General features: G+C 45.9%; 3 protein-coding genes across 4 annotated transcripts; 1 reads left to right on the forward strand and 2 right to left on the reverse strand.

Moving 5' to 3' along the window:
- The first annotated feature begins 6,351 nt into the window (after nucleotides 1-6,351).
- On the forward strand, nucleotides 6,352-15,279 carry LOC129384629 (uncharacterized). The gene is made up of 5 exons (XM_072288077.1): nucleotides 6,352-6,440; nucleotides 8,662-8,804; nucleotides 9,771-9,839; nucleotides 10,894-10,974; nucleotides 13,294-15,279. The coding sequence occupies exons 2-5, from the start codon at nucleotides 8,756-8,758 to the stop codon at nucleotides 13,404-13,406; spliced, it is 312 nt and encodes a 103-aa protein (XP_072144178.1). The 5' UTR covers nucleotides 6,352-6,440; nucleotides 8,662-8,755; the 3' UTR covers nucleotides 13,407-15,279.
- A 15,069-nt stretch (nucleotides 15,280-30,348) lies between these two features.
- LOC129384663 (uncharacterized) lies at nucleotides 30,349-112,476 on the reverse strand. Of its 2 annotated transcripts, XM_055070264.1 has the most exons (6): nucleotides 112,240-112,476; nucleotides 83,997-84,142; nucleotides 68,914-68,996; nucleotides 64,495-64,563; nucleotides 49,111-49,249; nucleotides 30,349-30,458 (listed from the first exon to the last, which is right to left on the reverse strand). In XM_055070264.1, the coding sequence occupies exons 1-6, from the start codon at nucleotides 112,333-112,335 to the stop codon at nucleotides 30,434-30,436; spliced, it is 558 nt and encodes a 185-aa protein (XP_054926239.1). In that variant the 5' UTR covers nucleotides 112,336-112,476; the 3' UTR covers nucleotides 30,349-30,433. The 2 variants fall into 2 exon arrangements, 1 of the variants encoding a protein (XP_054926239.1); XR_008612341.1 differs by lacking the exon at nucleotides 83,997-84,142.
- Nucleotides 112,477-127,730: 15,254 nt separating this feature from the next.
- LOC126530328 (uncharacterized) lies at nucleotides 127,731-128,966 on the reverse strand. Its single transcript, XM_050177648.2, has one exon. It carries the CDS (start codon nucleotides 128,946-128,948, stop codon nucleotides 127,731-127,733), a length of 1,218 nt encoding a protein of 405 aa, XP_050033605.1. The 5' UTR covers nucleotides 128,949-128,966.
- Nucleotides 128,967-144,179: the final 15,213 nt, after the last annotated feature.

Here is a 144,179-nt window from a genome sequence, read left to right on the forward strand (position 1 = left end):
GGCTCCTCCACGTCCACTTTCGGCTAACCCGCTTGCGGAAAAAGTTATTCATTATACGCATATTATTCTGTTCTGCAAACTCTACTAATAATTCTCCTCTGCTATTCCTAGAGCCTATGCCATATTCCCCCACTGACTTGTCTCCAGCCTGCTTCTTGCCTACCCTGGCATTGAAGTCGCCCATCAGTATGGTGTATTTTGTTTTGACTTTACCCATCGCCGATTCTACGTCTTCATAAAAGCTTTCGACTTCCTGGTCATCATGACTAGATGTAGGAGCGTAGACCTGTACAACCTTCATTTTGTACCTCTTATTAAGTTTCACAACAAGACATGCCACCCTCTCGTTAATGCTATAGAATTCCTGTATGTTACCAGCTATTTCCTTATTAATCAGGAATCCGACTCCTAGTTCTCGTCTCTCCGCTAAGCCCCGGTAACACAGTACATGCCCGCTTTTTAGCACTGTATATGCTTCTTTTGTCCTCCTAACCTCACTGAGCCCTATTATATCCCATTTACTACCCTCTAATTCCTCCAATAACACTGCTAGACTCGCCTCACTAGATAGCGTTCTAACGTTAAACGTTGCCAGGTTCAGATTCCAATGGCGGCCTGTCCGGAGCCAGGTATTCTTAGCACCCTCTGCAGCGTCACAGATCTGACCGCCGCCGTGGTCAGTTGCTTCGCGGCTGCTGGGGACTGAGGGCCGGGGTTCGATTGTTGTATTCATATAGGAGGTTGTGGCCAAGTACTGCACCAGGGTGGCCAATCCTGCTCTGGTGAGAGAGTGCGTTACCGGTTCTGGTCACCGGGATCAGGCCGCACTCCAGGCCTGTTTGTGCAATTTTCTTGGGCCTACTACCGACGCTTTATTGCGGAATTTTCGAGCATCGCATGGCCATGAACACGTCTCACCAGAGATGTCCCCTTAATGTGGGGTGAAGACGAGCAACGGGCGTTTCACGACCTACGGCAACGGCTGCAGACGCCTCCCGTGCTCGCATACTGTGACAGCAATTTACAATAGGTAGCGAGGCACTGGAAGTGGTAAGGCAATACATCTACTTAGGGCAAGTAGTGACGGCGGATCCAGATCACGAGAAGGAAATAATCAGAAGAATAAGAATGGGCTGGGGTGCCTTTGGCAGGTATTCTCAGATCATGAATAGCAGGTTGCCATTATCCCTCAAGAGAAAAGTGTATAATAGCTGTGTCTTACCAGTATTCACCTATGGGGCAGAAACCTGGAGGCTTACGAAAAGGGTTCTACTTAAATTGAGGACGACCCAACGAGCTGTGGAAAGAAGAATTATGGGTGTAACGTTAAGGAATAAGAAAAGAGCAGATTAGGTGAGGGAACAAGCTCGAGTTAATGACATCTTAGTTGAAAACAATAAAAAGAAATGGACATGAGCAGGGCATGTAATGAGAGGCAGCATAACCGTTGAGTATTAGGGGTTACAGAGTGGAATCCAAGAGAAGGGAAGCGTGGAAGGGGGTGGCAGAAAGTTAGGTGGGCGGGTGAGATTAAGAGGTTTGCAGGGACAACACGGCTGCAATTAGCAGATGACCGGGGTAGTTCGAGAAGTATGGGGATGCCTTTGCCCCGCAGTGGGCGTAGCCAAGCAGATGATGATGGTGATTGTATAAGGAAGTTGCACTGTGCTGTTTTTTCATGTAATTCCTGTTTCCCCCTTACTCAATGCCATGCAATGGGCCTGTGAGGTAATGTGAATATATATATATTTATATATAATATATGTGATGCGAAAATGCATGCCGCTTGCAGACCGCTGCCGTTGAGATAAAGAGTGCCCTGCTCGTCCTCGCTGCCAGTCTGAATGCAGTCGACCTTGTTCACCGAACGCACGCTTTAGAGCAGCACAATACCACCACGCAAACGGTCCGTCACGCGGCTTTATTCATATTTCACGGGCCTTCTTTGCAACCCGGAAAAAAGACAACTAAGGACGTACCGTAATGTAAACTCGATCGGTGGTTGCTGAAGATGCTCTGCAATTCTGCATATCACACTTGGGTCCTCAGTCAATAATGAAAAAGTTCGGTAATCAAACCTAGTTAGTTAGGCAAGAGGAAAACAAAAAATTCTCTGAGTTACATAGGATGTTGCGAATAGTATGCGTTGAGATCAATTCGCTTCTGACACGCCTTTCATTCACAAATTCTTGGTTTTAATTATGTGTGACACCCTGTATATGAATGTAAAATGTGAATAAACATACAGGGAGCCAAGCAGCCCGATGTCAAAACCTATGAATCCATCACACACTGAAGCGAAGTACAGCATAGGTGAAATTATTTGTAGCTCCAAATTGAAATAAAGCAAGAGCAAACAATTCAAAGTGAGAGGTGACGAACAGATAACTATTATCATATGGGATGTAAAAGCATCGCACAAGTAATGCGAAGATGTGCTTTCATACTGTTGTTATTGTTGTTCATGCATAACACCATGGGTGTGTTAGCTAGCGCGGCAATTTTAATAGTTTTTTATTTATCACTTGGTTATTTCAAATAGGAACTGCAAATAGTTCAGTTCTATGACAATATATAATAGCACTTCGAAATATTAAATCTTACCAGATTTATCTGCTTCTCTTTGCAGGTTGCAGGATGATTTCTAATAGCCCAGGACATATGATTACTTGCAGAAGTGGACATAATTTAAATTGATCCCTGCACTAATAAAAATATTAGGAAATGCTAAGTCAAGTGACTCGTCTCAATCAATTTGGGGTCATGATACTCGCGCAAACTTTGCAAAGCTGTTTTATTATTGGAAGCGCGGTTTCTTGCATTACATGCTTTTGCGGCTCAACACGGCAAAAGCCATTGCTTAGGTGCTTTACACGAGCCACCTCTCGTTCATCAGGGCCCGTCCAAACGTCGACACCGCAATGGCGCGGTGACGGGACAACGAAGAACCTCTGCTCAATGCCTCAACAACCTCCGGATTCTGTAGACGCGGTAGCAACCGTGAAGGGTCGCTGCAGGCTCGCAGCCAGTAAAAGCTCACAAACTGAAGAATGGGTTCGGCAAATATTATTGGTTGAGATACAGACCTGGTGTTATATAATCTGGTTCCCTAGGGAAGACGACTGTTTTAAATGTGGATGCTTTGATACAGTGGGAATGCTGACGTGTCCTGATGGGACCTGCGATATTTCAAATGCTCCTGCATCGAGTTGGCTTTCCTATCTGTAGGCAGAGTAAATGATGTAAAATAAACCTTCATTCCATCTCTCCTATGCCCGCACGTACTAATAATCAACGTGTCTAGAGGATCCCAGGCCTAACCGCTACGCCAAGCTTCAACGCTGGGCACAGCAGTCTGATTAGTGCGTCATCGAATCTGCGCTGTTATAACCGTCAATTGGAGCTCTTTCGCCTCGGGACTCCCGATGCTTCACGAACATTATCTGTGCTAAGCGGCACGTGATAGAAAACATTCTACGTTGTTTACTGGTACCGGCGGTTGAAGAATTGCTTCACTCTCAATGCGCCATCTAGTGCGCTTGTCTGAATGATGAACGCCGATTTTGTTTTTTGCTACGGGTCCAAGTTCCTTAAGCCAAAGATTTTTAGTGCGGACATCTTTTCGTTATTGCCTGTTCCTTAGGCCTTGCGACACCATATTTGCAAGATGATTTGCGTCGTTGATTTAGTCGCCTGCAGAACACCCTCGTGATCTCAAAATGCGAGCTAGTCAAATTCCTAAAACTGCAGATAGTAACGATTTGCGTGATGCGTTTCAAGTTTCATAAAGCAAGAATATTGACTCCTGCGGCTGCATCGTTAATCCTATTTTTCTCTAGAATTTAAATATAAGAAACTCTCCAGAACGTCATGGCATTTCCCTGCCGCGAGCGAACTTCAGCTCAGTTCATATCGTAATTGTTTAAGCATCCCAGTTGAAGAATATACCAGACCAGTTTGGTTTCTTTCGTGAATACACCAGAACGGTCTGGTGTTTTCTGATGTGCACAACAGTGTGGCTTGGTGTGTTTTTGTGTGCACACCACAGTATAGTCTAGTGTTACTAGGTGTGCACATCACTGCACAGTGGATGATGCCTGACGTACATGCTAGTACGTTGTGATGTAAACTTCGCTTTTACACACCTGCCTCTGTTTATAGTTTTTTCTGGTTTGTGTGCAATTAAGTTTGTCTAAATCCTAAATCGGCTGCGTTCAGTCGGCACAGCCATCGGACTTAAACTTATTTACTTCATTTATTTCGATATACTTTAGCCCCAAACAGCTATTGCAGGAACAGGGAGTATAGAATGCAAACTTACCAAAGAATAAAAACGCGAAAACAAAAATAAAACAACATGCAATGAAAGATTCAGTGGTTAGCGTAAACAATATTGAAAAATTCAGCATCGTGACAATTAAAGCACGACCATTACCAAGTATTCCGCAGTTCTATAGTGTAGACAAAGACACTATTTAAATATCTCGATCAGGTGACGAGGGGACACATTTAGTCAGGATAGTGTAGAGTGCATGCAAGTCCACCAGATTTGATGAAGCTGCTAGGCAAAAGAAATTGAAGAGAGGTATTCATAGCGTGGGAAAACTTCAATAAATGAATGCGGTGTTAGGAAGAGAGAGTGGCAAGCTGTTGATTTCAAAGACCCGAAACATTACAATAAAAACCATTGCATGAGAGCTATGCCTCGAACTTATCACAGAAAACATATGCTGAATTATGACATAGTATGCCTAAATACAGAAGATTCATTGACGATGAATTTACGCATTTGCTTGTAAACTTTCAGGATACATGACAACGCTGCTTTATGAAATGATGATACCTCGAGCGTGTGTGTGTGTGTGCGTGTGTGTGTGTTACGTATATATTTGCAGGGTGTGCCAATACACAATAAAATTTTATGGCTTATATTCCCTACAATTCAACCTTTACGGCAGGAACGGGAATTTCTATGGCCAATGTTTTCTCTGGCAAAAGCAGGAGTTCCATGGAAAATAACTAAATGATGGTAGACAAACAGCGCTATGCATATTACGCTTGCTTTATCCAAGTGTCCCACTTCCGCGAGGCTGGCTAACATGAAGTTTTGGAAAACAAGTAGCTTCAAATTATAGTAGTTTAATGAATAATGAATGTGTACCAATCCTGCACCTGGTAGGAAGACACATAACAAAGTGGTTTTGATGAATAGAAGTTTCTGTTCCTACCTTTCATAAAATCTCTTTCCAGTGGTGTGCTGAAAGGCAGTACTCATACCTAACATTCATGCTTCATCATGCATGCTTTTTCTTAAGTCATTTACGTTTACATCAAACATTATTTGAGAACCAAATAGCTTTTCTGAAAATTGAACGAAAGAAAGGACTTATATATACTAAACACAAACACTGTGCTTACAGATGGCTTTGCAAATGTGTAACATATGTTCGCTCAGTAAATCTGTCATTTTAGCAGTAGTGTGACATAGGAGGTTATTTTCTAGTGAGCCGATTGGTGCAAATGCCGCGTTCTGTAACGTTGTCCAGACAAATGCATATAAACATCCCACGTACAGAATAATTTTGTAGCAAACCTAAATTCCAAACTAACAATATTGTATGGAATCATATCCTTTCATCACAACAATAAATATTTTTTTTTACTTTATGACTTACTAAAGACATCCAATGGAAGAATCTAATTTTATATATTTGTATAATTACTTGTACGGAGTAAATATACAAGACGTAATGTATAATAGGCCTTGTTTCATGTCGAAACATTGCAACGCATACTGTTTAGTAGTATCTCAAAGTGTCTTTTAACTCGAAAAGCCAGCAGTGCACCCAAGAAAATATTGTACATGCACTCTAAAAACTAGGAAGGGTATCGCAGGAGTGAAGCTGCCGGTTCACTCTTCAAAGCGTCGTTTTACTCTCGCAAAATGTCGAGGAGAGTGAAATGCATTGTTCACTCTGTCACCAAGGAGAGAGTGAAATGTGCTTTTCACTCTCCCCTTCAGAGAGAGAGAGTGAAAAGACTCTTGCGACAATAGAAAAGAGAGACTCTTGCGGCAATAGAAAACAAAACGTAGCGTAATCTTCTGCTTCAACTGTAGGTGGCTGGCCCCGAACATGGCAATGTATCATTCATGCACGCTGAGCAAAGAACACATCGTTTTGCTTCTAAGAGAACAGGCCGCCGCAGTTCAAAGGAACGCGTAGCGAGCGCTCTACTTTTTCACTCGGAGTTGCTCCACCGCGCGCGTGCGCGCTCAAGATCGCGGAACGACACAGCACGGGAGAAAGCTGATCCCTCCGCCGAGCAGCACAGCAGCAGCAAAGGCCAGCCAAGGGAGATCGTATGTCAGCCATCTCGCGCCGCCACGAAAACACGACAGTCGTTCGTCATGCCTTGGATATAACAGCAAATCCTCCACGGTAAGTGAATTCTAACTTAGGTGCACATTGTCCGTATATGTCATTCTATCGCCAGGAAGTCGTCGCTGCGCTTAGCCGACGCGGTTGACAAAGGACTAGGCATACGCGCTGTGTCTCTCGATGTCAATCGAAAAAGCCAGTCGTCGCGATAACTGCATGTGATTTTATCACTTTGCCGTTGTCCGTAAGAGCTTTAAAAATCGCAAACGCTGCCAGAACTATGGTATGTTCAATAAGACGCCAGGCGAGAGGACGCTTAAAATGGTTAGTTCACCAGCCCGTGATTCCGAGCCTATGCGGAGCGTGATAAGCGTGCGTTTTGTGTGTTTGAATTTATTCAGTTTGGCAGTCTACTGTGTACGGAACGCTGTTGAACTAAGGAATCACATAATAGAAGGCGTCATTTTGCTGGCAGCATGCTTGCGATGGAATCTGCGACCACTGAAGTTACGTGCAGCACCAGTGCTAGTTAGAAACTTTGCCGCAGGCATTCAGCTGCATGCTGCAAGAGGTCAGTTGGGCGCGTTATCTTGAACTTACTGAAAACGCATGAGGAATCCATGTTTTATGCTGAAAAAAGTATAAACCCCATAGAAGCGATCTTGCGCGCGGCAGCTACAAGCGACGCGACGGAGATGGCTGTCGCGTTCGCTCGTCGCCTACAAGTCGTACTCCGTGCGAGCGACGATTTTGAGCGACGCCTCCCCGGTGTTGCCGGCATGAGGGCTGCAGTCACGCGTGACGCGTGCTTTAGTAATTTACGTTGATGTATTTTACTATAAAAAGTAGCATAACATATTTCCGGAGGTCTTGCAGTACGTTCTTATCCTTGCACGTATAAAAATTGAATCATTTGCTCGTTCCGCGCGACAATCGGTAGTATTTGAGCGATGTATGTACATCCAGTTCCGGCTTCGCGCTATTGGCTAGTCGCTCATAGCACTTCTGGGCGACGAGCGACGATTTCTAGATTTCGAGAACCGAGCCATCTGTTCAAGCGACGGCCCGTTTTGTCGCTCGTCGCCGTCGCGCACTAAATCGCTCTCACAGTGTTTATCCCTAAGACTGAACTGTTTTTGCTCATGTTGAAATGGTGTGATTATAGGTCTGGTTCTGTCTCCTGTTGCGGTTTTCGTGCACGGTGCGAAACTGAAAGGATGCTTATGTCTACGAACTCGGTGAATTGTCGAGCAGCTAGTTACGCATCGGCATCGAATATAACGGCTGCTGTGTGGAATTACAATTGCAGGGGCGCTTTGCATACGCTTATTGTTTTGGACATGCCTGTGCATTTGCTAATATGAGTTGGCGTGTCAGAGTTATGTCATATGAACAGCTAAATTAGCCTTCCTCTGGGGGTTACAAGCGTAATGTGTGCATTTTGCTATAGCATGGCAGATCAAGATATGTTTATCGCTTGAATATTTTTAGTAGAGAAAAAATATCAAAATAAAATGTTGCTTTAATTCCGTGTTACCAGTCTGTCGTATACAGAACAATAGGTTGGTGTAATAAACTAATAATTGCGGTTTAACTGCAACTTTTACATGCCTACAAGAATCTGAAATGCTAGATTTCAAACTGCAGCAGTAGTCGGGTCTGTCAAAAATGAACTCCACTGCGCACCTCATGCATGAAAATAAGTTCATGCCTTTTAGTAAGCTTAGATGCAGGCCGCAGTGAACTTGTTAGTATTGAAATGTGGGTAAGCTTGCCATAACAAGCCTTGTTGCCCTTTTTTATAGGCACATCCATATATCCATTGAGCTGAAGGACAATATTTTCATCCCTACTGAGCATCATGTTTGCAGCTATAATCCTCAAATTATGGCTTCAGCAGTGGCGCAACCAGGGATGGTGCGGGGGGGGGGGGGGGGGGGCCACACTGGGCACGTGCTTAGGATGTGTCACAAGTGGGGTTTGCGATACACCAGACTCATGACAGACCTATGACGTCTGAAAATGACCAATATTCTATTCATTAGCAGGAGTATTCTAACATTCATGAAAAACAAGGATGAACTGTGGTTTATTTGTTTTTTTGCTTAAATCTAAAAATTGAAGTTAGTTTAGCAGTTGACTGTTGCAGTCATTTGGATGTTTTGCATGCATTTCACTAGGAAGACTAAGAGCTAAGACTTTTTCATTGCCGTGGCCTTGACTGTCTTGATGTTTTTTGCACCATGCCCTTGTGTTGACTTTTGCATACGATATTTTTCAGGCACCCGCTTTATATAACGCAAGAAGGCAGCTGCAAGGACACGAGGATGTGAAAGAGCCAGTGCAGCGTGACTTCACGTAGTGCAGAGGAGCCAATGCCAAAAAATCAAAATACATTGGCATGTTATTTGGACAAGAAAACTAGTATGTGGGTATATTGGGTGTACCATTTGACCAAATGTCAACAAAATCAAGATACAGTATGTTACACGAAGATGAAAATTCTCACGTGCTCCAGGCAGTCATCTTAACATGGCATATTTATGTAATGTCTTTGATTGGAAAGTCAAATCAAGTATGCTCTCTGGAGACAAACACATAGCAGCAAGTGTCATTGAAAAGTTAAAAATGTGTTTTAAGAAAGCTGATTAGTTCTGAGAAGTGACTGCTTTTTGTCTTGCCTCTCAACAGATATATCCATGTGATAAAAAAGTAGTGGTACAATGAAATTGCATATTTGCTTAGCGACATGATACATACTTGCAATGAGCACGGTGCCTGTGTTTACTATAAAAAGCAACAGCCCATGCTTGGTTAGGTTAGGCCCACTACAACATGCAAGCATGGGTGATTGGCGCTTTTTTTTATTTCTGTGTCGTAAGGTTTATTGACGTGCGTATAGTTGCAGTGGCACGCAGTATGGCTAGTACAAAAAAAAAGGGGGGGGCAGATATATGTAGCTCACTGTACACGACACAGGGCAAAGGAAATCCGTGTTCAGCAACTATGTTAAATGCCATGTACGTAAATTTTACAACGCTACTCGTTCGAAGCGCGCACAGGTGCACATTGAAGAAAAGTTTCCAGGGTAGATAATATAGTTCGTAATTTACACTAATTTTGCTCTAACCACGAGACATAATAATTTGAATATACTGCACGGAAAAACCTAGAGCGAATTAAATTGTGTGTCAGCTTCGTGTGTATATATATAGTCTTTCCTATGCATTAGGTTTTTTGCGTAATGCATTAACAGTTGACAGCCTATCTTATGATGTGTACTCTGTTTACATTACAGTTGTTTATTAGTTTACTCGTTTGTTTTGCGACTGATGAAATGCCGGCATATATATATTTGCAACATTTGACATAACCCTGTATATTTTGCAGGGACAACCCAGGACGTGCATTTCTCAGCACCCAGTCAACTGCCAAAAGTGACTCAAACACAGGCCACCAGTAAGTGGACATCAGTTGCAATTTCACATTATGCAGTTGGCGGCTGCCTTGTACGGAGGCTTTTTTTTTTAATGAGATGGTGATGTCGTTCTAATGTACATTCTGACCACAAAGGTGCGATCATGTCTCACAGAGGCATATATGGTTGCTATTCTCTGCGAGGGACGTGCTCTCGTGTTCGTGAAGCATTTGTGTTAGGCAGTATTGTCGCCTAATGAGTCGGATATAAACACTAACTCGCCACTGCCGGCAAGTAGTTGCGAGAAACGCATTATGACGCTGTAAAGTTATTTCATTAATTTGAAGGAAAGTTTTGCAGCAGGAAAAAGGTTGCTATTCCAGGTAAACATGTCTTTTTCTCACAGGTTATTTAGCCAAACTGTGGATGCATGAAATTCGTGATTTATGAATAGATTTTAATTTATTCTTTAGTAATGCTTCTAAAAGAGACTAGAAATAGCATGTGACTACCTCTGCAATCAGCAGACCATACATTTACAGTCATAAGTGGCAGTTCCATGCAGTCTCGCACTTTATATAACCTTTCCTTTCAGCAACATTGGAACTGGTGGCTGCGTTTTCAGAAGGAGAAGTGCACTTGACACTGTATATGTATGTGTGAATTCGGTTTTCTTTGTATGTGTCGGCTCACTGACAAACAGTGCAAAAATCTGTTGTACCATGAGCCTGACGACGCCTTCTGCTGCTAGAAATGCGGCACTTCGTATTTTATAGTACTGCATGACATTTAAATCAAAGCTACCACATAAAATGATCAAGAAAACTAACCGCTGTTATAGCTGTTTTCCTCAAAGACCGCTTGTCCTTTATGGGCTGTGTTAATCTGAGCTCTCCACCGATGTTTCAGTAGTATTATCCCTTAGTGAGTGAGAGATTGGGGGCAATTAATCGCGTTAGTGTTTAAGTGGTGTCCTAATTATCTGCATTTGTTCCAACAAAGTTGTCTAGATTACTTTATTGTGTAGTGTAAAGCTTATGAAACCATCAGCAACTACTGAGTTGCTAACACGCATATGGATTTGTCACTATACAGGTGGAACTCGGCTGTACCACTGCAGTGCTGCGGAAATTGCCTTCACCAGCGGCTTTGCAACAGCTGTTTCGCAGCATGTCGGTATGTATTAATTTATAATTATGTTGGGATGGGCTAGTATTATGGACCACTGCTACTCTGCATTGTGACAGATCCATATGATAAGGGATGTAATGGGCACAGCGAAAACCTTTGAATTTTTTACTATGGTACATAAACAGGCTCTTCTTTTCGTCACTGGAGCAGGAGAGAAGGGCATGCAGGCACTCCTGAATGTACATATATTTCAAAACATGAGAGAGACATATACACACACACACACACACACACAATTAAACTAAAGGCAGGGACGTTCCATCTTTCATCTTGAATTGAATTTTGCAGCGCAAAAATACAACACAGACCACAGAGAAGCACACATGTTAACAGGTTTGATACACACGTTAGTTCAACAGATTTGATACTTCAAGTGTGCTATTTTACACAAGGGGGAAGGGAAAGGGGAGAAAATCTGAAAAAAAAGTGGAGTGGAAAAAAAGGAATCGTGCCAAAAAGCATGAGAAGCATCACGCAGCCAGGATCACCAGCAGGACATCTAAAAAGCACTCTAATAAAATTACATACAGGACAACCTTACGTATAGTTTGTTTCAATCAACTCAGATCACATGCAGCCATTACTGCAATCAAGTTGTTTCCTTATGTCATATGAGGGAATGATGTGGGCCCAAAAAACTGTTTAGAGCTGAAGGATTATGTTCCATTCTAGCCTCATTGCCTGCTTTTTTATCATATTGTTATCAGCTGCTTATGTTAGGGACAAAAAGTAAGAGTACGAACTGTTTCCCGATTCGCCATTCCACACAACATGTCTTTGTGACTATATGTACATGCAGATGATCCATAGTTGAAAAATATTCAGTACAGTAGAATCTCATTACAAGATGCACTTGGTTGTAAGAGACATCTGAAAATGGTTTGGTTGGTTTTCCAATGTTAACACTAACAATACTATATACATGAGACACCTTTGTTGCTAAGGATGACTTTTTAAGTATTCACTACTTCGAAGGGACACAACCCAGACACATTCACTTTGTGCACCTTGTGTGCTCCGAAGGGCGTAAAGATCACGCAATCCTTACACAAGTCAATCGCGCATGTCTCTTTTAGCATGAACCAGAAAAGGAGGGCTACGAGGACAGTGCAGGGCAGAAAGTGTCGGCAGTTGAAGCTGACGAGCGTCTAAGAGCACTTCAATGGTACTGCGAGCAACAAGGCTTGCAAAGTGAAGTGTTTATAAATTCCAGAAGTTGGGAAGGAAGCTAACACAATCTACAGTCACTAAAAAGCTGTGAATGTCTTCTTTAAAGGGCCCCTAAACCACCGAGGTTGAAATTTAGTTGCGGTGTTGCAGTTCTACACAATAAGGCAATGAACAGGTAGCCACGAGAATTTTTCGAAAGGGTGCAGTAATAGTGGAGCTACGTGTGTTTGATTATCGAAAAGTAGTCCCCACTCATTTTACTCTTTCATCTGGTACACGCCATATGGACAGTATCGTCTTTTCCTTGCCTAGTACACCTCCAAATGTTGCGGGACAGGCCAACACCAACGAGCTCTGTTGCTGCCGCGCTGGCCCGTCGTCGTGCGAGGGGTGGCACTAATACAACGGAACTGTATGGTGACTCATGTTGAAGAGCCTCATAGGGAGACCCTTCTGTTGGCATTTCTGTGCTTTGCCCCCATTGGCTGCCCACAATGGCATCGCGCGCAACGCGACGAGGAAGGAGTGTGTGTATTTGCTTGCAGGCCTTGCCGGCAGTTGTACACTTTCGTTCGACCAATCGACAGCACCGGAAACTGGTGACATCATCAGAGACAGCCTGGTGACGTCAGGACAAACTGGAGGGTGCAGGATAGGTCCAGAGAGGCGCACGGGGTCATTTTCTTCCTATTGTGGTGCTCCGGCAGTGCTACGTACTCTGGCATTTGGCTTCGTCGATCGTGACGGCATTCTGATTTCGATACGTGTGTTTACTTGAAATGTTCAAAAAATGTCGAGAAGTGGTTTAGGGGCCCTTTAAGCCACCCTGAGCATTTATTCCTTCAGATATACTATCAAAACATACTTTAGTGGTGATGCATAATAAAGTGATCTAGTCTGGCTCCTCAGTGTCTCAAAATTTTTGGTTTCGAGAGACATGTTTCCCGTGCCTCTTGAATATCTTCTGATGAGGCTTTACTGTAATATACACAAACAATTGTGTAACTCCTCCTGCAAGTATTATTCATTAAGCCCGGTCACTTATGTGCAAAGCTTATGGTTAAGTCTTGATGTCCGTACTTTTTAGAGCTATGTTTATTAATTCATGCTGTTCTTATTGATTCTTCGATGCAGGAGACAATGCCTACAAAATTATTGGCCCTGATCATGAGAGCCCTCAAGGGGCAAACAACAGCTCTGTTGCAGAAGTGAGCCCGATACCACTTGGAAGTTACCATGACAGATGACACGGCAGCAACAGATACAGACTGCCATGTCTACTGCAGCTGCAACAGTGTACGAGGCAAGCAGCAGCGCGTCAGCATCAGCAGCAGTGTCAGAAGGAACCACACCAGGCCTGGTAGAGCAACATGTGTGCTATCACTGACTTTTTTTGTAGTGGATACAACTCATTTGCTCAACATACAAAAGCTTTTCACCACGACTGTGAGCCAGTGTTATTGTGCAGCAACTGCAAGACTAAGTTAGGTGTTATAACACAGTACAAGCATCACTTTAATATATGCAAATGCAAACATATTACAGTTGTTGCCTCCCCAGCCAGCCCACATAGTGACAACAATGTGGAACACATGGTGGGACACACCTCTCTCCCATTACAAGATAGTAGAGACTGTCAGTGTTGTTGCTAGATTGACTGGTCTTTGTAGGCAACTAGAAGGACAACACAGGTGTCATAAGATTGTTGTTGATGTTGTTGAAGAGGTAAAAAAGTTTGATGCAGCTGAAGTGCCAACTGATATTGAGCAAATCAAAAGCAACCACCTGAGAAAGCAACACTATCGAAATTTGGGTATCTATGTGCCGCCAACTCTGGTAAGAATGGCATAGGACAGAAGTGCGATGAAAATCACACAGACACTGCTGTTGCATCACTGGCCACAGTGAGCAGCGACTTGTAGGGCAAGAGAGTCAACTGGAACTAACATTATGATATAGTGTCATGCTCCCGTGTGACCACTTTTCAAGTTATTTTGCAATATACAGCTCAACCTCCAGAAACGAGACTGCAACTTGTCTGTAAAAAAGCTTTCACAAAAAATTATTCATAACACTATTAACATAGCAGTATCTTTTTTGTGTCGGTTCGAGGTTCCCGGCTGTCCATTAATGCAAAAATTGAGGAAAAAAAGAACATGTGTCGTACTTACACCTTTTTAACAAGTACGAGGGGGACAGAACTTTTCTAGTCATGCATCTTCATCATACTATCAAGTTTTTAAATGCCTTTTATAGTTATTATCACCAGTTATATCTGAGTGCATTGTATGCATGTAGCAGGTGTAAAATCGGGTCAGTTGGATCAGATGCCTTATCTGCAAGAGAGCCCTATATTCAAGAAATTTGAATTAAAATAGTTACGTTAGAGACGCAGTCTTTCAGCGCTTTATTGCCTGTGGTTTAAGCATTGCTCAATACTTTTGTGGGTGGCAATTTCAACCGGCACAGCACTGCGCTTTGCCACAGTCACATTTGTCTTCAAAGCGGTGTTTACCATTTGTGTTGATCTGTTTGTGTATGCATAGAGCAAGTTTTTAATTTATATTTTTCTGCATTCTTGTGCTTGCACTAAGCTTGTATAAAGCAGTTACAAAATGTGCGTCACTATAACGAACTGTTCTGTTGAGCTTACACTTCCAAATAATCGTGTTCAGATGGCCGCACTTCTATGCGGGTGCACTGCTAGCTTTGTGTATGTTCTCATGTTTGTATAAAGCTTATATAGGCTAGTTAGAAAATGTATGTCACTAAGCATTGTGATATTCTTTAAAGAACTGCTTTGTTGGTTTTACACCTGTGAGTAATAGTACTCGGGTGGCACTAGTCATGTGTAGGTACACAGGGACCATTTGTATACATTATGCTCATGTAAAGCAGTTACAAAGTGTATGTCACTAATTACTGTGATATTTGTTGAATTGCTGTGATGGTTTTGCACGTGAATAATAGTGGTCAGGACACAGTACTTGCGGTGTATAGTTGAATTTATACACTGCCAAGACATGGGCTGTATACTTACCAAAAGAAATGTATGTCATTATATTGTTGTGATTATTACTGTTTGGATTTTATTAAACTGTAATAAAATTGTTTCTTGTATCTATTGAGGTATGGCAATTTGTCATGCAACCAAACTGAGGACCTGAACTTGTGCATACAAATAAACAGCTAATTTAAGAGTATACTGCTCATATTCTGCTAAACCAGTTTAACAAATCTTGTGCTACAATGCTGGAAAAATGACAGAGCTGACTCGGATGTACAGAAAAAGTTCTGCACTGGCTGAAGGACTGCCCCACACTGGAGTTCGTAATGTTGCGTTTATTGGAGTAGAACAGAAAGTGCACTTCTATTAAAAATGCGAAAGTCGGTGCAGAAACATAAGGCAGACGAGCGGATGTGGCACATTTTTTTCAGGACCCTCCATGCCTACTACTGCATTTCTAGTCTTCCTGTGCTCTGTGTATAAGCCCCTGTTCAGCCAAGGTTTTTACTCCATGACAGTTCTACTGGGTTCGTAGCAATCTTGAAGAAAAAAATTCAATGTTTTTCAAGGACTTTCGAGGCCCCGACACAGTAACTTCAAGAACCTCGTGCAATGTGTAGTAGTTTGGACAGGCAATAACTTGTTCAAGAACACCGTTAACTTTAATGCAAACAAAAGAAAACAAAACAAATCGCATTTCAGTGATTTCAAACATTTGAAAGACTGCTAATTTGCCTTTCACCGCCCACCACTAAACGCACACAAGGAAGCATTTCAAGAAAGCGCTCAAAGTTTTTCTGCAATAGCACAATTTACTTGGACCTGCAACATTTGCAGTTTTTGAATACTGTTTGGTTTGACAGTGTATGTGATGTCATCTGTTGCCTCGGCTTTTTTCACCATCAAATAAGCAATAGTCATTTCTAATTTCTTTTTATTGTGTCTGTCGCTCTCAATTTAATCTTCACGGCTTCTCTTCGAATGCCTCAACTGTTGAGCTTCCTGCTTCTGCTCCTCCAAGCACATTTGTCGCCGGTTCCATGTGCATAAAACTGGTATCTGCAGCGCCTTTGTAACTTCAACTTTAAGGATGTCGCTTTCCTTCTATTACCTCCAGAGACAATTTTCTGTGACATGCGAAAGAGTGTCACAGAAGGGGAAAAAAGCACTTGGCAATGTCTGCTAAGTCTAACCAAGTGTACAAGTTTAAGGACTTTCCAGTACTTCTAAAAATTCAAGGGTTTTCAATGCCTTGAAAATGGCATTTTAGAAATAAAGGATTTTCAAGGATCGCTACAAACCCTGGATTCTATTACCTAAATAATTTTACAAGCTTATTTTGGCATGGAGTTAGGAAATTCATGCTTTCTAGCTAACGCTGCACTATCTCTGTACAGTGAAGCCACGAGAGCGCAACTATTTTGGAGTAAAGAAAAATACTGAAAGCTTTTAATACCACTCTTCTTTTTTTCTTTGGAGCTTCGTATTGCCTAGTTAAGTTTACGAATGTGCCTGGTTTTGGCGGGCGTTTCTTCGACATTTTCTGGAAGAAGCAGATGTCTAGCCCCCGTATTCAGAAATGTATCTTAATACAAAGCTCATGCTTGACTTGATATAAACGACGCCTGGTGCGAACGTCCCCCAAGACGCTCACTGCCTTTCTTTTGGTGCGTTCACGACTTGCGTCGTTTAGATCAAGTCAAGCATGGGCTTCAAGTTATGATGCATTTCTGCATATGGGGTAAGCGTGCACAATTCCGGGCAACGCACTGTGCCATTGACACTGAGAGAAAACGGGGAAAACAGAGTTAACCACTTATGCTCCTAAACTTTCGCGTACCTGTGGTGTGCGTGTATCGTGGAAGAAGAAACAGCGCAAACACAAGGACGAAAAAAAGCATCAACCACACCAGCGCTTCGTGGTGTGGCATGTTTTTGCGTCGTCCTTGTGTTGCGCTGTTTCTTCTAAAATGCTCAACCAACTAGCCGGCAAGTCCATCCTGTGCATATATAAATTGAACACACGCATGAGTGTAGATGGTCTTCGAAGCTTTTAGAACGAGCACTGCCACAGGATACGAGCAGTGCACGCGTAACAAGTGGACACATTTGTCATTTAAACATGCGTGCCAATGCATTTGACGCGGCTATCGGCATAAGCAGTCTCCAAATGCTGGAATGCATGCGCTTCAAAACGCTAACGATCCGCTGCTAATGCAGGACAACAGCTCACAGCGGACTGAACCAAACTCTAAACTAATGCACTTGAAAAGAACGCCTACACGGCAGCGTGAGGCACGTCGAAATGCCTGGTACTGGCGTCGCAGTTGCTCACCAGTATACGCGCGAATTAAATTCATATACGTGGATGGTTGGCGCAATACTTTGTAACCGCGTATTTTGGAGAACATGGACTGGAGAAGCACTCGATCATGAGCTGAACGGCACATCTGTTATTTTCCTGCGGTGACGACAAGCCGTGAATAGTTCTCACGTTGTCGTCTACGTTGTCTTCCTTCGTTAGTCGTAGCAAGGAATGGAAATGATGCAAACGCACACGTATTTCGCAGTACACAACAGCACAGCACACTGCAGAGAAACCCCACCCACCACAGCCGATTCATCAAATACGTTTGGTATATATATAACCTCTAAAAGAACACGACTGGGCGTGGCGGCGCTGTGGTGTAATGGTTATGATGTGTGTTCTGAGTTATACAAATGCGAGTGTACGCGGGTTCGAATTCACATGATGTATAGAGCATTGTGATTCTTGATAAGTATGTGATCCCCTTGACAATTGTATTCTAATTAGATTGTGGGACTCCTGATTGTGAAATTTGCGAAGATATTTGCAGATTAAGTGTTAATTCGCTTTTTTTTCTCTCCTCAGTGGCGTTCGTGACGCATACGCATAGGCCGCTTCAGAGCAGTCACGCCTCACGGTAGGCAGCAAATAGCCAGGAAAAAATGACTTTAAAATCCTGCATAACTTAGCTCACGCCTATTCTGAAGGCCGCTTGGAATCGGGCCAGTGTCTCTGAGGAGCCGCCTAGGGAACAGTATATAAACAGCGGCCCTAATTTGATCTGATTTCCTGCCTGCATGCGTGACCAGGACTTGGCTAAGAGGGTATTGGGAAGAGTACTAGCACTCTGTTCTGAAGGAGTACAAGCACTCTGTTTGGGGGAGTAGAAGTACTCGGTCTGGCGGTGTACTATTAACCCTGCGGGGAGAGTATTAGCACTCTGCGGAAGAGTACTAGCACTCCCTGTGGGAAGAGTATTATCACTCTGCGGAAGAGTACTAGCAATCCCTTGCGGTGGAGTAACAAAACTCTGTCAGGAGAAGTTCACCTACTCTTTCTCAAAGAGGGTCGATCTACTCTCGAAAAGAGAGTGAAATATGGGACAAGCAGCTACTCCCTCAAAGAGAGTGCCCGGCACTCCCTTAGTTTTTAGAGTGTGGAAGAAAGTTCAGTACCATTAACCACGAATTGCACCATGCAAAAATGACGTTAAGGTCAGCTTGAAGCCCAGTTACATCCTCCTCGCAAGTTATTTCGGTGTAAAGTACACAGTCGTCAGCAAATAGGTGGATTTGAGATGACACACAGGAGGGTAAGTCGTTAATATGTAGGAGAAGTTGGAGGGGTCCAAGCACGGACCCTTGTGGTACACCCAAATAAACAGGACTCAGATTAGAGGTTACTTCGTTAGCTGAAACAAACTGTGAACGGTTAGTGAGGAAAACCTCAAGCCAGTACAACATTTTAGGATCAAGGTTCTATTGGAGTAGTTTGTAGAATAATAAGCTATGACACACTTCTTCAACCGCTTTTACCAAATCTAAAAAGAAAATTTGGTCTGCAACTGAAGATTGGTCAAGCAACAGGTTCAGCTTTTGCGTGACTGATACTAGTTGGGTGTCACATGAATATGTTTTGCGGTAGCCGTGTGGAAACTCAGAAGAAACCCAGTTTCCTTCTAGGAAGTTGGCAATGTGAGAAAACAGAATATATTCCATAGTATAGCATGGTATACTGGTTAAAGAAATAGGCTGATAGTTCAGTGGGGAATGTTTAGTACCTGTTTTGTAAAGTGGAATCACCTTCCCCGCCTTTGTCCTTTGGCAAGAGATTGCTGGAAAATCTTTGCAAGAATAATGGAACAAGAAGTGCTAATTTTTTTTTAGAAACTTTGCATTAACCAAGCCCCAGCCAGGGGCAAATTAGAGTTTCAATGATGCGACTATTTTTTGCACGCCGACGGGTTCAATTATTAAAGGGTACATTGCGACATAGTCGTAGGATAGTGTAGTTTGGCGTGTTACATGAGCGTGTTTAGAAAAGTTACGCGTAAAAACTTTACTTAAAACGGATGCAAAATCGGCAGGGGGAATTGCGTTATCAGTGCTATCAAAAAGGGTTATGGCGTCGTCATGTTTTGGGTTAATAGTGCGCCAGAACTTTTTCGTATCAGTAGTTAGCGTGGATGGAAATGTGTCCTTTAAAAGTTATCTTTAACTTGCTTAGTGCTGTTATTTAGTTATGCGTAGCGCGTTTGTAGGCTGCCCATCTTTCAGAGTTCGCAGATGTTTTACCTGAACTGTACAAACGTTTCTTTTTGCTAGAAATGCGCTTAATGAGGTGTGGTACTTAGATACCTCTAGTCTAATTTTCATCGATAATTCTTATCATTTCACTGTAAGCTGGTGTAAAAAGGCTCCATCAGAAAAGACCGTCCCCTTGGGCGGCTTCACTTCCACCTTGAAATATGTCTTGCGCTGCAGCCTTGCAACAATCCCTGTAGTATGCGTTCCAACTAACGGAAACTCTATGCGACTGAACAACCGCCAGACTATGGAGGAAGCCGTCCATGCTGCCACACCTTTTTATGAGAACATCGCTGAAATGAGACAGTTCCGCCGTTAAGGTATTGTGTGTATGTCGCTGAATCTGTCCTGTGTATGAGATTTACTTGAATGCGCATATTTCGTATCAATACCGATAACTGCATTCCTTCCAGCTCACCTCGCATGCACCAGAGCTATAGGCCAAGGTGTCGGCGCTAGCTTAACTCCAAAGGAAACAGGGAAAAATCTAGCAGGACGGGAGCAATAGCTTTATATCAATGGACGAGAGTCCTAGAATATGTTCGGATGCCGAAGCATCGGCTATTGCCCCTTTCGCTGGAATATGTGCCTAACGGAAGTAACAGTGTGGTCCTTTATATATTAAGCGGAGCCCTTGCATGTCAACCTGTACAATGACTCAATTGTTGGAGATGTATCACACCGCTGGTGGGCACAAATCAACGCAACCTAGCCACGCGTGCGGGCGACGTCACACACAAAGAGCCTGCAACCTTCCCGCAATCGTTCCGATGACTTTTATAACTATTCTGCTCGGAGCCAAGAAACACAGATACTGGCAATAAAAATGACCTTGCTCCAGGAGTTACGCCGTCAACTTCCTAAAGAGAAGCTGTATGGTTAGGCTGGAGTTACAGCTAATCAGCAGTCTATTACGGACATATCCTTCACTGCAGCCATGTAAACGGCAGCAGAAAAGGCAGTGGCTAAGGCTATGGAGCGACCAGTAGTGAACCTTGGCGATTGTATTTCGTAAGCTATTGCTTCGAAAGGGAGTAATGTAGTGAAAACTATTGGACTAGGTCCTTTATTACAGATAACAGCTTCTGGCTTAGAGATTAGTAAAGAAAGACACAGATCACTACGCCTAGTTATTTCGAGGCTTTAAAATTCCCCTATGTCCGTATAGCGACTGACAGTCAGAAGAGTCGCGATTTAAAAATGATGAATGTAGAGAATAACGATCGATGAATTCCATCGATGATGAGGAATCCATAAGAGGCCTTCATCCTATAAGCCATGTAAAAGCCACCGAAACGTGAAATTAAAAGAAAGTATCCTAAGAAGGCAGTTTCCACTGAGGCCCTTTTCTTAGGATATGTTTATTTTAATTCCATCAGTGTAACTGCTGTTCTACCATTTCAGCTTGAGATGACTTAAATTGTTTAATTACTCACTATAATCCTGGAATAATCATTTTACAAGAAATATGGCTAAGGCCAAAACAATGTTATAATTAAAAATACTGTTGATCATTTTGTCTAGATTTTACTACTAGAGGTAGCAGTTTAATTATGTCTGTTGTAAGGCTAAAAGTTTGTTACGAATTACAGCTACCCAGTTCAAAATTCCACCGATACAAATAAACTTTATTAGATGCAACTCCATTGTCATTATAAACGCGTCCTATCCATCTTGTGTAAACGATACGCGCTCTCTTGATGGCGCAATAACGGCTTGTGCAAGTGACTTAATAGCTTTGGAGATTTCAATTTCCACAATTTATCGTGGGGCTTATGTCTGTTTCTTTCGGTACCAGATTGTGGAATTGGCAGTTGGATAACAATCTTTCGTGCGTAAATTCCCGCTTCGTTACTTTTGTGCGCTGTCGACAACATTCTACTACAGACGACACATTATACAGTTCCAGCATCTCTGTGTCCTCTCTGTTGACTGTTGATAGCGCCACTAGCAGTGGTAACTTTCTTATATTTGTGTGAGGTCACATGCTATCTAATATGAAACGGTAAATAAGAAAAATTCTGAATCAATAACAATATGTTTAAAAAGTACTTACAAAGTGTTATCGTGTCTTTGTGAGATGAATGTGGTAAGCAAGAACCAACGGCCTTACGCCCCGCTTTAAAACGTGTCGGCGAAAAACCTGTACATACAGTTAAATCTAATATCTGGTTGTTTATACAGTCCTTGGTGGAGATATAAACACAGTTGATATTACAGGAAAAGGAAAGCAGCATCGAAAAGGCAACTAGTTCATAAGTATCCCAAAACTGGAGCGATTATAACCTTTATGGATGTGTATTTAAGCGGACAGTTGCTAGAAAGAAACATAGACACGACTGCAAACCTTTTCATTTCTTGTTAAAAGGACAGAGGAAGCGAAAATAATTCAATTTTCTTCATACTAGAAATTGGATTCCATGGCGATGTAATGTTGAATTTGTGGTTTCAGCTTATAGGGAAAGGACGGACTCAATAAAAAAAATTGCGAAATGATTGAAGCTTAAGAGTTTCGTCCCTCTTGACAAGTCGCTTCATTATTCAAATATCTTTGAATAATTTTATACAGATTTTTATGGAACAATTGACTAATGTTGGGGACGACTACCTGGTTCAGCTCCCGGTTGCAACGGTTTAACCGCCCACATGTTAAATATAACTTTACGGAGTCTCTTGAAGATCTCTTAAGAGTTGTGGACCGGACTATAAATTCTTGCAGCGAAGCTGTGTATGGCTAGCCGATTCATCCGTCCGTCCGTCTGTGGCCTGAATGCCGAAAGCTTCTCCCGCTGTAACTGCATGCGCATGCGCTAGAGTAAAAAAGAGAGGCTCGCGATTGGCTGCGCCAGCGTTCAGGTCGTTCCTCTCCTTCGCAGCCGAATGCGCGCGCACCTGTTGGGTTGGTAACGTGCCATACGTACTCCCGTGGAGTAGGTTGCTTTCGATCAGCAACGCCGCGAGCCGAACCAGGAACGAGCTTTTCTACGCCGTGCCAATCCTGCAGCCCGGGCGCAAATCCAGGCTGTTGCCGCCGAGTGCAAGCACCAACTGCCTACCGAGCATAGCCTACCAAGCCTTCTTTTATTGAACCCTCGGTAGTAACGCAGTGATAAACACTGGGACAACACGTTTTAGCTTGACTGGTTAACCATCTGTACACACTGTTTGGCGGTTACCTTTAGTGGATTCCAGATGCTCGAAAATTTGCTGAAGTAATCACAATTCCTAAAAATCGGGGCGAAGTTTACAAAATAGATAATATTCGACCAATAGCACTAAACTAATATTTGGCTATCATAATTGGAAATATTGAATGACTCTTTTGTGAAACATGAGGGAGACAAACATTTCCTAAGCAAATGCCAAATTGGGTTGACATTATGGCATCCACTCCGGCATGCCCATTTGAATTTCGAAAGCCGAATAAAATTAGCAAGCCGTCATAGGCACGTCGCAGACGCTCGTTACTCTAGGTATTTCGAAACCTTGTCACTGTGTAGAGCATACATTTAACTAGATGCACGACGAACCATCGACTTTTCAAATTATATTGTGGCATGGATAGGCGAATTTTATTTAAGAAAGAATTTTACTGTTCTTTCGGAGCGTCGTCTGCGAGTTCTTACAAGCAGTCACTTCGCTTTTCTTCATTGAGCTGTTCACTCGCCTATATTATTTAATATATTACTCAGTCCCCTCCCCCCCCCCCCCCATGTCTATACGATGTACATACGTATGTATACGCAGACGACATAGTATTCTTCACATGAGATATAGACATTGACGCACTGTATAACCGCTTGTAGGTACACTTGCGCCCCAATGAACAACGATTAAAAAATATTCGGTGTTTCATAAATGTTCAGTGTTAGATTTTAGTTTTTCCTGTAAACGCTCCAGTGAATATATCGCTTTGCTATTACCTCGAAAATACACCACAAGTATCGTCAGTCAAGTATTCGCGTTTAACATATCACGTCTTAGTTGGTGTGGGTACACTGATTATGTGACTACAAAAGTAGTGAGAATATTATTCTCTATATATTATTTCTGTCAACATTGCAAAGACTACTCAGCAGTCTATCAGGAATGCGGAGATATTTTTTTAGTATTTACAAAACTTATACACGAGCTATTTAGGAATTTCTTTTTGTGCTATAGTCTGTGGGAGCAGCTAATAGATTTCGGACTTTCGTCTTTTAAAACGCGAGGCTCTTAGGCTGTGTTGTGCAATACCCTAATATAGCATAAAAAAGAATGTGATAATAATAACGTACATCACGATGTAGTACGCTTACCCTATCATTTGGGCTGATTTCTTCTAAGTTCATAAAATGTACGAATCAGAGATCAGAACACTAAAATCCGTTTTTATTTCTCAAGCGGCGTTATTTTCTTTAGTTAATCAGCCGAGCTTTCATAATCCAACGGTAGTCTTCTTAATGAACCTGGTTGAACCTTTGAGCGTACGCATCAGTGACATACAAATTATTGGTAGTGCGCCAAAATGTCCAGGTGCAATTTTTGATTAAATCTATCCATCTAATACTAAACATCTGTCCTACAACATTTTAAATTGGGTGTTGCCAGATCACTTGCGAACTCTAGGGATAGATACTCTCTTTCCTACAGATGCGTAAAAATGCACAAAATCGGGCGTTAGCATTTTCTCCCCTGCTCTTGATTGGTCTTGCTCCCTCAGATTTGCTGATTTCATAGCAATAATTTTAGCTGTAATGGAGGCGCTAATATTAGCCTTGAAAAAGAAATCTATTCTACCTTCATGAGTAGTCGTAATAACAGATTGGTTATAACCATGTTTATCACTCACCACCAATAGGGAGTCTCACATATTTCATAGACTCCATTCTCTTGTGCCTGTACAACTACTTTTAATGACTTGTCTAGGGACCTGGACATAACAGACTACATATGAATGAAATGGCAGATAGCCAAGCCTCAGTGGCCCAATTCTAATTGTAATTCCAATGTGAGCATATAGTGCGTGCCAAAACTACCATTCGATTATGAGGCAGAGCGTAATGACAGACTCCGAAATAATTTGACCATCTGGGGTTCATTAATGTACACCGAATAGTAGCTACAGCTAGCTTCAAGTAAAAGGCTATCAAGCTTGACTTTTATCCCAGCTACAGCTAAGCTTTGAGAGTATCGACACCGAGAATTCCCTTGGCGCTGAAATTTCTTCCAAACTAGGGAAAATGAGGTAACATACGCACGACTACGATGTCGACTACATTCCTTAAAACTTTATCAACGCAGGGCTGGTCTGTTTCAGTCCCTGCAGTGTCTGCTTTTTGGTAAAGATGAGATAATTGGCCATTTTCTGTTTTTCCATGCAAAATTTACATATGCAGGCAAAAGCATTTTAAAACAACATTTCGAAGCATTCAAGAAAGGTTTGCGCTTCCTGAAAACCTTCCTCTTGAATCCTCTTCTCTTGGCCAATGTCACAAGGATACTTCCTCAGCCACTCAAGAGTAAATAGTTATTTCGAAAGAATATTTAACCTCAATTTACAATTATTATTGTTCATTAGCCTAATTTTTGAGACATCTCAGTTGTTCTCACGGAATAGGTAATCGTCATCTCGTTCCATCCACATCCTGGTCAATACGAAATAATAGGGAAGGGCCAGTCATACAGGGCGAAAATTCAACACGGGTGTTAATCGAGCGAGAAAATAATTGAAGAATATTCAGTAGCCAACCTAGAAAGCTTGTCTTGTGAACAGTTTCACCTGATGCATGTGATATATAGTATCCACCGATCTTCAAATCACATTTCTGACAACTCCTACTTGCATAATGTTAAAAATGAAATAAAATTCTATGTGGGTGAACATCAAATGCTTTTATTGCTCATTTATCCATACTCACGCCGCCGTTGGTCGTTGTGTCCTTTCTTTGACTGCTTATAGAAAATTTTGTTATTTAGTGTATCATCGAGAAAAAAATGTTGAGTTACCGAATGGGCAATAGTTTAATAAAACAGATACCAATGCATAAATGTTTGAGGGGCATGAAACTTGCTGTCAGAAGATTCATTTATTAATGCAGCAAGTATTGATGCGTGCGTTAATGCCTCTTGAATCCTATGTAAATTTATCACTAGAAACCTGTAATTTGTTAATGTTCGTTAACGCACACTAGTTCTCCGTCTCACGTTTTATTTGAGGGGTTTGATTTATAACGTGCGACGCAGAAAATGTGTCAGAAAGTTTCACACTATGCTTCATTTTTATGTGGTTTATGTTAGGCCTTTGGACGAATATTTAGCGTCAATACTAACAATTATTGTGAACTGCGAGATCACTAATGTTTCAAGATTTTAAAAAACTGAAAGGCACGATATCTCGACCATCGTGTGAATTGCAGGGCCAGCTAGCTAAAGTCTCGCGTAAGCCATGAATTACAGAGATGTCCATAACTCAACAACCTCAGTCTAGAATTTGCCCTTTGTTGAACACTAAAATCATGAAACATGAAGTTGCTGACTCAAATTTGAAGAGTAAATTGATTCGGATACGCCTTGAGGCCGTGGTGAAAACATTCCAGTGAGAGGTTCTAAAGATAGCAGGTTAGTAAGACACTATAGCGCGCCCGGTTGCCCGAAAGCTTGTGAATGCACTAACTCCACGGGCCTTGCACGTTAATTTTAATCGCCCTCTAATTACGGCAGATAAGTGCTTGCTCCACCTCAATCAAACGACATGGGACACTATAGGACCCCGCTTGGAAGATAAGATGCCACGCCAGGAAGCAGGGACGAACACGGCACGGAATTGTGGATTCCGCCATCACTGCAGTGATGCTCACAAAGGAGCTACCAGTAAAGTGTTGGCAGAGGAAACAGAGAATAAAGTGAAGTATGCGGCTTGGTTTAGGCTAGATCTCAGGCAAAGTCAAGTCTCATGGGTCCCCCCTCCCACCCGCCTTCCCCTTTCTCTGCATAATAATGAGAGCCGCATCGACACGCAAAACCCGGATTTACGATTATAAAGCACGGCCAAGAATTTAATTGGAAAGCAAGACTCACAATACAGAGGTGACCAGGCAGCGCGAATCCATCTTTCGAGTCCTAGAAACCATGGCTCTTGCGGGAACTTCGCCAAAGGTGCCTGTCAGCTTTATCTGCTACTTTACCACATCCGGCAGCACCATTGAGGAAGAGGGAAGAAGCAGACCCCCGGGTAATCAGTACTCAGGGTAATCAGAATCCCGGGTAAGCAGTGCTGCCGGGTAATCTGCTGTTGGCTTGCTCGCATTTTGCATATTTACCAAAAACTTCATTAGGTTTGAAAGGAAGTTCCTTCGGACAACTCGAAATGTTCTTGTAAGAAGTCCTCTATAAATTTGGCTTCATTTTGTAAGTTTAGTAATCTAATACAGTTGGCAAAATGCTCTGTTCTCTTCTTTCCTTACTTCTATATAAACAACAACATGGTTTCCGATCAAGCATGACAACTATAACGCAACTAGCCGAGTTACCTCATGACATAGCTAACGTACATAATAATGATGGCCAATTAGGAGCAGTTTTCTTAGACCTTTCTAAAGCGTTTAACGTAGTTCCGCACCAGGATTTACTCACAAATTATCAGCTTTTGGTATGAGTAATAAATTAATATCCTGGATCAACAGTTTTCTAACCGATCGTCATCAATCAATCATCTTTCACAACCACTCGATGTCTACTACGGAGTACCTCAAGGATCGGTTAAGGCACCACTTTTACAATACATGTACTTTACATGTAATGTAATGTAGATTGCTTACGGAATGAAACGCGTCAATTTAGGGCTAAGTAATGCGCATACTTTCGTTTCCTCCGGCTGCAGTTCGTGTCACATCGACGTAATTTTGGCGCGTACACTTACATCGGAGTTCTCGTCACCTTCGGTGACCAAATTCTTTGCGGCATGACATGATGCTCTCGCGTACTTTGCACCTATGCAGGGTTCAACTAAATGCTCCGTGTCGCGTTTCATTCCTTCAGCACTGTACATTACACTTTACATGTACATTGACGACATCCAGTTTTCTATTAAAAACTCAATTCAGATGCGCCTATTTGCTGTTGACTATGTCGTGTACACAGTCGTACACATCTCAGACGACCAGATAGAACTTCACAACTTACTGCAAACACTTCACTCTGGGTGCAACACTTGGGGCATGAAACTGAACACACCAAAAACACATTACATTTATTTCACAGAAAATAAACTCCCGCTTATCTTTACATATTCGATCGGAAGCTCAATAATCAACGAAAGCGATCAGGTAAAATACCTAGGTATCAAACTCACGCCTAAGCTTAACTGCGAGCCTCATATCTCGACCACGTGTCAAAAAGCCGTAGACAAGCTATCCTTTTTAAAAAGGAAACTGCACGCAGCACCACCACACCTCAAACTAAATGCGTACAAAACACTAATAAGGCCATGCATAGAATACGCTGATTTAATGTGGGGCCCTCATCAAAAATGCCTTATAAATAAAATAGAACACATACAACAATTTGCAATTACGTTTGTATATTCGGAGTACAAAAGGCATTCCAGTATGTCAGGTCTGCTCGCAAGGGCAACCCTAAAATCCGTCTCGCAGCGAAGAGCAATTTCACGACTAAAATTCATCTATCAACTATACCATGGTCGTTTCCAGATAACACGTTCTCATGACCTCCAAGATCCTCCAAAACGCTCAGCCAGACTAAATAATTCCAAAACAATCTATCTTCCCCCAAGTCGTGTTAATGTTCACAAAAATTACCTTTTTCCGTCGGCCGGTTCCCAGTGGAATAATTTAACGAACGATATTGTGTTTTGCAAGAACATCGGCTCATTCATTAACCGCATTCAGTGTACTAATTTTTCACCATGATTTTTTTATCATTACATTTCTGTACCACTTCTGCGCGGGCCGTGAAGGGCCTGCAGTATATTCAAATAAAAAACTATTACGAGGTGGAAAAATACCAAAATTTGGCTCTTCGGCATAGAATATCGACACGTGTACTTGTTTGTCTTTATCGGGCGACACGTTTCACCGCCTAACAAATGTTATCGCACAGCGTAGGACGTGCCTGCATGTATCGGAAGTTTCTGGAATGTTATCGATGCTTCCATCCGCTGTCTGTGACCGAACCTTGCGTAATCTGATTGCATGTCTGTGCGACGCGAATAAAGTAGAACATTGTGGAAGGCACGCGGGTCCCAGCGATTACTCTGGAACATTCGAAGACTGATGTAAAAAAGCCGACGCGCTTGACCCGCTGATCAGCTTTTCGACGATCGCCGACTGTGTTCGCCGCTGTCGCTGTTTTTTGAGGGTGTGTCTGTTTTTGAGGGCACAAGTTCGCCGAATAAAACCCTAATTTCGTCTTTCCCAGTTTGGCTGCTTTCTTCACCGTCACTACCACGTGACAATATAGTCAACACTATTTCGTTTCATTCACTATCAATGCCGGCGCATTAGAGTGATGGGTGGTGGCTACGAAAATTCATAGGAATATATAACAAAGGCAAAGTGTACTTAATACAAGTTACAAACTCACTAAACAACCTTGTACAGATGTCTTGAAGGCAATAACATCGGCTATAGATTGGGCGAAGGCTGGGAAGTGGTTCCAGTCAATGCTAATTTTTCGGCAAAGAAAATAAATTTCATCTGAGTACGACAGTTGGGCACGTCGAACTAGAACGGATTGTCACTGTTAAATGGCATGTACGGTGGATGACCATTCACGGGACATAATTTGTAATGTCATATTACTCAGAACGCCATACTTCGCCAGTGGTACAGTGCATCTCTGAAAGGCAGATGTTTTTGTCACACCACAAACCTTTCAATTTAGCATTATAATTGGTCTTAGATGTGAACGAGCGCAAAATATCTGCGCTGTACGTACTATTTGAACGACAGACGCATTCGTGATCTAACATAGTTGGCACTTCAGTCCGCAAATAAATTAAGATTGCTCTGTATTCTAGACCGACGTAAGCACAAGGAACAAGAACATCAGATGTGATTCTGAATACCCCTGTAATGTAATTTTCGAGTTTCGTGGTTGATTTTTCGAAATTATATGAATTATTTTTTCTTGATCATCTACGTCAACACAAGCAGAAGCCCAGCTATAAAACGCACTTACGAAGCAAGAGGGAGCAGTGGTATCACAATTATATTTCTATTAACTATATACAAAGGCGGCATGCATAGGATCACCTTAAAGAGTCAATAATTGTCGTCCTTGAAGATGCATAGAGAAGCCGTAACGTATATGCATTTTGCTTTGACGTTTGTTTCCCAATACGCGATATTTCAGAAAGGTCAGTATTTCTATTTCGCACAAACGGATGATGTATAAATGCACAGATAGCACATCAACCAATGTTCGGATAAGCGTTTTCGGAAAACGGGATTTTGACATTTTCAGCCTAACTAGAATCCTAGTCTTAGGGGAAAGTGCATGAGTGCTTAATTTTCAGAGGTAATTGCGGCGTGTCGAACTGACTGGCATGGAACATTTGTAGACGTCTGTGAAAACCAAGGCAAATTTTATTGCTTATTTTGCACTGAAGAAAAATAAAGCTTGTTTCCTGCTTTGTTATTCTTCATCTGACGTTCACCACAACTCCCATGGCTCCTTCCTGTGAAAGAAATCAAAGACACGCTCATGATAACGACAGGAATATACAATAAATATTGCAAGACAGTGGTTCAGTTTTCTTCAAGCGACAAGGACGACCACTCGCTTGTAGAAGGAAAATGGGTGAAGTCAGTAAAACATTAACTGCTCGGCAGTCTGACATTGTAAAAGACAACCCGAATAAAATGTTACTATGTCTGGCAATTCATTCACGCTTTGATTACATAAGATGACGTGATATAACTTTGGCAGAGAGTGAAGTGTTTCGAACATAATTAACTATTAAATCTACGTTTCTTTGTGCTGAAAGGTACAGACATGAAAGTAACAGAAATTAGAAGGTAGTGATAGCTAGAGGCTAGTGAAGCTACAACATAAAATGCTGAAGGGACTGAAGCATGCAGTATAAAAAAGTAACTACAGTTCAATTAACTGCAAATAATCGTATTTTTTTCTTCACTACACATAAATAAATAATAAATAATGCAGTCATCTCAGAATGGGATTATACGCTGAAAGTCGCACTGAAAAAATTCACGCGAGAATGGTAAATAAAGTATGATAGAGTGCAAAATATTTATGACATTCAGTTGAGCTAGACCCCTCATCTGGTAGTACAATTTTTTTTTCTAAAAGCTCAATTATACGTGTTCTACAGTTTATCTGCTCTAATTACTCAACACGGTAGTCCAGATCCAGCCCGAGGTATATATACTTAGAGTGTCTGATTCCTGCCACGGCCGAGACAATATTTAGATATGGGCAAAATACAAAAAATAAACTCGCCTACTTATATAGAGATGCACAATAATTCGCACTTGTTGGCTGTAGTTCTGTGAGGTGTGCTATCATATCATATCCTAACTGAAGCTTGTAAACCTCCAAAATTTTACGTACTGTAAACTGTAATATTCGCAGTATGTAACAGCCCGCATATATAGTCTTCAGAAGAATGCAGTGAGTCACATTCCGTGTACACAAACATTCGATGACTACGCTTTCACATTGTCATGTAGAAGCTCAAATGAAGTACCACATTCTAGCGTAAATTATGGTATGCCTCACAGAAATCTATCATAAGAACAATTAGCAAAAACGCTCGTGAATATTTCTATACATTGAGCATGCACCATATAGAAATTTAAACTGCAGAACCTGCATTCAAGTGAGAGCAACAACTAACAATATTATGAAAACGTATAAAAGAATTAAAAATACTGTATAATTGAGCACACTACTGTAATGTGTACAAGGAATGTAAATCGCTACAATGCATAGCTTTCGTTAGCCTAATCCCATGTAAATCTATCCCCAGTACGCTTCATTTCTTAAGAGAGTTAGATTCTACAACTCTATGAAACGGAATGTCTCATTCAGGTTTCCAATTTGCAGTTAAAAGTGGTGAACGTTTATAAATGAAGAAAGAATAAAATCACGGAGTTAACAAATCCGTAACTCTGGATCAAAGACGGGTATTGCAGTTTACAGAACTGCGAGACCTGTTTTTGGTACGATGTTACAGATTTTTTTGAACTGGCGCCAGATATTACTCTTTTATTTTTATTGAATAAATAAGACCACCCACTTTTGCCTATAAGGCCAACCATTGTTACCAATTGAAAAGTGTCAGACAACTATAGGAAATGAGATTTCTAGTTTTTCGCACATGTATTATTGCAGCAAACATTCCCTTCTACGTAAATTTGCTGCCTTCGTGGACTAGGTCAGTTGTACCAACTTCAGAGAGGAGTCGCTGCAAATATATTCATCTTGCAAGGGCACTGGCTAAAGTCAATGCACGCGATAGAAGAGGTGGGCTTGCTCTTCGGTGCTGTGCTTTAAGAGGAAGCTTTAGCTCGGGCCTAACTCCAACGCGGCCTATGCAAGTACATGTAAAACGCGAAAACGTTTTTCAGACATAACGCCTGGACCAATTTTAATTAAATCTGTTGCATTTGAGGGAGAAAGTTAAATACCGGTGACTGTTGGCAGCATGATTTTTATGTCTTGAATTTTATTACAAGAATTTTCAAAAATTTCGAAGTGAGAGAAATAGAAGCAGGAAGTATACAAATTCATAGCTCTGCATCAAGAACATATATCGCGGTTGTGTAAACAGCATCCATTACATCATTTAAAGCGGACAATTTCGATTTTTCAGTTTACATCTCACGTGAACATTTTACGTTGTTTACAATGGTGCTGCAAAAGCAGTATTTTTATTTTTTTAGTTCATGTGCAACATATCAATTTTGTCCGCTTTAGATGCGCTATTAGATGCAATTTACAAAATTGTATTATAGTTTTTTTTGTTGCTGAGTTATAGAGTTGTAAACTTGATAGTTTCTTTTTCTGAATATTTTGGATTTTGCCAATTTTTCATAAAAAAATTCGAAACCATCAGTTACTAGATTTTTAGTTTTTCCTTTAAATGCAACAAACCTCGCCAAATTTGGTGCTGTGGTTGAGGAGAAAAACGAATTCTAATTTTACATGTATTTAGCCAAGGAGCACCCGAGCTGAAGCTTCCTCTTAAGCAGCAATGTTGAAATACCTGTGTCCCTTCAGGAGCCAAGCTACTGTTGCAAAAGAGCGCTAGCCTCGCAGCTGCTGGAGCCGTGCCTAATTCTCACACTCATTGTGAACAAGTTGGATCCTTCTGAATATTGCTATGAAAGAAGATTCGCATTTCGTTGCAGTAAAATATCATGTGGCGCCAGTAATGCTGCCTTTACTCTTTCAAAATGCTATTTGTGATCGCGTTATTCCCGCTTCATATGATGTGATATCTGGTACTGTTTCTGTCACAAAGTAAGTCTGAAGACAAATTGTAGACCTCGTGGTGGAGTATCGTTTGCCTTTTCGCGTACTTCATGCTATCTAAATTAGATCGGCCTATACAGCTCCGAGATTTTGCCAAAATATAGCCGCTAAAAGCTTAAGCACTAAATTAGGGCAATAATGTGGTATAAAAATATCAGCACTTAATAATCTCAGAAGATCACAGATATCTGTTTGTCATAGTTTCTGTGAATTTTCAGATATCGCTTCTGACATGCTTGAGGCAGTTTGGTGAGTGCGACGAGATGCTCCGTCGTTTGTGGTAAATGTTTTTACCGATAGTGTTTGTGCCAGTGAGCGGATCTCTGCTTCCAGTATTAAATACCTAAATCACTGCGTCAAACCTGAAGGCAGTGCGGTGGCTCATAGTTACCTATAAAGTGCACAGTCCCTTAATAATTTTTAAAGCTTACAGGATTTTCGCATTTTTATTTTTTAGGCAACCAAATTCTTGCGCCATTGAGTATGTACTAGCAGGTATTTGCTAATTCTGAGCCAATGGATGCAAAGCTAAAGATTGCCTAAATTTGTTTTGATACGTAGTTCTTTGTGCGTGCCGCTCTCTTGGCATGCACTCTTCCTCCGACAAATACATTGCATCGCCCCAATTATTCGTGACGTCCTCAATTTGTATAGCATCGCATTTAAAAACATAATTTACTGAGTCACTTCACTAACGCTTCGTTTTACTGAGATTCCAACATATACGGACGATCAGCATAACTTCTTTTTATAAACTCAGAGACGGAAGAAAAAAGTCCAAGCGTGCATTGGTGCTCCCGTTCATCGGAGGAGTGCCATGTTATTTCTATACAAAACATGCTTACGTTGTTTTTATGAAGTTCTTCGATTATGGTGAAAACATGAACTGGCGCAAACCTCTTCTAGCAGCTCTTTTCTCGCTCAGGAGATTAATTGAAGAAGAACTGTTTTGGCTTAACCGGAATGAAACGAAAAGAAGGCTCAGTGCCCTTACACACTGTGAAGGAGGATGACCAGCGAAGCTGTGTATGTGGGCCCCTTATTGGCCAACTGCACCTGCGCCGCGGGTCGGGCCGGTGTTGCACTACCTTTGGCATCGTCCCATGTATGAGGAGTGCTTAACGCCTGCTTCACCTCCGCCGCGAGTGAGACCGGTATTGTACTACCTTCGGGATCGGCCAATGTATAGGGAGTGCTTAACGCCTTCTACATCTCCACCGCGGGTCGGCCCGGCATCGCACTATCTTCGGGATTGGCCCATATATGAGGAGTGCTTAAGGCCTGTGGCACCTACGGCACGGGTCGGCCCGACATTGCACTATATTCAGGATCGGCCCACGTATGGGGAGTGCTTAGCCCTGCTTCACCCCCGGCTCTGGTCTAGCCGTTATAGCACTATCTTCGCGATCAGCCCAAGTATCAGGATTGCTTAACGCCTGCTTCACCTTCGCCGCGGGTCGGCTCGGCATTGCACTATCTTCGGTATGGACCCACATATGGGGAGTGCTTACCGCCTGCTTCACATCCGCCGCGGGTCGGCCCTGCATTGCACTATCTTTGTGACCGGCCCACGTATGGGGCATGCTTAACACCTTCTTCACCTCCACTGCGGTTCGGCCCGGCATTGCACTATCTTCAGGATCGGCCCACGCATGGAAAGTGTTTTGCTTAACACAAAGACATGAAAATTTCCTTCAACGGTAGAGGCATGCAGCTTCGCTGTAAAAGGGGAAATGTTTCAGTTTCTCACTAATATTCGGTAAATCCAAGGTATTGACTGGTACGACATGTATCCTTGCGTTCGGGCGACGCTACCAATTTCGTAACACCTTTAAATATGGCATGTATGTTATAACAATGACATTGCTGATGCTTATTATCGCTCGGAAATTCTAAGTCTCCCGTTCCTTCGCACGAGTATCATTACCTGTGTTGTATAAAAATAAGATAGGGAAGCTATAGACAAGATTTGATTCGTATATGTTTAGGGAATGTCATTTTAAGGATGAATTACTTGGTGAGATTGCATAAAAATAAATTGAACTGCAGAACGGATCTTGCATAAACAATTACCCTATAGATTGAGCGTATGTTTCCCTGCAGTAGTGAAGTGCGATGGCCTGCTGGGCAGTTTCTTCTGTCTAAAGCCTAGTGAAAACTATGAATTAAATATCTATGCGCGTAAACCATTCTTCTTGCTTTATTGAACTTGAAACTCCTCACGCAAGTCATTGCTATCTGCAGCTGGAGGAAAGTGATTAGGCCGTGTCGTGAGATCGCCCAGCGGTTTTGCAGGTGACAAATTCAACGACGTAAATTTTGTTGCAAAAGTATCGTCACACGGTATAGGAAAGAAGCATTGACGATATAATTTATTCCTTAAACATAATCCCATTACGAACTTGGGCCCTTAGTAAAGAACGAAATTGGCATTGATCATTCAGTCAACAGGTTTAGTTATCGAATTGGAACCAAAACAGTTCTTGAGTGGCCGCTACTGATGCATGACGTACAAAATTTCCCATAACCTCCTGTATAATGAAGCGAAGGTTTGTGAAGCGGCTGGAAGCCTTCAGTCGAAGGCGCCCTCATTTGATTTTATGACTGTGCAGTTTCGAGGGCACGCTAGTAGTACTGCTGTGCTCAGGTAATGCATGAATTCGCCCGTGAAATTATCAATCCATGTGGTGTGATGTAGTCAGTGCAAGTAAAAAAAAATAATTCAAGGGAACCGCATTGCGTGGCAATATCTGTTTTCCTAACAAAGGTATACAAGCGCAGAAATGCATGAGAATACACAAAGTGGTGTTGGGGCAGCAGGCACGTCATAAAACACAGATTGTTTACACGTGCAACTACAATGGTGTTCTAACCCGCACTTGCCCAAATACGTTCGTCTGCTAGTTCGTCAGATCGTGTCAATAGGCATATCAATGCGTTTTTAGCAGAACTTAAGAGTAGGTATTCCGAAAGACGTAACATTTACATTATTTCTTTTATGTAGAAGTGAATCTACTACTCATGGGCAATAATTTGCGGCATATGTATTGAACATCTGTCCTACGGAGCCACGTAAGACTGAAAAAGATAAGCGAAACGAAACTACTGTCATCCACCCAAACATTCTTAAAATTATTGCTTACCCTTTCTAGATTATTTTACGACCAAACAACGCTCTTCATCTATTTTCAGTGGCTTTACCTTGTTTATCGATGTGCGCGCAGAAATTCCAAGTCGCCTACATTATGTACGTTATAAGCGGGGTATAGCATTCTTGACAGGAAAGCATTCTTGACAGGCGCCGTGTTTTCAAGAAAACAAACGCGCGAAAGGCAAATGAGGGCTACAGTTTTGGAACAACATGCACATTAGAGGCTGTCAACTTGTTTTAAAGTTGATAGTATTAAAATGATACACAGGAAACCCGAATAGGTTTCTAAGAAATATGACCTTCGCATGCTAATTTGGGATATGCAGTGTTCATGTGCTTTTAGTTGTTGAATAATGCGGCATCAAACTGGCACATTCCTAGCCTTCTGGTTAGCTCAATGTTAAAGGCGTCGGCTCGTGAAGACCTTGGTCTCGGACCCGATCCAGGGGCTACGACGTTTTTTTTTAAAATCAACAGCGTTAAGCGTCCCGTTTGGGAAAAAATCCAGTGTCGGCGTCCCACGTCGTTTTGTGAAAAATCATTCCTAACCACAACCACGCACGCTCTCAGTATGCAGCAGAGGCGTTACTAAACTGAATTTTTCAAAATAAATTCACCATAAAAATTGTAAAGAAGAGCCTGAACACAAACTACAGACATGGTAGCGCCGGATTACAATTTGAATATACCAGAATACATAATTTTCTTAGAATGAAGGTCAAACGAAGACCCGTTATCGAGCGTTTCTACCATATATAGAGCCACGCGGGCGGCTTGGTTCCCAGAAAGAACAACATCCAGAAGGCGCTCGCCTCTACGCATCCGGCAAGAAAACTAGGGTTAGCGGTAAGGGTGACAAGCAGAGAGGGGTCTTCCAATGCTATGGCATTCCGCTCTTGAATGTGCAGCTTAAGCGTGCTCCAAATTTTAGAGGGATGCGGGGCTTAAAACTTCCCTTTGAAACGTTCCAAGAATATTTCTTTCAAAAATCAGCTCTATGGATCTTCTTAGTTTAAGCACAAGTTCTGGATTTCAATAATATAGATCAAATAGAAGATGAGGTATGACAGATAGGGGTGTATAAGAAATTGCACTTGAAGAAATGTTTCAGAAATAATGAAGACACATTTAATATTTTATGGCGGAACTATCAGCGTCTTAGTGGTGTACATTTTTCGTGCGCGCATCCGTTTGCGATAATTTGGGCTGATCTCGGCGGCAGTACAGGTGAGGAGGACGGGCTCGTGCCTTCCTAAGGCAGAGCCTTCAAGCCCTGGGCAAACTGAAGCGAAGAGTGTGCACATTTTTTAGGGATTACGCATACAAGATACGAAATAACTTGCGTTTAAATAAAAAAAACAAGCTCGAAACAAGCATCCTAACCACATAATTGATGATAAGGTGCTCCTGGTAATATTGCGAAGCACGTAGCGCTCCACGCGTACGTTTCTCTGTAAAGATTACTGTTGCGCGAGCTGCCGCGGCGACGGCAACTTGCGACGTGGGGAATGAATTCCCTAGCCTTTCGTATATAAACGAACCTAGCTACTGATTTCAATGTTGTCGCAGCACTGCTAAGGATGGCGGCGTGCTGTAAAAATTACCATAACTACCCTTACTCGAAAACAATAAAGCATCGCACGCCATCCAAAGCAGTTGTAGTAGTGGTTGTCAACAGCTTCGCTGGACGTCCACTTTTGCAGGGTGTTACGTTTCGCCTACGACGCGCGGTATAGCCGGCGCGGATGCAACGGGCGCCGGGGCTTCGTTCAAAGCGGTGGACATTTTGGCCCGTTCAGCGCCGCCGATACGCCTCCCCGCCAAGCGCGTCCAGGCATGTTTCAGTGCTACGTGTCTTCAAGTGTGCGTGTGTGTGTGTGTGCATGTTCGTGCCCACGCTTGTCAAAGCGCGGCAGCCGGGGAGAGGAGCTCCCCAAGTGTGAAGCGAGGAGGTCTGACCGGCGCCGGCTCGGCGGATGCGTCACTACACTCGTCTCAACATGTCTCTCAGCCTTTCCGTGCCCAGTCACGTGCGCCTCTATCGAGGCGTTCCCTCTTGCCCTCAACTCCGAGAGTATACGAGCAGCTGCCCCCGGACGCCAAGAAAGAGGCTCCGATTTCTTCTGTTGAGTTACGTGCTCTCCCGTCTCTCCACTTCGGTCGACCTGACCGCCCGCTCTTTTGCGATGCTAGAATAAACAAGTTGTTCTGTTACCAGTCCACTCATGCTTTGCCGGGACCTTCGGATGCTTCCAGTTGTGCCCCAGGCCGCCAGGCCAACGCTACCCTTGGGGCTTGCGACCCATTTGCAACAACGGGCGTCAGCGCTGAGATTCCAACAACTCGTGCCAGCGGTGCGATTACAACAAGGGCTGGGGGGGCGAATCAATTTTTTTTTGTTAGAGGCCTTCTAGGGAGGTTAAGTGCAGGCTAAGGCCAGTTGCGCATATTTCATTCTATTTGTCAGACCTAGTAGTCGCTTTGAGGCTAAGTTCAATTTTTTTCGTTGTCATTATATATCAGACACGTACTAATTTTTTCTGTTAATAAAAATATCTGAATATAGATGAGGATGAGGAAAACGAGAATAAGGTAAAAGTGGGGCCAACGTTGGCTCCCGCTTTTACCTTGTTCTCGTTTCACTCATCATCTTGAATTTCCATCTCGCGCCTTCCGCGTGTTTTTTGCAAATATAAAAAGTAAGTCGTCTTGTTCCTGACAAAATTTCAGCCCAGAAACCACTTTGTAAGAAGCTTTGGCGAAGCAGTTTGGAAATGATAGCTTTTCTGAACGTTTTGTTCAGTCTAAAAGTGAAACCTCTGACGAATGAGCTCAAAAATTTCGGAACACGCTTGTTTATTATAGTGCTAAAATAATTCGTGAAAGTGCCCTGCTCCATAGGAAGAGCTCTCCAGTTCAATTCGAACCTGTTCTGCCGCAATTCCTACCAGTCGTCTCCGCTTTTTCAAAGCTTTAGGAGAGACCAGCGCCAATGTCTGCGCTCTGAGACAAGGGCTCCACGGGCTTTCGTCTTTAGTTTTAAAGCGGAGCTGCGTATGCTTAGGGAAACATAGAATTTTCGTGTCCGCGCACAAACACTATCATCATCAATGGCTCAAACCCCCTGTAAGGAAGCAAAAAAATGCAATGGCTCATAGCCCCCAAGCCAGAGGCTACAAGCACTGCGAAAAGTGAAGTGAACAGTGCTTACATTCTTTCGAATGACGCGTACAGCATACAGAACAGCATATCGAAAACTTTCATCATCGTAATACCTTCCTTGCGACCCTCAGTGTGAGGACCTTTAGGAGTTTCTTGAAATAGATAAAATGAAAATCGATGGCTCATACCCCCGTAAGCAATGGCTTATACCGCAGTAAATAATGGATCATACGGCCGCAATCCATAAAAAAATTCAATGCCTCATAGCCCCGTAAGGTACATAGCTATTCACCTTGCGTGAGTTATTTGCGAATCCCCGGTGGTCGTTGTCGGGGATTTCAATGCGGCTGTGTCGGTACCGAAAAAGCAGTGGTGTACACATTTCGTGCCGAAGACATATCGCTTGCGGTGCCACACTGGTCTGGCCCAACCGAAAGCCCAGCATCGTACGTCTTCCTCCTGGACCCACAGGATGAATGTATTACTGTATGTGGTGATGTGTCTGCCGTAGAAACAAAGGATGCGATCATGGTGCCTACCATGAATATATCGCCGAATGCATCTATCTGTGATCGCAAAAGGTTTATGGCTACTCACTTTGTGTGAGTTAGTTGCGATGACCCTACCTCTCTAGTTGTTGTCGGCGATTTCAATCTGGATGTCTTGGGACCGAAGAGGGAGTGGTTTATGCTTTTCGTGTCGGAGAGATTTCGTTTGCAATGCCACATCAATCCAGCCCAACCAACCGCCCAGCGGCGTACTGCAATAATTTCACATTCTCAAAGAATGTGTCTGCAGTTGCGAGTATGCTGGTTAGTCTATATCGCAACGACCACAAAGCCGTGCTGATCGTCGTTACGAAGTTACAATGAGTGATGCAATAAAGTCTTTACCAAAGGTATTTTACCGAGGCGCGTACAGCTCAGCTAATCATCCAATTTCGCTGGGCCGAACGACCTTGATATATACATATTTTTTACACTTTCGTCTGCTGTAATCTCCATGAAAGGCACCCCTACAACTACAACGCGCGAGAAACAACTTTTCTAAAGCTAGCATTCACTCAGCGTTCAGTTTCTTGCACACTCTAAGGCCACATCTTGAATTTAGCGTTCATGGGTGCTCTCAAGGGTGTTTAGGCGCTGTGGACGGCGAGCGGGCGCCACTGTCACCAAAACAGAATTCATTCTTATATTTTATACGGCGCAGATTGCAACCAAACTTGGTTACGACCTTCTTTATGCTTCTAGGATTCTCAGACGAACGAAATTATAAAATACCTTTTCTTGCCGAGAATTTCGATTTTTAGCCCTACATTCCTCTTAAAGCGAGATTTCTTGCCAAGGCGAAGCACTTTGGCTAAACGCGCTTAACGGTGTGGTGGCGCTATCTACGAAAGTTTAAGTTGGAGCTTTTTTGTAATTTGAATCCTTGCGAACTAGCTCAGCTTTCTGTCGTTTTATGCAGTAGTTTATGAGTTTACCGTTTTAATTAAGCAAGGAGCTTCTTCCAATAATTAGTAGACGTAACTGTGGCGGTAGTGTCTACGGCAGCTGCAAGCAGGGTGATTCAACCAGCATTGGATTGATGGTGAGCGCATACATTTGTCTTAACTTCCTATTTTTGGCATCAAACGACCTTGCGGCTATGCAAATTCAACAATCCCGACAAGGTAAGGCGTTGTAGGCTTCTAAGAGAGAATTATTGAAATTGTCGGACGGCAGAATGGGAACGCAACGTCTCGAGCACACAAGCCTGATATTGAAACCATTGCGCCACGGACGCATACGTTGCCAAGTGGCATAGATCCTTTCGCCCAGGCAAGGCAGTGCGTTGAGGCACTTGGCGCCTTTCAATCCGCAGTTGCGCTAGACGAAACCGACGCCTCTGAAAGGCCACGAGTACAACACTGGATCACCACAGAAAACGTAAACAAATAATATAGATATTACTACACTGTTACGCTCAGCAATCACGAACAAGAGCACAAGCTTGGGGCTGAAGACAACGCTTCAATTACTGGCCTGCTCGGAACTTGTCTCTGTAAGTTCTGCACCTACTGTAAATACATTCGCCGTTTCGCTTGCTCACTCCGCAACATATATTGTGGAAGCGTGGCATACAGCTGGGCGCGAGGAAGCTCCGAAGTAGGCGTAACCTGGCCACAACCAACATGACTACTCTTAAAGCGGGTACAAGAGCAGCCACCTTGCCGAATTTAGCAACCACAACCACAAAGTTTAGTTATCTTGTCCCCAACCCATAAGCCAGGAATGTTTTCCGGGAGCGACATTCTTAACGTTGATGAGTGGCTCCAAATTTACGAGCCCGTCAGCGCGAATACCAGGTGCGATCAAACTGTTGGGCTGGCAGACATAATTTTCAACCTGAAAGGACGGCACGGGTCTGGTTTCAAGACCACTGCAATTGACGAGCAGCGAGCAATGTAAGTAAAAACGCCACGAGTCTTTCAGCAAACATGTTGGCGCTCAGCGAGATGCGGAAAAAGAACTTGTGTCCCGTGTCCTTACATCAACTTGTTCCACTCGATTTGTGTTGTCCAGCCCCCCCCCCCCCAAAAAAAAGAAAAAAAAAAAAAAAAAAACGTTCCCAGCACACTGTGCTCCGGCGACTGCATTCGACTCACCCCACATGCCATGTCTGCGTCCTCCTTTCTCCAGCTCCACCTGTGCCTGACGTTGACTATGTTCTTTCTCCTCTCGCAGACGTCCTTTCTTCCCATGATGTTGCTCTTCCGCGTAGCATCGTCATTGTCACCTACTCTACCAGCCTTCCTCTCGTCAACTTCGGATTTGGCGACCACATTCTACAGCAAGGCATAGTACCCTCAGGTACGCTGTCCTGCTCGAAAGGCTGTCAATTATCAGCCTTGACTGCTGATATTACGCCGTCTCCTTGCAGAGGGTTCATCTTCTTCACCAGCTGTCAATCCTGAGTTCACAAACATGATCGCTCCGGTCTTTCTGCCTCTCGGCGACGACCAGTTATGCCATTGCTCACCTCGTCCAACGGCAATTTTTACCTGAACGGCCGCCCTCTAAGCCAGACCTCTGTCTCGACACGCCGTATTGACACAGGTGACGCAATCCTATTCACAGGCGACCATACCCTGTGTCATTGCATGAGCGACAAGTCATTCAAACATGTCGAGAAGATGCCCTCTCGACGAATAATCGACTCGTCATCCAGTCCTTGGGCGTCCACTTGCGTTGCAGCGCGGCATCCTCCTTAAGAAGAAGTTTTAGCTTGCGTGCTCCTATATAAATACATATAGAAGGGGAATTCGCTTTTCTGGGCAGCCACTGCACCAAATTTGACGAAGTTTGTTGCATGTAAAGGGAAAACTTGGGGGGGGGGGGGGGGGGGGGCGTTCTAGTGACTGCTAGTTTCGAGTTTTCGTTCAGGTCGTCAAGTTTAAAACCGTGTAACTCACCAATGAAGAATGATAGCACAATTATGTGAATTTCATCTAATAGCGCATCTACAGCGGACAAAATTGAAATCTTACACATGAATATAAGAAGTGTAGTATTATTGAAACATGGCTTTTGCAGAACCCTTGTACACAACGTAGCCAATTCACGTAATTTACAAATTGAAATACCTAATTTGTCCGCATTGACTGTTATAATAGATGCCGTTGACAGAACAGCGATAACTGTTGTTGATGCAGAGCTCTTAGTTTGTGAACGTCGTGCTCCTATTTTTTGCGAACTTTCAAATTTTTCGAAATGTTTTAAACAAATTCAGGCCCTAAATCGAGAGTCCGCTTCCAACAAACACTACTATTTAACTTCCTCTCTCAAATGCAACAAATTTCATTAAAAGCGATCCAGAGGTTATCCCAGAAAAGCGTTTCAGAGTTTTACAAGTAGTTGAATAGGCCGCGTCGGAGTGGGGCGCGAGCTAAAGATTCCTCTTAAACAATTTATCGAGGGATCAAATACATGAATAATAATTGCATTGCCATTGCCAAAGACGCTGCAAACGAATTCATGAACGCTACGCACCGTAAAAACAAGTAAAATATACCATTCTTCATAAAAGATTATACTCGTATGTGCCGAAAATTGTGCCCAAAACAACTGATATCAATGCTTCCATGTCTTTTGACTATTTAATAAGTAAAGAAAATATCACCCGAACTTTAGAACTATATCAGTTCGACACCAGCAAAGCAGTGCATGCCGCTGATATGAAAAATGTAAAGGCCATGAAATGAACAAGTTGAGGATAAATATGGTAATGAAACTATGTCATTCAAGAACCGCGTTTACATTCATGTACGTATGCAACGGCCAGTGGAAAATATCAATGAGGCTGGCATTTGCTAGAATGTGTTACGCAGGAGCAGCTGTCACCGGTCGCGTATCGTGAATAATTGCCCCGAAATTATAGTCGCAACAAAGAGCACGTATAAAAAGCAGGATTTGTGCAACATATACGAGGGCGAGTCAAATGAAAGTGAGTCAATGCGAATATATGAGCAACGGGGTACATTATTTTAAAGTAGCCTCTATGAGCATTTAGAAATTTGTCCCATTGACTAAGGAGTAGCGTGATTCCGGTCTCATAAAATTCCCTGGGTTGCTGCTTCAAAAAGTCTACAACTGACTCTTTCACGTCATCGTCCGACACGAATGTGGTTCCCTTGAAATGTTTTCTTTTCGTTTGCCCCAAAATGTGGATGTCGCAAGGCGACAGGTCTGGGCTGTTTGACTGATGTTGCAGCGTTTCCCTTTTGAACGTTGCCAGTTTTGTATTAAATACATAAGAGACGTGGGGATGGGCTCTTGTCGTGGAGCAAGATGACCGCACTCGTCAATTTTCCACATCATTTCTTCTTGATTGCAACACGCAGCCGTTCCAGCGTTTCACAGTATCGGAAACAATTGATAGTCTCTCAAGACTGACCAAATTCTATCCGTAATGATACCGGACGATCGAAACAAAAAACTCAACAACACCTTTCCGACGGAAATGATGGCCTTTGCATTCTTTGGGCCTGGTAAATTCGAATGTTTCCACTCTAAGCTTTGCCATCGTGCTTCAGGCTTGCCGTAGTGGCACCGTGGTTCGTACCCGATCACAATTGCAGACAAATCGTCACCCTCATTGTGATACCGGATCAGATCAGTCATGGCAGTGCCGAACTTCTCCACCATATTGTGATGATGGTTCAAAATCTTGGGTCTCTATTGCGCACACAAAAGCCGATGACAGAGTTCTTCATGAATTATGGCGTGAATCGAATCGTGGCTGATGCTCAGACGCTCTGCCAGTTCATCGATTCCTATCCTCCGTTCTTGTCTCATTCCTCGTCAACTTTTGCAATTTTGCTAAGGGTGATTTCACGATGGCTTCAGTCCCATCTTGGATCATCTTTGGAACTTTCACGTCCTCCTTTGAACCGTCTGCTCCAACGCTCCACAGTGGCCAATGAAATGCGCTGTTCAACGTACACGGCAGCCATACGGAGGCTAATTTCTTTTTACGAAATACCTTAAATAGTCAAAAACTTCACGCACCACGCTGTTCATCTTTTGGAGTTTGCAATATGTCACGAAACCATGTTCAACCGAATGTATGAGAGCCTTACAGAACCTTTATCCTCAAATCTGCGTGTCACTTTTGTAAATGAGACATCCCTCTCTTCTACGCAAATGCCTCGCTGAAAATGAACCAAACCATTATTGCGCGGGCTGGATAGGCACACTTTCATTTGACTCGTCCTCGTGTATTAGAAATGCTAAGATAAAATGGGATATACAAATGCGAAGATAGAGCTTGATAAAGGGCAAAAAGGTGTCGCTGGAAACAAACTTCACTGCAACGTATACACAATATCTCCCTACACAATATTTAAATATACGCATAAGTCTCCAATAAATGTACGTATCTAAGAGAAGGTCACGGTGTATAATGAGTCAAACAAAGCAAATAAACATGTTGCGCAATTTCAGATTCACAAAATCCTAGATACAGCCCCCATTCCGTCCACTCCACCCTATGTATGGCGTGCGACGGAAGATGACTAGCTTGCTCTCCGCTTTTCTCCTTTGCGCACACAATACGGAGTCACCATCCTAGGCTCACCCACTTCAGCCCCCCCCCTCCCCCTGCCGTACACTTTCACTCGCACATGCAGCATGCGGCGCTCGGTAACGATGTTATCGCCCTTGGACTTTACACGAAACATGAGGGCAACGGTGACGGCAGGAGTGTGCTTGGACTGTCCATATAATTGCTATCGCAGAAATATAATAAGAGTGTCCGCCAACTGAAGCGTCTTGTGGCCCATTACTTGCCGCAAAGGAAGAAGTAGCAAAATCTAACTTTTCTCATGCAAGAATTCGCTGCACCGCAACGATGTATTTTCTTCCTTTTCGGGGGTGCGGGCACCGAAATTTAAAAGAACACCCAAGGAAAATATGATGGCCACATTTGAATGCCTACTTTGCGCATCTAATGTGGCTATCAAAGGAATATCGAAAAAAAAACGTGAGACGCTTGGTCAACAGAGAACCGTACCAGTACTCCTCGGTATCCTACACCGGCGAGCCAAGACTTTCCGGAGAGTTTGCCCTCAAGCAAACGCGGTGCAATTCGTTGAGTCCCAACAGTGATGGCGGCAAGGAACCATTGTTTCTTTCTCTCGTCTGCTAGCCAGAAAGCGTCTAAAACTCTGCCAGGCGAAAATCCACTCGGCCAGAGCAAATCGAACAAGCACCCCATTGCGCCGCGCGGTGGTCAGGGCAACACGAGAAAAACATATGCCTCTGGCTGGCTCTGACAGCTCGCGGGTACGGTAGCAAGACCAAAAAAATATTGAAGACGCTCAATGTGTCCTCGCAAATAAAAGTCAAAGTAGGAAAAATAAATAAGAGCGTAGTTACCTTGGCTGGCTTTAATGTCTTAACCTGGATGCTTTAGCGTAGGTGAAAAAAAAATAGATATTTTTTATGTCACATGACGCCGCAAATGAACCAACACTACGCTTTGTCTCATCGGACGTCGCTGCGCGCTTTGTCAACTTGTCTAATAGTGTGTTGATTTGGCTTGTCGTCCCGTTGTATGTTCCAATGCAAGACTTTAGAAAAGTCAATGCACCTTTGACGTCAAATATTTATAACAGCATTAAACCCACAAATTTCCGCAATTAAACATCTAAAGCACTACTTTGGTAATGTCAATGCACCTTTCACATCAAAAGTTTATGAGATTTATACCCATGAAGTTTCGGAATTAACATCCATTCGCTCTGTATATTTCGCAGCCTCCGCGAGAGGCTTTGTCATCAAAACGCCACTGAAACATTGTGCTCGGATAGGGCTGCTTGCGTTATGTGACTTCCGGCGCACGGGCGTTTCCCCGAAACCCAGCCCGAGTTTGCGATTTTCGCGATGAAATTCTTTTCGAGCTTGAAAAAGACATTCTAGACAAAATCAAGAATGATTTCTGGTGCCGGGGGTTGCTTTGGTCTGCGGTGCATTGACAGCACGAAAAAATTTCGGGGGTGGGGGGCTGAAGCCCCAAAAGCCCCCCCCCCCTTCGGCTATGCCCCTGCCCTGCAGGAATATTCGTACACCGTATCCTGCAAGGACGGCCGTCTACACCTCGATCCGGACGTCTTCTCTCGCCATCTAGATGACATGCCTGATGTCCCTGCGACCGATGGCTCTGCTTGTGCATTTTCGCCTTCAGCGTTCGCTGACCTCGCTACCGAAAAGCGGCGAGATCCAAATATACGTGGATCATGGACAAGCCCACATCTGCATTAGGCTATGCCTTCCTTCGCACGTTCTAAGTCCAACATGGCGCTTTATATTCGGACAGCATGCACCCTTGCATACCTCACATGCTGCTTGTCATACCAGTCGTCATCGGATCACGGCTATTTCCTAGCTGCATGTTGTACCAAGTTCCTGTCACCTCGGCGAATCTCGGACGTGCGACCGTGTTTGGCGACGATTCCTTCGGTGTAGTCGATACCGATCTGGCCACCGCTATGTCGCTTCTTGTGAGTTATGTCAGCGCCCGAAGACGTTCTCTATGTGGCCTTCCGGTCGACTCCAAACAAGTGCCGCTCCTGCGGACCCCTTCTATCGCGTTGGTGTTCTCCTCCTGCGACGTTTCCCCACATCTGACTCCGGTAATAAGTGGATTGACTTCACAACGAATTATACAACTCGGTTTGCGATCACTACAGCCACTCCAACCATCTGTGCAACAAACGTAGTCGACTTCCTGTTGCCCAACATCATTCTTCACCATGGATTCCTCGTCAACTTCTTACCGACCGCGGTAACTATCTCAACGTAGTTGTCGACGACTTACTCTTCTCCTGTTCTTGCAAACATAAACTTACTATTGAATACCACCCGCAGACAAACGATCCTACTGAACGGCTTCATCAAACAATAACAGACATGCTGCCCATGTATGTTTCTGATGTCCATCGTGACTGCGATAGTGCTCTCCCTTTTGTCACATTCACGTACAGTTTATTGTTGTACAGCAGCGATCTCGTATCAGTTTTTAATAAAATGCTGTCTATTCCTCAAGAGTTCGTGTCTAAGTATGCTAGCTACGTCATTGCCCGAGCCGAAGAACGTGCCAAGTTGCTCACCGCCACGTTTCTGTTTCTGACAACAAGGATAAATGCACTTATGACAATCTTTACAGTGGTGGCGACAATGTTTCCGAGAATCTTGTCCTTCTATGGTCTACAACCAGCCACGTCGGCCTCTAGGAAAAGCTAATGTCTCGCTACTCCGGTCCTTACCGAGTCCTCCGACAGGTAATCGACGTAACGTACGATACCTCTCCGCTCACACCTACTTCTCGCTCCATCAAAAATTCCCATGACGTCGTTCATCTCAGCCGCCTAAAACGCTACCAGTCCTCTTCTACCTAAGAAGCACCCAGACGCCACTTCCAAGCAGAGCGGGGAACTATGTTACATTGCTGTGCACACCATTGAGGAAATGGAGCACGAGCTTGGGGCTGTACATGACGCTTCAGTGATTGGCCTGCTGTGGACTTGTCTCTCTGAATTGTGTACATATTGTAAATATATTTCCTGTCCTGCTTCTTTGCAACAATGTGATGTATGTATGAAAATGTTTGCATATTATATCCAGCCCGTCTGTAGTCTACTGCAAAATTATCATTTCTTTCTATAACATGTTGCTATTTCAGCTCATATTTGTAACTACAAAACCCGACTTCATATAGCCTTGCGCAGGGTTCATAGGCCACTGGCACCAAGAATGTTTCGCTTTACTTAGATGTCTACTGGAGTTAGTCAAGTCTGCCTGTTTTTTTTCTTCTACTGCGAAGCTTTCGTTCGGAGAAAGGAGTTTGAGCTTTCTTTATAAATTCGTGTTACTCTTTTGCTAGATGACAATCATGAGATTGCCAACCTGAACATTCCCAATTGCACTATGTGCTTTTGAGACAATTTTAAAGAAAACAAGCAAAAAATATACTTTACCTTTTGGAAGCCCCTTGACAGGATTCCGAATAAATTTCGTCTTTATAATACCCGCAGCGCTTCTCGCATTCCAAGTCACAAAAGGTACGTGATGTGTCAATGTACTTGCCCCACTGAAACACTTCGCATTGATCCTTTCCTGCAGCGGAAGAAATTTATGTGTAGAGCGTATAAGTATCTACTTTTAATTCAGAAAAAGAAGCCGTACAGAAAGAATCCTGGCGTAAATCATGCGCTGTGGCTCTCCACAGGAGGTCACAATCAATGCCTAGGCCTGACCACGAAAGATGACTGGTTGCCACAACCGACTTCACGTTGCCGCCAAGGGATCCAAACAACGTCAAATCCATAAGTAGTAATCCTAGTCAGAAAGTAGCGATGATAGGATCGCTGTTCTCCAGCTGCTCTCATGTCTGCGATGACACTCACCAGCACTCTTTGACACACGAGGCTCGGGAGGGGCATCGCACAAATACAGCAGCTGTGCCCTACAACCCCCGGGTACACAGGTGCATAGGCTGGTCCGCCGCAGCAGCTACGGGCTGGTTATTTTCACTGCGTGTCTCTGGCTGAGCGCCAGTCTCCACCAGAGTATCATGACTGCCTCTGGTCGAGACCACTTCTCATCCTAAGCAGTCAGAGAAGCGGCTACCAAAGTAATCAACGATTGCACACATTGAGGGTGCACCCGACCTGTCCCTAGATGACAGAAGGGAGACGCTGCCTCGCTCCTTCGTAGTGACATACTCAAATTTCAGCGCAGCCATTAGCCTAATGCCACCTTACGAGGGGATGCAACTCGCTGAAAAAATCCAAGGTGAAAAACAAGGCTCATGGCATGGTTGTTATATAAGCTACATTGCGGCCCTCGTGTGCACATCGGACGCAACATAGCCAAGATGTTTCAGCGCAAACATATCTGACCCCTGTTTCGAGCTACGAAATGCTCTCATCTCCGTATTGCACACTGTTCATCACGAGCCATTCATTTTTTCCCAATGTCTGGGCTTCATGGCAACAATAATGCGGTATTCAGACCTCACCCATACAGAGCTCAAATAGCAGCGACGTGTGGCGGTGGTCCTGTGAATAAGGCGCATTGCGGAGCTTTAGTCCATAATTGTGGGCAAAGGCTAGAGGAGGCACCGAAATAAGGCTTGGACATTGCAGAGCGCGCGCAGTGACAAAGCACACAACCCACGAAATCAGTGTTTTCCAAGTCTATTGAGACCTCGTCGCCTTGTACCTAAGCTGACCAAAGTATACGGAACATCGTGGCACCCTCTGGATCCTCCATGAGGCTGCTGGACATGTGGACGAGCGCCTCTGAAACCTGGTAATACCAAGCAGGGAAAGATGCACCTGACAAACGCGCAAAGCTTTTCCTGCTGTGGCGCAATGACATCCCCTGGGCTATTGGTGTTGCAGTGATGTCAATGTCAACAGCTGCACGCGCTGTTCACACAAGAACGCACCTACAAAAACCTAGACCAGAGTGTAACCGTCATTAATACCCACCCGAAAAGCTATTGTTGAGTGTTCAACGGCTCACCAACAACGGCCTCATGCCCTGGCCTAGTCGACTCCCCATTCCAGATTGCTGCGCGCTAAGTTGAAAACCGCACCAGAGAGTTACAGCGGGGCTAAGCGTAAATATTAGGCGCACGAGGCACGCCGGGCAAGAGGAAGATGAGGCAGGAGTAAAGCAGGTGTTCTGTGTAACCTGCTCTTGTCGGCTTCTCTCTCATACAATAGATATATCGTGCGAGCTTTATTGTGCGAGGGACGACGTCTACACAGTGTATCAAGCGAGATTCACTTCGACGGACGGAAAGCCATGGTGCGCAAAGAAAGAAAAGTCGCACCTGAGAACAAGCTTTCATCAGGAAACTCCTCAGGAGGCAGAAATATAAGGAATACAGTTGGGAAAATTAATTGAGTAGTTAGTGTTTAGCACATCTTCCAGTTCATGCACTTTGAAGCGTAATAATATTGCCGTAATTATGTAAAGAGTGTCCTAAAATTTTACAAGTTATGAATTCTTCGCAAGACGACTAAAATATGTTTGGAAGCTATATTTAAAGTCGAAAATGCATGTGTAGTAAAGGCTCAAGTGAATGTAATTCATTAGATTTATAAGAAGGATATACTGTACGCTTCAACATTGAAGTTGTTGAGGCATGTCCTTACAGTTCCACCTTTGAGTTTGTCATTGGCAGAAATGGTTTCCATGAATTCATCGCCACCCCAAGAAGCGTCACTTCCTCCTGTTGCGTTCTACGAGAACATTTTATTGTTCATATTCTCTCATCTGTTAACACTGCCAGAACAATTGTAAGCGAATTCAGCAACCACTGTAAGATATTTACGTTTTTTTCATCCACGCCGGTTGCTTAGGGTTCAAATCATGAAGTGGCTTCTTATTCATATGATATTTATTTATTCTGTTGCGTTACGATTAATGTAGTAACGACGATGCGCTTCGTGGATTTCATCAAGTGGTACTTCATGCCAACCGCAGTACCTGTATTTTTTTTTTTTTTTTGCTTCGGAGCACACGAAATGAATTGCTTATGAACATACTTAGGGCATCTACAGTGAATGGTTTTCATGGAAAATGAAAACAACAAAACGAGAGTAGCTAAAACTGTCGATTACGTCCATCCATGTTAGGCTGTTGAAACGTCAAAGTAAGCTTATCAAACACTTCTTCCGAACTCCGGAACCGACTGCCTTCAAAGCTTTCAAATAATATCGAAACAAGGTCAACAAGGAGCTGGAGCAGTACAAATTACATTTTTTTGTGATTTTATGCGATAATGTCAAGAATAATAGCCCTAAAGTCCTAAAGCAGACAATTACCTAGCCCTTTTCTAAAGCAAAATATAGGTGCTGAAGGAGTTTGTGTTGGGAGGCCAGTTGGTAAGATATATATTTTTGTAAGCTTATACTGCACTAGGAATGAGACACCGAGGTAGAAGAAAAAAGGACAAACGCATACTAACAAGTGCTTATTGAAATCACACAATGCCGCCTCGTCAAACTATGTACATGCCGATGTCAAATCATAACCGCGTGCCAATGGAACACTCCCTCGCCAAGCCCCTATCTACAGCAAAACTTTTTTTTAAGAAGATATAGGCGGTAGCAAAGGGGAGCTCCCAATTGATGGTGAATTCGTCTTTGGCGAGCGGTTAGACGGAAAAAAAATGCAACTGATGTTTCATAAGCTTTACACTGTCACTAGGCCCACGAGAAGCCTCAAATTACGACTAGAACAAAATAACTGAGTAATATTCACGCGTGTATTCTATACAGAAGACAAGGACGATGTGAGCATTAACGGACTCCGTCTAGTGGGTGGCTGAGATTAGGTGAGGACGAAGAAGACTTGCCTCTGTTCCGTTTGTATTTGAGCAGGTTGTCCTGCTGTTCTTGAAGAACGTCTCCCTGTCTACTGTCCGCGTTGTACCGCGACACTGGTGGGGGTGTGGGGTACTGAGTTCGCCTGATGCTCCGGAGTCCTTCTGGGAGTCATTCATCTAGCCCGGACGCATTGTCACCAGTTCCGACACCTGCGCATTGCTTTAGTCGTCGACTGCTAGGCTTTGCCCCGGAATTTTCCCCTCTTCAATCACCTCTCTCCGGGAGCTGCGCACATCTCGCAATGACCGATACCAGCACACCGCAAGCACCCCAAAGCAGCCGGTTTCCCAGTCCACAACCGGGAACCGTTCTGCGTCCACTGGCTCCAGATCGCTATCGCGGTGCACTCTTCGAAGACATTGAAGAGTGGCTTGACAAGTATGAACACGTCGCATATATTCACCAGTGGACTGAGCAGCAAAAGCTTTCCCACGTCTATTTCTCCCCTTGACGACAGTGCCCGTACTTGGTACGAGAACCGTGAAGCTAGCCTGACGACATGGAATGACTTTCGGCAGGAGGTCACGAATACTATTGCAAGTGCCGACCGACGCGACCGCGCCCCGCAGATGATAGAGCAACAACCTAATGAGTCGGTCACAATGTTCGCCGAGGACATGGCCCGCCTCATTCGTAGAGCCGACCCGAACATGACCGAAGCTAGGAAGTTTCGCTACCTCATGCGATGCGTAAAAGAGCAGTTGTTCGTGGGGCTTGTGCGGAATCCACCAGTCACCGTCGCTGACTTTATCAAAGAGGCTACGGCTATTGAGCGGGCCCTTCATCAACGGTGCAGGCAGTACAATCACCTGTCCACCACCACTGCAATCAATGCCGCCGCAGGGACTGCCGAGTATCAGAATTCCTTGCGAGAGAGCTTGTCAAAGAGGAAGTGCAAAAGATTCTGACACCAAAATTGGATAGACCCGTAGTATCAAGCGCCGAAGTGGTGCGTGATGAAATCAGGCAGGCGTTTCCGGCAGCCGATCTTCAAGATCACCAGCGTCCCATGACTTACGCCGCCGCTGTCCGATGTCCACCACACGTCACAACCACACCGCCGTATCACCAGCCTCCGACAGCCGCTCCTTTGTCGCAGGCGCAAGCGGGTGCTTCGAGGCGCGCACTGGTTATGCCTCTGCAGTCACACCAGCAGCCGTCGTTCGCCGCCCCTTGATCAACGCCACGCAACGACGCTACGGGACGGCCGCAATTTCGGAGAACCGACGTATGGCGCACCGTCGATAGGCGACCACTTTGTTTTCACTGCGGAGGCGCCGGCCATATTTCGTAATTGATGGCATCGCGACACATCATTTCGACCTCATCTTCCGTGGTCCTATGGTCGACAAGCAAATTATAATTCCATGCTACGCCACGACGACGCTACTTTTCGGGAACCTGCAATAGCGCACCGGAATGACGAATCCGTGCCCAATGATAAGTCTGATTTCGGCCATCGGTCGCGTTCTCCAACTCCTGCACGTCAGATGGCTTCACCTACTGCACATACTTTTGCTGACCTCAGAGGACGAAGGTCGCCCAGCCCACGCCGGGGAAACTGAAGGCGGCGACCTCTGGGGGTAAGGTTGCAGGCCCGCAACAAGACAATAAAAAGCCCCCTACAATTCCGCTGCAGAACTCTCTGAAGGTGACAAACACCGCAGAAATTGTGAGCGCCGACATTGATGTTTTGGTGGACGGACAGCCAGTGACAGCGTTAGTCGACACTGGTGCCGACTTCTCTATAATGAGTCAGGAACTCGTCCTCCGCCTGAAGAAAGTAAAGACACCATGGACGGGACCTCATATAAGGACGTCAGGCGGCCAATTACTGATGCCTACTAGAAGATGTACTTCTAGAATTAATAACGAGATTCTTCTTTCGTGGGCGCTTTCATCGTTCTGCTTGTGCGCTGTAAAGATTTTATTATTGGAATGAATTTTCTGAAAGAATATGGCGCCGTAATTAACGTCCCGGAACGCATTGTGACGTTTTATATGAGTCCTGGTTGAGTCTATTGGTTATCGCCGCAGCACCACTCCTTTCGGCTAACAGAAGACGACGTTGTCATCCCACCTCGATCATGTACCCTTGTTTTGGTAGCATGGGACATACCATTTCATTGCGAAGGCGTTGCCGACCAAATAACCACGTTGTTGTTCACTAATGGTATCTCGGTCGCACGAAGAATTGTAAATGTCACCGATGGGCGCGCGAACCTGTTGCTAACAAACTTTAGCACAGAGCAACGGCACCTTCGGAAGGGCATGGCTGTGGCTTATTTTGACTTTGTTGCGGATGTCCGCGGCTGCTTTTCACTACTCGAAGAAGGGCCTACGCAAGAACCAGCTTCTGTACTTGACGTCAGCGCTGCTTTGTCGCCGCACGAACGGGAGCGGCTTCTTACACTAATGGCCAAATTCAGCGACTGCTTTGCGTCGAAGTCCAGCGTCGGTCGAACACCTCTAACAAAGCACCGAATAATTACAGAGGATACGGCAAGACAATTCACAAAAATCCTTATCGTGTTGTTCCCAGAGAACGTGAAGCCATACAACATGTGACAAAAATGCTTAAAGACGATGTGATCCAACCATCAATGAGTCCGTGGGCATCTCCTGTAGTTCTAGTCAAGAAAAAGGACGGCAGCTGGCGTTTCTGTGTGAACTACCGAAAACTAAATCAGGCGACAAAGAAAGACGTGTACCCGCTTCCCCGTATAGATGATTCACTCGACAGGCTTCGACACGCACGTTACTTCGCTTCAATGGATTTAAAAAGCGAATATTGGCAAATCGAGGCAGGCCCGAGAGACGTGAAAAAACTGCTTTTGTGACACCAGACGGCCTATACGAATTTAAGGTCTTGCCTTTCGGCTTGTGCTCTGCCGCTGCAACCAGTGGCGTAGCCAGAAATTTCGTTTGCGGAGAGGGGGGGGGGGGGGCTACGTTGCAGCTCGGCATCCTCCTTAAGAGGAAGTTTTAGCTTGGGTGCTCCTATATAAATACATGTAGAAGGGGAATTCGTTTTTGTCGGCAACCACTGCACCAAATTTGACGAAGTTTGTTGCACTTAAAAGAAAAACTTGGGGGGGGGGGGGGGGTGGAGTTCTAGTGACTGCTGGATTAGAATTTTTCATTTAGGTTGTCAATGTTTCATTACAAATTGGCCAAAATCGCAAATTTTCAGAAAACAAAACTAAGTTTAAAACGCTGTAACTCCACAATGACAAATGGTATCACAATTCTGTGAATTTAATGTTATAGCACATCTACAGCGGACAAAATTTATATGTTATGCATGAATCCATAAAGTTTACTATTATGGAAACACGGCTTTTGCGGAACCCTTGTACACAACGTAACTAATTCACGTAAGATGCAAATTGACGTACCAAATTTCTCCGCTTCGACTGTTATAATAGATGCCGTTCACAGAACCGCGATAAATATTCTTGATGCAGAGCTGTTAGTTTGTACACGTCGTACTCCTAATTTTTCGAACCTTGAAGTTTTTTGAAATATTTGAAACGAAATTGAGGCCCTAAGTCGAAATTCCGCTTCCAACAGACACTACAATTTAACTTCATCTCTCAAATGCAGCAAATTTCATTAAAAGCCATTCAGAGGTTATCTCAGAAAAGCGTTTCTGCGTTTTACAAGTATTTGAATAAGCCATGTCGGAGTGGAGCCAGAGCTAAAGATTCCTCTTAAACAATTTGTCGAGTGATCAAATACATGAATAATAATTGCAGTGCCATTGCCAAAGATGCTGCAAACGAATTCTTGAACGCTACCTACCATAAAAACAAGTAAAATATCTCACTCTTCATAAAAGCATATACCCGTATGTGCCAAAATTGTTGTCCAAAATAACTGATATCAATGCTTCCATTTTTTCGTCTATTTAATAAGTAAAGAAAATATCACCCGAACTTTAGAACCAGATCAGTTAGACACCAGCAAAGCAGTGCATGCCGCTGATATGAAAAATGTCAAGGCCATGAAATGAACAAGTTGAGGACAAATATGTTATTGAAACTTTGTCATTCAAGAACCGTGTTTACATTCATATACGTATGGAATGGCCAGTGGAAAGTATCAATGACGCTGGGATTTGTTGCAATGTATTACGCAAGAGCAGCTGTCACCGGTCGTGCATCGTGAGTAATTGCACCGAAATTATAGTCGCAACAGAGAGCACGTATAAAGAGCAGGATTTCTGCAACATATACGAGGGCGAGTCAAATAAAAGTGAGCCAATGCGAATATATGAGCAACGGGGTATATTATTTAAAAGTAGTGTCTATGAGCATTTAAAATTTGACCCATTGACTAAGGAGACGCGTGATTCCGGTCTCATAAAATTCCTTGGGTTGCTGCTTCAAAAAGTCTCCAACTGACTCTTTCACGTCATCGTCCGACACGAATGTGGTTTCCTTGAGATGTTTTCTTTTCGTTTGCCCCAAAATGTGGATGTCGCAAGGCGACAGGTCTGGGCTGTGTGGCGGATGTTGCAGCATTTGCCACTTGAACGTTGCCAGTTTTGTATTAAATACATAAGAGATTTGGGGATGGGCTCTTGTCGTGGAGCAAGATGACCGCATTCGAAAATTTTCAACATAATTTCTTCTTGATTGCAAGACGCAGCTGTTCCGGCGTTTCACAGTATCGGAAACAATTGATAGTCTTTCAAGACTTAGCGAATTCTATCCGTAATGGTCTCTGACGATCGAAAAAAAAGTCAACAACACTTTTGCGGCGGAAATGATGGCCTTTGCTTTCTTTGGGTGTGGTGAATTCGAACGTTTCCACTGTAAGCTTTGCCGTCGTGTTTCAGGATCGTAGTAGTGGCACCATGGTTCGTGCCCGATCACAATTGCAGACAAGAGGTCTTCTCCGTCTTCTGGCGGTGGAACAAAATCTTGGGCATCCGTTGCGCAAAAAAATCCGATGACAGAGATGTTCATGAATTATGGCGTGAACCGAATCGTGACTGCAGTTGAGACACTCTGCCAGTTCATCGATGCTTATCCTCGGTTCTGGTCTCATCACGTCATCAAATTTTGCAATTTTGGTAAGGGTGATTTTACGATGGCTTCATTCCCGTGTTTTATAGTCTTTGCAACTTTCACGTCCTCCTTTGAACCGTTTTCTCCAACGCTTCACAGTGGCCAATGAAATGCGATGTTCAACGTACACAGCCGCCCGTATGGCGACTTATTTATTTTTCCGAAATACCTTGAGCAGTCAAAAAGTTCACGGCACCCCGCTGTTCAACCTTTGGAGTTTCCAATATGTCACGCATCCTTGTTCAACCGAATGTATGAGAGCATTACAGAACATTTATAATCACACCTGGGTGACACTTTTGTAAATGAGACATCCCTCTCTTCTCCGCACATGCCTCGCAGATAATGAACCGAACCATTATTGCGCGGGGTAGGTAGGCTCACTTTCATTTGACTCGCCCTCGTATATTAGACATGCGACGATACAATGGGATGTACAAACGTGAAGATAGAGCTTGATAAAGGGCAAAAAAGTTTCACTGGAAGCAAAGTTCACCGCACGTATACACAAAATCTCCCAACACGATGTTTAAATATACGTATAAGTCTCCAATAAATGCACGTATCTAAGAAAAAGTCATGGTGTACAATGCGTCAGACGAAGCAAATAAACATGTTGCACAATCACAGATCCACAGAATCCTATATACAGCCCCCATTCCACCCACTCCCCCCGATGTATGGCGTGCGACGGAGGATGACTAGCTTGCTCTCCGCTATGCTCCTTTGCGCACACAAGACTGAGTCACCATCGTCGGCTCACCCACTTTAGCCCCCCCCCCCCCCCCCCTCCTGCCGTACGCTTTCACTCGCACATGCAGCATGCGGCGCTCAGTAACGATGTTATCGCCCTTGGACTTGGACGAAACATGAGGGCAACGGTGACGACAGGAATGTGCTGGGACTGTCCATATAATTGCTATCGCAGAAATATAATAAGAGTATCCGGCAACTGAAGCGTCCTGTGGCCCATTACTTGCCGCAAAGGAAGAAGTAGCAAAATCTAACTTTCTCCATGCAAGAATTCACTGCGCCGTAACAATGTCTTTTTTTTTCTTTTGTGGGGTGCGGGCACCGAAATTTAAAAAGAACACCAAAGGAAAATATGATGGCCACATTTGAATGCCTACTTTGCGCACGTAATGTGGCTATCAAAGGAATATCGAAAAAAAAGAACGTGAGACGCTTGGTCCACAGAGAACCATACGCATACTGCTCGGTATCCTACACCGGCGAGTCAAGACTTTCCGGAGAGTTTGCCCTCAAGCGAACGCGGTGCAATTCGTTGAGTCCCAACAGTGATGGCGGCGAGCTACCATTGTTTCTTTTTCTCGTCTGCTAGCCAGAAAGCGTCTAAAACTCTGCCAGGCGAAAATCCACTCGGCCAGAGCAAACCGAACACGCACCGATGTGCGCCGCGCGGGGGTCAGGGCAACAGGAGAAAAACGTATGTGCTTTGGCTGGCACTGGCAGCCCGCGGGTAGGGTAGCAAGACCCAAAAAACTGAACACGCTCAATGTGCCCTCGCGAATAAAAGTCAAAGAAGTAAAAATAAATAAGAACGTAGTTACCTTGTCTGGCTTTAGTGTCTTAACATGGATGCTTTGGCGTAGGCGAAAGAAAAATTGATATTTTTTGTCACATCACGGCAGAAATAAACCACCACAACGCTTCCTCTCATCGGACCTCGCTGCGTACTTTATCAACATATCTACTAGTGTGTTGATTTCGCTTGTCCCGTTGTATGTTCCAATGCAAAACTTTAGAAAAATCAATGCACCTTTGGCGTCATATGTTTATAACAGCCTTAGACCCGCAAACTTCCGGAATTGAAAATCTAAAGCACTACTTTGTAAATATCAATGCACCTTCAACATCAAAAGTTTATGAGATATATACCCATGAAGTTTCGGAATTGATATCCGTGCGCTCCATATATTCTGCGGCCTCCGCGAGATGCCGCGGTCAGCCCGTTTGTCATCAAAGCGCCAGTGAAACTTTGTGCTCGGATGGGGCTGCTTGCGTTATGTGACCCCCGGTGCATGGCGAAATCCATAGCGTTTCCAAGAAAGCATGGCGTTTCCATAAAATCAAGCCCGAGTTTGGAATTTTCGCGGTGAAATGTCTTTTCGAGTATGAAAAAGACATTCTGGGTTTCCGGCGCCGGGGGTTGCTTTGGTCGGCGGTGCATTGACAGAACGAAAAAATTTTTTTTTTGGGGGGGGGGGCTTAAGCCCTATAAGCCCAACCCCCCTCCCCTGGCTGTGCTTTCAGGCCTGAAATGGAAAACCTGCTTAGTGTACCTCACCGACGTCATCGTGTTCTCCGCATTATTTGAGAACCTCTCGACCTGCTTGAAGCGGTTTTCCAGTCCATGTGGTCCGCCGGCCTTACCCTGAAACATGAGAAGTACCACTTGGGCTTTGCGGAACTACAGTTTCGTGGTCACGCCATCTGCCACGCAGGTGTCCGCCCGGATCCCGAAAAAATTGCCGCCGTCGCACAGTTTCCCGTACCCTCTGATAAAGAGGCTGTCAGGCGCTTCCCCGGGCTCTTTGCCTATTACCGGTGGTTTATTGCAGACTTTGCTCCTATTGCGTCCCCATTAACTCGCCCAACGAGAGACGACGTTGTTTTTGTATGGGGCGAGGAAGAGCAAGGTTTATTCAGCGACTTGCGGAAATGTCTCCACACACCTCCAGTGTTTGCTCACTTTGATGAAACCGCACCTACATTGCTCCATACTGATGCAAGCAATGTTGGCTTGGGAGCTGTTCTTGTGCAGCAGTAGGAGGGCACCGAAAGAGTACTTGCCTATGCAAGTAGAACACCCTCATGCACAGAGGCTAAATACTCCACGAATGAGAAAGAATGCCTCGCCGTAGTATGGACGGTTATGAAATTTCGCCCATATTTGTATGGCCACCACTTCACAGTTATCAGCGACCACCATTCACTGTGTTGGTTGACAAGCATTAAATATTCCTCGGGATGACTGGCACGTCGGAGCCTACGGCTGCAAGAGTTTGACATGACTGTGAAGTACAAGTCGGTGAAACGACATACGGATGCTGACTGCCTGTGTCGATCGCCGATAAAGTCGTCTGCTCCACCCGAAGAAGACTCGGCATTTGTTTGTGTTCTGGACACATCCACCATCGCGCAACAACAACGGGATGACCCTGAGTTGCTTGAACTCATCAAAAACTGACTGTTGGACTGTTGTCGTTTTGTTTGCGGGCGAAAGTACCTTACAAACGAAACTTTTCTTCAACCGGGCCCCTCTATCTGCTCGTCATCCCTGCAGCTCTTCGTACGGAAGTACTTGAAGCCTGTCACAACGAGGTGACTTCTGGTCACTTGGGCTACACGAGAAGGTTGCCCAGAGTGCAGCAGAGGTACTACTGGCCGAGACTTACCACCACCGTGAAACATCACGTTCGCACTTGCCTCGACTGCCAGAGGCGCGAATTACCTCCGTCGAAACCAGCTGGTCTCCTACAACCCGTCCAGGTTCCTCGAAGACCATTTGACCAAATTGGAATGGATATATTGGTCGCATTTCCTACTTCTACTGCAGGGAATCGCTTTGTTATTGTCGCAACCGACTATCTCACACGTTACGCAGAAACAAAGGCAATCCAGAGAAGCACAGCAGCCGAGGTGGCGCGCTTTTTCATTGAGCATGTTGTGTTGCGACACGGCGCATGAACCGTCGTAATAACAGACCGAAGAACCGCATTAACAGCTGCACTTTTAGATCACGTCTTGCTGCTAAGTGGAACGGATCATCGGAAGTCAACCACCTACCGTCCACAAACTAACGGATTAACCGAACGCCTAAACAAAACTATTGAAGACATGCTCTCCATGTACGTGGATGTTCAACAGAAAAATTGGGACGACATCCTACCTTATATCACCTTTGCATATAACACGGCGAAACAAGAGTCCGTTCACCCTTGTTCACGGACGGGATGTATGAACAATCTTGGATGCAATGCTTCCACACGACTTTGACGACACGGATAAGGACGGCGATGTGTTTACGCAACGCGCAGAAGAGGCTCGGCAGCTCGCACGCTTGTGTATCTGCCAGCAGCAAGACTATGACGCAGGGCGCTATGATCTTAACCGTCGAATGATAATCTATGATGTCAGCGACGGAGTGTGGGTTTGGACACCCTTACAGAAACGAGGCCTCTCCGAGAAGCTGTTAAGACGATACTTCGGACTATATCGAGTATTGCTCCGACTCAGTGATGTCACGTACGAGGTCGTCGCCGATAGTCCCAATTGTACGCTGCGCCGCACGCACCGTCCTGAACTTGGGCACGCGTTCCGCATGAAGCCGTATCTGAGCGAATAACTATGCGAGAGACTCTTACTTCCGCGAGTGACATTTCTGGTTTCGCATCGGGGCGATGCTCTTTTAGGGAGGGACAAATCACGCGTGCATTTTATACAGAAGACAACGACGAGGGGGGCATTAACGGACTGCGTCTAGTGGGTGGCTGAGATTGGGTGAGGACGAAGAAGACGTGCATCTCTTCCGGTTGTTTTTGAACAGGTCGTCGTGCTGTTCTTGAAGAACGTCTGCCAGTCTTCTGTCCACGTTGTACCTTGACACTATGTTTTCGACTATACTAACACTGAGGAAGTTTCCGCGGTACAAATGAATCTCAAATCAGCTTCAAGTACTGACTGTGAAGAATTACAAATAAAGCCTGGCAGGTATGTAGCGAACATCATTACTCCTTACTTGGTGCATATTGTTAATGAGGCAATCTGGTCTACCATTTTTTCGCAGAGAATGAGAATAGCCAGCGAACCTGTTATGCTCAAGGGTCGTGGTAAAAAAATTGTCTTACTAATGATCGACCAATCATATCAACTGTATTCTTGAAAGCATTCGAAAGAATATTACTGAAAAGAGCAGCAAACTTATTATAAGCACTCGTTGTTATTTATTCCAAGTCGTGGTACGAAAAGGGCAGAACGACGGAATGTGCATTAGTTTTGTAAAAATAAATTGTAGTGCATATTATTGAAATGAAGAAACTGACACTCCCATGCCTCCTACCTCCTACTCCAATAGATGCGGAGGCTGCGGTGCCCCACCGACCACTTCCTCCAAACACTCCCAACCAAACCTACCTGCAATGGGAGGCCGTCTTGTGCCACGGCGAACCTCGGGCCTTGCTGGAGCTTATCCAGCGGGCTCACGACGCGGCGATGGCAATTAGGGCTCTGGTATAGGGGCTCCGACCGCAGTAACTGAACCCTGAATACGTCACTCTGGCTAGACTTAATGACATTTATTGATTTAAGTAGTGTTTCACTTTCTAATAACTAAATATTAATTTAATTAACAAAATATTAACGAAATCTTGGAAAAATTCGCGTCCGTTGTCTCTGTCTCGAGCTGTTGTGTTCTTATCTATTACAACGGAATCAAGTTGTTTTCATTGACGTTGACAAATCGACCCAGAGACATAATAAATGTCATGTTCCTGAGGGTATCCACCTAGGGCCTTCTTGTCTTTGCATTTAGTGTTTATTTATTGTTTACAGCATTAAGAGCGAACCAAAATTTATACGATGTTCCAATGACACTAGTTACTTTATTTTTAAACAGGTACTTCTGCCTATGTGCTAAGTCAAAGTAACATAATTCATAGAGCACCGCATCAATGATAGAAAGTGGGCCAACTATAAATACAAAAAATAAAAAGCATAATCTTTTAAGCCGTATAACATTAGTAAAAGAATAAGGAACAGAAGTTATGCCATAATAATGCTGATTTAGTTGACAGCTCTTGCATGCAATATTTCGCTCTTGCATAAAAATACACGGTCACATAAATTTCCTTTCATATTATCACCTTATCATTCGGGGTATTATATAACGGGTTGTCAACATGTATACACAAGAAAGGACAGGTGTTACGATGAAATACAAGTTTGAACAGTTTCAAGAAATTCTGAATTACATGTGATGGCAGCGACATTGAAGGGTAGGTCGTTCTAGTCTTTAGCAGTTCGACGAAAAAATGAAGCTTGAAAAGTGACAGTTCGTGTTTCCGAGGACCAGATCACGTTGTTATCAAATGACGTTGTTACCCAGCTTTCTAGGTCGGTTGATTTGCTCTTCAGATGGCCATGTTATTTTCCCCTGTGTTCTAAACACAATTTATTATGTGCTCTGTCACTCCTACTTAACTACTGCAATCTAGTTTGAGGCAGTCCATGAAAAATGAACCTCACTAAACTACACATGCTACAAGAAAAAGTAGTCAGGCATGTAACTAGGAATTAGCTGTACAGCACACACACATTGTATATTTATCTACAATAAGATTATCTGGTTTTACCGTGCTGTAATGAGCATTACTATATTACCCCAGGTTTTCACCACCTGAAGTGTCGAGTTACTTCAAATATATTGCTAGACTTGAGCATAATGAATAGCTTGTTTTAAAGAGCAGTCCAGAAGAATAGGCAGTTCCTAGTAACCGCGGCAATTATAGTAAGCGAAATTTATATTTTCCTAGACCCGTTCTTTTGAAGAAACTTCTCAGATAAAGGCAATGTGCTTGCCCTCCCACGGAGTTCAAAGAGCACTTTGCAAATGTTATTTGGTAACTTTTGAATTTGATCTATCATCTGTCACAATATGTTACTGCGTGCCTAAATCGTTTTCTTTTGTATTAAAACTTGAAAATTTCATGTTCGATAGCAAGCTGTGGTGCCAAATTTTGGTGCGGGGCCACAGACACACTCATGTTACAACGCTGTAGCATTTCGCCTGCCATGCCCTTTCCTCTTCTTGAATCATGGAATAAATATAGTTTCATTCGTTAATTCGTATTCGCTTTCTTACCCCGTTTCATTACTGCACAGCGGTCTCCGTGATTCCAATAAATCATCTTGTAGACATCGTCTTCTCCATCTAAGAGGAATAGAACATTTTGCAGAATAACCTGTTAGAAAGCAGTGCGCATTTGAAAGCATAGTACCATTTTTAATTTTAGGTAATTAATCCAGAAACATACTGTTTTTCTTAGTATGCTGTTTTACTAAAATTGCTATTGCCAAGAAGGCGTCGTTGTGCTTTTTTATCAGCCGCGTGCTGTCTTCATGGATTCATCGTCAAAAATGGAAAAGTGCTGGACGTAGCGGGAACTGCTGTGTATGCAGCTCATTTAATTTTCATCATGCTTAGTACTTGCTTCGCGAAGCAGATTTTTTGCGGTAATGTTTAAAGAAATGGTGTAAATGACGAATGCATTGAAATACCACATACCCTGCTTTATTATAATGTCAGAGAGAAATGAAAACAGGTTTAATTTTTAAATTTATGCATAATATTTTACAGTGTACAAATACTTTACCGAAGCTCTCTGAGCGTTGTGAAAGTTGCCCTTCTACAAGAGTAGTAATGTTGGCCGGATATACTTTTCTACTTATTAGCGCGAGTTTCAGAAGGCTGATAAAGATATTCCTTAACAAAATTATTATCAGCTTGTGGGTGGTTGTATACGCGCCGAATTAGGAGGCAGGCACAAATGGTTTTAATTATATTGTTATTGTGTTCAGAACTCCACCTAGATTACCCCATTCATCAGCGAGATCAAGGTTTCAACTTTAAATTTCGAGTTCAAATGCCATGTATCTGCAAATAACGATATTAAATGACAGAGCACAGCATCGCCAGGCAGCACATGCGATTCTGTAATTAGGGCATTGTTTATTCTCAACCTTTGTCGTGCTTGCGTGCACCGACGTTCGTTGACGTTCACTGACGTTATGAAGTCAAAGTTTTGTGCGCCAATGAAATGTGTATGTACTACGACTAATCACCATCAGTACAGTTCCTGTCCATGAAGCAGGAACATTTTTGTGTCAGAAGCATTGAATTTAGAAAATACGTTTAGATGCAACTACAACTAAGTATATTCGCTCACTAAATCAATATGCCCACCAAAGTTTTGTTTTAAAAGACCCCAATGAGGCCAAGCATCATCATCATCATCATCATCAGCCTGGCTACGCCCACTGCAGGGCAAAGGCCTCTCCCATACTTCTCCAACTGCCCCGGTCATGTACTAATTGTGGCCATGTTGACCCTCCAAACTTCCTAATCTCATCTGCCCACCTAACTTTCTGTCGCCCCCTGCTACGCTTCCCTTCCCTCGGAATCCAGTCCGTAACCCTTAATGACCATCAGTTATCTTCCGTCCTCATTACATGTCCTGCCCATGCCCATTTCTTTTTCTTGATTTCAACTAAGATGTCATTAACGCGCGTTTGTTCCCTCACCCAATCTGCTATTTTCTTATCCCTTAATGTTACACCTATCATTCTTCTTTCCATAGCTCGTTGCGTCGTCCTCAATTTAAGTAGAGCCCTTTTCGTAAGCCTCCACGTTTCTGCCCCGTACGTGAGTACTGGTAAGACACAGCTGTTATACACTTTCCTCTTGAGGGATAGTGGCAACCTGCTGTTCATGATCTCAGAATGCCTGCCAAACGCACCCCAGCCCATTCTTATTCTTCTGATTATTTCACTCTCATGATCCGGATCAGCAGTCACTACCTGTCCTAAGTAGATGTATTCCCTTGCCACTTCCAGTGCCTCGCTACCTATCGTAAGCTGCTGTTCCTTTCCGAGACTGTTAAACATTACTTTAGTTTTCTGCAGATTAATTTTTAGTCCCACCCTTCTGCTCTGCCTCTCCAGGTCAGTGAGCATGCATTGCAGTTGGTCCCCTGAGTTACTAAGCAAGGCAATATCATCAGCGAAGCGCAAGTTACTAAGGTATTCTCCATTTACTCTTATCCCCAATTCTTCCCAATCCAGGTCTCTGAATACCTCCTGTAAACATGCTGTGAATAGCATTGGAGAGATCGTATCTCCCTGCCTGACGCCTTTCTTTATAGGGATTTTGTTGCTTTCTTTATGGAGGACTACAGTGGCTGTGGAGCCGCTATAGATATCTTTCAGTATTTTTACGTACGGCTCGTCTACACCCTGATTCCGCAATGCCTCCATGACTGCTGAGGTTTCGACTGAATCAAACGCTTTCTCATAATCAATGAAAGCTATATATAATGGTTGGTTATATTCCGCACATTTCTCTATCACGTGATTGATAGTGTGAAGATGATCTATTGTTGAGTAGCCTTTACGGAATCCTGCGTGGTCCTTTGTTTGACGGAAGTCTAAGGTGTTCCTGATTCTATTTGCAATTACCTTAGTAAATACTTTGTAGGCAACGGACAGTAAGCTGATCGGTCTATAATTTTTCAAGTCTTTGGCGTCGTCTTTCTTATGGATTAGAATTATGTTAGCGTTCTTCCAAGATTCCGGTACGCTCGAGGTCATTAGGCATTGTGTATACAGGGTGGCCAGTTTTTCTAGAACAATCTGCCCACCATCCTTCAACAAATCTGCTGTTACCTGATCCTCCCCAGCTGCCTTCCCCCTTTGCATAGCTACCAAGGCTTTCCTTACTTCTTCCGGCGTTACTTGTGGGATTTCGAATTCCTCTAGACTATTCTCTCTTCCATTATCATCGTGGGTTCCACTCGTACTGTATAAATCTCTATAAAACTCCTCAGCCACTCGAACTATCTCATCCATATTAGTAATGATATTGCCGGCTTTGTCTCTTAACGCATACATCTGATTCTTGCCAATTCCTAGTTTCTTCTTCTCTGCTTTTAGGCTTCCTCCGTTCCTGAGAGCTTGTTCAATTCTATCCATATTATACTTCCTTATGTCAGCTGTCTTACGCTTGTTGATTAACTTCGAAAGTTCTGCCAGTTCTATTCTAGCTGTAGGGTTAGAGGCTTTCATACATTGGCATTTCTTGATCAGATATTTCGTCTCCTGCGATAGCTTACTGGTATCCTAACAGAGTTACCGCCGACTTCTATTGCACACTCCTTAATGATGCCCACAAGATTGTCGTTCATTGCTTCAACACTAAGGTCCTCTTCCTGAGTTAAAGCCGAATACCTGTTCTGTAGCTTGATCTGGAATTCCTCTATTTTCCCTCTTACCGCTAACTCATTGATCGGCTTCTTATGTACCAGTTTCTTCCGTTCCCTCCTCAAGTCTAGGCTCATTCGAGTTCTTACCATCCTGTGGTCACTGCAGCGCACCTTACCGAGCACGTCCACATCTTGTATGATGCCAGGGTTAGCGCAGAGTATGAAGTCTATTTCATTTCTAGTCTCGCCGTTCGGGCTCCTCCACGTCCACTTTCGGCTATCCCGCTTGCGGAAGAAGGTATTCATTATCCGCATATTATTCTGTTCCGCAAACTCTACTAATAACTCTCCCCTGCTATTCCTAGTGCCTATGCCGTATTCCCCCACTGCCTTGTCTCCAGCCTGCTTCTTGCCTACCTTGGCATTGAAATCGCCCATCAGTATAGTGTATTTTGTTTTCACTCTACCCATCGCCGATTCCACGTCTTCATAGAAGCTTTCGACTTCCTGGTCATCATGACTGGATGTAGGAGCGTAGACCTGTACAACCTTCATTTTGTACCTCTTATTAAGTTTCAGAACAAGACATGCCACCCTCTCGTTAATGCTATAGAATTCCTGTATGTTACCAGCTATATTCTTATTAATCAGGAATCCGACTCCTAGTTCTCGTCTCTCCGCTGCCAAGCATCGGCCAAGCATGTTGTCTTTAAGGTTAAGTCAACGTTTCAATGATTTCTGTTTCGTCCCATGGTGCTGCATACCTAATAACGTGTAACACAACGGAGCAAGAGTGCACGGGAGCGCATCATGAATATATTTAGTTTTCGGAATTGGTAACAGACCAGAATGTTCTCTAAGAAACGAAAAGCACACGAGCAAAATAAGAGACAACAAAAATGTCACAGTCATGCATCCGGTAGTGACCGTTCGGGCTGTTGCCTTTGTTTTTGCTCTCTCGTATTTCTTGTAGCCGTACGTTCTTAAAACATGGATCCTTGCGTAATCGCTAACAATAATGTCATTCAAATTTCATTACCGCTGAGTGAGTACCCGAGACTTATACTCCGACGATGCATGAGGGAAGTTTCATGAACGAGTGCTTGCAAACTAACTACGGCAGCAGGTGCAAAACTAACCAAAAAGCAGAGGTAAAAATAAAGTGCCATCAAGCGAGCAATGATGTCGATGGATGCCTAATTTACCTAACCGTCCCGCTTTGTAATACACCTAACAGTAACGCACGCATGAACTGCCCAACTAATATTAGAAAATCACAAAGAAGTTATATATGCGCAGCTTACAATTGGACCACAGTTCCAGTATAGGTGGTGAACTACCTTTCCCCTTTCGTTGATTCAAATATCCTTTTAACGTTTCCTTTGACCTGAAATAAAAACAAAACCAAAGGCAGATTAGGCAGGCTCACAACAAAATGACCTTACACATTCAGTTATTAATGCGAAAGCATTAAATGCTCCATTACGAGAAAATGCGTTGGCATAGGTTGCGTGACCGAAAGATGGTACCAAAAATGGCCGACGGCGCCAAGAGTAAACACACGTCAAAAATATTCGCGGACTAACGTAAAATTTCTCATTGAGTTTACTGCAGATCACGTAAATGAATGGCATTGAAAAGGAAAATTGTTGAATTTCTCTTTTGGGTGGGAAGTGAGCCCGGATCCCTGGGGTGCGAGACGAAAACGCATCGCCAACGCCATGGCGTCTCCACGTTGCTGGCAGGCTAAAGGTGTGCATACCCGTGTGTTATCGCACACTCCACGTAACAGCTGTGAGTGGATAAAATATAAAGCAATATTTTTCCAATTGAACGCCGCTGAACGGTCTTTCGAGTTTAGAGCTCGTCGCGGGGAAGTGTGCGCGTTTGGTTCGGCCTTGCGGAGGCACAGTCAGAACGCAGTCGAGAGGTCGTGCTGACAAGAAACACGCGGAAAAAAAACATTTAACCTGAGCGACTACAAGGCCTTTGCGTTCCCACACGTATGCAGTCGTAAGTGTATCTGACGAGTTCTTATTCTGCGAGCCTGCATTGAAACACAAGAAAATATCGTTGAGCAAAAGCTATACTAGCCTAAGAATGTCAATATGTCGCAACATAGTTTGCGCAAATTATACCGAGAACCTCTGCTTTAAAAGCAGCCCTCAGCAGTATTAAGGAAATACAAGTAAATGATGCTGTCACATTGGGGGGGGGGGGGGGGGGGGGGTGGACAGCGAAACTTTAAAGAGCAGTTGGGCTGCACTTTATATGCATGTGTGTGACGTTGTGGTCGATCTTAAATGCAATTACAGCGCATGATGTATCGGAGCCCATAATTTCAAATTGAAACACAATGTTCACGATAATAAACTCAAACACTGACGTATATATTCCTTGCCTGCATAGTTATATGCTCCTTTTTGTATCCAATAATCTGTGATTTTCACTCCTCACATCGCCTCAAGCTGCCTCCACGTTAGAGGCGAGCGCTGAAAGAAATACCGCGTGGTGAAAACTTCGGAGGGGGAGGTAGTCTGTAAGTGGCCACGTAGTGGGCATATCCATTTCGTCTCCTGCTGAAGTGGTGATTGGCTGAAGGTGCCGGACCCCTTGGACGCGTACCCCCGCCCAGCCAATCAGAAATTCAGCTGCAGACGAAATGGACATCTCCACTCGGTGGACACTTAGAGGATAACATCCTCACCCTCTGGTGCCGTATTCTTGCAACGTCGCCCGTCCGGGAGCAATAACAACCCCCGTGTGAACATATGTCCCTCTGCTTGAAGTCCATGCTTGACTAAGTCATAACGCACGACGTGAACTCGCCGGACAAAACGGAATGATCACCTTGGGCACCTGTATGCCAGGCATCATTTAGACTAACTCAAGCGTAGGCTTCTAGTCAAGGCGCATTTCTGAATGCAGGGGTACGAACAGCCAGCCACAGCATCGCTCGAAAGCAGCAGCAAGGATTGCAACGCAAGGCTGAGACGCACCATCATGCCGACAGTTTTCACCACCGAAAGCGCAGAAACCCCTACATTACCGCGGTTGTGGCTGCCTGTTCTTTGTGACTGCTCTGCTCCGTTCTAGCGTAGCTGTGATACAGCTAACAGACCCCTAGTCCGTCCAAAAGGCGTGAGAACTCCGTGATACAGTTTGCTGTCTGTAATGCATCAGTTGTCATGCTGGCATACATATGTTAAATTTTTACAATTCCATTTTTTTCTGTAGTGTGATTGCTACACACGAAAATTTCTTTATTTTGACGCGGGCGGTGACGAAGGAAAATCGCAGTATAGCTGTGCGTTTGTTACGAACGCGCACCTGTAACCTATTTTATTTCGATTAACAATATTTAGGTATTTCAGACACTTATTTCTAGTCTGCAGCTGTATAACTTCATTAAGGGCGCTCTTCAACCGCTGCTAGCACAAGCCACAGGTCCATGTGAGCTCACAACGAGAGAACGCCCGCTCTTTTTGTAGAGGTCGCCACAGTTCAGCCGTTTGTTTGGCTGCCACCAGAGTGTGGCGCCCCCTGTGACCTGTGTGTGTGTGTGTGTGTGTGTGTGTGTATATGTTCGGGCCCAACAAAGGAGCGGCATTCCCTTTTCGTCCAAGCAAGAGGCGGCACGTGTCAGTCCGTCCCTGCGTGCTCGTGCCCCACGCGGCACTAACCACGCGACATGGTGTCAGAAGTGGCCGGATAACGCCCCCCTGCCTTAGCCCTCACCTCAGAGAAAGGCACCAAGATGTCCCTCGAGAGCGGCGAGCCGCCGAAACTGTACGGCGTCAACTTCCAGCCGCCGGCACCGTTCGACTTCGTGAACCTGCCAACGTGGGTGACATGGCTCAGCCGCTACGAAGACTACGCAGCGGTTTCAGGAGTGGCGCAAGCGTCGGAAGACATGCAGGTACGCTCGCTACTGCACTGCATGGGCCCGGAGGTCCGCCCGCTTCTCGAGACTTCCTCGCTCGACGCCCAGTCACTCGCTTCATACCAAGCCGTTGCCACCCGCTTCACTGAGCACTTCGTGCACCCGGCAAACGAGTTTTACGAATCGTCACGGTTCCACAGACGTGTTCAGCTGCCCGACGAAAGCGTCGACATGTACTACGCAGAGCTGCGCAGTATGGTTAAGCGCTGTAACTATCCGTCAGCCGCTGTCAAGGAAAGGCTCGTACGCGACCGGTTCATCGTCGGCCTCCGCGACTCCGGTCTCTCGAACCAGCTGTGCCGGAACGCGAAGTTGACACTACAGGACGCCTGGACACAAGCCCGTCAATCTGAAGACGCCGACAGGGAAAAGGCGTTGCCCTAGAAGCGCACCGAGCACTCCCGCGAGCTCAACCTCGACGCCGCAAAATCTAAGAAGTTCCCCTCGCGTCGTCGCTCCGGCGCTAAGCCTCGTTCGCCGCAGTCGCAAGCAGAGCGCTCATGCGAGCCGTCCGCATGTGAATTCTGCGGCCGCGCGCCTCATCGACGTTCAGACTGCCCAGCCCGTCGCTCCACCTGCAACTTCTGCAAAAAGAAAGGCCACTTTGCCGAAGTATGCCGCTCGCGAAAGTTGAAGCAGTACAAGCTCAGCTCCGTTCACCTGCACGCCGTCGCGACGCCCGCCTCGGCAAAGTTCGTCAACGTCACCGTTGATGACTACACAGCGCAGTTCAAGGTTGACTCCGGAGCCGAAGTATCTGCTGTTCCCAGCGACTTTCCTACCTTGCCTGCCAAACTCGACCAAGTCGACACTCTTCTCACTGGCCCGGGAGGACAGCCACTGCGCGTGCTGGGCTCGTTTGTGGCACGACATCAGTGGCAAGGGAAAACAAGCTGTCAGCGCCTCTACGTGATCCAGCCTCTCACTGTGCCTCTTCTGGGACTGCCAGCGCTCCAAGCCCTCCAAGTAGTCCAATTTCTTGATCAACTCAAGACTTCAAAAGCGACGCTGCACACCGAGCTCTTCAATGGATTGGGTACCCTCAAGGACGAGTACAACATCCGGTTGAAACCCGATGCCGTACCTTTCTCGCTAAGCGTACCTCGCAGAATCCCCATCCCGATGCTCGAGATCGTCCGCCGCGAGCTCGACAAATTGGAAAGCGCAGGCGTCATCCGTAGGGTCGACAAGCCAACACTGTGGTGCTCGGGTCTCGTCGTCCTCCGGAAAGGCGATGGTTCCTACCGCCTCTGCGTCGACTTGACACAACTTAACAAGGTCGTCCTTCGCGAAAGACATATTCTACCAACTGTTGAGCAAGTCCTTGGCCTCCTCGGCGATGCAACAGCTTTTCGAAGCTGGACGCGACCGCAAGCTTCCACCAGGTGAAGCTCTCTGAAGACCCCCAAGAGCTTACGACATTCATCACCCCATATGGCCGATACTGCTTCTGCCGGCTCCCCTTTGGCATCACCTCCGCACCAGAGTACTTCCAAAAGCAGGTGGCAAGAATCCTGGAGGGCCAAGAAGGAGTCGCCAATATGATAGACGATATTTTGGTTTTCGGACGCACCCGCCAGGAACATGACGCCAGACTGAGCCAAGTGCTATCTCGCCTTGCAAAAGCAGGTATCAGATTGAACCAGGACGAGTGTCGTTTTGGGGTACCCGAGGTCTCCTTCCTCGGAGTTGACGTCTCAGCACAGGGCATCAGGCCAGATCCGGGCAAGGTCGAAGCAGTCAAAGCCATGGAAGCTCCAACGGACGTCGCCGGCGTTAGAGGACTGCTCGGAATGGTGAACCATCTTGCCAGATTCATGCCACACATCTCGGACGTCGCAGCTCCCATCAGAGCCTTACTGAACAAGTCTGCGAGTTGGGTGTGGCAACATGAGCAAAAGGCAGCATTCGAGAAAATCAAGGATCTCTTGACGTCAGACAGGTGTATGGTCAAGTACCACCCGTCGTACGCCACTACGGTGTCTACAGACGCAAGCTCATTCGGACTCGGCGCAGTTTTGCTACAGACTCAACCCTCAGGAGAGCGCCGTCCAGTCGCGTTCGCTTCGAGGTCGATGACCGATACCGAGCAGCGTTACAGCCAGACTGAAAAAGAAGCTTTGGCAACGACGTGGGCTATCCAAAGGTTTGACGAGTTCGTCCGTCGCATCCCCTTCGACGTCTACACTCACCACCTGCCACTCGTTTCACTTCTCGGCAAGATGGAACTGGACGTGTTGCCGCCTCGCATTCAGAGACTACGGCTAAAGACCATGCGATACCAGTTCCGTATGCTGCACGTGCCAGGAAAGCTCCTAGCCACAGCCGATACGTTGTCGCGCATCACCTACAAGCCACCCACTCCTCTAGACACTATCGAACTTTTTGCAGCAGAGGTAGTCGGCTGCACGTCGGAAGTCTTGCCACTCAGCCCTAAAGACGTGCGAGAGGCACAAGAGTCAGATGGCGAGTGCAAGGCCCTCGCTTCCTACTGCCAGCATGGTTGGCCCCAAAAGACCAAGATACCACTGCACAGGCACGTACCCAGGATTTTTTTTCGGGGGGGGCCCACCACCTCCATCATCATCATCATCATCATCAGCCTGTTTTATGTGCGCTGCAGGACGAAGGCCTCTCCCTGCGATCTCCAATTACCCCTGTCCTGCGCCAACTGATTCCAACTAGCGCCCGCGAATTTACTAATTTCATCGCTCGACCTAGTGTTTTGTCGTCCTCGATTGCGTTTCCCTTCTCTTGGAACCCATTCTGTAACCCTAATTGTCCAACGGTTGTCTAACCGGCGCATTACATGACCTGCCCAGCTACACTTTTTCCTCTTGATTTCAATTTGAGTATCGTCTATACCCGTTCGCTCTCTGATCCAAACCGCTATCTTTCTCTCTCTTAAAGTTGTGCCTAGCAATCTTCGTTCGATCGCTCTTTGCGCTGTCCTTAACTTGCTCTCAAGTCTCTGCCCCATATGTCAGCACTGGCAAAATGCACTGATTGCACACCTTACTTTTCAATAATAATTGTAAGTTTCCAGTCAGGAGCTGGCAATGTCTGCCGTATGCGATCCAACCTATTTTTATTCTTCTGTGAATTTCCTTCTCATGATCAGGGTTCCCTGTGATTGAGTGACCTAGGTGAACGTACTCCTTCACAGTCTCAAGTGGCCGACTGGCGATCCTGATCTCTTGTTCTTTTGCCCGGCTATTTATCATTATCTTCATCTTCTGCATATTAATATTCAACCCCACTCTTACACTCTCTCTGTTAAGGTCTTCAATCATTTGTTGTAACTCGTCTGCATTGTTGTTGAATAGAACAATGTCATCGGCAAACCGAAGGTTGCTGAGATATTTGCCGTCGATCTTTATTCCTAAGCCTTCCCAGTTTAATAGCTTGAATTCTTCTAAGCACGCAGTGAATAGCTTTGGAGAAATTGTGTCTCCCTGTCTGACCCCTTTCTCTATAGATAAGGTATCTCCCCTGCTTTTCTTGTATAGAATTATGGTAGCTATAGAACCTCTGTAGATATTCTTCCGCGAAGGACGAGTCAGTAAGACGAGAAACTATTTACAGATTATATTTACAACAACGGTTGCAGCGCTGACCGGTTAGATTCACAGCGCGAGCCCAGTTCGTTCTTCCTCCTCTTTTCTGAAGTGATGGCGCCCACGCGCATCGTTCAAACAAACAAATACCACACGCACGTAGCAATACTTTCCAAGCTTTTTACGTAAGCGTTCTGTACTCCTTGATTACGTAGTGCCTCTATGACTGCTGGTATCTCTACTGAATCAAATGCATTCTCGTAATCTATATAAGCCACATAGAGAGGCTTATTGTACTCTGCAGATTTCGCGATAACCTGATTGATGGTATGGATGTGATTCATTGTAAAGTATCTCTTCCTGAAGCCACCCTGTTCCCTTGGTTGACAAAATCCAGTGTTGCCCTTATTCTATTGGATATTATTTTGGTAAATATTTTATATAATACTGGGAGCAAGCTAATGGTCCTATAATTTTTCAATTCTTTAACGTCTCCTTTTTTGTGGATTAGTATGTCTGCATTCTTCCAGTTTTCTGGGACCCTTGCAGTCGATAGACACTTCGTATAAAGAGCCGCCAGTTTTCCAAGCATTATGTCTCCTCCATCTTTGATTAAATTGACTGTTATTCCACCTTTTCCTCCTGCTCTTCATCGTTTCATGTCTTGCAGGGCCCTTCTGACCTCATGGCTAGTTATAGGAGAGTTTCTGTATCCTGTTCATTACTGTTTCTAAGTGAGGTATCGTGACTCCTCTGGGTACTGTATACAGGTCAGCTTAGAATTTTTCCGCTGCTTTCACTATATCTTCGAGATTGCTGATGATATTATCCTTCTTATATTTTAGTGCATACATCATGGTTTGTCCTATGCCAGGATTCTTTTTTCTGATTTCAGGCTGCGTTCATTTTATACGGCTTCTTTTGTCTTTCTCATGTTATAGTTTCGAATATCAGTTATTTTCGCCTTGTTGATCAGTTTTGACAGTTCCGCGAATTGCGTAACGCTGTGCGGCCGCCAGTCCCATACAACCGCGTAGAGCGCAGGACTCTGCGATTCTAGACGTACTGCGCTCACCGCGATAGGTTAGAAAAACACCCACATAAGCACAGCAGAGAAGTGGCTACGTGAGGCGGTTCGACCGATAACTGTGGAAGCGTCATTCAAAACAAGTAATTGTTTTCCACTTCTGGCGACCTTTTCTCTACTTCCTTTTTAAATAAAAAGATGTTGATGCATAAATATTCTCATAAACAACGGTTAACTTTCTTTTATTATTCGCTTTTGCTTGCAGTTTGGTTGTTGCCTTGGCTCTCTCCCTTAGTAGATCGCTTAATTTCTCAACTCCTTGCGATTTTTTGTTTCCAGTTGCCAATTTTGCACGAGAAGTGCTATACAATTAGGGAAAAACAGACGAGGTAACGGGCGACAGTCATCTTGCTTATGTGTTTAAGGGTTATTGCAGGGTTTCATGATGGACGCTCTAGCACATTATTTTATTTCCCACCTCATCTAACCCATATCACGTGTATATGGTTCCGGGCATCTGCCAGCATCACCGCGAGCTGTAACTCGACGAAATAATGAAGCAAAGGGAAAAGTTAAACGCAATTGGCGTTTTCTCCGGCCGCAACTCGTTCCATGAGAGTACAGATCAGCTGAGTAACAGCCGCATCCCTCTCCTGGTCCCAGGATCAGCCTAAACAAAGAAGGTTGAACTAACAAAAGCAACAGCTATGCGCGTGACGGTTGAATAGATGGTGACAACTGAACGCATCTCGAGTTAATCGCACGGGTGCGGAATCTATGAGAAAACTGTCCTTCACATTACAAGAGATGCCGATAACTACCGCCATCTAAAAGGAGTGAAAAAGGCAGCATAATGCTGACCGATGAACAGCTGCCAAGTATCAACATTCATCTGGCGGCGCTTTAGGAATGTGTGAGGAGTGGTGGCGGGGGTGGCGAGGGGGGGGGGGGGGAGTATGCCACTTGATTTCGGGGGGGGCCCGGGCCCCCCCGGGCCCCCCCCTGGGTACGTGCCTGCCACTGCACCTCTCAAAGTACGCCTCGGTGGCAGACGAGCTCTCTGTCTGCGACGGTGTTCTGCTGAAAGGCGCCCGGATAGTCATCCCATCGTCCCTTCGGCCAGCGGTCTTGACGCTGTTGCATGAATGTCATCAGGGCATCAACAGGACCAAAGCCCTAGCTCGGGAGTCAGTTTGGTGGCCCGGTATCTCGACAGACATCGCCTCTCTCGTTGCCAACTGTGAACAGTGGGCTTCCACCCACGTGAACTTTGCCGAGCCCCTGCTCCCCACGGCCCTACTTGGATATCCCTGGGAATTCCTTGGAATGGACTTGTTCCACCTCAACGGCCAGACGTTCATCCTGGTGGTGGAATATTACTTAAGGTTCCCTGAGGTGGTGACCCTGAGGAGCACGACCGCTCAGGCAGTTATTGACGCTCTCAAATCCATCTTTGCCCGCCATGAAATCCCGCAAGAAGTCAGGTCAGACAACGGCCCACCGTTCTCGTCACAGGAGTTCGCGGCGTTTGCAGCATCATACGGCTTTAACCACAGGACCAGCAGTCCACAGTACGCTCAATCGGACGGAGAGGCGGAGAGGATGGTGCGTACTATCAAGGACCTGTTTAGCAAGTCAAAGGATCCTTATTTGGCTCTGCTGAGCTATCGGGATACTCCAGGAGTCGACGGCTTCAGTCCAGCCCAGCTGTTGATGGGACGTCAACTCAGAACCAGAGTCCCAAAGCAAGGCTCCCAGCTATGTCCCAACTGTCCCCCAACGAAAGAAGTCGTCGCCAAGGATGCGACTTACAAGCAGAAGCAGGCCGACAACTACAACAGGCATCATGGAACTCGAGACTTGCCGCCCCTCGAAACAGGTCAGCGTGTCTGGGTGCGACCTGATCAAGTGTAGGCTACGGTCCTCAGTCCGGGGCAAAGACCAAGAAGCTACGTGGTCGAAACGGAGCGAGGTGGCACCCTACAGCGCAACCGGCGGCACCTAGTGCCTTTTGGGCCTACAGCCTCTGGAGAGGAACCACCACCACTGCAGCAAGTTCGCTGTCAGGAACCTCGGCCTGCCAACATCGTGGAATCAACGGTCCCCCTCGGACAGTCTGTGCAACAGTCCTCTGCAGTCAGGGACCGCAGTGACGGTGTGACACGAACACGTTACGGCGGGCCTATTGTTCCGCCACGCCATTTGAACTTGTGAAACTTTTGACGTGTTTGGCTTCCTGAATCTCTCCCGTCTAACCTCCAATGCTTCAAGGGCGGAGATGTAGAGGTCGCCACACTTCAGCCGTTTGTTAGGCTGCCACCAGAGTGTGGCGCCCCCTGTGACCTGTGTGTGTGTATATATATATGTTCGGGTCCAATAAAGGAGGGGCATTCCCTTTTCGTCCAAGCAAGAGGCAGTACGTGTCGGTCCGTCCCTGCGTGCTCGTCACCCGCGCGGCACTAACCACGCCACACTTTTAAGTGACAGTGCACAAAAGTTTTGCACATGATTTACGCTGCTATGCGATCGTACCACCGTTATTTCTAAGTCAGACATGTCAACCTTTCAATGTACAGTGTCAGCGGCAAAACATGATTGAAGTAGGGCGGCTGCGTTTAGTGAAACTTCCTTTTCTAGTAAACCATAGAGGGATGCCAAATCTAGAGATTAGTCACTACAGCTAGACATGTTCAAGTCTGTTCAGGGATTTAGCTTCTTTTTCCATGTATCTAGGGTTCTTAAATTAGCAGTTGTCTCCCCATTTACGCCGCTATGCACAGCCATTAGTACCCATGCACACTTTATAAGGTTGCTGCAACTGACTGCTTCATAACTTTCTAACACTACACGTGGATTTGGAGCAATGCGCCCGGAGTAGCCGCCGCAATAACAAGCGACGCAGTATTCAGTCGCGACTTCGTACAATTTTCGCATCGTGTTAGGAGAAGGTACACCAGGTGTCGCTGTACTCTTGACGACCTTATGGGGCATGTCTTCCACAGGCCCTCTAATTGGGGTGGCTCTATTAACGTAGTGTTCATTTTGGACGAAAAAGGGTGTTCAGCGCAGCCACCTATGCTTAGTTTTGGAAACCGTTCTTTGCTTGACTTCGCGAAATTGGGAGAATAATGAGCACGGCTAGGTATCACAGGTGCTGCGCAGCGCGTGTAAGAGTTAAATTTCTGAAGCTTTGCCAGTTTTATCTTCGCTCGCTCGAGGATGCATGCTTGGCAGTATACCATAGTTCTACTTTCACAGCACCTCACACGTTCATGGTTCCAAGAGCTCTTTGTGTAGTAGGCGTTTTACCAAATTAAATGGCAATTTGTGAAATGCGCAGCGACGAGCAAGGTGAGTCGAGTAAACGGAAACCGATTTATTTTATCATTGAACAAGACACACAAAGATGTGCGCTGCCATAAAGCGCGGCGGCCCCATGAAGCGTAACGTCGTCACTGTACAACAATTTCACGCATTTTTCAGGCAGTCCGTGGATTTGTTTGGTATCATTCGAGGAATAATACGGCGCACTGATTTGGCAACGCTGGCCCTAACGTTCAGGCGCTGTTATTTACCGTTTACCTAACATTGCGTTCTAACGTCCATAATATACGCGCTGTCGTCAGTTGGAGCACTGTAGCGCACACGTGTAATAATGCGATTAGCAGCGTTACCTTACACACTACGGTACATATTGTAAATTTAGATGTATTCAGCAATACGGTTCGTTGCTATAGCGCCTGCATGCTAATGATAATAACGCCGATAGTCATCGCAAACTGGGGTTCTGTCAGTTTTTGTAGTTGTTCGTGTTGCTGCATCGCACAGTCAGGGCGTGCGCAGGAGCGATGTACAGGCGCAGCTACTGCTAATAGGGACACGGAGCTTATGGCATGGCTCCGCGGAGCGCCCCACCGTCGGAGCCTATGTCTTGCTGCGCAGGTGAAATCGAAGTGATTGGAGAAAAGCCCGGGGACTCGTCTGCTATGATGAGTCGTCTGCCAAACACTTCACGAGGCGCCGGTGGTGGCGCTCCACGGAGCTCTGCGACGTAGTGTCACTGGAAAAAATTCAGAGTACCGGAAAGGTCGGGATTTGACTGGCAACACTGAGCGGCCACCGCCATATACCTTCCAAGCCGACTGCGTCGCGGGAAGACCGCCGTGTTGGAAGAGCTTGATATTCAGTGACACATCGGGTTGAGTGTTTACTGAAGTACAAATACTTTGTGCCCGAGATAATGGTTGCTAAGAACGAAAATAAAATGTTATTTTGTGCGAAGTAATGCAGCCGGTGGTTGTTTTGCACGCCGATCGTGTTTACTGCTGGAACTGTGCTACGATTGTTGGCAGCAGCTTAGCGCTGCTATCGGGAGCTTATGCACGCATTTTTTTTCCCCTTCCGCGGAGTGAGCTACGAAGGAAACATTTCGTCACTTCGAGCCGGAATGAGGCAAACTTGTGCTTTTCGGCATGAACATTGTGGACCGCCGTCGGCTTCTATTGAATGTTTGCAAGCAGAACGAAACTAAGACCTGAAAGTGTCACAAGCACGTACATTCATTGTATAATTTCACAAGCTAAATCGGATACATTTAATTTAGTTTGTAAGCGGATACCGTGCGTTCTCGATTCTGCCGGGCGACTTCATCCGCCGTATACGAACGACACACTGCGACTGCCGTGTGCGCACCGGTGTTTGGCCGTGATCGTAAGACGATCTGTGCACACCAGGCGTAAAAACCAAATTAGATGACCATTTTGCGCACTAAATCTTGTGGAAGGCCAATATGAGACATTTGCGTAATTACAGCCACGTATATGTGCTTCTGTACACTGATAATGAGCGAGAGTTTGCTACATTGTGATTTATGAACGCGGCTGTCTAGTGCGTTCATGAGCGGGTACTCTTCTCAACTTATTTGTGACTGTTTTCTTAGACTGCCAAGATTTGCTGCCTGTGTAAAAAAAAAAGCAGGAACGCCCACTCGTGGCGCAGCACTTTTTCTTTTCTAAGTTACATAGGCGATGAATAAAATGTTTGTAGCTTTAGAGCGGTTTATGTAACATGCATAGTGACAGAGTGAAACTAAAGCTACTGGGTGTTCTGTTGTTTTGTATTTCTTGTTATGCATGAAGCACAACATTATTTGGGTATGCACCATAGCATTTCAACATAAAACATAATATGTATGCTGACTTCAGTTCATTGCATGTGCTCGGCTTACAAGCTCAAAATTTGAAGCATGTGTTGTGAATATCCCCTGGCCGTTGGTTTCAAGCTCGAAATACGTATGTATAAATGAGCAAAGGATAAGTGAAAAAAAAGGAAGTATCATGGATCTCGTATTGACAATGTTTTTATTGACTGCGATCGTCACGATCTGCGAAAAACAAGTGCCATATGGGTTAAGTGACTCGAGGCGAGAGCGCGCTCACGTGCGCGGAGAAATCATGCGAGTACCTGGTGCTCGTGAGGACGCGGAATTCTCGCAAGACAAGTGTGCCTTCGTGTGCCACGAGCACAGAATAACCGAGTGTGTTGAGCAACAAACGCGTACTCGTGTACCCGCGTCAAGCGTGCAAGACGCGAACGAACCCCGCAATGAACGCAGTGAATGAATTTTCGTAGCATCGCTAACACCACGTGCACTTCGCTTAAATATCTTCTAAAACAGTGCCGAAAAGCACAAGCAAGGTGTAATACCTCGCACACGCGGGTGTTTTTTGTAGCCTTGAAGTTCTCCCGGCGGATTCTGTGTAACCACGCAAAACGACGCACTCGGTCATTTTTCGCGATCGGAATCTAGAAAAATGTCTTTCCAGACTCAGTTCGGTTGCTGCATCCGAAGGCGCAGCAGCCAGGCATGATTTCCTTGCAGTCAAATGCGAGCGCGACAATCGGAACACAAAAAGCTTAGGGAACCTGCGCTGCCTGCCCTCTAACTCGGCCGGCCCGCCCGGCGCTTGGAAGGTATATGGCACCCCAAAGTCACGTGGTACGGTTGGGCCAATGAACGCGCCGGGGGTGCGGGGAAAACGAATGCGGTACTCTGAATTTTTTTCCAGTGACTCTACAGCGACGGGCTCTCGTGTTCCCTCTAACGGTGGCCAACCACTGCCATTCGTGGCTGCTTTCAAAACAGATGCTGTGATTCTGATTTGAGATCACTTATTTTTCAATCTCGAAAAGGTATAAATATTTAAAGTATTTCAAATTCATAGTTTCCACAGGTTTTATCTCCGAGGCTTTAAAAACGTCTCAAAATTGGACCTCGCATTCCTGTTTAAGCTCGGAGCGTAACAGCGAAATAAATTCATAGGTATGCAGCAAGCGCTACTGCGCGATGAGTTCCTGCCACTTGCCATGTATGTGCGCAGCTATATCAGGTTTTAATTGTGCATCAGTGTATTGGAATCATATTAAACAGAGAGAATTTAATACAGTAAGCTCGAAGTGGCATGTGGTCATGTGAAACATACGTCAAACCGATAGCACTAATTGATAGTAGGAGCGTTCGGGTGCACCAGCAACAGCTCCCTTTGTACATAAAGGCTTGTTTCTGTTAAATAAAGTTCAGTTGAAGTCCAGCTGTTGGTTCTCTTTCTCTGCTCTCCAGTGTTTATTTTTTCCTTGGAACCATGCTTCATAATCTGATATTAGGTAGTTAGGTGTCATGTGGAACTCTCCAAATAAGTTTTCCTTGCACAGCGCGCCTTTTCAGCAAGAATTCAGATGGATTTGTTTATCTAGAAACTGAACACTTTGAATTCTTTTAAGTGTGCACGCAATAAAAGTTATTCTGATTCGCACAGCTTTTGGGCAAAGAGAAAGAGGCTGCACTGAGTCGGAGTTCTTCAGGTATGGTTTCAGTTCTTTCTGTCAAACCGTGCCTGGCGGAAGCTCAGCAGCTAGGAGGGCGTCATTCAGCGTGGGTGGCTGCTCTTCGAGTGGCTGTGCTGCAGGTCATCGAGGCGCTACTATTTTAGCATACGAGCGTTCACAAGTATACTTCATACTACGTAAATCATACATATGGAGGTGGCGGCGCAGCATTTCAATGGTTATATTATATTGACATGGCTCTCTGGCATGGTCAATAAAGAGAAAAGGGTTTGCGTCGTGATCACGGCGACAGAAAGCCATTCGAACGCGCTCCGTAATAGCAATATTATCTGATGCCAATGACGAGTGTTTCGGCACTGTAAAATCCGGTTCAATAGTTTACTTATTCACACGTAGTGGCAACGATGCTACTGAACGTTTAAGGTTTCACTGAGTAAAGCGTAAATAGGTAGAATCATGGCATCATGACGGGATCTCTACGTACTGAACACTCAATTTCTCGTAGAATTGCAAAGTACGCACACAGCGCTGGCCCCGTACATCGCTTTCCTTTATTAGACAGAACAAGCACCTCTTTTGTTTACTTGCGCATTATGACAGTCATGTCATGGCCTCGCAGTCCTAACTTGCCTAAGATAGCATTTGAGCATAGAATTATACGCTCAAATTCCATCTTAGTCACGTTAGCATTTTTCAGATTGCTGCAAGGTTCCAAGATTTAACTTCATCACAAAAGCAACCCCATTCTCTTCATGACTGCGGGACCCGTTTCACACGTACGAAATAATTTTCAGAAAATTCTTAATATCCTTAAACGTATGAGTGACGATGTGCCAGCACAAACAGGAAGGTGATTAAAGAAATGAAATCATTTGAAGCTGCCGCAGCTGTAAATTATTGACATTAAGCGCTATGCACTTCGCTGCATGTGCATAAGATAATACTCATAAATATTCAAAGCAGAAATTTCTCTCGCTCAAACGTAATGAATTAGTGCAGAAAAGATGAACTCACCAAGTGTCAAAGGATTTGTAGCGTCTGATTATGTGATATTGACCAGTTACAACTTTTGTCGGTTCGTAAGATGTGCATGTGCGACCAATGTACAGTGGTCTGGGGTAAGTTCGGTATTTGACCCAAATCTTTTTTCCTAGAAGAAACTAAAGGAAAAAAGAAGCGGACGTGGAAATTTCTTACAGCGGCTAATTACAATAAAGTTCGTTAATAGAAAGGTCCCTGTTACATGTCCACCCACACCGGTGTATAAACACCCTCTCGCATCGCAACATGTTTAATAAAATGACTTAAGATGGTTTAGCCGACAACAAATTCCTTCATTTCTGAAGTACATGAGACGAGTGACTTTATACATTGAGGGAAAACACGGGGAAGGCGGGAGATGGAAACTCAAGACGATGAGCAAAACGAGAACAACGTGAAAGCAGGAGGCAACGTTTCGACAAGTGGACTTGTCTTCTTCAAGGCGACATAGGCTTTTGTCGCCACAGTATAATATGTAGGTGGGGTTCTTCTAAAGGGCAGAGGGCGTAAGGCGGGTAGGTGGAGCAACGAGAGAAGGTGTTAGCGGCGAGGGTGTAGAAATCATAATAAAGGAGTGCTGTGGACAAGGCCACGAACACGGCCGTCTGTCAATCACGTGTCAAGGCCCGTGTGTCAGCCGGCGTGTCAACGGCGTGCACAGCAGCCCTCTATTACCTGTTTCGCTGGTGGTCGTGGGCTATCGTGCTTCTGAAAGAGGTAATGAAAGGAGTGGCAGAAGCCGGTGCTCGTGAAAAAAAAATAATAACAGAATAGAAAACACTGAAATATAACAAATAAATAAATAGAAGGAAACAGTAAGAAGAAGGGAAAAAAACACTAAGAAGCCAAACTAAGTGTTGTTGCCTATAGCTTGAAATTTAGCATAGCGAATAGATTCTGCAGCTCCCTTTTAAACGTTTATGCCTATTGGTGGCAATGTGTAGAACTTATGAATAAAGTATGAATAACTGTTTGCTAAAGCAAATACAGCTCTATTGGTTACGCAAACTGCCCTGCAGGAAAGCTAGCTTTTCAATTACAAAAACGCAAAGCGTCGATTTCTAATAGTCAATTAGTAGATAGCCATACGAAGCGAGATTAGTGCTTTTATCGACCGCATTCACTTGCTGACTAAAGTGAGAAGCACAGTGGCAGCGTTCACCGCAAACATGAACACATCGCACTGCTTGACCGCGGACACACGCTGTCAGAACGCTGGCATTAGGAAACGCGGCAGCAGCAGTGAGTGAAGTGAGCTTCGTGTGTTCGTGCTGCCTGTCTCTCCCACGGAATGTGAGCGCCGAGTACACACCGCAGCCACAAAGCTACGTGCCGCCGACACACCTAGACGCTGCTCTCTACGCAGATCACTCTCAAGATCCGTCCGCGCGAACGCGCGCATCCGCCACATGCGCAGTTGCAGCCGGAACCTCACGGCGATGGCAGCACCGAGGACATAAATGTGCCTGGTGTGTCGATATAATTGCTATCGCAATAGATAAGGGTCTAGTGAGGACTGTGGTGGTTTTCGAGCTTCACAAAAAAAGGTGCTGACATTCGCAAGATTCCGTCATCGGTCACTTGCTTGCTTTTTTTCGACTGACTTGAATGGTTTGGTATTCTAAAGCGCAATTCAAGGCGCTGCAATTCCATGCGCAAGAAAGCAGTATTGTCAATATTTTCATATTTCGCGATTTTTTATAGACTGGAAATGGGCCCACGTAAAATATACCGTAATTAAGACAAAATAATTAGGTCTTTCTAAGGAGCCTCAACAATTTTTCAAACGCAATGTATAAACTACAACCAATAATTAAAATTGTCTGTAATTTAGCATAATTCATCAGGCAGCTAATCACACAAAAATCGTCCAACTCACTAGCTGAAGATAAGTTGATAAAATATGCCGTTGGCCTCTCTTGCCTGAAATGCGCCTGTCAATTCGTAAAGTTTGGACTACATGACGTGAAACGTCCAGTACATGTCAGCAGCAGGCATTTGCGATCCTAGCATAAGCAGGTTAGAAAGACTTTTTCCCAACATAGTTTATTTACATGTGTTATGAAGTGACGTAAGAGAGCAGTTGCTGTTGTCAGAAGTTATTCCTTTAGGTCCACCTGCAGCCAAGCAAAGTCTCGCTTACGTCATATGCAATGATTGAATTCTCCCCGATCCCGCGAAAGTTCGGGACGTCGCCAAATTCCCTCTGCGAACGTCCGTCAAAGAATTGCGCAGTTTCACATGTCTCTGCTCTTTAGACGCTCCATTCGCAATTTTTCAGCCATCATCACGCAGCTTCGGTCACCAGGACCGTTGAAACGGACCTCAAGCTCGACCTCGGGGACGCTCGATCGGCGCTCCTGCTTAAAGCCAAGAATTCCATCACGGCCAGATAGAAGACATAGAAGCTGAATCGCAACCTCCGGAGGAGGATCGCCGCCTTCAATCGCGAGATCCAATCACACTGCAAAGAGCTCGGTCAGCAGCAGTGGAACGAAGTATGCCCTTCAGTCAACGGCCAGATGCGTGCGGGAGGTAAGTGGAACCTCCTCAAGCAGTTAATGGATGAAACGCAGTCCAAGGGAAACCACACTCTGGCCATCGATAGGCTGGTCCACAACCTCCATAGCGAAGGCACATCTACGAAAGAAGTGATGGACGAAGTTGCGCGTCGCTACCTTCCCATCGGGCAGTCCGGGCCAGAAGATTACCCGGCCTATGGCGGCAAGGGGGACGAGGAGCTCGACGCCCCCTTCTCCGTCTCGGAAGTCAGAGTGGCCCTTCAAGACCTCAACGGAAGATCGGCGCCAAGCTGGATAGAATCTCAAACAGACACCTTCGAAATTTGGACGACGGCTTGATCGAACTGCTCACCAAAGAAATCAACGATGTCTGGCAGGCCGGTAACGTACCGGATGCCAGGAAGGAAGCCATGGTGATCCTAATTCCGAAGCCGGCAAGACACTAGCCATAGACAGTCTGCGACCCATTTCGCTCACGTCTTGCGTTGGCAAGGTGGCGGAGCATGTCATCCACAACAGAATATCGAGGCATGTCGAGAAACGACACCTCCTCTCGCCGAATATGGTCGGCTTCAGACCCTCGCTGTCAACTGAAGAGGTCACGCTGCTGATCAAGAGGCAGATAGATAGTCGACGTGGGCACGAGAGATGTCCGAGGCATCTTCGCGCTGGACATTACCAAGGCCTTCGACACGGTCAAACACAAGCACGTCCTCGACTCCGTGACGAGGTTGAACCTCGGCGAACGCTTTTACGCATACGTGAGCTCTTTCCGAAGGGATCGCCAGGCCACCATCAACTTGAGCCCGATAAAGTCGGACGGATACGCGCTGGGAGCGTGCGGCACGCCGCAGGGTGCGGTGTTATCTCCACTGCTCTTCAACTTCGCCATGAGAGGCTTATCAGTCCTACTCGACTTAATCGGGGCCGTCAATCTCAATCACGCTCTTTACGCGGCCGTCATCACCGTCTGGTGCGGCGATGGGTCGTACACAGCGGTGGAGCAGGCCCTGCAACAGGCCTTGCACGTCACGGAAGAATTCCTCGAGGGCACGGGACTGGTACTTTCGCCGACCAAGTCGGAACTCTTGCTGTATCGGCCTGAGAGAAATGGCCGCACGTTCGACACGACGCTGGACCAAGTATCGATCGAACGTATAACGAAGACGGGTCAGCGCATCCAGAGGGTGGATTCTCTCAGGGTGCTCGGACTGGTCCTCAATGCAAAGGGCAGCAACGCGCAAACGATCGCGCGCCTGAGCGCGAAGACGGAGAACCTGCTGAGACTCGTTTCGCGAGTAACGAGCAAGAGTGGGGCATCAGCGAAGCCAACCTCATAGGATCCACCACGCCTTTCTCATGAGCCATATCAACTACGTGGCTTCTGCGCTAAACTGGTCGCGGTCGGAGGAGAACAAGATCGACGCACTTATGAGGAAAAGCATTAAACGACTCTTCGGCATCCCCGTGACGACCAGCAGAGAAAAGTTGATGCAACTCGTGGTACACAACCCCCTGAGCGAAGTCGTCAATGCGCAGAAATCGGCACAGATCGTTCGCCTCTCTACCACCAAGGCCGGCCGCCGAATGCTTGAGATGGTGGGTCTGGCAGCCATGGCCGAGGAGTCGTGCGCCGTCCCGCTCTGTCAGGGTGAAAGGGACGCCTTTCGAGTCTCCCCCTTCCCTAGGAACGTTCATCCACAACACAACGAGGCGCGGCGCGCAGCCAGAGCCCGAGCACTTATCAAGACTGACCTGCAGAACGCAGAGCTCGCGTCCTTTGTAGACGCGGCGCGGTATCCCGGATCAAACTCGCACGTGGCCACAGTGGTTGACCCCCAGGGCGAGATCCTGAATGTGGCGTCTATCCAACGCTGGACGGCGTTCGTCGCAGAGCAAGTCGCAGTGGCGCTGGCTCTGTGCGAACCCTGGCGCACGCAGATCTTCACGGACTCCAGGTCGGCAGCGATGGCCTTTCTCGCCGGCTCGGTCTCGGCCGAGGCTGCGGCGGGGCTGAGGATCCGCAATACAGGCACGGCCCATCACGTCATCACTTGGTTCCCGCCTCACATGGGCCGGAACGTCTCCCCCGGCTCGATTGACCCCAATGAGCTGACCCCCTACCAGGCGCGAGGTCTCATCAACCGCGCCGGCCCGAGGGGCCCGGCTTCGTAGGGGATGGACCGAACCACGGACCCGCTGCTTGCTTTGCACGAGATCACTGCTCATTGCCAGCTGGGACGCAGGCAGTTTCCGGCTCCTCGCTTGAAGCTAGGCAGACCCCAGGCGTTGGTGCTGGGAACGCTGCAGATGGGCTCCTTTCCTTCTTGCTCAAGGCTGGGCCACTACACTCCGGGTGTGGATCCCCGCTGCCCAGACTGCGGCGAGGGACGGTCCGCCTTGAACCACACGCTGTGGCAATGTTCTGCGTTGCGCCACTCGCCTTTCAACAGGCAAGAAGACTGGCATGAAGCCGTCAAGAACGACGACCTTCAAGTCCAGCTTCGGGCTGTCGAAAGTGCCTGCGACAGGGCTGAAGATCACGGTCTTCCGCCCCCGGCGCGGGTGCGGCCCGCGACTACGACAACGTAGTCCCTTAGGGCCAATTAATGTTTCTTGTCTGTCTGTATGTCTGTCTGTCTGCCGCCATTATGTCACCCCTGGCAAAGCTATTGAAAAGAAAATGGCCCCTCACATCGTGGTTGACCTAATGTGGCGAGGCCTTCACAAATCTCCGTCGTTTGCTAACGTGTGTATAAATTTTGCGCCCTTACGTCCCAACAGCCCTACCGAGGTGAGCACACATGCCAGCCGTGTTGGCCTTGGCTCTGTTCTTGCCCAGCGCAAACAAGGCTTTCCTGAATATGTCATGGCTTATGCAAGTCGTACGCTTAAGAAAGCGGAAACAAATTACACTGTGACAGAAACAGAATGCCTCGCCAATATCTGGGCTCTTACTAAGTTCCGGCCTTATTTGTATGGCCGCCCATTTGATGTGGACACGGAACACTATGCACTGTGTGAAACCTTGAAAGATATATCAGGCCGTCTTTCCCGTTGGGCACTCCGCCTGCAGCACTATGATATCCGCGTGCTGTACCGCAGCGGTCTTCAGCATTCTGACGCCCACGCGCTCTTGCACTCTCTCTTGCGTGATGACAGTTACTGCTGCTTACTATCCGAGTCCGCCGTTTCTTCGCTCGACGCTACCACCATCACTTCTGAGCACCGCATGCACCATTGGATTGCCTCTGTTAAAGATTTGCGTTCTGCTTCATCAGCAAACCAACCACTCGCATGGTGCGTCAAGCTCAACATTTTGCTAGTCGCGACAACCAGCTTTACCGACGCAATTATAGCCCCAACAGGCGCCAGTGCTGTTTAGTAGTACCTTGCAGTCTGCGTTCCGAAGTATGCACAGCTTTCCACAGCGATCCACAGTGTGAACATTATGGAGTTTTCAAACCTTATCAATGCCTACATCAATGCTATTATTGGCGACATATCTACACCTAGGTTTAGAAGTTCGTTTGCTCCTGGCCCGATTATCAGCGCGGGAAATTTTCACACCACCTTTTGCCAGCCGTTCTTCCACATTTACCTCGTCCTAACCGGCCATTCGGGCGCATCGGCATCGATTTGTGTGTCCCCCTTCCCCTGACGTCTGCTGGAAACCGCTGGGCCACTGTACCAGTCGACCACCTCACGTGATGCGCCAAAACTGCCGCCCTCCCGACCGCTACAGTTGGCAATGTTGCCTCCTTCCAAGTTCTTCGATTCATCCTGAGTCGTGCGCGACCTCAACAACAGCTCAGCGATCGCGGACGTGTCTTCTTGTCTGAAGTAGTTGAAGCCATTCTTAAAGAGTACCGCGCTGTTCATCGCATAACTACTACGTATCATCTTCAAGCCAATGGCCCTACAGAATGCTCCAACCACATGGTAGGAGACATGCTCGCCATGTACGACGCAAATTGGGACGTCATTCTGCCCTTCGTGACCTAGGCGTACTACACTGCTACTCAGAGCAACACCGGCTTTTCACCCTTTGTCTTGATGTACGGGTGGCATTCGTCGCACACCATCTACCATACCGGCGGGATGAATCCGAATGTACGCGCATTTCTGCCATGGCAAGACATGTTGAAGAGTGCCGCGATCTTGCAAGGGCTTTTACTTCCAATGACGAAAAGCTCCAAAAGAGGACTCACGCTCACAACTCCTTGGACAACATTCCTTCTTGCAACGCTTTAGTGGATCTCAGTTCCTTCGGCTGCACGTGCTAGCTCTTCAAGGCCACTGCCGAAGTATGAAGGGCCCTACCCTTTTGTCGAATGCGTATACCCCGCCAAATACGTGATCGAGCCCATTAAACTGTATTTTGAACATCTGCCATCATGGAAGGCACACGTCAATATGAGCGCCCCAAGACATACTATGATCCACTCATAGAATGAAGCTGTTTGGTCGCGGTGGTAATTGTAGCGAAGAGGAATGCTGTAATTGGACCATCCTCTCCAGAGCTTTCTGGTGGGTTACTCTCTCCCGCGCACTGCTCAGAAAAAGCCGCTCGTACTGGCAGTCCGTGCCCAGCTCTGACGGTCCGCTCAAACGCTGGTGATCAACGAACTTACAACTATATATATATAATATTAGGATGTTATCATAGTCTGTGACTTTGTTCTGCTTTAAAAAAAGAACGAGCAAAACTAAAGGTACAATGGACAGAATTCAGTGCTAACTGAACCTAAACACCATCTTTAAGGATGTATTTGTTATAATTTTAGCTTTGAGAGAGCTCATCCCAGCTTTCAAGATACATGTTATTTTAGGAATGTGTTCTCTCAAAGAGATACCAATATTCAAGACATGTTCTCACACTGAAACGCCCCTTAAATATTACAGCCTTTAAATATCAGTATTAAGGTCAAAAGGTGACAAGGGTTGCAGTCCTATGTGCAAACGACTATGACTACGAGGGTTGCCACCTTTGCACAGAAAAAAAATTGGGCGCTGCGGAAAGAATGGGCGAGCTGCTGGTATGTTTTTGTAATAAATAGCTGTATGTAAAAATTAACACAATGAAAACGACTAATACATTGCTGACCTTTTAAACTTTGCATGATCAATTTATTGGAAGGCCTTGAATATAATGTGGCGCCTTTGTAGAATTTCGAAGAGGTGATGTGGTAAAACCTACAGCCAACCGAGCGTCATTTTTGTAGCACACAAGACTAGGGAGGGGGGGCAGGAATGAGGAAGACTTCAGACCTCTTAAATATGTGCCTCAGCTTGCTTTGAGAAATTGATGTGCCCTTCAGTTAGTAAGATTGACTGTAGAAGCAAGATTCGAACAGCAGAGGCTGACATGCAGCTCATTAATTTTATGTCAGAGCACACGTCTTGTGTGACATTTCTGTAGCTGATATTGCCTGCATTGGGAACTTGCTTGCATAAACTTGCTTGAAGCGAACACCTATAGTGCATGCTATTTCATGATGCCAAAAGGGGGCGGTGCTATTACGATCGCAATGTCTTTGTATGCATGTTCTGCAATCATGCGCAAGAGTTTTAGACATTGCCTATCCGGGCATCTGTGAAATTTCACCGCAATGTACCATCATAATTCAATGAGCACCATGTATATACATTATAATTCAGAAGGCTCCCTGAACTTCAACAATGATCAGTTGGCAACGTTTAGAGAGGACATCCTTCTAATCTTGGGCGTATTTACGCCAGTTGTTCGTAATTTTCCTGGTGCGTCATATCAATGTTTTAATTGTGACTCAAACTGTGCCGTAACTCATCAAAAAGGTTACGGCCAAGTGGCGTAAATGTACATGTTATCACGTAAATGTAAATGTAAACGCTCTAGACCTTGTTAAGTGACAGTTGTTGAAACTTGGACGCACTTCTTCAATAGAATTTTTTTAAGTTGCCGCCCACTCACTCCCACTGGTGCACTGCAGTGAAGTTATACAAATAGCCGAAAGGCGCATTACTCAAAATTCCTGGATATGCTTGTGCCGCCTCATCGTCCATTACGTCAGGGAACATAATAAACTGTTTTCGTATGAATTGATGCAACAATCGTAAAACTAACAGAAATCTGTAAACTTTAAAAAAAATTTGCCAGTCTTTGTCAGCGCTACAACTGCTTTGCTTATCATACATTTTATCGGTGTAACTCATTCTCTCCCCACTCTGATTGGGGGAGTAGGAGAAGAATAAGCCGCTACGCAGTGTGGAGTAGTTGTTGTCAAGTAAGGAATAAAAGGCAGACAGTAATGAAAGGGAGATCGATAAAGGGAGGTTCTGATTTGAGCTAGAAGTGGGTGAGAAATGAAGCACTGGTGTGGTGTTCTTTCAGGAGTTTAAATAAAAACCAGAAACAAAAGAATTTACACGCAGCGGCAGGTGCTGCCGACTCGGTGTGCCTTGTCTCCTAAGAAAGGAGGAACTATTTTTATAATCTCTCTGGCTCTTTATAAAAAATGAGGGGAAGGGAAGAAGGTTGGCAGAGAAAGAAACATGGTCAAACAAATTGAGGTCTAGCGATCTGTGTAAACTAAAAGTAAAGAGCATTCATACATGTACTTGTGGGAAATAAAAAAACACAAAAAGTAATTACAGCGAAAAAATTTATACTTGCTATGATTGTAAATTAGTTAAGAACGGCTTGTGTAGAAAGTACAAATTTGCTTACAAATAAACGAAAGGAAATGGATCAGTAATGGTGTTATGAACAGCCCTGGCATTACCAAGTTTAAGAATGCAAAAATATAATTAAAAATAAATGAATAATTAAGGGTTACTTGTGAAATTGTGTCCTTAGCGAGCGAATAGATTCAAAAGCTCCTTTGGGAACATCTACACCCTCTGGCTGGAGTGTGTTAAACTAGTGGATGATTTACTACTCAATATGTTGTATTCCTCGAGGAAGAAAAATTGGACTTCATAATGTAAAGTTTCATTTCATCGAAATTTCCATCTGGCAGGTTGCACTGTTGTGCTGCTTCTTCGGGGACATTCTTGGTCGTGTATACCCAATGCCGGTTGTATCTAACGTTCAGTGGCGGTCCGTTTTTGTTGATGGATGGCTTATATGTTAGGCACAAGGTTTTAACCGAAGGAAGAATGATAAAATAATCACATGAGATGGTGCATAGAACAAGCGCTAAAGTTGCAGTGTTGATTCACCGACTTACGGCACTAAATATGAAGAATATACAAGAAACAGAGTGCATGCACAAGCACCGGGCTATTGTAATGGTGCCTACACGGGGCACCAAGCAAAACATTTTTTTAGGCTATAAGGATTGCTGACACAGTCTCTCACACTCCTTGACATTAAAAAAAAAGCTTCTGATATCAGCCGTGCAATCGTATACTCCACTTCTGCCGAGACAAAATCTCATGAAATCGGGGATGACGAATTAACGTGTTGCAATCCTCACCTACATTATGCTTACTTTGTTATTATATTCAGGAAATATTCTCTTACCCTATAAATAGTGCAACGTCCAATATGGCTTTTGTAGAGCTTACCAAAAGTAAGCGGGTGTTTCGTGAACTATTTCATTGGCTCAATTCGTGAAGGGTATTGCACGCCTTTTGTCACAAACAGCTGTATTTTTACCCTTAAATTTGGGAACAAAGCTTAGATGGCTTCGTCGGAGCCAGCATCCCAAATGGGACACCGTATTGTCATGAACCTTCTTCAGTGAATGCAACATTCTGCGAACATGAGGCAGTGCCTCTGCAGCTGCTTCAAACTTCGCACTGTTGCCTCTTCCTGCTTTCAGCTCCCTAAGTTTTGCTGCAGGGATTCTGAGATTCCGATGATGAGAGTAAGGGAGGCCAGCATCTATTAACCTGCCAACCTGAGCACAAAAGCTAAGGCGCATTGTGTGAACACACAACATCTTTACAGCTGAATTTAGCGACATTGGGACATTAGCAAGTTTAACAACATTGGTATAGGCTGATTCATCACCAGCTAACCTTTCTTTGCTCTTGGTTGGTAAGAGCGGCAAACATGCTTCGTGGTGAACATCAAATTGTTACGCAAAATATGCAGCTTATTGTCAATGGGTTAATGAAGCTCAAAGTCTTACAACGTCATCTCTGGTTGGCAAGAATCATGGCAAAAAACATACCAGGCGCAAAACAACGTGAAAAATCATTTGGAAGCATACAGTAGCCTTGGTTGTAATGTTTTCGCCATGCCAGCGGGCGCATCGTGTATGAAGGTTAGTCGTTTTGCATGCCCATCAAAAAATTTCAGTTCATGCATCGTGTTAGAGTGAGAATGTAAAAGAATAAAGATATCGAACAAAAAAGCCCACTGCTGCTACGACGACGTTCTTTCGCGTGATGAGAGCAACACGAATCGATCTATCTAAAAGCATTCAGGGTCATGGCATTGTCAACTTTCTGGTGGTAATGTCAGAAAGCACACATCTCATATCTCATAACACATCTCATAACCCCTGCTGTAAGACCTTAAATTCCAAAAGCAACAAAATTTAATTTTGGCTAAACTGATAATGAATTAGTAGTAGACGTACTGTAGCGACCCTGGCAAAGCTGCGACGCTGGTAACTGTATAATTTCCTTTTTGGCATTCTTTTAATAGTCTATTAGCGCATGCACCTGGTGGTTAGTGGGCTATGAGGACAGTCCACATCGCCTCCTGGTATTTTTGTCGCACTTCATGCAGCTGCAGGCTGCCCCTTTCCTCGTAGGCCACTCCTGCAATATGAGTGATGCCTGGTTGCCAGTTACTGATAATGGTGGCATTCTTTTCAGTTTCTGTATCAAGAAGGCAGGAAGAAGTGGCGATAGAGAACGTCTGTGTTTTCGGCTGTTCCACTCTTCTGTATCTATTTAATATTGTGTGTACATAGGGATCGCGTTATCCTTCGGGATGGCGGGCACAAGTCCCGTGCAGCTTCCCGTCGACGCAGTCGACCCAACTGCTTCTCGGCCGGTTGATGCCTTCTTTGCTACGGCCGTCACCGACGTGGAGCTTCCAGATTCGGCAGATGACTCCACGGTGACTGCGATAGATTCCAACAGTAGCAGCTTCACGCCTGTTGAATCGCGCCGCCAGAAAAGGAAGTTGCGCCGGACATCAACAGCTCGTGAGTCGACTACAAAGACTGTTGACAAACCTAGCGCGTTGCGCCGGACATCAGTAGCGAGCGAATTGCCTACAGATAATGTTGACGCACCTGACGGGTTCTCTGTGGCTTTCGTAGCCACATCGGAGACGGCTAATTCGAATACCATTAACAGACCACAGTTGACAAAATTTTTCGACCAGGTGATTCGGGGACAAGTCAGAATCAATGCGTGAAAGAATGTCCTGACGGTAGACATGAAATCTCGGGCGTCCGCAGACAAATTGAAAGAAATTGAAGTGTTAGGCGGTATGCCGGTCTGTCCCTATCTCTCTCTTGGAAAACGGACTTCCGTTGGAGTTATTACAGATGTATACCTTGAAATAACCGACAACGACCTGTGGACACTCATCAGTTCTACGGCCAGGATAGTCGACATTCATCGTATCGGCCGATCACGGTGTGTTAAAGTAGTTTTTGAAGCCGATTCTATCCCATCACACGCCAAGGTGGGCTATGTGCGGCATCCTGTCCGTCTGTATGTTCCCAAGCCTATTCAATGCCACAAATGCAACAAGATTGGCCATGTGAGTGCTGTTTGCAGAAACGAAATATCCTGCCGTCGATGTGGCGGCTCACACACGCATGATACTTGCAAGAAGGAGACTGTCAAGTGTACCAACTGCTTCGGCGCTCATGAGGCGACGACTAAAGACTGTCCTAGAATGAAGAACGAGATACTCATCCTGAAGAAGATGGTAAAAGACAACTCAAGTCACCAAGAAGCGGCCGCGTCTATTCGTCGCCGCAAACGTCGTTCCCGACGCCGACGCACAGAGCCACACGCCACTAGTCTGTCTCAGCCACCGTCACTGCAACTCTCAGCTCGGTTGCCTCAACGTCTTGAGCCGCGGAATGATAACACGCCTGATGCAGCGCCCCATGTGACCACGGTGGTTCAGAAAGATGCGGGTAATTATTCACCATCTCTGATGTGGAATGACCTGATCTGTCGTCCAAGTTGGTCGAACCAACGCGTCTAACATTCCATGTCCTTCCAGCGGACAATATGGACAAGCAGGAAGGCCAGCAGGTGAACGTTCTTCTAAAACAACTTGTACACTCCATGCGCACGCTGCTTTCAGGTCTGAATACGCCAACAGCAAGGATTGTTGTTAAGTTTTTGGACGCAGTTGAGCCGCTCTTGGCGGCACTGCAGTTTTGTTATGGTGCTACCACACAGCCCCTCCTCTGTGTCGATGCACATACGTCGCAGTGTAGTGATGCAGCGGAACGCCCGAGGCCTGCGTGGTCACCTAAGTGACTTCGGACAGCGCGTCCAGAAATACCGCTTCCCTGTGATTGTTATATGTGAGCCCAACGTGCCTTCGGCTTTCCGACTTTCTCGATATGTATTGCTGTGGTCTCGAGAAGCTGATGAAACTAACAAGGTGTTAGTGTGCATGCGCCGAGATATTCCACACTACCGCCATGTCCTCCAGCCCCATAACACGAACCACTACATTTGCTTGACGTTAACGCTTAAAGGACGTGTCTTCTCGATACTCGGCGGCTACATTCCACCTAGAGATCACATGGATTTCTCGTACCTGTCCTCAGCAATCCAGAGTTGTACAGCTCCTGATCTTATTGTGGGCGGCTTCAATGCTCATCACCCCCAATGGGGAAGTGCAGTAATGAATAACCGAGGCAAATCCCTGTCCGACTGTATGCGCTCACAGGATTTCAGCAATAATAACAATGGCTCTCGTACGTTTCGGCGTGGCACGTCTTATAATAGTTTCTTGGGCCTGACGTTTGTTTCCTCATCACTGCAGTCCTCTATTAGTTGGTTCAGTGATGTGGAAACACATGGCAGTGATCACATACCAGCGTATATCTGCGTGAAGCGGTTCGCACCTACCACTTCGTCTCATGTGCGGTGCACAGACTGGCCCACTTTTAAGACTTTCGTGGAGAATTCCTGTGCGGATCTAGAGTGACCAACCCAGATAGAAGACTTGATCACGTCCTCCCTCGGGTTGAGGCCAAGCGGAACATATGTGCACCTACACCGGGATCTCCTATCGACGTGGAATTCGAGAGCTTACGCGCAGTGCGACGGCGCGCTGAAAGGAAATATAGAAGGACGAAATCCACGTACGATCTCGCCCTTTGTCGCCAAGCTCAACGACAAATAAAGCGCTATCTCGAGAAATTAGGAAGGAAGCGCTGGAGAAAGTTCTGCTCGCATCCTCGCAAGCCGCTGTCACGTATTTGGCATGCAGTCAGAAGCCTACGTTTTCCCCCACAAGAAAGGTACCCTTTCAGTGCTCTGGCCCTTTAACAACGTCGGAATTGATGTAGAGGTAGCGGACGACTTTTGCAAAATGTTTCTGGGCACAACTCAACCAGCCTCAATCCCATTCGAAGTTTTTGTGCCACCTTCCCCAAGTGGCCACTGCGACTTGCTCTTTATGATACCCGAATTAGAGGCTGTTCTTGCGTCATGTAGGCATTCATCTGACCCTGGCCCTTACGGGATCTCGTACTTGTCTCTCTCTCAGCTTGGCAGGACTGGTCGCACTGCGCTGCTCAATTATTACAAAGACACATGGGTATCCGGTATTGTTCCGGAGCAGTGGAAGATCAGCCGCCTCGTTTCTCTCTTGAAGCCTGGAAAGACTCCTTATGAGCTTACCTTATACCGGCCAGTTGCATTAGCCAGCTGTGTTAGAAAAGATATAGAACGAATGGTCCTGGCGGGGCTCGAGTGGTTTCTGGAGAGGAATGATCTTTATCCGAACATGATGACCGGTTTTTGGCAGGGTCGTTCTTCGACTGACAACGCCATTGACCTCCTTACGACAGTGGAACATGAAAAACGTCGACGCCGACTCGTCGCCGCTGTTTTCTTAGACATTAAAGGGGCGTACGACAACGTCCTTCATGAAGCCATTCTCGATGCCCTAGATGACTTGGGTATTGGCGCCCGGCTCTATTGTGGATTGTGAGCTACCTCAGCGGCCGTTTGGTTTACATGTCCACGCCTGACGGAGAGACTAATCGTCATCAGGTATGCCGTGGAGTTCCTGAGGGAGGAGTTCTCAGCCGAACATTATTTATTGTGGCACTGATTGGCCTGGTGAGCGAACTTCCACCTCATATCCACATCAGTGCATATGCATATGACATCTGCATCAGAGCTTCTGCTACGACACGCCCACAACTACGTGCGAAATTACAACGGCACTATTGAGGAAGCCCGCGTATGCGGATTATCGATATACCTGTCCCACCAACCACTTCGTTTGTATTTACGCTAACTGACACGACTACATTGCCATCCATTGACGTCAGTTCTACATGAGCGGCCGGACAGCAGTTTCACAAGTGCAGTCCGCTTCCATCTACCCCACATAACATCATGCTATGCCCTTCCTTATCACCCCGTCAAATCACCGTGGGGGATGGTTCAACCTTCCGTATGCGTGCGTGCCCGGCATACTAAAGAAATCATTGGTTCCCGTTAGCGGACTACAACAACTTGCTCTAGCATACATCTGGTCAGAATACCAGACATATGTTCATGTCTACACAGACGGCTCCGCGTCACCAAAGGCATCGACAGCAGCTGTGGTGATAACAGCCCAACAGAGGACTCGAGGTTTCATACTAGGTCATAATTCTACATCAACCGCTGCGGAGCTTGTTTCTATTCGGGAAGCGATTCGCCACATCTGCGGGAAAAGACCTCAAGAGTGGTGCATTTTCAAGGAATCAAAACCCGCGCTGCAAATTTTGGGATGCTTCCTGCGCCACACCGCATATCAGCTTCTGGCACTGCAGATCACCGAGCTACTTTCATGCGCTCAAGAAAAACACCACCGCATAGTGTTCCAATGGATCCCGGGACACTGTGGGCTGAATGGTAATGAGAAGGCTTATGCTGCAGCAAGGCGCGCCCTCAGCAAATGCCTGAGAACTGTAGTGCCATTCTCCAGACCGGACATCACATGCCTCCTGTCAGAAATAATGAGTAGTGCGACGAGACGATTCTGGGCCCAGCCAGATGCTCGTCACTTCCGCCCTAAAAGGCTGGATCCCGATACGCTATTTCCTGTTTTGCGTGGAATTCCACGCCCTCATACATGCCTGCTACACAGACTCTGATTAGGCGTCGCCTTCACGCCCAAACACTTGCACATGATTGGACGGACAGACTCCCCGGACTGTTCAGTGTGTGGCACTGTAGAGCCTATAGACCATGTGCTCGTGGTGTGCCCTGAGTATGCGTGCGAAAGACTGACAATGGCAGATATTCTGACACATTTACACAATAAACCACTGTGGGAGGATCTCATGGTACGCGCATGGCCTTAGAGTTGGCAAACCATAGAGACAATGCGTGCTCTTTCACGTTTCTTAGGCGACACGGGCCTGGACTCACGCTTGTGATACCAGTTATGCAACGTGTCCTTCACCTCGTTCCTCCCATTATCATCCCCCATTGTGACCCTTTTTCTTTCCTTCTTCCCCTTCCCTTACATAGAGTACCAGGCCAGATGCTCCATTTTCCGGCCGACCTCTCTACATTTTCCAGTCATTAAAGTACTTCTTCTGTATCAAGAATGCTAGAAGGCTCTTCTGCATTTACACTATTTGAATATTTTTTTCCGAAACCCAAACTTTTACTGTAGTTTGGCTTTAGGGCTTGAAAACCGCAAATGCAACAATGCACACAGCTTCAAGCATCTGGAAATACTGCCTTTGAGCACGAGGTGTCGCACTCATTGCAGAATATTTTTTGACAAATATGGAGTCCCACATGGGCTGGTTGATGTTTCGCTGCCAAGTTAGAGGGCGCCGGATGAAATCCTCGCAGTAGCAGCCGTATTTCGATGGGGGTAAAATGCAAAGACGCGCGTGTACTGTGCATTGTTTGCCCAGTAGAGAAACGCAGCTGGACTAAATTAATCTAGAGTCCCTCGTACTTCACGCCTCATAATCATATTGTGGTTTTGGCACAAAAAAACTGCAGAATTTGGTTGATTTTTTGGGGCACTTGAATTTTCCAGTTCTAATTTTATTTCTTAGGAAAGCTCGGTTCACGTATCAATTGAAGAATTCGTTATTGCAGAAGGCTAACTTTCAATGTAACCTAACTAAATATTTTTCTTTAGTGTCGCTTTACCGTGCATTAAAACCATGGAAATTAACACTTCTACACTAATTCTTATTTAGCTCGTCCTCATAGCTAGATGGCATAGATGCTGAACTACTACTGTGGGCGTCAAGTTGTTAGGTTTCCATATAAAATCTTGTCTATTATTTTAGAGAGGAAATAACCTGAGCCTATTTCTCTTTCTGCAACTAGATTACTGAGAAAGGCAAATATTACTTGGATGATAGATCAAACTGCTTACTTAAGTATGTGTTCAGCTTTCACCCCCCCCCCCCCCCCGGAAATGAAATTTGAACATAATTGTATACCTTAGTTGCAGAGCATGAAATTAGGAACTCGAATGGACTTGACCCTTTCCCTACTGAGGATTAGCAATGCATGCCGTTGAAATGTGTGCCTGTCCAACTCAGATGTAAAACCGGCAAATACTAGTTCAACTTCACCGTTCAAAAGGTTGGCTTCACTGGATGCATTTTTGATGCATTAGGTGACATCACAGAGCAGTACGTTTTTGCACTGGCAGCTAGGGTTTTCAAAATGCCGACGTTATCTCGTAGAAGCTCCTGATTGAGAACTCCCTACCTCAACCTCACCAAAAAGGAGAATGCAAATCCTTAGCTGTTCATGTCATGGTTTAAAGGAAACACATGCGTTTCTGCTTTTCACCCCATTGAAATTGCGACGGCAATGGCTGGGATTCAATAACGCGCCCTTGGGCTTAGTAGCGTAGCACCATAGCCAATATGCTGCCACCGCGGGTATATCATGGCTGGCCACTTGCCCCTTCTCCGCGTGCATTCTAGTAACTGCTAAAAGTCAAAAGCCTACAAGGAGACACTTCGGGTGCACAAAACCTTCCTCGAGTGGCCCAAAGAGAAGCACTTGAAAGGAAATCAAGACATTATGTAAATACTGCGGCGTGGCACTGTGCACTGTTCCTTGTTTGAAGTCTTTAGAACAGTCAAAGAAAAATTACACGGGCGTTCATGATTGTTATATATTGCTGTTTTGTGGTAATGAATACATCTTTCAGCTAAGCTATTTTCTTCTCTTCTAGTAACCCACCAGAACTAGTAGAAGTGCAATGTATTCCACAAGGATAAAAAATGTAAAGGGTACAACAAACTTTCATGTTCACAACATATCACGATATATCGCGTTGCATCAACGGCCTTGTTTGTGTTAATAAATTTACAGTGGGTAACACATACTAATCATATCTACTAACAGACATATAAAAGCGCAAAGAAGCACACTGACAGCACTGGCCCCAAGTACCAAGTGATCTTGATCTTGGTGGGGGTGGAGCATTTACAACCACATTCACTCACTGATTTGATCTTACCTACTGAGTGCCATAGACAAGCGGCAATGTTTTCTTCATTTCAGTGTGAACAAATGACACCAGTTCCCGAGTAAAATCATTATTGGAACGCGCAGTGGGCAGAAATTAAGCAGGTCTGGTTTCAATGGGTTTTAAAAATGGCAGTGCAAAGTAAGGTGGCTGCATCAACAAAGGCCGCCTGTTCAATGCCCGAATAGATGTTTTTAGATGTCTCTTCATCTGACGTAAAGAACTGGATCTCGAAAACCCTAACAACTCCTGTTTGGAGCTTCTACTTAGTGCTAATTATTGGGAGAAAATGTGGGCCCCTGCTGTCCTGCTTAATAAAAAAACGCCTTTTTGCTTACTTCTCTGCGGTTTTCTTTCCATGCTGCACCAGCAATAACGTGTTTCATGAATAAGAAAAACATGTTTGACTTTTTTTGTTCTTGTTTGTTTGCAACTTAAGAACATGAAAAAAGAAACAGGTAGTAAAAGACAGCAGAAAATATTAAACGATCTACTGAAATTGCAGTAATGAGAGATCCGAGAGAATGTGACGTAAGTTTATATGTTCAACACAGGGGCTTAGTCGAGATGGCGAGGTGTTTAACAAGTAGTGGAGTTTTTACGTTTGCTGATACTTATTTCTGAGAGTTGCCTTGGTGTTTGTACCTATGTATGTTATATAACGGGAGACGCTTTCTGAGTCCTGAAATTTTGAAAAATATATATATATATATATTGGTCCAAATGTAGTATGGGCCCCTGGGGCCGCTATAGAAATGCGCCACTAAGGCCGCTATAGAAATGCGCCACTGGCCACTACTTATGGTATCACAATGGTTAATTGAAGAGCCGCTGGGTACAGCGGCTCTTCAATTAACCATTGTGATACCAATTTGTTTACGTGCCACTAGGTGTGTGCCTTTACGTATGTGCCACTTTTTTTGAACCACTTTGATGCAGACTTCGGTGAGGGGGTATCACAACAAAACACCTACGTATGCATTGTAAGTGTGAGCTGGAGTTGTGTATGCTTGAATTTTCTTTGCCTGACAAAGACTAGTCGATCAGACTAGTTGTGGCCGAGCTTTAGTGTTCAAATAAATACATTGTAAAATGGAAAAACGGCTTTCTGAGATAACCGTTGGACTGATTAAACTGGTTTCTTGCATTTGAGAGGGAAGGTAAATTCTAGTTATTGTTGGAAGCGGCATTTCGATTTTGGGCACGAATTTTTCAAAAGGAATTTTCAAAGATTCGCAAGTTCGAATGCAGTAGAACCGTGAAGTTTAGAAATCTGTAGCTCTGCACCAGGAGAATAAATCGCATTTCTGTGACCTGAATCTATTATATAATCGCAAGTAGACAAATTTGATTTGTCAATTCATATCTTATGTGAATTTGTTACATCGCATACAAGGGTTTCGCAAGAGCTCTATTCACAAAGTAGCGGTTTTTCACAGCCATGTGTAATACATCAATTTAGTCTGCTTTAGATGTACAATTAAATGAAGCTGACAGAACTGTAATACCATCTTTTATTGCTGAGTTACGGAGTTGTAAACATGATGGTCGGCTTCTCGTGAATTAGCAGAATTTGCAATTTTTGACAATTTTTACTAATAAACTGATGATATAAATAAAAACTTCGCAAAAACAGTCACTACATTTAAAGTTTTCTTTTAAATGCAGCAAATCTGATCAACTATGGTTAAATAGTTGCCGAGAAGAAGGATTTCTCCTTTTCTATGTATTCAGCTAGTTGGAACCGAGCTAAAGTTTCCTTTCCACTTTGGCTTGAGGCATCACCTGTTTGACTATTGTTATCACATCATGCCCATCTTGCTGTGAACGTGTCATGTTCTTAAGGTGGCGAGTTTTCATTTCAGGTACGGCACACTGAAAGTAAGTCGATTCATAGTGGGGGGGGGGGGGCACGACTTCGGCTCCATTTTTCTTTGCAAATGCAAGTTACATGACAGTGTGACATGTGGCAGTAAGTTGTGTGTAGATATGGATTAGAAATAGTTTACGTATTCAAAAGTGCTTTCACGGTGTTTTCGTCTAGGCCATTGGTGCTGTCTGGCCTACCTTGCATCATTTTTTTTGGCATGCTCATTTGCTCGTTTATATCTAATTTCTTCAATCATTTCACTTTAAATATGCCAATAGTCGTTAATTGTACTATCATGCTGTTACGTTCGATTGTGGAACTGCTATACATTTTCAGATATTTTGTTGATTTATCATGGTTTTCGCAACTCCTTAAAGGACCCCTTCTGCTGCACACACAAAAGAACTCCCTTAAACCTTATAAAATTCCCAAAAGCAGCATAAAAACTCCCAGACCCCCCTTCAAAAGCTCTGATAAAGAGGTAAAGGGAACTCCCAAAACATTTGTTTAAAACTCGTTTAATCTAATAAGCTCCCCAGACGTGTAAGGAGTACATTCCAGACATTCTTCCATATATTACCTTAGAAAGCTAAAAATTAAATGCCAAAACTACCCATCAAACTCCCAATGTCTTCCTTAAAATCACCAAAACAAGAGTGTGAAGCATAAACTCCATTCAAGGGCAGGATATTCTGCTCCCTTTAGCGTGTGAGTTATGAAGCTAGCCTAAAACTTCCTAACCGGGAGTTCATTAGGTGCGTGTCGACGAGTGTACGGTTCATCGACACGCACCACTGAATGTTCTTTTTTGCTGTCTCGTTTGTTTCCGCTTTCGCCGTATATATTTATAGATTCGTGCGAAAATAACATTTATAGTTGAAAGTAGCGCTGTCTTTCTGTATCTGTTTCTTTCTACGTCCTCGTTCCGTCGCGCTTACACACTCTATTAGGGATCCAAAGCAACTAGGTCGCCATCGTTTCCTAACAAAGTTATTCTTGCATTCCTCCTCACGCTACAAACTTCTGAAGTGACTTAAAGAGTTGTTGGTGCTAAATATGAGCTATATAGCAGCTATGACAAAATCTTTGAAGCCTTTCCAAACATGCTCATGCTAACCTAATGCCTTCAACAAGAGACACGCCAGACATTGGCGCCCTTAAGGTGCGTCGTAATTTATAACGTTCCGCTCGCTCTGGCAGTATAATCGCCTTGTTTTCTGCGGACCTATTTATTGTTTTTGATTGTTTGTTTTTTGCTCAGGATGGCGGATAGGACCTTTTATAAACATTTTTATTCCTCATGGAAGCTTTTCACTGTTTACCTCGCCGGTGTTTTTTTTTCTTTTTGAACTTCAACGTGTCTTTTTTTTCCAGTCTTACGTCGAACATTTCCGAAACTACTTTTCGTGAGCTCCTTATTTTTTGTGCTATTGCGGTTATTTTACTACCAGAAGGTTTTCTTATAGCCTTCCTGTTTTATCAGAATGCCTAAGTGTCACCGAATCTTGCCGTTATCGCATTTGATGACTTAAAGAAACACTGGGACTGAAAAAAATTATACAGTTGAATAGATGGCGTGGACAGGGGTTGTATACGTGGGAAGATGTTGAACTGTTGTCTGCTAAGCCATCGTAGACTCTCACCCGCCATGGTGGCTTAGTGACTAAGGTGTTGCGCTGCTAAGCACGAGGTCGCGGGATCGAATCACTGCCGCAGTGGCCACATTTAAGTGGGGGCTAAATGGAAAAACGCTTATTTACAGTGCGCTCGGTGCACGTTAAAGAACCCCAAGTGGAGAAAAATTAATCCGGAGTCCCCCACTACGGCGTGCCTCCTTATTAAATCGTGGTTTTGGCACGCAAAACACCAGACATTATTTCGTTTTTATCAACCACAATCTGTCTCTTGCGGAGTACATACGCAATTGTTTATTTTTTGTGTATGCGATTTGCTATGTGTGATATGCCTTCTTTAAATCACTTTTGTACAGTCAGTGTAGTGTTCTTGCTATAAGCAACCAGTAAGAGTAAGTGCTAGTAGTAAGTGCTACCAGAAAGTAAGTAAGTGTGTGCGTATCATGGCTACGCACGCTTATATCGCCTTCCGTTTCTCTACAACGGGTGCGCTTTAAAACCACGGCGCTGCAGTTTTTGCTTTCCTTTCCTTCCTTCTCCTCCGCCCTTAAGCTGGCTCTCTTAACTACTACACGCAGAGACAAAGCAACAGCACGCGCATGCGATCCCATAGATGATATATACATATATATATATATATATATATATATATATATATATATATATATATATATATATATATATATAGGAAACTATCAGTCATAGCTCTCGTAGTATAGCCCTCTGGGCCGTTTCCTTTTTTTTTCTTTCGAAAGCAGTCCTATTAGGGTTATTATAATTACACGAAGGTATTTCGCCCTCATCAGCTGCAGTCCTTGAGATTGTTATTCTGGCGGCTAGCTTCCCACGCTATGCGTGCCGCCATCGCACCTGGTTAAGCTTCTCCTAGACGCTAGAGTTATACTTTGTCCGCGCAACCTTGAGCGATCGGAAAGCGCGTTTCCCCCTCTTGGCCGGCGGGGACGGGAGGCTTTTTTCCGGCCGCGAGGCTCTCCACGTCTCAGTAAGGTGCCTGGTGGTGGTCTCGTACGGACGATGCCCTCTCGGTGAGCGCAAATTTCCCCTCATCTTTTAAGAGGTTCAATACTTACAAGCATTTGTCTCGCAAACCATATTTATTTCAAGGAAATTTTCCACGTCTCAATAATTTCTCTCGTCGTATTCGAGTTCTGATTGCCGTGTTATAGTTTGTTAACGAAGCTTTCCCTCAAGTCTAAATATTTTAAGGCAGTTTTCCTTGTCTCTAAAGCCGCTCGAGTTCGCTCTTCTCCTCGGGCAGCCATTTTTCCAAGAAAGTATGCCTTCCAACCACTACCACCACCGACTATCGCGGACAACATGAGTCCCTTTCCACGTAAGTGTGAGGCTCGGAGCAGGAGCTGTGACGCTTGAAAGTAGCCTGGGGCCTGACGAACCAACCGACTGAGCTATCTTTCCGGGCAACATCGAAGGGTCATGAGTTCAAATCACCTGTTATGTTCCTTTTTTTTTTTCGCCTCTTTTTCTTTCTTTCTTTTCTTTCTTTTACTGTCTTTTCCTTTATTTTATCACTGTACGGGAACCCTCCTAAAAAAAAAAGAAAGATATATATCTTCAAATATGTATGGCCTCACATGTGCAGGTCATAAATACCAGGTTCTCTAGCCGAGTGCCATCCGTGCGGTATAACCGAGCTCAGATGGATCCACCTTGACTGATCAAATAGGGCACCACTGTATATTAAATGAGGCGTACAACTCCTGCGGGACCCGCCGTGGTTACTCAGTGGCTATGGTGTTAGACTGCTGAACACGAGGTCGCGGGATCGGATCCCGGCCACGGCGGCCGCATTTCGATGGGGGCGAAATGCGACAACACCCGTGTACTTAGATTTAGGTGCACGTTAAAGAACCCCAGGTGGTCGAAATTTATGGAGTCCTCCACTACGGCGTGCCTCATAATCAGAAAGTGGTTTTGTCACGTAAAATCCCACAATTTATTTTTAAATTTAACTCCTGCGGGGACGGTACAGTATCCGCCTCTCGTGCAAGAGGACCGTGATTCAAATTCCGGGCCGCACAATTCTCCACCGGAAAATACCAGAAAAAAAAAACAGCAACCGTGTGTTGAGAAAATTGCACAAACAGGCCTGGAGTGCGGCCTGATCCCGGTGACCAGAACCGGTAACGCACTCTCTCACCAGAGCAGGATTGGCCACCCTGGTGCAGTACTTGGCCACAACCTCCTATATGAACACAACAATCAAACTCCGACCCTCAGTCCCCAGCAGCTGCGAAGCAACTGACCACGGCGGCGGTCAGACCTGCGACGCTGCAGAGGGTGCTAAGAATGCCTGGCTCCGGACAGGCCGCCATTGGAATATGAACCTGGCAACGTTTAACGCTAGAGCGTTATCTAGTGAGGTGAGTCTAGCAGTGCTATTGGAGGAATTAGAGGGCAGTAAATGGGATATAATAGGGCTCAGTGAAGTTAGGAGGCCAAAAGAAGCATATACAGTGCTAAAAAGCGGGCACGTCTTGTGCTACTGGGGCTTAGCAGAGAGACGAGAACTAGGAGTCGGATTCCTCATTAATAAGAACATAGCTGGTAACATACAGGAATTCTATAGCATTAACGAGAGGGTGGCATGTCTTGTTGTGAAACTTAATAAGAGGTACAATGTGAAGGTTGTACAGGTCTACACCCCTACATCTAGTCATGATGACCAGGAAGTCGAAAGCTTCTATGAAGACGTGGAATCGGCGATGGGTAAAGTCAAAACAAAATACAGTATACTGATGGGCGATTTCAATGCCACGGTAGGCAAGAAGCAGGCCGGAGACAAGTCAGTAGGGGAATATGGCATAGGCTCTAGGAATAGCAGAGGAGAGTTATTAGTAGAGTTTGCAGAACAGAATAATATGCGGATAATGAATACCTTTTTCCGCAAGCGGGTTAGCCGAAAGTGGACGTGGAGGAGCCCGAATGGTGAGACTAAAAATGAAATCGACTTTATACTCTGCGCGAACCCTGGCATCATACAAGATGTAGACGTGCTCGGCAAGGTGCGCTGCAGTGACCATAGGATGGTAAGAACTCGAATTAGCCTTGACTTGAGGAGGGAACGGAAGAAACTGGTACATAAGAAACCAATCAATGAGTTAGCGGTAAGAGGGAAACTAGAGGAATTCCGGATCAAGCTACAGAACAGGTATTCGGCTTTAACCCAGGAAGAGGACCATAGTGTTGAAGCAATGAACGACAATCTTATGGGCATCATTAAGGAGTGCGCAATAGAAGTCGGTGGTAACGCCGTTAAACAGGAAACCAGTAAGCTATCGCAGGAGACGAAAGATCTGATCAAGAAACGCCAATGTATGAAAGCCTCTAACCCTACAGCTAGAATAGAACTGGCAGAACTTTCTAAGTTAATCAACAAGCGTAAGACAGCGGACATAATGAACTATAATATGGATAGAATTGAACAGGCTCTCAGGAACGGAGGAAGCCTAAAAGCAGTAAAGAAGAAACTAGGAATAGGCAAGAATCAGATGTGTGCGTTAAGAGACAAAGCCGGCAATATCGTTACTAATATGGATTGGATAGTTCAAGTGGCTGAAGAGTTTTATAGAGATTTATACAGTACCAGTAACACCCACGACGATAAGGTGAGAGAGAATAGTCTAGAGGAACTTGAAATCCCACAAGTAACACCGGAAGAGGTAAAGAACGCCGTGGGAGCTATGCAAAGGGGGAAGGCAGCTGGGGAGGATCAGGTAACAGCAGATTTGTTGAAGGATGGTGGGAACACTGTCCTAGAAAGGTTGGCCGCCCTATATACACAATGCCTCATGACCTCGAACGTACCGGAATCTTGGAAGAACGCTAACATAATCCTAATCCATAAGAAAGGGGACGCCAAAGACTTGAAAAATTATAGACCGATCAGCTTACTGTCCGTTGCCTACAAAGTATTTACTAAGGTAATCGCAAATAGAATCAGGAATACCTTAGACTTCTGTCAACCAAAGGACCAGGCAGGATTCCGTAAAGGCTACTCAACAATAGACCATATTCACACTATCAATCAGGTGATAGAGAAATGTGCGGAATATAACCAACCCTTATATATAGCCTTCATTGATTACGAAAAAGCATTTGATTCAGTCGAAACCTCAGCAGTCATGGAGGCACTACGGAATCAGGGTGTAGATGAGCCATATGTAAAAATACTGGAAGCTATCTATAGCGGTTCCACAGCCACCGTAATCCTCCACAAAGAAAGCAACAAAATCCCAATAAAGAAAGGCGTCAGACAGGGAGATACGATATCTCCAATGCTATTCACAGCGTGTTTACAGGAGGTATTCAGAGACCTGGAGTGGGAAGAATTGGGGATAAAAGTTGATGGAGAATACCTTAGCAACTTGCGATTCGCTGATGATATTGCCTTGCTTAGTAACTCAGGAGACCAATTGCAATGCATGCTCACTGACCTGGAGAGGCAAAGCAGAAGGGTGGGTCTGAAAATTAATCTACAGAAAACTAAAGTAATGTTTAACAGTCTCGGAAGAGAACAGCAGTTTACGATAGGTAGCGAGGCACTGGACGTGGTAAGGGAATATATCTACTGAGGGCAGGTAGTGACCACGGATCCGGATCATGAGACTGAAATAACCAGAAGAATAAGAATGGGCTGGGGTGCGTTTGGCAGGCATTCTCAAATCATGAACAGCAGGTTGCCACTATCCCTCAAGAGGAAATTGTATAACAGCTGTGTCTTACCAGTACTCACCTACGAGGCAGAAACCTGGAAGCTTACGAAAAGGGTTCTGCTGAAATTGAGGACGACGCAACGAGCCATGGAAAGAAGAATGATAAGCGTAACGTTAAGGGATAAGAAAGGAGCAGATTGGGTAAGGGAACAAACGCGGGTAAATGACATCTTAATTGAAATCAAGAAAAAGAAATGGGCATGGGCCGGACATGTAATGAGGAGGGAAGATAACCGATGGTCATTAAGGGTTACGGACTGGATTCCAAAGGAAGGAAAGCGTAGTAGGGGGCGGCAGAAAGTTAGGTGGGCGGATGACATTAAAACGTTTGCAGGGACAACATGGCCACAATTAGTACATGACCGGGGTAGTTGGAGAAGTATGGGAGAGGCCTTTGCCCTGCAGTGGGCGTAACTAGGCTGATGATGATGATGAGGCACAGAGAGGCACGCGAAGACCACCTGGCGAATAAGTTATGTGGCCTGGGGGACACTAAGTGAGGCATTAATTATCGTTGTCAGCAACCCAAATTACCTACAATTCAATGAACTTTTTGTTGACTGCAGTAAGTGGGTATGTTTGTATTGAAAAGTTAAAGGCAGTTCTGTTTCTACACAGTATCATTTGGAAGAGTTCTTCTAATGTGTCTTTGCGCGGAAATATCGGACTCCACATTTTAATTTTCGTTGACATAATTACGCATGCAAGAGAGTTAGAATATTGCAAAGTTCCTCCTTTTGAGTGACGTGGCTGTTGAGTGCGGTGTTTAGCCTGAAAAAGGGGCGGAGGCATTGGCATATATAGTACCTGTCCGCCTTCCGTTCAAGGCTAGCGAAATAAAAAAGACTGAGCGAACCGGAGCTGCTGTCGTAACACGCGACAGCGCATCCTCTAACAAATGGTAGCAGCTGCCATGCCGAGATAATGGCGCCAGCGGAGAAACTAGAGGGCAGTGCGTGCGTAATGGCGAATAGACGAGCAGGCGTGGTCCTTGCCTGGGCTGCACAAATAAGGGGACTGCCGATTTCCACGTATTGTCAGTTTTAATGAAATGAAGAGCAACAACTGCACTGCGCACCGCGCTGTCATATCTTGATTTCGCAAGCCCAGGGGGGAATGGGAACAGTTGTCATCTTTGCCATTGCATTTGCCTCGTTGTCGCACTACTAAGCGCCGCAAGCAACAGCCACGTCACATAATGGAGGAGCTTTGCACCGATCCTAACTCTCTGGCTTTCGTAATCATGCGAATGACAATAAAAATTTTGAGTCGGATATCTCGGAGCACAGACACGCTAGAAGACTTCCTCCAACTAATACTTTGTAGAAAAACGACTAACTCGAACTTTTTCAATACTAACATACCCCCTTACTGCAGTCGACAAAAAGTTAATTAATGAATTTTAGTTATTTGGGCTGCTGACAGCGATAATCATTACCTCCCTCTGTGTCCCCCTAGCCGCATAACTTATTTGCACAGGCGGTCTACGCGTGCCTCCCAGTGCCTAATGTTAAGAAAACCAGAAGCTTAACATTGAGCACCCGGTATAAAAGGGCCAGAAATATTGTCGTTTGAAATCAGCTTTTCTTGTGCCATTTACAACAGGCAAGAAGGGCCACACAACTGGCTATAAGAAAGAAATCAGCTGCGTGCTATAACGTAAAGGCTTTACGCTCTGCAGAATATATGAGATTAGGAAGGAAATCTTCGTGCAACCAAGCAAGGTCATTGCTATAGAAACGCAAATCAAATATCAAGAAATACCTCACCTCTTTCAGGTCTTCAATACTAGTGCCGTTAATCATCAGAATGAGGCTTATTGTAAGAGCAAGGGTCAAAGTATGCATATTCCAGCGAACAGCCATCAACACATTCGACTTCGCTAGCAAATCTATGCACTTATATATTGAACATCTGAGTGCTTGCGACTCCGTTCAACATATAAGAACAGTAGCCTTGTAGCGTTTGTGAGCTGTTCAGCTATGTCTGAATTTCGCTAGAAGATGTGTCGACTTACTAGAAAGTGAAAACTTGTTTTTCTTCTCAAACGCCTCTGTGACAATGACTAGCCCATCCACGCAAAATAATGTGTGATTCATATAGCAACAACAATGATAGCACACGTTTGAACAGTTTCTATATATATATTCGGGAAGCTGGTTTGTATGGAAATAAGATCCTTGCCTATTGAAACCCGCCTGTTGGATAGCTTTGGCACCTTTGGGAAAACACTTATGTACTTTTTTTCTTCTCTCTTTATTCCATCCGATTTACAAAAAGCAAATCTTTCAAGTGGAACGCAGTGACAAACAATTCCTGATTACACTCCGTTGCATACATAGCAGTCCACACTGTGGAGGATAGAGGAATTTCTTGGAGTGACCTCACTAGCACTTGCATATAGTTCGATGTCTTTTGACCGCAATTGTGCGCAACTGTTTTTTTATTTGGGCTAAGTATAGAAAGGAACAAGATTTAGTTCTTAGAAACAAACACACGGTGATATACGGCTGCTGACGCGTTCTTCTAGGTAATTCTTATTTTCGTAGTTTTTTGTTTTGGCTGTGGGGGTTATTTGCAACCCATTGCGAGGAGCTTTATGTGCATGCTCGCATGAGCGAACGCTGCTGGCACGCAGCAAAACATGGACGGAACGCCCAGCGAAGCATAAAGTGACAATGTTTCTTGCGCGAACTTCTTGCGTAGCTTCCACATCGTTCAATGCTATGTATGCAACGGAGTATAAGCCTTGGCATCCTTATAGCAGCATCGCGCTTAAATATAGATAGGGAAAGCACAAATATTCATAATTATTTCTTAAAAGAGATAGCATATTGGGATGTTTAGCAACAGTTTACTTCTGAATGATTGCACTGAATACTAAACAACTTAGTGCACACATTGAAATATACCACATCAAGCAAGTGATTTTACTTGCGATAACTTATTAATTATTGCAAGTTTGAGATAATTTACCCCGTGAAATTATCGGTAAAAGGTAATGTTCTACCCTGATAACGAAACTTTTTCTTATGCGCTAAAGCTCCAACATATCTGGGGCCCTATAACGTAAAACTCTCCTGACGTCAAATTTGCGTAACCACCAACGCAAGCACCGGGCGGTCACCCGCAGGGTTGTCTGAACAGACAAACCAAACGCTCTCCTCGTTCATAGGAGGTCACTTTTGTTTGCTTGAAAAACGATTAACATTGCCTGCACTGAGCGGCTTCTCGTATCCAATTGGCTGACAAGAAGCGAGGAGAACGCTCAAGTGGAGAGGGATTCGATGGGGCCGAGCCACTGTACTGAAAGTAGATAACCGGATGAAGAGGGTGGTGCCGGCGTCTACGATTGGTCGGCTTTGCCTTACTTAGCTTGTGGTGGCTGGTCGAAAATCGCGGCGGCATGCAACGGAAGCTCAAGAATGACGCTAAAATGGACCCTCAGAAAAGAAGAGTTCGCAGAATGAGGGGGTAAACGTACCGAAAGTGCTAGAAAACGTTACACAGCGACGCAAGAAGCTTTATTATACGCAAATACACCCATGCTTTCCGGTAGGTGCGAGTAGCCAGCGTCTGAGCGATCGGCGGCAGCCATCTTTTATTCCTTTCGGAACGGGGTAGCCTGCGGCTATTCCGACGAAAATTCAGTTTTGTTCGGCATATTAATGCATCTTTATCGCGTACACGTCACTTTGACGCGGTGAGTTCTTGCGGTTTTGTGACATCGCGTGACAGGCAGGTGAGGTGGGTGCAGGCCGAAAACTTTTTAACAATAGCCGAGGGCTAATGGCGAAAAGGGGTCGAATCAGAAATAACTGTTTTTCTTTCTTCTGTCAAATCATGCATAATCAGAGTGGACACATAATATTGTCACGTGGTAGTGACCGTGAAGAAAGCAGCAATACGGTGGAATACAAAACTAGCTCTTATTGGGCGAACCTGTGCCCACAAAAACAGGCTACAGTTATAGCACAACGATAGCGGCGAACACGGTCGGTGATCGCCGGAAATCTGATCAGCGGGTCAAGCGCGTCGGCTTTTAAAGAACAGTCGTCGAATGTTCCAGACTAATCGTTCGGACCCGCGTGCCTTCCCCAAAGTTCTACACCATTCGGGTCAGGTGATGAAATCAGATAACATAAGGTTCGGCGACAACAAACAGCGGATAGAAACATCGATAACTTTGCAGAAACTTCGGATACATGCAGGCGCGTCCCACGCTTTGCGATTACATTTGTTAAGCGGCGAAACGTGGCTGCCCGATAAAGATAAGTACACGTGTCAATAACCCCCTCTTAAGAATCATCGTCCAGATGCTACAAATATAAGAGAGCGAAACACAAAAGGACACTTATTAAACATAAATAACAAAACAACGAAAGGAAACAAAGTCCAAAGGTCAGTTACGCGAAGCCCCAAAGTTCATTAACGCTGGTATACGGCTTGAGTCGCACAACGTGGACTATTTCAGGTCGTGAGCGGCGCCGCTGTGATAGCGAAATGCCTTCTGGCACGACCTCATACTTGCGCCAATACGTCGGATGATCTTGTACGGTCCGAAATAGCGACGCATAAGCTTCTCGCTCAGTCCTCGTCGGCGTATAGGGGTCCAAACCCAAACGCGGTCACCGGGCTGGTACTCGACGAAGCGTCGTCGGAGGTTGTAGTGTCGGCTGTCGGTCCTTTGCTGGTTCTTGATCCGGAGGCGGGCGAGCTGTCGGGCTTCTTCGGCGCGCTGGAGATAGGTAGCGACGTCAAGATTTTCCTCGTCAGTGACGTGCGGCAGCATGGCGTCGAGCGTCGTCGTCGGGTTCCTGCCGTAAACCAGCTTAAATGGCGTGATCTGTGTTGTTTCTTGCACCGCCGTGTTGTAAGCGAAGGTTACATACGGCAGGACCGCGTCCCACCTCTTGTGCTCAACGTCGACGTATATCGCTAGCATGTCGGCGAGGGTCTTGTTCAGGCGCTGCGTGAGTCCATTCGTTTGCGGATGGTAGGCAGTTGTCTTCCTGTGGCTTGTCTGGCTATATTGCAGAATGGCTTGGGTGAGCTCTGCTGTAAAAGCCGTTCCTCTTTAGGTGATGAGGACTTTTGGGGCACCATGTCGCAGCAGGATATTCTCGACGAAAAATTTCGCCACTTCGGCTGCGCTGCCTTTCGGTAGAGCTTTAGTTTCAGCGAAGCGGGTGAGATAGTCCGTCGCCACGAGGATCCACTTATTTCCGGATGTTGACGTCGGAAACGGCCCCAACAAATTCATCCCAATCTGCTGGAATGGTCGACGAGGAGGTTCGATCGGCTGTAGTAACCATGCTGGCCTTGTCGGCGGTGTCTTGCGTCGTTGACAGTCTCGGCATGTCTTGACGTAACGAGCGACGTCGGCGGTCAGACGCGGCCAGTAATACCTTTTGTGTATCCTCGACAGCGTCCGGGAGAATCCTAGGTGCCCAGCGGTAGGATCGTCGTGTAAGGCGTGCAGTACTTCTGGACGCAGCGCCGTCGGAACAACAAGAAGGTAGTTGGCGCGGACTGGTGAGAAGTTCTTCTTCACGAGTAGGTTGTTTTGAAGTGTGAACGCAGATAATCCACGCTTAAATGCCCTAGGGACAGCGTCGGTGTGCCCTTCCAAATACTCGACTAGGGCTTTTAGCTCCGGGTCCCCTCGTTGTTGTTCGGCGAAGTCTTCCGCGCTTATTATTCCAAGGAAGGCGTCGTCATGCTCGTCATCTTGCGGCGGCGGGTCAATGGGGGAGCGTGATAGGCAATCGGCATCTGAGTGTTTTCGTCCGGACTTGTATGTTACAGTGATGTCGTATTCTTGTAGTCTGAGGCTCCACCGTGCCAGCCGTCCTGAAGGGTCCTTTAAGTTAGCTAGCCAACACAACGCGTGATGGTCGCTGACCACTTCGAATGGCCTGCCATAGAGGTAAGGGCGAAATTTCGCTGTAGCCCAAACGATGGCGAGGCATTCCTTCTCGGTTGTAGAATAATTGCCTTCCGCTTTTGACAACGACCGGCTAGCGTAAGCTATCACGTGTTCATGTCCATCTTTTCTCTGGACTAGGACGGCACCGAGGCCTAGGTTACTGGCGTCAGTGTGTATTTCGGTATCGGCGTGCTCGTCGAATTGCGCAAGTACGGGCGGCGACTGCGTGCGTCGTTTGAGTTCTTGAAATGCGTCGGCCTGCGGCGTGTCCCACTTGAACTCGACGTTACATTTAGTTAGCTTTGTCAGCGCCTCAGCGACGCGTGAAAAGTCCTTGACAAATCGCCTGTAGTAGGCGCACATGCCAAGAAATCTACGCACTGCCTTCTTGTCGATGGGCTGCGGGAACTTTGCAATGGCAGCTGTCTTCTGCGGGTCGGGGCGGGCTCCAGACTTGCTGATAACGTGGCCTAGGAACAGAAGCTCATCGTAAGTGAAGCGGCACTTTTCTGGCTTCAGAGTGAGCCCTGATGACTTTATGACATCTAGTACTGTTGCAAGCCGCCTAAGGTGATCGTCGAAATTTCCGGCGATGACAACGACGTCATCCAAGTAAACGAGATAGGTCTGCCACTTCAGTCCTGCTAAAACCGTGTCCATCACACGTTGGAACGTTGCAGGCGCCGAGCACAGTCCAAATGGCATAACCTTGAACTCGTAGAGGCCGTCTGGGGTGATGAAGGCGGTATTTTCGCGATCTCTTTCGTCGACTTCTATTTGCCAATAGCCCTACTTGAGGTCCATCGACGAGAAGTACTTAGCGTTGCAGAGCCGATCCAATGCGTCGTCTGTCCGTGGAAGGGGGTATACGTCCTTCTTCGTGATCTTGTCCAGACAACGATAATCGACGCAGAAACGTAGGGTTCCGTCCTTTTTCTTCACCAGGACAACAGGGGATGCCCACGGGCTTTTCGACGGCTGGATGATGACGTCGCGCAGCATTTCCTCGACTTCTTCTCTTATAGCTTCACGTTCTCGCGGTGAAACTCGGTAAGGGCTCTGGCGCAGTGGTCAAGCGCACTCGTCGGTGATTATGCGATGTTTGGCGACTGGTGTTTGTCGAATCCTCGATGACGTCGAAAAGCAGCCTTTGTATCGTAGGAGCAGACTTCTGAGCTGCTGTTGCTTAATCACGGGGAGACTTGGATTAATGTCGTAGTCTGGTTCGGGAGCCATGGTCGTCGGGGTAGATGCGGCGGAATCTGACAGGACAAACGCGTTGCTGGTTTTCAGAATTTCCTCGATGTACGCGATCGTCGTGCCCTTGTTGATGTGCTTGAACTCCCAGCTGAAGTTTGTCAGCAACACTTCAGTTTTCCCTCTATGCTATCGAGCGATCCCTCTTGCGACGCAAATTTCACGATCTAGCAGTAGACGTTGGCCGCCTTCGATGACGCCTTCTACGTCAGCAGGTGTTTCGGTGCCGACAGAAATAACAATGCTGGAGCGAGGCGGGATGCTCACTTGATCTTCGAGCACACTCAAGGCGTGGTGACTACGAGGGCTCTCCGGCGGCATCGCTTTATCTTCCGACAGCGTTATTGACTTCGACTTCAGGTCGATGATTGCGCCGTGTTGGTCCAGGAAGTCCATACCCAGAATGACGTCTCGTGAACACTGTTGGAGGATAACGAAGGTGGCAGGGTAAGTGCGGTCATGAATGGTTAATCTTGCCGTGCAGATTCGAGTCGGCGTGATGAGGTGTCCTGCAGCGGTCCGAATTTGAGGGCCTTCCCATGCGGTCTTAGCTTTCTTCAACTGGGCGGCGATGTGTGCACTCATTACGGAATAATCAGCCCCTGTGTCCACTAAGGCGGTAACTGCGTGGCCGTCCAGAAGCACCTCGAGGTCGGTGGTTCTTTGTCTGGCGTTGCAGTTAGGTCTTGACGTCGGATCACGGCTGCGTCGCGTTGACCTGTGGCTGGTATGTGACATCGTCAGGTCGTCTTTCGTCGTTGCATTCTTTCTTTCCAGACTTCGTCGGGACGGCGGGGTGTCGTTATGTCGTCGAGGTAGTTTCTTCGGCGTCTTCGTCGGCGGCGGAGGGTCTTCGTCAGTTCGACGGACAGCAACCGCACCTCCATCGGTTGCTGCTTTTAGTTTTCCGGATATGGGCTCGCTGACCGGCCCCGGGCTGGGCCAGTGAATGGTCGGCGCTGCGGCGACAGGTAGCGGCCTGGTGATGGCGAACGCGACGGTGGTCGAGAGCTCCACTGAGAAGCCGCGAGGTAGTCAGCGATATCGCGAGGGCGTTCACCTTGCTGCGGGCGCGGAGCGTTGACGGCGAAACCTCGCAGTCCCATCTCCCGGTATGGACATCGTCGGTAGACGTGACCCGCTTCTCCGCAGTGGTAGCACAGCGGGCGGTGGTCAGGAGCGCGCCATACGTCTGTCTTCCTCGGGTAGCTGCGCTGGGCGACGGGTGGGCGGCGGGGATGGTCGACGGAATCGCGGCGTTACAAGGTCCTGGCGCGGTCGCGGAGGACGACCTTGACGGCGTGCGACGGCGCGGTAGGTCATCACTTCTGGCTGGGGTTGCGGTGATTGAGGTTGCACCTCCGAAACTCCAAGCGACCGCTGAACCTCATCTTTCACGATGTCAGCGATCGAGGCCACTTGAGGCTGCGACGACGGGAAGATCTTATGAAGCTCCTCTCGTACGACTGCCCTGATAGCCTCGCGCAAGTCGTCGGAGGCCAGCGATTGAACGCCGGCATAGTTTGTAGAGTTGGTGCGGCGGTCGAATTGCCGGTTTCGCATCTCGAGTGTCTTCTCGATGCTAGTGGCCTCGCGAAGAAACTCGTCGACGGTCTTCGGTGGGCTTCGTACCATACCGGCGAAAAGTTCCTCCTTTACACCACGCATCAGTAGCCGGACTTTTTTTTCCTCGGACATTTCCGGGTCGGCGTGGCGGAATAGGCTGCTCGTTTCTTCCGTAAAGATGGCAACGTTCTCGTTTGGTAGCTGCACTCGGGCGTCCAGCATATCTTCAGCCCTTTCCTTGCGCACGACGCTTGTAAAGGTGCGCAGGAAGCCGCTACGGAACAGGTCCCACGTTGTCAAGGTCGATTCCCTGTTCTCAAACCAAGTTCAGGCGGCGTCTTCTAAAGCGAAGTAGAAATGCCGCAGCTTGTCGTCGGAGTCCCAGTTGTTGAACGTCGCGATGCGTTCGTAGGTCTCCAGCCATGATTCCGAGTCTTCAGTCGCTGCTCCATGGAAGGTTGGTGGGTCCCGAGGTTGTTGTAGGATAACGGGGGACGCTGGGGCAGCCATTCGGGTTGTCTTGACCACGATCTTCTTTGTCGTCTCAGGTAGAAGTCCGTGCTCTGGGGGCAGTCCTTGCATTCTGCGGCTAGCACGCTGGTCTTGGGCGATGTTGGTGCTGTCCTCGGGCTTCGGGCTTGGATCGCGGCTTTGCGGGGGCGTTCGGTACATGAACGCACAAGCACTTCCACCAGATGTCACGTGGTAGTGACGGTGAAGAAAGCAGCAATACGGTGGAATACAAAACTAGCTTTTATTGGGCGAACCTGTGCCCACAAAAAGAGGCTACAGTTATAGCACAACGATAGCGGCGAACACGGTCGGTGATCGCCGGAAATCTGATCAGCGGGTCAAGCGCGTCGGCTTTTAAAGAACAGTCATCGAATGTTCCAGACTAATCTTTCGGACCCGCGTGCCTTCCACAAAGTTCTACACCAATCGGGTCAGGTGATGAAATCAGATAACATAAGGTTCGGCGACAACAAACAGCGGATAGAAGCATCGATAACTTTCCAGAAACATCGGATACATGCAGGCGCGTCCCACGCTGTGCGATTACATTTGTTAAGCGGCGAAACGTGGTTGCCCGATAAAGGTAAGTACACGTGTCAATATAAGATGGGGAGGTGTCGCGGTTTTCGTGACGTCGCGTGACAGACAGGTGAAGTGGGGATGGTTGAAAATAGTTTTTGACCAATCGTGGAGGGCTGATAGCAGAATTGGAATAGAAAAGTTTGGAATAGTTTTACGTTATAGCGCCCCTGGAACACCAATGCTTTTCCTAGCGCAATACGGGAACCGGCATCTAGAATATTTTGTCAGCCTGAGACTCTATTTGAAGTGGTTATGACTTGGCAGCTCACCAGGGTCTGTTCATATTGCTAAAGGTATTGTATAGTAATGAGTTACAAATGACACCCGGAAAATTTTGCCAATTACTTCATTATGCACTTTCATTTTTTTTGGCGCATATAAGGCCACTTTACAGAGCAATTAAGCATAATACCTAAATATGTGCCACATTTTGCATGATATTTTTTTTTAAATTTTGGTAACGTTAACCAAAATCCGAGGACACCTAAGCCCTTCTTACGGGTTGTGAATGTTAAAACAATAATGTTTAGCTGAACGCCGCTAAGCGGTCTTTCGTGTTCAGCGCTGCGAGTAATGTGCCATAGCAATAAGTGATTCGCTAGCCAGAAAGCAGCAGCATCCTGTGCTGCCGACGCCGCGTGCCACCGACGTTCTGCGCAACGAGGGATCGAGGAAGCTGCAGCTGCCACCAAGGCCAGCAGGGGCACGCAGCTGCTAGTCCAGTGGGAGTGAGAGAGAGAAATGCGGAGCACGCGCCTGCTTGCGAGAGTGAGAACAAGAGTGATGTAGCGTCGAGGCGGTGCACTATTCCCTCACGCAATACCTGACGTGCCACTGTTGCAGCATGTATACCCTCTCGCCCTCCGTCGAGCCGCGCTTCTGACGTCGCGTTAAAGCCAAGGGAAATTTACCTGCGATTTCGCTGGTACCGATGACACGCGCTGGGTTTTACAGCGGAGCTCTCTTAGACTAGTTTCCAGCCTTTCGTGATGTGCGTAGGAAAAAGATATCATCATGTGGGCCGATCGTGATGATGCACTGTCAACGAAAATAAACCCACTTCAAAGTTTTTAGCAGGTGACGTGCTCTAAAATTTCTCCATCCTTTAATATTTACTCCGATGTATGGAAGCGATACAGTGACATTCCCTCGTTTCACTACCTTGGCTACCTGCGGGAGAATTAAGGCCACATGACGCGATTCTACTCCGCTTCAAAATATTGTTCTCCTGTGAAAACTCCGCACACGGAGTTTAAAAAACCTCCCCGCCAAACAGGCTGGTCACATGGCGCTTCCCATGAGGCTGTGCGCCGCGCCAGAGACCGGCCGCTTACGGCGGACTCGGTAATGCTCATGGTTGACGGTTTGTTTACATCTATGAAGTGGCGTTCCAGGACACTTTTAGTCAATTTGCTTCCCGTATTTCCTTCCAGAAAGTGTTATAGGCGTGCATGAATCTCACTGTATTTCAACTTCAATTACGTTAGCTGTGATCACTTTCCTGACTACGACGAATCCAAGAGCAACGTTTTCAAGTGCGGAAAAAGGCTTAGTTATACCCCGAAGCTGCTCATTCACTCGTGATGTCAGCCAGGTTTCTGACTGTGTTTTCGTGCGACGTGGCCGTGGACTGTGTTCTTCAGCACGTGAAATGCGGCTTTTATGTCCTGGTGAGTACATGCTGACAACGTCCGGTGTAATCTTCGAAAGGATTGCTTAGCAATGGCAACAGCAGCCGCTGTTCGAGCGACGACGTCAATGCTAGTCGCATATGAATGGCGTATTGCAGGTTCGTTGCGGTGCTGTGTTGCCACTGATAAAGACCGGAGTGCAAGCAAGCGTTTTTATGTATCTTTTTACCGACATCCTCGGCCACGAAAAAGGGTAGGACATAAGTATGCGTGCTGTAAATAAAACTCCTTACTCAGCAATATGAATTGAATTGTAAACGCACACATCTGTATTGAACGCGTCATTGCTTCCGATATTGCATTAACATTATGCTTTATCGCTGACACTGATTTAGAAGCAGGCCTGCTGGCTTCGTGCGTGAGGGTTGGTTCGACGTATCAGCGATGTAGCTTATTTTTCCACCCGAGAGATATTGCTTGGACGCAGAGCAAGTAGTGCGGTCCAATAAATGTATGACTACGCATCCTGCGGTGTTGCGTCGGCTGCTGCGGGTCATGCTCACAAGTAATAAATTCTTGGTACGCTACCACTTTTTCGCTCAAAGTTAATTTTACCATAAAGTACACTCATACGCCAGTCACACGTGCACTTTCAAAGTCTTTGAACCAAAGATCATTTACTTCAAGAAAAAATGCACACTGTCACACACGCATAGCAAATGAGCCCTACTGGAAAGGAGCTTTCAAAGGAGTGCACGTTCGTTATTGAAGCATCAAGGGAATACTATCGAGCATAGATGGCGTCCGCAGCAGCAAAGAAATGTCTAAAAATTTCGAAGGTCCATTTTTACCTCTTCAGAACAAGCTTATAAGTAATGAATACTATCACTAAAGTACTACACACTGTTGGGACACCCGCAATCACCATCATGAACGCGCCGGTACAGCAGCGCCGGCACGGCCTGTAGTCAGCAGTAACATCGACACAACAAGGGTGCCATGGGCGATTTGGTTCTTTGTTCAGCCGCTGCTATGCATCCAAATCTCCTCGGCTTCTTTCTGCGCGTCTTCTTACCTCGTCACTTTTGGTTTGTAGTTATTTCTTTTACCGCATTTACGCGTACCTACCGCTGCCTAGCCACAAGGAATCAATCAAAGTAGCTGAAGCAAGGGCAACAACGAATAATCGACCCCAACATGGCGTGTACGATGGGGTATACATGGTGGCCATCATTACAATATATACATCTGTATTTGGTAAAGTAATGCCTTTAGTACGCGTGAATTTTATTTTGATATTTTTATGTATTAAGAAAAAATAAAGATTGCTGAAAGAAATATGACAAACTTATTATAAGGCGCATTTGGCCATATTCTTTTATTACTTTCGAGGCGATGGCAGCAACAATGATACTTTGCGGTTTCTGTTAAAAGCTTCAATGGAGGCCATCTGAAGACCGTGTAGCACCGACGCATATCCCTTGAACTTATGTGCCTTTGAAAACTCATTGCTCCTTGACGTCAAAGGACAATTGGCATGCTCGTGTGACTGGGGTATTACATTTATCTTGCTTACTGTAACTAACGCAATATTTTTGGCCGCGAAGGCTGCAGTGTGCGAAATCGCTTCAGCACTCACAGAATGGCACGCTAAGTTTGAAAAATATGACATTAACTTCTTTGCATTATTCTGAACAGTTCTGTGTTGATTAAGGTCTTCTGCCAACTTTAGGGAGGCAGGTCTCGTATGAGCGAGCATGCGAGTCGTAATTCTGAAAACAGCACAGCTGCTCGCTAGTTGGTTTCGAGGCGCGCATTATCGTGCTATAGATACTGGCTGCGTTGCTTGTTGGGCGTCGCGTGTACTTCGGATGTTTTTTAAAATTCTGCACTCTGCGTTTCTCAAATGTTTCTGTATATCATGGTTTATTTGCTTCCATTGACATGTTTTATTAGATTTGCGCGCTCTTGCGTGTATAGTCGAAATTTCAGCAGTAGCCTCTGCGTATAAAAATCTTCACGCAAGCTGACGCAATACTTTATTTTATACTGCCGTTGTACCTGGAAAAGAAAAACTCCGTTCATTGCAAAGTAAAAAAAAATTAAGAAAAAGACTCCTCTAGTTTCACGCCGAAATTCCGCTCTCATGGAGTAAAAATTCCACCCTATGATACGGTGTGTAATAAACTCCCAACTGGGCGGTTGGTAGAGGGCGAACATTGTACGCCCACCTGGGCGGTATTTCCGTTTACTTTTTTTTCTTTATTGCATGGAAATAATGGTAGTGTCAAATCAATGCAGTTACATTACATATGAACATACACGCACACAAAACAAATTCACACACAGTATGCAGTCCAATGACAGTTCAAAATTCTGGCAAACAAACACAAGCGTCCAGACGCGAAATCCATTCAGGTACGGGATCATATGTAGCAACCACACTACGGACTTGAGCAGTCTCTTCACGGAAGATAGACCTTGTCGAGCGAGGTGACGCGGCATGTCTGTCGATCATTCGACTTCTCCATAATGAATAAAGTCCTAATAACATAAACAAATCGTATGGTGTATTACTGGCTGTCTTTTTGAAAGGAAGGAACCGGATACCATAACATGTGAGAGGAAAGTCTTTTTTGAGAGTTCTTTGTAGAATGTCCCAAAAATGAAATGCGTCACGACAAAGTATAAAGCAATGCTCTATTGTCTCGGGTTGATTGCAAAGTCTACAATTTGTATTCCAGGGTACGAACAGTCCTTTTTCCTGAAGCCACGTTTTAACTGGCAGTGTGGAGGTGTGCAGCTTAAAGAAAAACGTTTTCGCTGCAGGCGCAATGCACATTCTACGGACACGGCAAAGAACATCTTGACCAAATAGAGACAGATACGGCTTTCGGTACAGAGGTTCAGGGAAAAGGTTATCTATAAGTGCTACATTTAGCGACGTGCGATTAACGGTAAACAAATATTCAAGGGTGAATCTGGCTTTTAAGAAGGAAATAGTGTCGACAAGTTCCTTTAGGAAGCCCCATACCGGTAGTTCTTGAGCAAAGTTTGTCGTGACATAAAGAAAAGGGAGGTGTGACGCAAGACGTGCTCGATTAACTGCGAGCAGGAATGGATGACGGACATTTTTAAGGTAAAATAAGCGCATGACCAATTGTCGCACAAACAAATGCACAAGACCCAGGCCTCCCTTTTCAAGCGGGAGAAAAAGGTTGTCCCTTCTCATGGCTTCCCATGGTGAATGCCAAATAAAACATGCAAATATTCTATGAAATGCCTGGACATGGACACGTGAGCAGTGTAAGACCTGCAGAACATAAACAAGCTTCGAAGCGAGAAATGTATTGCATGCCTTAGATCTCGCAAAAATGGAGAGGTCACGTCCCTGCCAGGTTGTCACCTTTCGACGAATAGTGGTTATCGTGGACGTCCAATGAGGTCCACTATTACGGAAGTTATCGAGAGGTACTCCAAGATATCGCAACGGAGACTGATTCCAATGAATATTCGCGAATATAGAGGGAGTGAGTGCCCACATGCCTAGCCAAAAGCCTCTACTTTTTTCAAAATTTACAGTAGCTCCTGCAGTCTCACAGAAACGCAGGGTAGCGTCTATTGCCTTGGCAATGCTTGGCTTATCGACGCAAAAGAAGGCAATGTCATCTGCATAAGCTAGCACTTTAATTTCCTCATCGGCATACCTGTATCCTTTAATGCTCGAGTCGCAAAGCACGCTTAAGCAAAGCGGTTCTAAGTATATGGCGAAGAGTAAAGGCGAGAGAGGACAACCTTGACGAACGGATGACTGTACCTGTATTATATCTGAGAGGGTACGGTTCACAATTAACTTTGTAGTGCAATGTTTATAACAAAGTGTTATACCATTGTATAATACATCCCCTAACTGAAGATGTCGCAGTAGTTGGAACAAAAATTTGTGTTGAACCTTATCAAAAGCTTTGGCGAGGTCAATCTGGAGAAGAGCTACTTGATCCGTACTACCCTCTATGCACTCAAGGACTGAACGTGCGATATGAACATTTGTCTGTATAGAGCGGCCTCGAATTCCGCATGTTTGATGATCACCTACTAATTTAGTAATGACTGTTTGCAATCTATTTGTCAGTACTTTTGCAAATATCTTGTAATCCACGTTACACAACGATATCGGCCTATATCCGTTTACCCTCTTTATTATTTCATCATCAGTGCTCTTTGGTATCAAGGTTGTGTGGCACTGATAGAAAGATGGAGGAAGCTAACCATATTGATAGGCTTCCTCGAAAAGCTGCTCAAGAAAAGGACACAGGAATTCCTGAAATTTTATATAAAATTCCGCACTAAGGCCATCAGGGCCAGGCGTCTTGTTTTTCTGAAGCGTTTCGATGGCAAAGTTAATTTCTTCTCGAGTGATTGGCCCATCAACGCTGAGGCGATCGTCTTCTTCTAAGTGTGGCATAAGCGAAATAAACTGATCAGCGTTTTCTTCGTATCCATTCTGAGGCTTAATTGCAGTGAAAAGATCTTTATAATGAGCTTCAAATAGGTTTATTATTTGGGACATTTCTGTGTATATAGACCCACCAGAGTCAATTTCCAATATTTGCTTGGAAAGCGCATATCGCTTTTCATCACCGAGAGCCCTTTTTGTGGGCTGCTCTTCTGTGAAGCGAGTTGTGCGTGAACGTACCATTGCTCCTTTGTACACTTCCGTCTCATATTTCTGTATTTGTGCGCGAACTGCATTTATTTCATCACTATACAATCCTGGTTCCTGGCTTTCGAAAGCGTGCAGCTTGTGCAGTAGATCATGAAGGTAATGCTTTTCAGCTTTTTTTCTTTGAGACAGGTCACATGAAATGGCAATGGCCTCATTTTTCACTCTATATTTGAACATTTCCCATTGAGCAAACAATGGAAGCTCTTGACATTGTGTTATTTCTAGCCATAATTCTTTCACTTTGTTTACAAAACTTTCCTCTCGTAAAAGTTGCGTATTAAGTTTCCACAGTGCCCAGTTTGGAGCAAACTTGCGAAATTTTCGAGGACCCCATGAAACAGCTACCAAACAGTGGTCTGTGAAAAATACAGGCTTCACGGCGTAGTTGTGGATGTGAGACCAGAGATTCGTCGAAACATACACACGATCAAGTCGAGCATGGGAGACGCCTTGAAAGTGCGTGAACCGCTCCCAAGAAGGTGTGTAGGCTCCCACGTCTATTAGATTGTGATCTTCCGTTAACTGATGCAGGAAAGCAGCACTTGCATCATAACGATTAGTTAGGTATGAGTGATCTCTGGAATCACAAACACAGTTGAAGTCTCCCAACAGTACCAAATCTCTGTCAGTATCTAGGAGCGGAGCAAGTGAGAGGAAGAAAGCCCTCCTGTCATTAACTTTTGAGGGAGCATAAACGCAAATAAACCGCCAATTACGGCCATGAAAAGAGAGGTCACAGCATATAAGGCGGCCTTCCCCATCAACACGTAGCGACAATGAAGAATGATTTAACTGCTTTCTGATTAACAAAAAGCATCCAGCGGAAGCACCACATGCTTGGCTAATACACACCTCGTAATCAGGTTGAAAAGTTTGCAGCGCAAGGTTGAAATCACCAGCAGACGATATCTTTGTCTCTTGCACTGCACAAACATCAACTTCGTGCTGCCTAAGCACGTGTAGTAACTGCTGCTGGCGTCTTATATTCCTCAGCCCACGTACGTTGAGTGTCGCTACACATAAGGGGAGGGTGAAGGCGGTAGCCATTTTGCTCACCTAAAGCTTTTGTGTTTCATCGCCCTTGGCCACAGGTAAATCTGTGGTCTTGCTCCCTTTGGACTTCTTTGTGGCACTCTCCTGACTAAGCTGATAAAACCGGCGCGGCACATTATTACCAGGAGAGGGAGGTCGCTGAGCAATAGGAGACACTTTCTCGGGCGCCTGTAGTGCACTTGCTGTTGCTTCGTCGTTGAATGGTGCCGGACGTTTCCTTGTCTGACTTATGTCCATCGCCTCTCCCTCTTCTTCCTTGTCATCAGGAGGCTTTTCTTTAAGGCTTGCTAGGCCAGGTGGGCAAACTGAGTCATCCTCGCCTGTAGCCTCGCTAGTATTACTTGGGCTGGTGTGACTGCTTGGCGTTGGCTTCAAGGACTCCTGGTCTTCGTCCCTAATGCCACCTGTAGTCTCTCCGGTGGCATCTACTACCTCTGTAGAATCCATGAGATGGTCCAGTTGTGGCTCGTCTGCGTTATATTGCCCAGAACGAAGCTTATTGGCGTATGTGGACACGCAGGCGTCCGCTGAGTGACCAAATCGGTGGCACTGTAAGCATCTCGGTGTTCTGCATTGTCGACGAACGTGTCCCACACGCTTGCAACGAAGGCACAGCGGAGGCCTACCGGGGATAAGTACGAGGCACTGGTGTCCATAAATGGACATAATGTGCGGTATTGAGCTTACGGTGATAGTGTCCTTGAGCACCAAGGAAACCTCCCGGTTTGTTGTCACCCACTGTTCCATACCAGTGCACCTCCATACTTCTCTCTCCACCGACTTCACCTGACCATAGCTCTGGAACGCCTCTTCAACGCGTCGTGGTTCAAGGTGAGGTGGAAGCCATAGTAATTTAAGCTTGATGTTTTTAGTCTCCGGATCTATCACCATGCACTTCAGCCCTTTGACACGGAGCTCACCACAAGCGACGAGAGTTTGTTTTGCCGCACTACTAGCGCAAGTAACCATCCATACATGGCTCATTTGATACTGTCCGACACCTACAATATCTGAAGTATTCACTACCTCAAGCAGAGCATCTCGGAAGTCAGGAGCACGGTATGGTCTGCCACTCAAGTCCGCATGAAGGAAGATAGAATTCAAAACGTCGTTACCGGTTGGTAGACGCGGGAGGACAACTTTGTAACTTGCATCTTCGGTCAAAAACGGGGTCGACGATCCTCGGCCTGGGGCCGATACGCTGTTTCCAGCAGAGAGCATTTTCGAGCACAGCCGTTCCACACGGCTTCTTCTTCTTCCACTCACACCTCAACTTACAGTTTACAGTGGGTACAGTGTGGTAGTAGCTCAATGGCACGTACCCCTTTCGGCTCAGGGATCTGTAAGGCGCCCTTGCATCCCTTGTCCCACTTGGAACGCGAAGAGGTCCCAGGGACAAGGGTAAGAACAGCTGATTTTGAAAAAAAAAGTTGTTTTGTGCAGCTTTTTCAAAATTTACTGCTAAAAAATTCTCGGCTCCAAAAGCGCTAACACACTCGTGCCACTGATCGCGCGTTTCTCATCGTCTTCTTCTTCTACAGCTGGCTTCGTTATGCAAAAAACTATGATCATCAGCAATGGATCGAGTGTCGTCGTCTTCCACAGCTGGCTCGTGGGCGCCCCTCGGCGCAACCGCGCGAACGCGCTCGTGCCGCTGCTCACACGTTGGTCTTCGCCGCCTTCTTCCACGGCTGGCTGCGTTGCCGCTCATCATTGCAGCCTAGATTTTCACTTCTCTTATGTCGTCTCAATAGGGAGGCTGCGTTTACGAGTTAGTGCTGATGGCTTAACAGGGTATGAGGCATTCATTAGACAGTTTTAGTTTAGCGTTTGCAACCGAACGTAAAAGCTTTACGTACGTAAAAAATAGCTTCGTCCTCACTGCGCATGGTTGGAACGTTATGGGGTTTCTGCGGTTTACTTGCGCTATGATAACGTACGTTATTTGGCAAATTTAACGTCCGTAACGTTTACGGACGCCAAGCAATATCGTCGTCGAACATGGCGGCGCCCATGGCTCCCGCATCAGCCTGAATTCTCGCGATGGCTACGCTTTCACTCGCATTGATCACCAGTAACTACTGTAACGAGCTTTAGCGTTCTCTTAACTCAACTGAAAGGTTAGTTATGAGTGCATAGCGCGTTGAGTTTCTGATATCGTTGGGCGATTCTGGCGCCCGTACTCCTAACGAGACGAGTCCACATAGCAACAGCAGGATGGTTGCTAATGCATCGTCTTAGCTTGGATACGCTTAGCAGGAGGCACCAGACGGCACCCTGTTGTATAACGTCTTCTTTACGTTTATCTTTCCGTAAGGAAAGCTAAAAGATTTGAAAGGACACGCACCATAACGTCCCACAAAAGTGCTTACGCATGTAAGGCGACAGACGCTATTCTAAAACTCTATTGTTTTAAAGTGACGGACGCATTTCATAACCGAGGTGATAAGCGAATGTGTGTGCCTACCTATATCGTCACGATGGCCACAAATGAGGACAACCGATATGTTCGTACTTTTGTTCAAAATTCTTTTTAAGCTCTCTGTTATGCGCTAAACAGCCTCGCTGGTCCTCCACCTTCACATCGTGGAATCGCTCATTGTTTTTTTTCGCTCCATGGTCCATTTGATGCTTCCGCATCAAAAGTAATACGCCTTCACAGCACACCCAGCACAGTCACAGCGTAAGCTGGAGGAGCCGCTCCATAGGAGACCGTCGTAAACTGCGTTAAGACGGTATGTGCAAGTACTGAATGTACAGAAAGTAGTGTTTCAATTTTCGCACATATGGGGGCCTATAACGCAAAATTATTCCAATATGTTTTTATGGCAATCTTCTGACATCGAATTTGCGTAACCGCAGCCGCAAGCTTTGGGCGGTGACCCGCAGGCCTGTCTGAGTAGACCAATAAATCGCTCTCCTCGTTTATAGGAGGTACCTTCTGCTTGCTTTAAAAACGAACATTGCCTACACTGAGCGGTTGGTCTTATATAATTGGCTAGGAGAGCGTACCGCTCTCCTAGCCAAGGAGAGCAGCACGCTCTAGTAGAGAGGGAATCGATGGGGCCGAGCCAGTGCACTGAAAATTGATAACCGGATGAAGAGGGTGGTGCCGGCTTCTGTGATTGGTCCGCTTTCCCTTACTTAGCTTGTGGCGGCTGGTCGAAAATCGCGACGGCATGCAGCGGAAGGTTAAGAATGCTGCTAAAACGGATCCTCAGCAAACATTAGTTGCCCGAACTAGGTTGCAAACATGCCGAAAGAGGTCGAAAACGTTACACGGCCACAGAAAAAGTTTTATTCCTTGAAAATAAACCCACCCTCTCCAGCTGGTGAGAGTAGCCAGTGCCTGAGCCATCGGCAGCAGCCATCTTTTATTCCTTTCGGAACGGGGCATCCTGTGCCTATTCAGAAGAAAACTCAGTTTTGTTCGGCATATTAATGCATCTTTAACGCGTACATGTCACTTTGACGGGGTGAGTTCTCGAGGTTTTCTGACGTCGCGTGACAGGCAGGTGAAGCGGGTGTCGCCTGAAAACTTTTGACAAATAGCCAAGCGCTAATGGCGAAAAGGCGTCGAATCAGAAACAACTGTTTTTCTTTTTTTTTCATTCCAGTCATGCATAATCAGTTTGCTCACGTCATATCCGATGGGGAGCTATCGCGGCTTTCGTGACGTCGCGTCAAAGACAGGCGAAGTGGGGGTCGTTTAAAAATGTTTTTCACCAGTGGCGGAGGGCTGATTGCAGAACTGGAATAGAAATGTTTGGAATAGCTTTACGTTATAGCGCCCGTGTTTAAACAAACTCAGGTGTTCTTTATGATCAGAAATGCACACGAGCTTTTTGCGACGAAGCTGTAGTGCCTGAGTTTCGGCGGGAGTTTTTTTTCGTACAGATAATGCCACTTTAAAAAGAAATGAATAATAGGTATCTACATACTGAAACCACCATACGTTCACGAGTTTCGCCATAGCGGAGGGCTCCGCAAATTTTTTCCACCTGGCATTTTCTAATGTGCACCCAGAGCACGGTAAACGGGCGTTTATGCGTTTCGCTGCCTTAAAGGTACGGCTGCTGCGGCCCAGATTTGGTCCCCCAACCTCGTGCTAAGCAGCGCAAGACCGTAGCCACCATGCAACCATGGTGAGTAATGCCGCCTTAAACAGTAGTCCAGCACTTGACGTAAAAGTGTGGCTTGAGGATGATTGTACACCTAATTATAATAAAAAAAGCTAAATCAAAGGTTATCCAAGTGCAATCAAGACTTAACAAGGCTAATTCAAGCTTTTGCTTTGCATATCCAGAATTAGCTGAGCCATCCGGCAGCCGATTCTTTTTTCGTATGGTAACACCAACATCGAAGCCGATACGAGCGAGGCAATACAAGCTTCAATTTAAAAGTCGCCGACCTGCTTGGCACATGCAGCACAGTGACAACGTTAGCGGGATAAGCGGCTCGATAGGAGACTTCCGTGAACTGCTTGAAGACCGTAGCAGCAGGCAAGGAGTACACGGAAAGTATTGTTTTAATTTGCATAGATTTATTGAAACACACTGAGGTGCAATTTACGATGCGAAAATTTGATCACGAAGGGCATGCAGCGGGGTGGTCAAGCTGTTGTGCCTGATTTTTTGTTTGCAGGCACGTCGGGCTGTTTGCGAAGAAGCTGTCGGGACTGATTTTAGTGGCACGCGCTAAAGGATGTTCGCGGTGAAGCTCCCGGGCAGCATTTTCGGCAGCTCGCACTAGAGAGAATTTGTCGCGAAGACTCTTCGCATCATTTTGAGGAGAAACAACTGAACAATTAATCCGGTCTCGACGGCAAACAGGGGTTTGTGCTCCTGCTCTCTGCACAGCGGTTTGCTGAGTCCGAGGCTTGCTGTAGCTGCGTGCGTACCTTTACAATTCGCTTCTTCAGCAGCTGTTCGCGCCTTGCGAGCAGGTGCCGTATTGTGCACCGAAGTGTAAACAAAGGCATCGAGACTATGCGGCGCACATTTCACATCCCTTGACAAGTGGAACGATACGACGTAAATGCTACATGTGAGAGCTGGTGGAATACAACAAAATGCAATGTAAACATTGCACGCATCGGTGCTACACAGTTAGTATGGTAAATTACATGGCCGTAGCTAGCGTTACAAGGCAGATTTGAAACAAAAAATAAAAAAAATACATTAAGGAGATGTTTAAAAAATGCTTGATAAAAACAAACACGCCGGCTCTCCTATACTCGTGAGTGCATGTAAGCATGGAATGGCTGCCGGCAAAGCTGATCGGTTGGAGCTAATAATAGCCCCAATTTTAGATTGGTGCAGTGTATTTTCGCAACGGCACACCCCAGCCCGCCACACTACACCAAACCATACTGTGCAATACTGCATATTGACGCAACAGTTTCCTGTCACAGACAGAACCTCCTTGCAAGTCTCGTCTCGATTACGCAGCCATCTGCGGTGCGCCCCACGCTACCGGCTTGAACGCTGCTGGACGCGCCGCGGACCACGCGAACCGCTGGTGTTGAAATGAGCACAGGCAACACTCTCTCAGGGCCAAAAGATGGCAGTGAAGTGTACACTACACTGTATTTCCCTTCTGAACGCCACTATTGAGAATGACTAATAATACTGCAGCGTAGTACACGTTACAGCGAGAGGGATATTGTGAACGAATATTCAGAAGAACTCTGAAGGAGGAGGAGGGACCACTTTATTAAAACACCATTCAATGAACGTCAGGAGGGAGAGAAATGCTTCTCCCTCTTCGCCCCTAGACGTCGGACGGAATACCTTGAGACACAGCAGCAGCAATGGCTTGACCGATGATGTCCTGCTGGACGTTGGGGTCTGGGCTGCGGAGCATAGCCTGCCAGATTTCTAGAGTGCGCGAGCTGTAATGCTTAGACGGACATGTCCGCACCATGTGAACCAGATTTGCTGCCTCATCACAGAATTTGTACTTTGACCCGAATATTCCTGGATGCCACTTGCTGTAGAGCACGGGGTTTGGAAAAAAAACCCGTCTGTAATTTCCTCCAGATAACTTCATCTTTCTTACTGAGCGTTCTCTCCGCTCCCGGGTAATTTTTTTGATTTAGTCGGTAGTGTACTGTGATTTCCTGGTATGCGCACATCCTCTCTTCTGTTTATAGTTTCGTTGATTTGGGAGCTTGCGGGGATCGACCGGTAAGTGAGACCTCGGGCGACCGAATGAGCCTCCTTTTTCCCTCTAACTCCCTGGTGAGCTGGTGCCCAAACGAGCAGAACAAGCTTCCTGGGTTCTCCTTCCCTGTTTAATATACGGATGGCAGTCCCCGTCACCCTCCCCGATTCGTAATTTCTCACAGTGTTTTTGGAGTCGCTGATGGCCACATTTCCCCCCTTTGGCTGGCAGCCAAGGCTATGGCTACTTCCTCAGCTTCAACCGTCTCGACGCCACTCACTGTGCAGCACGCCACCGGTGTTCCATCTTCTCTAACCACCACGGCCGCGTGTGCCGCTTAGCTGTCATATTCTGCAGCGTCCGTATGTAGGACGTCCTGTCGACCAGTATGTCCAGCTTGTAATGCCTCTGCCCTGTCTTTACGTCTGCCGTCGTGAAAGGCAGGGTTCATGTTTCTGGGTAGCGGATGTATTATTATCTTGTCCCTGACCTGTCTGGGTCTGTCTCTTGAGCGCACTTGCTCATGTTTGGGCTCGTAGCCTAATTACTCTAAAACATTCCTCCCTGTTTAGATCCAAGTAGCCTTTGATGTAGCGTAACGGCAGCTTCAATCAGTTCCTCGAGTGTTCGACACACCTAGCTTCATGAGTTTTTCAGTGGGCGTGTCCGGGGGGAGTCCGAGCGCGACCTTGACACTTTTACTAATAATTATTTCGAGTTTGTTCCTTTCTACAGAACTGAGCTTGAGGTAGGGTGCCCCGTGCACTATCCTACTGATTACGAAGGCTTGTGCTAGCCTCAGGAGATTCGCCTCCTTCATCCCAGCGTGCCTGTTCGCTATTCGCCCGATAAGACGACACGTTTGATTTCAACTGGCTTCTAACCTAGCAAGCGTTTCCTAATTTTTTCGGTTTGCCGGAATCCTCAGCCCGAGGACGCGGATAATGTCGACCGCGGGGATCTCTGCGCCGTTGACGCACAGGTGGATGCCGGCTTCACGCTTTTGGTGAAGCCGGCGTTTTCCGGAGGGCATCAGGAACAGTACTTCCGACTTTTCGGCCGAATATTTAAGTCCTTTGGGTTCAGGTACTCCTCGATGATGTCAATTGCCATTTGCAGGGAGCTTTCGATTTGCCCATGACTGCCCTTATTTATCCATAGTGTTAAGTCATCCGCGTATATGGTGTGGTTTAGATTCTCAACTTCCCCCAACCGTTCGGGGAGCCTCAACATTGCAATGTTGAAGAGGGTAGGTGATAAAACCGAGCCCTGCGGTGCCCCCACCTTACCCAGTTCAATGTTCTTTACAGATTCTTCCCCTATCTTGACAGTGGCTTTCCGGTTGGTAAGAAAGTCCTTGATGTAATCGTACACTCTCTTCCCGACACTGAGTGAGTTCAAATTCTCTAAGATGGACACGTGCCTCACGTTGTCAAATGCCCTTGCCACATCTAACCCCATGATCACTTTCGTGTCTCGCGTTTGCTTGTCTGTAATTTGGTCTTTGAGCTGCAGCATCACGTCACATGCCGACAGTCTTGGTCGAAAACCTATCATGGTGTCCGGAGGCAGTCCATTTTCCTCCATGTACCTATTGAGCCGCGTCTGAACGACGTGCTCCATAAGCTTACCCACGCAGGAGGTGAGCGATATAGGCCTGAGGTTCTCGAAGCCCAGTTTTTTACCCGACTTGGGAATGAAAATGAGTTTGGCGAGTTTTAACTCCTGCGGTCTCGTCCCCTTCTCCCAGCACTCCTGCATGTACGTTGCGAGGTTGGCGATTGAGCTGTCATCGAAATTACGGAGCATTTTGTTGCTCACTCTGTCCGGCCATGCCGTTGACTTAGTCCTTAGCCGACTAATCAACGCTCTGTCCTCAGCCAGGAAGATCGGGGCGTCTAATTCGGAATTCTCTCCACCTCCGTAGTCCGTGAGGGGTTCAGGTCCGGCGAGATTATTGTACCTATTCCTAACTTCTTCTAAGAGTTCCTTCTTAGTACCATCAAATTGATGCGCCATTCTTTCCAACTGTTGTTCGGACGCTGACTTTGTGCTATCCGGATCTAAGAGGTGGCGAAGAAGTCGCCACGTCCCCGCGGTACTGATATTCCTCTCCGTCGGATCGCAGGCGTTCCCCCAATTTCGCTTCGTGAGCGTGATTTCGTGCTCTTCAATTTCCTTGTTTAAAGCCGCTATCTGTTTCCTGATATTTCGATACCATATCTTCTGTCGAAATCGGTCCTCCAACCTTTTGGTTTTCACGAAGAGATTAACTAATCCCCTGTCCACCGCTTCGTTGTCCCCCTCAGTTTCCACCGCTTCGGTGGCCTCTTTAACAGTGTGCACTACGCCACCGCTACACTCCGCAATATCAGAGATGGGACACGGGTCTTTTCCTGAGTGCCCTGGAAAAGTCGCAATTTACAGCCCCTACCCCCCTTTTCCAGGAGGTTGTCGGGCCTGCTTCTACCACCACTTCTATGATTTTGTGATAGCTGCCTAAGTCTTCATTTGTATTGCACCACGTGGCTTTAGTGCCGCTCCCCGTCAAGGTGAAGTCGGGTGTCGTATCACACGCGACACTAGTTCCCTTCCTAGTAGGCTGCTTTGGGTCGGTTATTAAATCCAGATTATGAGTTTGTATGTCGTTCCCCAATTTCGTACCTCTGATCGAAGTCTGCTTATATCCCCATGTCGTGTGGTGAGCGTTAAAGTCCCCCACGATCAACGGCGGGTTGTTCTTAATTTTACGTCGCGTCGTCGCGAAGTCGCATTTTCGTTGTCTGCGAGAGCTGTATACATTTAATACAAACAAGCTACCGTCTCTCTCTTTTCGCTTATCAGTTTTACGAGAACGTGGTCGATTTGTGCACTCCCGGTGTCATGCTACACCGCTGTGACGTTTCGCCTGATTAGGGTGGCCACCTGCATGCTTTCGCCCTCGCGTACATAGCATTTGTACCCCGACAATTATGCTTTTCTGCCGCATTCCTGTAGTGCTATTAGCTCCGGTTGATCCGCGTTCCTCAGGAATTCCTGTAGGACTGCACGCTTGCGCGGGAAGCCTCTACAGTTCCATTGCCAAAAGGTGTATTTACTGGATCTGTGAGCCATGACTGCAAACTAGCTGATTAATCTGATTTCCTAATACTTGCTGGGTGAGCTGTTCATATGCCCGGTCCCTCTTGCCAAATTCTGCCTTAAGTTCTTCAGTGAGTTTATTATCCCTCTGATGCAGTCGATCTGTGAGATTGTTATCTTGCTGATGCAACTGCTGTGTCAGATTTTGGAACATCCCCAACATGCGTTCCTCGAAGGACTTGCGCCATTCAGAGGCGCGTAGCAACCCCCACGCTTTCTTCTGTTTCTTACGAGCGATCCTATAGTCATCGTTCCACCACATAACACGCCGTTTGCATGCCAAGCCATTTAATTGTGATATGCATTTAGATGCGGCGTCTATTATAAAGGCTGTAAGATACTCCACAGCATCATCAGTTCCTAACGAGGACATGTCATCCCACGATATACTAGTGAGGGTTCGGAATTTCTCCTAATCAGCTGTGTCAATCTTCCACCTAGGAGCCTGTGGTGGATATTCGTTTTCTTTAATTGCTTGTAGCAGTATGGGGAAGTGGTCGCTTCCGTAAGGATTGTTTGTAACTTCCCATTCTAGTTCAGCCAGAATAGAAGGAGAAACTATGCTGAGATCAATTGAACAAAAGGTTTTGTTTGCAAGACTGTAATATATGGCTTCCTTCTTATTCAGAAGGCACGCACCAGAAGAGAAAAGGAACTGTTCAACAAGACGACCTCGCGCATCTATACAAGAGTCGCCCCACAGGCAGCTGGGCGCATGAGAGTTGCCAAGAACAATGCAAGTTTCAGGCAATTCATCTATAAAGGACTGAAATTCATGTTTGTTTAATTTCTAATGTGGGGGTATGTAAAGGGAGCTAATGGTAATGAGTTTGTTTAGGAGAATAACTCGAACCGCCACTGCTTCAAGGGGCGTTTGTAGCTGTAAGCGCTGACACGAAATGCTTTTATGGATAAAAATGGCAACACCGCCTGATGATACAACAACATCATCGCGATCTTTGCGAAATGTGACATACGGTCGGAGAAAGTTTGTGTGTTGTGGTTTTAGGTGCGTTTCCTGTAAACACAGCACTTTTGGATTATATTTGTGGATAAGCTCTTGCACATAATCAAGCTTCCCAAGAAGACCTCTGACATTCCATTGAATAATTTGTGTATCCATATTTAAAGTAAATTGGTGCTGTGTATACAGAAACAGAAGTGATGCGTTAGGTTACAGAGCTCTTTCCAGGACCTTTAACGGGGATTTTGCCCTTTTTGAAGCGTTCGAGGGAGCCTCGCCACCCCTTAGGCGCTTGGTGCGCCGTGAGGATAGGTGTAGCGTCCATTGTCTCTTGTGAGGCGCCGGACACGCGCTCTTGCGAGCGAGAAGTTTCCTTAGAGAGCCCCGCCTCCGGAGGCAAGACCCCTACGGCCACCGGCCCGGATGTCGATGGGGCTGCCTGTGGGATCGAGCTACGCTGGCTGTTGCCAGCACTGGGAAGGGCCGGGGAGGTTGGGGCAGCCTCGGCTGCGTCTACCTTCTGGGCCGCTATCGGTCCTGCGGGTTCACTGCGTGTAGCGCAGGTTTCCACAGATAACTCTTGTGTGGCCGGCAACCCAAGGGCAGCCTGGCCTGTTTGCTGGTTGGATGGAGTAGGCTTACCTACTTCCACCCTGGGGGCAGGAGCCAAAGGTACCTGCTCGCTGCTCACGGGCTGGGCACTTTGCCATGGCTGCTGCGACGCTGCCCCCGACGCGCTGCATCAGCATAAGGTGTGTTGTGGAAAGGTGAGCACCGTTTACGGGCTTCCTTAAACGAAATATTTTCCTTGACTTTAAGGGTGATTATCTCTTTTTCTTTCTTCCAGCTCGGACAGGAGCGTGAGTAGGCTGGATGTTCACCACTACAGTTTACACAGTGAGGCGTGTCACTGCAGTTGTCGGAGAGGTGGCCCTGCACTCCACACTTTGCACAAGTTATTTGACCAGGGAAGCTCTGCGAGCCATGGCCGAATCTTTGGCATTGGAAACAACGAAATATATGGTCGGACAGTTAGCCTAATGTATCCTGTTTCAATGGTTTCCGGCAGAACGCTAGATGCAAATGTTAAGACGAGGTGTTTAGTCGGAATTTCTTTGTTGTCCCGTCTAAGGGCAATACGCTTTGCATCGGTAACATTTTGCTTTGCATCGGTAACATTTATGGACCACCCCACTTCGCTTGTCTGTCACGCAACGTCCCGAAAACCGCGATAGCTCCCCATCTGATATGACGTGTATAGACTGATTATGCATGACTTGACCGAATAAAAGAAAAATAGTAATTTCTGATTCGACACCTTTTCAACATTAGCCTTCGGATATTGGTCCAGAGTTTTCGGGCTGCACCCAATTCATCTGCCTGTCACGCGACGTCACAAACCCGCGAAAACTCACCGCGTCAAAGTGACGTGTATGCGTTCAAGATGCATTAATATGCCGAACAAAATTGAATTTTATTCTGAATAGCCGCAGGCTGCCCCGTTCCAAAAGGAATAAAAGATGGATGCCGCCAATCACTCAGGCACTGGCTACTTGCACCTGCCGGAGAGCATGGGTTTATTTGCGTATAATGAGCTTTCTGCGTGGCCTTGTAAGGTTTTCGAGCACTTTCGGCACTTTAACGACCTCGTTCTACCAACGCTTCTTTGTTGAGGATCCGTTGTAGTGTCATTCGTAAGCTTCCGTTGCATGCTGCCGCGGTTTTCGACCAGCCACCGCAAGCTAGGGCGCTATAACGTAAACCTATTCCAAACTTTTCAATTCCAATTCTGCTATCAGCCCTCCACGATTGGTCAAAAACTTTTTTCGACCACCCCCACTTCACCTGTCTGTTACGCGACGTCACGAAAACCGCGGTAGCTCCCCATCTGATATTATGCGTACATACTAATTATGCATGATTTGACAGAAAAAGAAAAACAGTTATTCATGATTCGACCGCTTTTCACCATTAGCCTTCGGCTATTGGTAAAAAGTTCTCAGGCTGCACCCACTTCACCTGCCTGTCACGCGACGTCACAAAACCGCACAAACTCACCGCGTCAAAGTGACGTGTACGCGATAAAGATACATTAATATGCCGAACAAAACTGAATTTTTTTCGGAATAGCCGCAGGCTGCCCCGTTCCGTAAGGAATGAAAGACAGCTGCCGCCGATCGCTGAGACGCTGGCTACTCGCACCTGCCGGAGAGCATGGGTGTATTTGCGTATAATAAAACTCCTTGCGTGGCCGTGTAACGTTTTCGAGCACTTTCGGCACGTTTACCACCTCATTCTGCCAATTCGTCTTTGCTGACGGTCAGTTTTAGCGTCATTCTTAAGCTTCCGTTGCATGCCACCGCGATTTTCGACCAGCCACCCCAAGCTAAGTAAGGGAAAGCCGACCAATCGCAGACGCCGGCACCACCCTTTTCATCCGGTTATCGATTTTCAGTGCACTGGCTCTGCCCTAGCGGATCCCTCTCCACTTGAGCGTTCTCCTCGCCTCTTGTCAGCCAATTAGATACGGCAAGCCGCTCAGTGTAGGCGATGTTATTCGTTTTTCAAGCGAACAAAAGTGACCTCCTATGAACGAGGAGAGTGTTTGATTGGTCTGTACAGACAACCCTGTGGGTGACCGCCCGGTGCTTGCGCCGGTGGTTACGCAAATTTGACGTCAGGAGATTGGAATAGAAACATATTGGAAGAGTTTTACGTTATAGGGCCCCTAATCAATCGCAGAGGCCCGCACCACCTTCTTCATCCGGTTATCGATTTTCAGTGCAGTGGCTCGACCTCATGAAATCACTCTCCACTTGAGCGTGCTCCCCGCGTCTTGACAGCCAATTAGATAAGACAAGCCGCTCAGCGTAGGCAATGTTATTCGTTTTTGAAGCAAGCAAAAGTGACCTCCTATGAACGAGGAGAGCATTTGATTGGTCTGTTCAGACAACTCTGCGGTGGACCGCCCGATGCGTGCGTCGGCGGTTACGCAAATTTGATGTCAGGAGATTGGAATAAAAACATATTGGAATAGTTTCACGTTATAGGGCCCCTAGCTTCGGAAATGCAGAGCGCGCGCAGTGACAAAGCACCGAACCCACGAAATAAGTGTTTTACAAGTCTATTGAGACGCCGTCGCCTTGTACCTAAGGTGACGAACGTATATACAACATAGTGGCACAGTCATTATCGTCCATCTGGCAGCTGGACATTTCTACGAGTGCCTATGACAACTAATAGTAACGAACAGGGAAAGATGCACCGGACAAACGCTGAACGTTGCTCCTGCTGTGGTGCGATGACATCGTCTGGGCTATTGGTGCTGTAATGATGTCCAGATCAAGCTACAGAACTGGCATTCGGCCTTAACTCAGGAAGAGGACCTTAGTGTTGAGGCAATGAACGACAATCTTGTGGGCATCATTAAGGAGTGTGCAATAGAAGTCGGTGGTAACTCGGTTAGACAGGATACCAGTAAGCTATCGCAGGAGACGAAAGATCTGATCAAGAAACGCCAATGTATGAAAGCCTCTAACCTTACAGCTAGAATAAAATTGGCAGAACTTCCGAAGTTAATCAACAAGCATAAGACAGCTGACGTAAGGAAGTATAATATGGATAGAATTGAACATACCCTCAGGAACGGAGGAAGCCTAAAAGCAGGGAAGAAGAAACTAGTAATTGGCAAGTATGAGATCTATGCGTTAAGAGACAAAGCCGGCAATATCATTACTAATATGGATTAGATTGTTCAAGTGGCTGAGGAGTTCTATAGAGATTTATACAGTACCAGTGGCACCCACGACGATAATGGAAGAGAGAATAGTCTAGAGGAATTCGAAATCCCAAAGGTAACGCCGGAAGAAGTAAAGAAAGCCTTGCGAGCTATGCAAAGGGGGAAGGCAGCTGGAGAGGATGAGGTAACAGCAGATTTGCTGAAGCATGGAGGGCAGGTTGTTCTAGAGAAACTGGCCACCTTGTATCCACAGTGCCTCATGACCTCGAGCGTACCGGAATCTTGAAAGAACGCTAACATAATCCTAATCCATAAGAAAGGGGACGCCAAAGACTTGAAAAATGATAGACCGATCAGCTCACTGTCAGTTGCCTACAAACTATTTACTAAGGTAATCAAAAATAGAATCAGGAACACCTTAGACTTCTGTCAAGCAAGGGACCAGGCAGGATTCCGTAAGGGCTACTCAACAATAGACCATATTCGCACTATGAATCAGGTGATAGAGAAATGTGCGGAATATAATCAACCTTTATATATAGCTTTCATTGATTACGAGAAAGCGTTTGATTCTGTCGAAACCTCAGCAGTCATGGAAGCATTACGGAATCAGGGTGTAGACGAGCCGTATATAAACATACAGAAAGATGTCTATAGCGGCTCCACAGCCACCGTAGTCCTCCACAAAGCAAGCAACAAAATTCCAATAACGAAAGGTGTCAGGCAGGGAGATATGATCTCTCCAATGCTATTCACTGCGTGTTTACAGGAGGTATTCAGAGACCTGGATTGGGAAGAATTGGGGATAAAGGTAATGGAGAATACCTTAGTAAGTTGCGATTCCCTGATGATATTGCCTTGCTTAGTAACTCAGGGGACCGTTTGCAATGGATGCTCACTGACCTGGAGGGGCAAAGTAGAAGAGTGGGTCTAAAAATTAATCTGTAGGAAATAAAATAATGTGCAACGGGGGTGTTCACCTAGCAAAAGGGTCACTAGTTATCGGTTGTAGCGCTAGGCTTAAAACAGGTCGGCGCTATATCGTAACAGGGAAGCAAGCACTTCTCGTCGTCTTCTTTTTCACAAGCACACCAGCACCATGCCCACTGCCCAGTGTCGTCAGTACAATCACTCCCCACCGAAAGAGTAGCCATCCTGGCGACCTAAGGACAGGGGAACACAGGGGGGTCATGGCACTGCTTGAGCCGGGAGACGTGGACAATTTCCTGGCCCCGACGACGCTGGTCGGAAGGCGTTTCAATTGGCTCGATGAGGTAGTTGACTGCGGATGTTTGTTTCAGTACCCGATAAGGACCGTGGTACTTGGAGAGCAGCTTGGAGGAAAGGCCTGGAGGAGTAGAGGGCACCCACAACCAGACCAGCGAGCCAGGCGCAAAGCACGTAGCCGTAGTGGATGAATCGTGGCGAAGCTTTTGGCGCCACTGGTCCTGGGATGTGAACGAACGAGCGAGCTGGCGACATTCTTCGGCGTAAGCAGCCGCTCTAGAAACAGTCGTCCACTCCGAGGCATCTGGCCGATAAGGTAGAATCGTGTCCATAGTGCATGAAGGTTCGTGTCCGTAAAGGAGAAAGAAAGGGGAGAACCCAGTGGTGCTTTGCGTGGCGGTATTGTAAGCGTAGGTGACGAAAGGTAGAATGCGATCCCAATTCGAGTGGTCAGATGAAGCATACATGGCCATCATGTCACCAAGGGTGCGGTTGAAACGTTCTGTCATCCCATTAGTTTGAGGATGATATGCCGTGGTATTGCGGTGAATGATGCGACACTCCTTTAGCAATGCTGCAATGACGTCTGAGAGGAAAACGCGACCGCGGTCGCTCAGTAATTCGCGAGGTGCTCCATGGCGTAAAATCAGGTTTTGAAGGATAAAACTGGCGACGTCTTTTGCTGTGGCAGATGCTAGGGCTGAAGTTTCAGCGTACCGCGTGAGGTGGTCGATAGCAACAATAACCCAGCGGTTGCCGCTTGGAGTGTTGGGAAGCGGACCGTATAAGTCAATGCCGACGCGGTCGAACGCGCGCGCGGGGCATGGTAAAGGTTGTAAGGGGCCGGTGGCATGTTGAGGTGGCGTCTTGCGTCGTTGGCATAGGTGGCATGACCGGACATACTGGCGAACGAAACGGTACATACCGCGCCAGTAGTACCGAAGCTGGAGGCGAGAGTATGTCTTTAATACACCAGCGTGGCCGCATTGTGGGTCGTCGTGGAACGTGGTGCAGATGCCGGAGCGTAGGTGTCGGGGTATAACAAGCAACCGCTTACGGCCGCTGGAATTGTAGTTGCGGCGGTACAGCAGGTTATCTCGAATGATGAAGTGCGTGGCTTGGCGACGAAGCGTCCGAGAGGTCGGTGCTGGCGACTGGCTGGACAGGAAGTCAATAAGCGAAGAGATCCATGGGTCTTTGCGCTGCTCTGACGGCA

Source organism: Dermacentor andersoni, chromosome 5 (genome assembly GCF_023375885.2).
Source record: "Dermacentor andersoni chromosome 5, qqDerAnde1_hic_scaffold, whole genome shotgun sequence".
NCBI lineage: Eukaryota > Metazoa > Arthropoda > Arachnida > Ixodida > Ixodidae > Dermacentor > Dermacentor andersoni.

Coding starts and splice junctions, on each gene's coding strand:
- LOC129384629 (XM_072288077.1), top strand. CDS start 8,756: ATGCCAAAAAATCAAAATACATTGGCATGTTATTTGGACAAGAAAACT. Junction 8,805..9,770: donor TTATTTGGACAAGAAAACTA/GTATGTGGGTAT, acceptor TATATTTTGCAG/GGACAACCCAGGACGTGCAT. Junction 10,975..13,293: donor AGCTGTTTCGCAGCATGTCG/GTATGTATTAAT, acceptor TCTTCGATGCAG/GAGACAATGCCTACAAAATT.
- LOC129384663 (XM_055070264.1), bottom strand. CDS start 112,335: ATGGCTGTTCGCTGGAATATGCATACTTTGACCCTTGCTCTTACAATA. Junction 84,143..112,239: donor GTATTGAAGACCTGAAAGAG/GTGAGGTATTTC, acceptor TTTTTCCTTTAG/TTTCTTCTAGGAAAAAAGAT. Junction 49,250..64,494: donor CTGTGCAGTAATGAAACGGG/GTAAGAAAGCGA, acceptor CTTCCGCTGCAG/GAAAGGATCAATGCGAAGTG.
- LOC126530328 (XM_050177648.2), bottom strand. CDS start 128,948: ATGCTCTCTGCTGGAAACAGCGTATCGGCCCCAGGCCGAGGATCGTCG.